The sequence below is a fragment of the Anastrepha ludens genome, chromosome 2 (assembly GCF_028408465.1).
Source record: "Anastrepha ludens isolate Willacy chromosome 2, idAnaLude1.1, whole genome shotgun sequence".
Taxonomy (NCBI): Eukaryota; Metazoa; Arthropoda; class Insecta; order Diptera; family Tephritidae; genus Anastrepha; species Anastrepha ludens.
Window position 1 is genome coordinate 21221768 of NC_071498.1, and position 144179 is coordinate 21365946.

At 37.5% G+C, this 144179-nt stretch overlaps 1 protein-coding gene across 1 annotated transcript; it reads right to left on the reverse strand.

Moving 5' to 3' along the window:
• Positions 1-19383: 19383 nt before the first annotated feature.
• Positions 19384-95167, reverse strand: LOC128864690 (furin-like protease 1). The gene is made up of 3 exons (XM_054104446.1): positions 94684-95167; positions 20042-21130; positions 19384-19806 (listed from the first exon to the last, which is right to left on the reverse strand). The coding sequence occupies exons 2-3, from the start codon at positions 20894-20896 to the stop codon at positions 19786-19788; spliced, it is 876 nt and encodes a 291-aa protein (XP_053960421.1). The 5' UTR covers positions 20897-21130; positions 94684-95167; the 3' UTR covers positions 19384-19785.
• Between the last annotated feature and the right edge of the window lie 49012 nt (positions 95168-144179).

Sequence of the window (144179 nt, forward strand, 5' to 3'; positions counted from 1 at the left end):
TAGCCTACAAAATCATTCAAAATAAAAGCGGTTTTGCAAGTTAGCTTACATTTTCTGCTTTGTCTTCCTTAATTAATTAGCTATACGAACGAGTACTAATTAAAATATAACTTTTTCAAATTTCTAAATTTTGAATTATATTTTCAGGTTTTTTAGTTAAAAATTTTTTGATTTGTTTTATATTTAAATTAACCAAAAAAATATTAAATTGCAACTTTTTACAATTTCTAAATTTTGAATTTCTTTCGAACTGTTATAAAATATTTTTTTTATATTTGAATTAACTAAAATATAAAAATATATTTTTTTTTATTTTGAATTTTTGAATTTTTTTTTTATTTTTGTAATTAAATTTTTTTTATATTTGGTTCAACTAAAATATATGTATATAATTTTTAAAAATTTTGAATTGTTTTTTTAAATATAACTTTTTAAAATTTACAAATTTTTAAAATTTCATTTTTCCAATTTTTTCCAATTTTTGTAATTAAAAAAATATTTTTTTTATATTTAGCTTAACTAAAATATAAAAATATAACTTTTTCAAATTTCTAAATTTTGAATTATCTTTTCATTTATTTAGTTCAATTTTTTGTTTTTTTATTTAAATAAAAATAAAATACTAAATTATAACTTCTTAAAATTTCTAAATTTTGAAATTCTTTCGAACTGTTATAAAACATTTTTTTATATATTATTTAAATTAATTAAAATATAAAAATTTAATGTTTTTTAATTTTGAAATGTTGAACTTTTTTTGAATAAATTTTTTTTATATTTGTTTTAACTAAAATATGTATATATAATTTTTAAAAGATTTGAATTTTTGAATTTTTTTAACTATAACTTTTTAAAATTTAAAAGTTTTGAAAATTTGATTTTTTCTATTTTTTCGAATTTTTGTAATTAAAAAAAATATTTTCTTTTTATATTTAGCTTAAATAAAAGATAAAAATATAACTTTTTAAAATTCCATACTTTGAATTTTTGAATTTTTTTTCTAATTTGTTTATTAAAAAAACGTTGTTTTTATATTTAAATTAACTAAAATATACATACATAACTTTTCGAAATTTCTAAATTTTGAATTATAAAAAAAATGAAAAGTTTTTTAGTTAAAAATTATTTTTGTTTTGTTTTTTTTTATATTTAAATTAACTGGAATATAAAAGTATAATTTTTTAAAATTTTTAATTTTTATTTTATTTTTGTAATTAAAATTTGTTTATTTTTGGTTTAACTAAAATATATATATATAATTTTTAAAAATTTTGAATTTTTTTTTTAAATATAACTTTTTAAAATTTAAAAATTTTGAAAATTTCATTAATTCAATTTTATCCAATTTTTGTAATTAAAAAAATATTTTTTTTATATTTAGCTTAACTAAAATATAAAAATATAAATAACTTTTTCAAATTTCTAAATTTTGAATTATCTTTTCATTTTTTTAGTTAAATTTTTGTTTGTTTTTTATTTAAATTAACTAAAATATTAAATTACAACTTTTTAAAATTTCTAAATTTTGAATTTCTTTCAAACTGTTATAAAATATTTTTTTTATATTTAAATAATATATAATAAAATATAAAAATATAATATTTTTTAATTTTGAATTTTTGATTTTTTTTAATATAACTTTTTAAAATTTCAAAATTTTGAATTTTTTTCGAATTTTTTTTAATCAAAAAAAATTTTTTATGTTTAAATTAACCCAAATATAAAAAAAAGGTTTTCAAAATTTTGAATTTTTGAAAATTTTTTCCACTTTCTTAGTTAAACAAACACTTTTTTATATTCAAATTAACCAAAATTTAAATATATAACTTTTTAAAGTTGCAAATTTTTAATTTTTGATTTTTTTTCAAACTATTTTTAATAAAAAAATTACTTTTTTTATATTTAAATTAACTAAAATATAAAAATATAAATTTAAAAAATTTTTAATTTTAGATTTTGTTTTTTGATTTTTTTTAGTTAAAAAAATATTTTTTATATTTCAATTGAATAAAATTTAAAAATAAAATTTTTTCAAATTTCTTAATTTTGTTTTTTTTCGATTTTTTTTTAATCAAACAAATTTATTTTCACTTTATTTATTATTACCAACTAAAACATAAAAATACTTTTTAAAATTTGTAAATTTGTTATTGTTTTTTTTTTTTGATTTTTTTTTAGTTAAAAATATATTTTTTTATATTTAAATAAACTAAATTTCTAAATTTTGAAGTTTTTAATTTTTTTTCGCTATAACTTCGGGTAGGAAAACAATAACATAACCACACGCATTAGCTTCACCCAAAATATACGACCTGGAGGTTGCCCTATGGGAGTTTCACTTCTTACACACACAGGCACACACACACAAATTTGGTGAACGACAACATTTTCACTTCTTCCTAATTTAAGTGAAATCCCTAAATCGTAAAATATGGCTTTTGCTAAGTGCTTTAGAAATTTTAAACTTTTCTGATTTCCCCGTTTTGCTCACCCTTCCTTCTTTAACGCCACCATTTTATGAGTCTTCATGAAATGCATTGGAAAAGTTTTCAAGTGGATTTTAACGGTATTACGCGCACACTTGCATTAAAATTAATTTTCCTCGCCACTAAACTCGGGCCACTTGCACTTTGGAGTTTTATCGAAATGCATTCGAGTGTTGAGCAAAAGTTGAATGCGCATTTGATTTGGTATTCGCAATTTGATTTCAATTTTGTTTAGCCATTTTCATCACTGAATGCAAACTTCAGTTCTTCTACATCAATTGATTGTATTCGAAACTCAATTTGTAGCGATGGACATGCAAGCGTGGACATTCAAATTCAAGCTTTAAAAAATAAAAACAAAGTGCGAAGTGATATGGAAACAATTTTGTATTTAAAAATAAATAAAAATAAGTTTGGAAGTTTAATTATGCCGTCGAAGAAATTCATTGAACTTTGTTGGCCTAGGTCGTGAGTCAACAAATACAAGATTGCAAGATTCCCATGTACATACATACTAGGTTTTTCAATCAGTTTTGCGGTTCGATAAGAGAGAGAGTTGCTACTAGTTGAAATTAAAATGAAAATTAAAGTGTGAAGTTTCATTTTAATATGTCAATTCATTCTTTGATTGCAAGCCATTTGGTATCGACGTGTCATAGTATTTTCTACAATCAAAAAAACTATATTAAGTATCGTGCAGTCATTGAATCTTTATTTTTGGAAGGTTTAAAAGCAAAAGGAAATTTATGAACTAATGATGAAAGTGTATAAGGGCTTTTCGCCATCAATTAGCACAGTAGAAAGATGAGTTGCTGAATCTAAACGTGGTCGTACAAGCCTTCAAGACGATCCACATCAAGGACGCCCACAGGCAGTAACATCACCAGAAATCGTAGAAAAGAAACAGGAAATCGTATTGGAAAATCGTCGAGTGACTGAAAGAGATTTAGTAGAAGCGCTAGGCATTTCACTGGGTAGGGTAAGCAATGTTTGGCCTGGAGTATTGGGTTTCAAAAAACTGTGTGCGCAATGGGTGCCGCATTCGCTAACAATGAAACAAAAACACATTCGAGGGCGACTATCTCAGCAACATTTAGAGCGTTTTTGAGAGGATAAAGTGGATTTTGTGGGTCCACTCATGACGGTGGATGAGACTTGGGTCTATCGTCTTGATCTGAAATCAAACACAGAGACTAAATAGTGGTGTGAACCTGGTTCTTCGGCTACGAAACGAGTTCGTGTCCAGAAATCGGCCAAGAAGTGGTTAGCATCTGTTTTCTGGGATGCGAAAGTAATTTCGTTCGTGGATTACTTGCAAACTGGTAAAACATTATACTCTGAATATTATTTCAACGTTTCAGACCAGTCGAAGGAAAGAATTCGTGAAAAAACTACCCAGTTGGCAAAAAAAAAGAATTATTTTTCATGAACAAAATGTGCCGTGTCAGAAAAGTATTTTGACAATGGCAAAAATCCACGAATTAAAGTTCGAATTGTTGTAAAGTTGTTGCTGTTGTTGTTAAGTTACACTTCCCTCTATTTCCAGACATAAAAAATGCATGCATGGAAAGCGTTTTTCAGCAAATGAAGAAGTCATAACAGCTGTGGAGGCATATTTTGCAGCCCTTCCAAATTCTTACTTCAGGGATGGAATTCATAAATTGGAATATCGTTGGAACCAGTATATGGATATTCAGGAAGACTATACTGAATATTTAATAATAAGTATTTCAAGCCCATAAAATTGTGTTTTTATAATCGAACCGCAACCTAGTAAATGCTTACGGCAGAAAGACTAAAAAGTGTTTCATGTCATGAGGATAGATAACTGGGGAATTATTTCTTATTTTAGCTTCTGTACACTTTTAAATTCTTTTCATGCGTATTTTGTGCGAGAAGACCCATAGTGGAATTTGGCGAGGAATAATTTTCTAGAACATTTGAACCCTCTAGCGACCTTAGAAATGCATTGTTTTTCAAACTTTTCCAAAAAAGAGCCGAAGTTACCGTATTTTGAGGAGGCTAATGGGTTAAAGACCGATAACAAAGTCACCCTTGAAATCTAACGCAGAATCTCTCTTACCAACAAGTGCTACTTTGGACTAAGTAGGTAACTGAGCAGTAAAGCCCTTTCTCGACAAACAAAACTAACACTCTACAAGGCTCTCATCATGCCCGTCTTAACGTATAGCGCAGAAGCTTGGACGATGAGAACATACGATGAAGACGAACGCTTGCAGTGTTTGAGAGAAAGATTCTGCGTAAGATTTTTGGACCTTTGCACGTTGGCAGCGGCGAATATCGCAGGCGATGGAACGATGAGCTGTATGAGCTTTACGACGACATAGACATTGCGCAGCGAATACAGATCCAGCGGCTACGCTGGCTGGGTAATGTTGTCCGAATGGATACAAACGCTCCGGCTCTGAAAGTATTCGATGCGGTACCAGCTGGTGGTAGCAGAGGAAGAGGAAGGCCTCCTCTGCGTTGGAAAGATCAGGTGGGGAAGGACTTGGTTTCACTTGGTGTGTCCCACTGGCACCGGTTAGCACGAGAAACGCGCTTTTTAAACTCGGCCAAAATCGCGTAAGTGGTTATAGCGCCAATTAAGAAGAAGAAGTAAGGGGTTAAAGTATTCTACGAAAATATGCCTCATAAAATTCTAGTATAAATGTCCAAAGTAGGTATATGGCATGCATAAGTACATATTTTAAACGTGTTTTTCCAGTTTTTAGAAAAGCACTCAGATACATACAGTGGCCGACAGAAGTCTACATACAACCCTCCCTTTCGTTGTTTACAAAGTGCAAACACTTTGCTTAAAAATGTGTTTATGCAATTTCATTTGAAATCTTTTTCTAATCGACTTAACTAAAACAAATCCATTCTTAAACATAAAACAACACAGTTATGCTAAAAAAACGCAAAAACAGCGTTGACAAAAGTGTGCATACAGAACCGGTCTCCTACCTTGTACTCTGATATCCTATGTTGTGATAACGGTAAATTGCTCTGAAATTGGTCGCTGATACGCAAGCTTATCCAACAAGTGTGTTCATGCAAGAACAATACAAAGAGCTCTGAACAAAAACGGCTTTCATAATAGAACACCACGAAAAAAGCCTCTTATTTCTGAAAAAAAGACCGCAAACTTCGCCTGGAGTTCGCCAAAGCACACAGGGAATAGGGGATGGATTTTGGCAAACAGTTTTGTTTACAGATGAGTTAAAGTTTAATATATTCGGTAGCGAGCAAAGTGTGGAGGAAAAAAAAAGTACTGCATTGAGTCCGAAGAATTTGGTATCAACAGTGAAGCATCGTGGCGGCAATGTAATGGTTTGGGAAGCTGTTGCTGCATCTGGAGTTGGAAGATTAGTATTTATTGAAGGTTATACGGAACGTTGTAAATGAAAATCACTATTGGAAGTCAATCTGAAATCTTCGGTGAATAATGTGGAGCTTGGTCCAGGTGGGGTCTTTTAACAGGATAACGATCCAAAGCACACAGCACACATTGTGAAGGATTGGCTGCTTTACCATGCTCCAAAACAATTAAGTACACCACCGCAAAGCCCAGATTTGAATATTATTGAACATGTCTGGGAAATTTTAGATCGAAAAATTAGAAAAAATCCGATTTCAAGCGCTTCAGTACTCAAAGAAAGACTAATAGAAGTTCTGCAGAGTTAACAAATTCTCATTAGTCACCTCGATGCCACGACGGCTTCAAGCTGTAATTGATGCTAATAGTGGACCAACTAAATATAATACTAAGACGCAATAGTACTTAGAGTTAAGTGAAGTTTTTCACACTGGAGTAAGATATTTGTATACTCTATGTAGAATTTTGTTCCTCCCCTTGGTTTTAGGTTTTTTTGCCATAGCTTAACTATTTTATGTTAATGTAGGGATTTTTTAAAATGTATAATGATTAGAAAAAGCTTTCAAATAAAACTGTGTAAGCACATTTTTCAGTAAAGTTTTTGAACTTTCAATGCAGTGGAAATGGGGGATGTATGTAGACTTTTGTCGGTCACTGTAATTTAAAAATAAATGAGCCTATAAAAAAATGTGAGAATTCAAAAAGCTTTGGGTGTTTAATATACATATGTTCGAGGTATTTTCATCCTCAGTTGGGGTCATTGCGCCCCCAAAATGCCTGTTGCACTGGCATATGGAGGAATTGCTTATAAAGCGCTTTTGATAGTTGCTTTAAAGGAGCCACTTTATATGAAACTTTGCATCAATCAGGTCGTATTGCTGCTAAGATGGAATCTAATGCTTTACGAGGGGTGCCTTTTATATGTCGGGATTTGGCAACCCTGGTGTTGCAATCTGCCAACTGACAGCTGTATCGCAAAGTTTGACATTTTACGTACTCAGAACGTTTTGAAATACCAGCGTTATTTGTGTTGTTTACAGTAACTTAAAAGATTCGTCTCGGTCCAAAAATGGAATAAAATTGTAAACATTTTCGTGCGATTATCTTTTACAACTTTCGACGTGGATTAACTCAGCAACATTGCATGGATGGACTTAATTCATTTTTTGGCGATGAAGCTCCATCCAGGACAAGTGTTTATCGATGGTATGGTGAATTCAATCGTGGTCGTAGTTCACTCCAAGACGAAGTTCGTGAAGATCGTCCAAAATCAGTCGTTGTTCCGAAAACCATTGATGCTGTGCGCGAACTGATATTGCAAGATCGTCATGTGACCTATCGTGAAATTGAGACAATCTTAGGCATTAGTGGGACCAGCATACATTCAATATTGCATAAACATTTGACTGACAAAAAAATTTGTGCGCTTTGGATCCCACACAATTTGTCAATCGCTCAAAAAAAGGCTCGTGTCGATTGGTCGAAGGAAATGCTCAAAAAATACGATCGAAACACGTCTATGACATCGTGACAGGTGATGAATCATGGATTTACGCGTATGAGCCCGAAAGTAAACAGCAGTCGACTGTATGGGTGTTTCAAGATGAGCCAAATCCAACGAAAGTTGTTCGCGCACGAAGCACTTCCAAGCAAATGGTCGCCTGTTTTTTCGGAAAAACTGGACATGTCGCAACTGTACCATTAGAACAACGCAGAACAGTAAATTCTGAGTGGTACACAACCATTTGTTTGCGAGTTGTCTTCCAAGAAATTAGGAAAACCAATCGCCAAAGACGGATCACTCTTCACCAGGACAATGCGAGCTCTCACACATCGGCTCAATCAACTGCATTTTTGAGCACCCAAACATCGAATTAATGGGTCATCCGCCGTATAGTCCTGACTTGGCACCGAATGACTTCTTTTTATTCCCGTACGTAAAAAACAAACTGAGAGGTCAACGTTTTTCGACACCTGAAGAAGCGGTTGCGGCATTCAGAATGCATGTTTTGGAGGTACCTCATTCAGAGTGGCAAAAGTGCTTCGACAATTGGTTCAAACGCATGCAAAAGTGTATAGATCTTCATGGAGAATATTTTGAAAAACAATAAAGTGATTTTCGATGATTAAAATTTGTTTTTGTTCTCTAATCCCGACATATAAAAGGCACCCCTCGTATAACAATCACTCTTAGCAAAATTTGTGGATGATTTCTTGCGATTTTAAAACAAAAAACCATAACAGCCATAAGAAAATCCCATCTTTACTTTCTTCAATAATTCACTCATTCGTAACTCCTCCAACTGCTGTTCCTCTACCAAAATTAATACAAATTATCATAAAATAAATAAGAATTTTGTGTCAATCTTAGCCATAAAGCAGCGCTAAAATTTCAATGCTTAAATTCAAAGCAGCTGCCAAACAGCTTAAGGGGGGAAGCTGGTCTAGAGCGCAAAAAATGGGCATATTTTATGAATTTATTTTGACTCAACAAAGGAATCAATCGAAAATCTGTGAAATAGGTTTAATAATATAGCTTTCATGGTACAAATACAAAATTTTTCGTCTGAATTAATTTCAAAATGGCCGCTGTCCAGCAGTTCTCCTAAGGCGCCTTTTTTCTAGTGGGTCCATTGCCGAAGACGTAAACTCCTTAATTTTTGTCCTGGATCAAAAAATAAAATTTTTTTAGTTTCTATATAACAACAGAAAGAGACGTACGTAGGATTTTTTCGATATTTTGTTTTTTCGCGAAATGGTGCACGTTTGAACAAAAAATTACAATTTTCACTATAAAGAACGACATAAAATTGTTGATTAAAAAAAAATCCTACGTACGTCTCCGGAGAAAGGTATTTCGAATGTATTGTCAAAATTTCGTAAGAATCGGTAAAGATTTGTTCGAGTTATGTCTTCGGCCAGTTTAAAAAAAGTGATTTCGAGAAAAACGCGTTTAAAGTTGTAAGTAGCGTTCGGGGCATACCTGCGAGGCACTGCCGTCGAATGAAAAATTTGGGCATTTAGACATTTTTGCTGGCATCCCTCATTTGGTATATTATTTCTAAGACCCTAAAGCACCTTTTAAGACAAAAAAAAATGTTTCGATTTTTTCAAAATTCTAGACCAGCTTCCCCCCTTAACCATCCATTGGGCACCCGAATCTAGAAAGAATCACTTTCTCGACTTTGGGCGTGAATTTAATATATTTCTGTTATAGCTAAATACTTGAGTTTCCAGGTAGCTTCTAAAATTTAACATTCTATCGATTTATGGATATCTAAGATATAAAAGAAAGTCATGTTAGTTACACTATTTATAACTCGAGAACGCCTGAACCGATTTGGCTGAAAATTGGTGGAGAGGTAGCTTAGAACCAGGAGATGGACATTTGAACGCGTTTCCGTGAAGTCACTATAAAATGTGGTATAACAAAAACGCATCTGATATGGAATAACAAAACGCAAATGACAGGTAAACGTAATTTTGTCTATGGTTAAGTAGAAAATTTGATAATATAAATTTTGTCAGAAATATAAAATCACAGTAATTTGTATTCTCCTTGAATCATCATTATCAATGCCGCGACCAAGACGATTGAATCTTTCCCGACAAAGCCGTAATGCAAGAAGGATACGAAACATTGCGAATGAAACGACTGAAGAAGCACAAAGAATTGCCGTGAAGAGCGCCGCGTTAGTATGGCTGGCTTCTCAATCACAAGAGCAAAGCAAGGCAGCCCGTGAAACGGCTCGGTTGGCAATGCGAAATCGTCGAGCGAATAACAGAGATAAACAAGTAGATCATTTTCGACGCACTAGAAGAGAATTATCAAGTGCTGATTTGAATTGCGCAGCGTTTCGATATGAGTGCAACACAGATTACTGCTTGCATCCTAGCGTTTGCATTGGGCCAATGAACGTTGTTTGCGAGTATTGTGGCGCATTGAAGTTTTCCGGAGAAACGCCCGGATTGTGCTGCCTTAGTGGAAGAGTGAAATTGACATTATTGACTTTTTTGGAGGCGCAATGACTTTACTGTCTGGCGACTTTCGCCAAATACTGCCAGTAATTTCAAGATCAACCGCTGCTGACGAAATAAACGATTGCCTCAGATCAACGAATCTATGGCGCTATGTGAAGAAACTTCAGCTAACAACAAATATGACAGTTGCATTACTTAATGATACATCTACTGAAGATTTCTCTGAGCAATTACTGACTATCGGTAATGGTCGAGTACCTGTCGACGAATCGAGCGGATTGACTTCATTTCCTCAGCATTTCTGTAACTTTGTCTCATCGAAAGACAAACTTATCAATAAAGTATTCCCAAACATCATTAATAACTACAAAAGTAGTGAATGGTTGAGTGAGCGAGCAATTTTAGCGGCTAAGAATAAAGATGTAGATGACCTAAACTACATAATTCAAAATGATACCATTGGAACAGTGCATTCATTGCATGAAGATGAAGCCACCAACAATCCAATTGAATTTTGAAACTACTTGGATGTGCCTGGCTTGCCACCGCACAATTTACGCCTAAAAAATGGCTCCGTATTAATCATGCTTCGAAACATAAGCCCACCAAAACTTTGCAACGGTACGCGTTTGATGGTAAATAAATTGAAGAACAATGTGATTTACGCGACGATACTCAAAGGAAAATTCGAAGGTGAAGAAGTTCTCATTCCGAAGATCCCGATGATCCCAACCGATCTTCCGTTTGAGTTTAAAAGACTTCAATTTCCGATCCGTCTTGCATTCGCCATGCCCATTAACAAATCACAAGGCCAATCCTTGAAAGTTTGTGATCTGAATCTAGAAAATCAATGTTTCTCACATGGACATTTACAGGGTGGGCCATATAGCGTTTGCTTTTTGAACCACCTATTTTTTTGAGAATGTTAACACAAATGACATATCAAATGTGTTCATAATTTACTTAAAGGTTTAACATTTACGAAATGGGACGCTATACGCTTGAACAAAATTGGGAAATATTAAAAATCTATTTCCAAAGTGCTGAGTCTTCCTCTTCTTTTCTGATTTTCACATCGGTGGCTACGTCAATAAGCAAAATTATCGGATTTGGGGTTCAGAAAATCCACACGTTACTGTAGAGAAGCAAATGCATCCACAACGAGTCACTGTTTGGAGCGGGTTTTGGTCTGGCGGCATCATCGGGCCATTTTTTTTCGAAAATGAGCGGGGAGCCGCGGTTACAGTAAATGGCGAGCGTTACCGTGACATGCTCAACGAGTTTTTGTTTCCAAAAACTGAAGAGGATGACATGGACGACATTTGGTTTCAACAGGACGGTGCAACTTGTCGCACTGCCAAAGTTACACTCGAACTTTTGGCTACCGTTTTTGAAACCCGAATAATCAGCCGAAATTCCGATATCAAGTGCCTGCCTAGGAGCTGTGATTTAAGCCCGTTGGACTATTTTTTGTGGGGAGCCGTTAAGGACAAATGCTATGCGAACCATCCAAAGACGATTGATGCTTTAAAACACGAAATCGAAGTTGCGATTCATGAAATTGGAGCCCAAACAATCGAAAATGTGCTTAAAAATTGGGTTGATCGAATGGCCTACTGTAAAGCCAGTCGTGTCAGTCATTTGAACGATATTATTCTTTACTCATAAATGGCAATGTTTAATCTTCAAAATAAAAAAAAAGTTTGAAAAAATATTGATTAGTTTTTTTTTATAGCCGATTCAAAAAGCAAATTTTACATGGCCCACCCTATATATGTGGCATGTTCACGGGTCGGAAAACCATCTGCGTTGTTTGTTCTTGCACCTGATAATAAAACAAAAAATGTCGTGTATCACAAGGTGCTTTACTGAAGAGTGCAATCTATTAAAGCTTCATTGAAATACTTGATTAATAAAAAAATTAAGGTTTTTGTGACTCGGCAAGTTCGGTTATGCCGTGAAAAAAAATTCTCATCAAACTCATGTTGCCGCCCACATACCACGCCTTTTGCTGCAAAACATTTGCGCAGCTTTTAGCACAGCCTAAATCCATCAATTTCGACTCGTTTTTCATTATTCGCATTAAACGAATAGACACCCAAAAAAAAATTGCTTCAAATTTGTCTCCTGATTCCACAAAAGTTTTCAATTTCAATTTACCTTTATCTCCACCAATTGCCCTTTTAAGAGTTGCAAATTTAGTTTGATGGTACGTTTGGCGCACAAACTTAACAGCCCTGCCGTCGTCACATCACCAGCTTTTAAGAGACTACTTTGGCAAGCGTCATGGCCTGCTCATTAGCCTCAGCCGTGCGCCCATCACATTGCTCACACTCAATTGGCCTGGGTTTAGTGTAATTTCACCTGCACATTTCACACACACACACACTTACATATATCATATACACAAATACACTTACGTACACTTAAATTTCACTTTATTGCACACAAAACCCGTTAATTTGAATTTGCAGGAAAGTCCAATTAAAAAGGTGGAATAATTTTATTTATCTAACAAAAAAAGGAGCAGTGATAAAAGTAGACAAATGAGGTAGCATAAGAAGAAGCTGAGACAGCGAGGACGAGGGACAGAGTGGAAAAAAGAGCAAAATGTAGGAAATAATATAAAACGGCTGCCAACTTTGTAAGCCGGCTGCATTTGTTTTTTGTTATTTTTTGCTTTTATTTTTAAGAGTCCAATAACTTTTTGAAGCCATTTCCCTGCAGAGTCTCTTTCCGGCTTTCCGCCGCTGCACTGTTGCCACCCTGCAAAACTTTCAATGAAGCGTAAATGAACTGTGCGCACCAGCATTTGGCCTCGATTTCATTGCAGTCACGCGTCTTTTATTGTCTGCCTTCTTGAGGCCATCACTGTGGTGGCGGCGGCGGCGGCGGTTTGGCGTTCTTCCCAAGACAGGTGGCAAAGATTTGCTAAAATTTATTTGCTCTGTCACTTTTGCCAGCCTACTGTGTCCGTCTATCGTAAGTCCTGTGAGTGATAGTAGTAGGCATTTAAAGTGAAGCAGAGCATGGCTAACTGGAGCTGCAACAACAACAATTGCAAAGCAGAATGTGACAATGTTGAGTTACCAAAAGTTTTTACGACAATATTCGTTAGTGTCTGGCAACAGAAGTGCAAAAAGTACGAGCTGCTAGCTCAATTGCGAATTCATTGCCGCTCACAAGTGTCCTAGGCGGGCATGTCCTGTGACAATGGGGGGATCCTGTTGTTAAGGTGTGTAAAAAGCTACTTTGATTTCACTTCAACTGCCACGTAGCCGTTTACCTGGCGCTGCGCTGCTACCTCCTTTTCTCGCTCATTCTATCTACCCCTCTTTCTTTATATCAACTTTTCCTTCAGATCGCTTTCACTGACGAAATTGTGCCAGCTTCTTTGCAGGCAATGGACGTGCCATTTAAACTTTGAATGCAACTCGATATTTATTCGACCGCCGCAAACCATAGGTGAGAAGTGGAATTTGGCGAAGATGTGTTGTTGGCCAAGTGTGGAATAGCCTATAAACTGAGTATTTGGCCATGTTAAAGATTCACTCCATTTAATGGGTAAGTTTTTTGTATTTGTTATGCGCATTGCAGTATTTCTTTGCCACTTTGCCCAACGGACCAAAAATGCACAACGCGCTTGGTTTCTTATCATCAAAGAAGCTTGTCTCGTGCTATTGTGACAATTTTCGAGATCCCAGCGAGATAAGAAACGGCTTAAGATGCGATGAGCTAACACTTCGAACAAAGCACAGAGGCTTTCGAGGCGAAACCTATCGCCAAGAGCATCCCAAATATTTGCTATAGTAAATCATTAGCACGGATTGCGACCAGTGGCAGTTTTTGGATACATTCCAGTTTTCAACTGGTTATACGGCTGTACAACGTGGAAGGCTAGCGTCTTCGGACGTTCATTAACCGATGCTTGCGCCGCATAATGGGAAAATTCTGGCCTCGAACTAACAACACCGACTACCACCGAATTACTGGCGGGGGCCAATTAATCCGATGTGGAGACTGAAATAACAAGAAAGAAATGACAGTGGATCGGCAACACCTGGAGGAAGAGCGACGACAACATCGCCACACAGGCGCTCTGATGGAACCCCTTCCAACAGACAGGACGAAATGTAGGCAGACCACGAACCAGTTGGCGCCGTTTAGCGTAGCCGAAAATGAGGTTTTTGAATAAGATTTGGAATGAGTTTAGAGCCCTTGCACAAATCCGTGTTCGATGGTGAAGAGGAGTTGCCGAGGCCGTATGCTCCAACTAGAAGTTAGAGGATCCTTATATCTTCAGGTGATAAACAGAAAAGGTCGTGAACGCTTATATTATATCATAACTTAGCTTGTGTGGGTCTGAAATAAAGCTACGTGTCTTTGCAAGTATCCGCTCTTCACCTGTAGGTCCAATGTAAATTAATGGTAGTCTCTCACCAACCCATTCGGCTACTTCCGGCATTACTTCGGGAGGGCCCAGAGCGACATCCACAGAGAACCAATTCTATTGACCCACATCTGAGTCCACCGTATTTGTAGCCAGCTTTCTTGCTATAGGCTCGTCTTCTTGTGTATCTGTGTGTGAGGCTTCGCTTTGTTGCACGGTGACGAAGTCTATCGCTTTTCTTCAGTAGTACGTCCTCGATGGGTCTCTTTACCGCGTTCCAGCTGCCCTGGCATTCGAGCATCTTTGCTGTTTATGTTGCTCGGCGTGATGTCGCCAATCTGCTTCCTCAGCGCATCTCTTTCGGCGAGCCATCTGTCGCAACTAAATTACGTCATCGCTCGGCACTTCGCAGTATATGCGCTAGGGATCGCTTACCTTGCCTATGCGGTATAAGTATCTGCGGAAGTGTGCGTGGCTCGAGAGGAACTGAGTTAAGAAGCGATTCACTCCCCCGAAGTTCTTTTGGACCCACTTGTCTATTGATGGAATGAGTTTCGCCGTCCATCTGTCACTCGATTGAGTGTCCCATCGGTTTTGTCCCCGCAGATTGGTTTGGCATCGCCATTCTGCGACGCTAGTGATGACGTGTTTCTTCTTGGAGTCCCACGCATCTATTCATTCGAAGGTCATAAGGTCGACAGGTATCTCTTCTGCAGCGCCAAAGACGAAGGTGTAAGTAACGAAGGTGGAAGTAACGAAACATAAAGACCATGAAAGGACGGTTGTAAGGGTAAAATTGTAAAGTAAGTTGCAGCCCCAACTCAGAAAGATATAAATAACTTTAAGCATTATTTCCCTTTTTATGTATGTAGATTGTAGTATTTTTTTTTTAATTTGTTTTTTTTTTTGTTACCCAAACATTTGCTATAATCCTTCCGCCTCAGTTCATCCAATTCACCTTTATGGGATTGTTTGGTACTCGGCTATTGCTCGCATGGCAAAAATCGCACCTGTCCTTTATGTGCTGATTGCGCAGTCAAGCAAATTGGGCATGTACACTCGCTTAAGTGTGTTAGTATGCGGTTTACAAGCAGATTTTCGATAGCTAAACCCATACAACGGCGTGCCAACTTACCGAAATTGAGTTCGAGATGAGCGTACGCATATTTGACTAACTTAGCAAATTTTGATACTCATACTTTTTGCACAAACTTCTGCAAGACTTTGCCAACAAGCAGTTATACTTTTTCGTACCGCAGTGTGTGTGAGTGTGTATGTATTTATAAGTGTAAAAATAAAACTTACAACTTAAATGCTCAGCTCAGCGTTCATGATACTCAGTACACCCGCTTGTCGTATTATTTTCTATCTAAGTTTGGATGTATAGTCATCGAGCCAACATAATCTTGTTAGACGGCAAAGTTTACTGCATGGAAATTTGTCCATTGGCAAAAACCAAGAAAAAAATAAAAAAAGGGCAAAAAAAGGGCAAAAAAGGGAGAAAAAAGCAAAAAAACTTTCATCAAGACAGACAGTAAGTGCAAAAGTACAGAAGTGCAGTAGTGATGAAGCGAAAGTAGTAAAAAATAGAGAGAAGAAATCGCCTTACACTTTGTTGCAGCCGGTCGGTTAGCAGGCGTCGCAGGCAGGCAGCTACAATGCTTGCGTAATTTATGCGAGCGACGAGCAGCGGCTTACATGGCTTATACTTGATATAATAGAAAATATAAATTTCTGATAGAATTTGCATAATTTCTACATGGCTGAGTGCGGGTGAAGGGCGCAGAAGGGCCAAATCATCGAGAGAGAAGTGCATTTAAAGCTCTGGAGCGGAAGGGATACGCTTGCATGCCGAAACAAAGAGAAGCATACATACATTGCATATACATTTGTAGTTAAAGTAGTTAAATTAGTGTGCATATGTGCGTGTGAATGTGTCCAAGTTTCCTGCAACCCTTCTTACACCCATTAAGTGCGTCTCCAGTTTATTTCAAACGGTTGCACGAACATAGGAATGGGATCTTAAAGCATACGGAGCGGCTGTGTAGTTTCAGAAACGTATTTGTGGTATCATTCAGTCGCTTGATTGGTTGTGTGCCCCAGATTTGTGTTGCTAATTGTCATGGCTTAAACTTTGAATTACTGCAGGCAGCTCTATTGTGGAATGGATGCAGTTTTTTAAGATATTTTTGACAGCTTATGGGGATTTTTGCTAAGCAACGACAGGTGGTGGGTATTTCCACTATTTAGGACTGGTAGCGGCAGGCGGTGATTACCCTATCAGAAATCACTCCCGAGAGGAGTGAACAAGAAAAAAAAGTGAAATTTTGTAGTTGAGAAACCAAATTGAGAGTAAAGCTTGGGAAATGAAAGCGTTCGATAGTACTGAAAGAGGCACAATTGAATGCGAGCTACGCCTGCAAGGAATACCGGAATAATTGGCTTCGCTCATAAGTCTAATCCCTGCTGAGGCCCATTCAAAAGGGTTCTTACAGGGCAAAGCGTCGGATTTATTCAGAGTTGAAAGAAAGAGAATTTTGTAAAGAAATTTTCATAATCCCTTGCTCAAGTTAACAACCATCATGCCAGATTATGTGGTTTGATTCGATGGAGTCCTCGGGTTACGCCTGAGGTGTTGAGGATTTTGTTGGCTTCCACATTCACGTGCCTTTGAAGATTGAGGGAGTAGGCTTCTGCTTCTTTTTTTAATCTCCTCCACGACTGTAGGGATCTTGAGGTCACGATGAATATCTTTATTGCGAACGAGCCCAGCTGAGTTGAGAATATCTCGAGGGATTTTATTCAGGAGTCATTGAAGTATATTTATATTACTTTGACTGGCGGAACCCCATAGTTGTGCGCCCTCGGATCACATTGGCTTTATAATTTGTTTATAAATGGTTAAATTTCAAGGGCCGATGTTGAATGTGAACCACACCTAAAAGTTAAGATTTTTTCTGCATTTCATTTGACATTTTTCAATTTCAAACTAACTCAATTTGAACCATGGAAAGATACACAATCGAGCAACGCGTTAAAGTTATTCAGGCTTATTATGAAAACGGGCGTTCAAATCAAAATGCATATCGCGCACTTCGTGAAGAAAATCATCTTCAGTGACGAGGCACATTTTCCCCTCAGTGGATTCGTCAATAAGCAGAAGTGCCGCATTTGGGCGAATGATAATCCAAGAACTTTTTATGGCCCGAATTGGAAGAAATGGATGTGGGCGATATGTGGTTTCAACAGGACGGTACCACTTGTCACACGGCTAACGAAAAAATGGCTCTTTTGCACGAAAAATTTGATGGCCGAATAATCTCACGTCGCGGCGATGTCAATTGGCCGCCAAGATCATGTGATTTGACACCGTTCGACTTCTTTCTTTGTGGTTATTTGAAAGAAAAGGTGTACGTCGATAAGCCAGCAACAATTCAAGAACTAAAGGATGAGATACTTCGGCACATTAACGGCATAGAACCTCAGTTATGCCTCAGCATCATCGAAAATTTGGACCATCGGATGGAGGTGTGCCGCCGAGGCCGCGACGGCCACTTGGCCGATATTTTGTTCCATACGTAATTGAGCCATACCAATATTATCATAAAAAAGAAAAATGATAATAATTTCCTAAAAAAAATTGTATTTTATTCAAAATCAATACCGGCTCTTGAAACTTAACCACCCTTTATATAGATATTATATTTTGTTATATATGGACAGCATTGATCTTCGTCCAATTAGCCACTTCATTTTTATTATCTTCAGATGGATTTCGTGCCGTTTAAGTTGTATATGCTCCTCCCATCGAAACTTATAATCGGGCGTTATGTCAAGATATTTTGCAGTGTTTGCATGAGGTATTGCGGTACCCAGCAGTATTATTGGATACTGATGCACTTTTTTGTTTTTGTTTGTTCAATTTTATGCGCCAAGTTTTCGTCCATTCTTCAGTAGCATTTATTGCAATTTGAAGTTTGGCTGCAGCTTCTTCAGCACTTTTTCGTTTCCTTGTTTAAGGCAAAAGTAGCGTTCGCACAGATACGACTTTAAGAGGGCGCAAAAATCATTTGGAAAGCAGGTATTTAGTTTTTTATTTAAACCGACTCACCAAACCTTGTCGAAGACTTGTGCGACGTCCAGGTATACTGCTGAGCACACGTTATTCTGTTCAAAAGAGTTTTCGATTTCAGCTGTGATTCTGTGCACCTGATCGATGGTTGAGTGCTTACTGCGAAAACCAAATTGATGCGAAGGTAACAAGTTTTTAAAGTCGATAATTGGCGTCAATCGAGTGAGGATGAGCTTTTCAAATAGCTTACTGATTTGAGGCAGCAACGAGATTGGTCGGTATGAGGAAACAAGATAAAAATCTTTTCCCGGTTTTGGAATCATTATCATTTCTGCAACTTTCCACAGGGTTGGAATATAGTGTAGATGAATTGAATGATTAAATACCTTTACTAATTTAACCAAACTTATATAGGGTAATGGTTTTAACATCTCAGCTCTTTGAGTTCTTTTATGGTAATGAAGGAGATAGGGGTGTTTTCGTTCATAATAAGAGTATACAAATTGCCACATTCTTTTTCGTTGGGTTGGAAGGTTTTTGTTAAGGGGGTATTCTAATGTAGAAATTCGAAAAAATCGTTTTTGTTTTGTTTTTTTTGATATTCTCGAAGCTTAACCTTTCAAGAATATGTCCTTACAAGATTTGTTAAAATTTCAATTATTTTCAGAGATATAGCTATTTTAGTGTCACGACTTTTAAACTGGCTCGGCTGGAACGCCCCAGGGCGTAATTGCACCCAAATATCAAATGTTTACCTTGATTTCTCAGGTTCTACTCAACCGATTTACTTGAAGTTTGGTGTGAGCCTTCGCAATATATATATCTATCGTACTTACTATTATTATAAACAAAATAAATTTTTTACTAATATATTTTTAAAAAACTCCGGAAAGTAACAAAAAGTAGTAAATAAATTTATCTTTTTTCGGGCAGCCGTAATTTGGGCAAAAAAAACAACTTTTTTCTACTTTTGTGTAGTAAGAACGATAGCAGCATTCATCAAGATTAATAATCTTTTTTATTTTTTTGTTTCATATTATTAGGACGCTTGCAATCGTGGTAGGTGTGGCGCGCCATTTTTTGTTAACCCCCAACTTAAACAACTTATAACTTTTTCAGGCTTTCGTTTTTTGAGATTTTTAATGTTTTTTTTTTTGTATTTCTAAAACAGTAATAAACATCTTATTAAAAAATGGATAGTTAAAATATTTTTAATTTTTTCTTATAGCACCTCAAATTCATGCCTCTACACTAGAATACCCCCTTAAGTGTTTTGCGAAAGCTATTGCCTTGCCTTTGTCACTTTTTGCCCATGTCTTATTACCCTTTTTGATTCTTGTGATGCTTTGTTTAGTTTGGTTTTGTGATGATGAAGATGTGGCAACCTTGTGCTTGATGAAGCATACGTAGATGCCACGATGGAGAGAATAATAAGGCGGCTATTTAATAAGTCACTACTTTTTCAAAAAGGTTGTTATGGTTTCTTCAGTAGTATCTGCAATTTTATTTTGAACATTTTACAAATTATAAACACCCTTACAACATTGATGCACTTGATTGACATTATTTTTTGTCTACATAACATATAATAAATATCACTAAATAACCCTACCAACTAACCAGCAATGCAAACATTTCCGCTAAAATACGCACCACACATACAAACAACCCATTCACACTATAGTGAATTACTAACATCCACACAAAAGTATGCCAATTTTCTTACTCACCTTGCCCAAATTGACGAACCCATGATCCCTGGCCACTTGATCGGCCACGCCACTCTCGCCATTCGGTATATGCACCGCCCAGGTGTGGGTGTAATGTCCAGCACCATCTCTGCCGCCGTATCTGTCGCTCCCGCTCTCACTCTCCTCGTAGTCCAATTGATAAGGCACCGACACCAGCGCCAAATCATCAATACCACCCCCATCAATCGCATTCACTGCGATTCGGTCAACGGATGTTTTGTTCGTATGGGCAGCGGCAATGGCGGCGCTGGCGCTCGGCACAATCACGAAACCGATATTCAACGTACACAACAAAAACACTAACACAACACTCAATTGCACACAATTCAACAGAATCCTATTTAAATGCAAAGCAACAAATGTCCGCGGTTTCACTTGCTGCTGATGACGGTGATGGTAATAGTGATTATGCTGTTGTTGTTGTTTTTGTGGTTGTATTAGTTGTTGTTGTTGTTGGAAATGTCTACTATGTGTACTAGTTGTAGATTTCGATTTACGTTTGATCGCATTGTGGCTTACGCTATGACGTGTGTTCACTAAAAAACTATTTGTTGTTGGTGTTGTTGCATTAAGAAAACTTGCATTAGTATCACAATGTTGTTGTTGCTTTTGGAGTTGGTGTTGTAATTGCAGTTGAAGTTGCTTATGATGATGCTGACCAAACAGCCAATCACTATTTGTCACTGCATTTGAAGACGAAGTGTTGCTATTTACAGCAACATTTCGTGTCGTACAGTTGCTATAGTTGCTTTTGCTTTTGCTTGTGCTAATCGCGCCGTCGTTTCCGATTTGTGCTTTCGCCGCTAAACTCCATCGAACGACGTCGTTTTTCATTGTGCGTGCGTTAGGCGCAGGATTTTGTTGTAATAATGAGGCGAAATGCTGAGCACCGGTTTTCTCGTGAAGCTGGAGTTGTAGTAGAGGTTACAGTTGTTGCTTTTCTCTCTTTTTCCACAGCGTTAGGGTCAAGTTAGATCTGTGCGTAGAGTTATATTGGTATTGGTTGAATTTTAACGTTCCGAAATGTTGCCGATCAGAGAAAGGGAAGTAAAATAGTTGCCTATCAAGCTGCAAATTGAAAAGAGAAAGGAGTTTGGTTACAAAATGCAAGAATTCAGGAATGCGCAGATACATAAATATAAATAGTAATAATATTACAATAATATAATGTAATTAGAATATACAAATACAACATACATATATTAAGTAAGAAGCGCATTATGTCGGCTTATGCCATATCTGTTGAGGAGTAGGTTTGCCGAAGAAGCAATACAGAGGTTTAAATGTAAAAAAGACTTTTATCTCGACTAATTCATTCATTTTGAAGTAATAAGTTTTATTCAATTACAAATACGCCATAAGCTTCGCAAAGACGCAAGTCAAATTTGTCGCCAAGTCCAGGACTGGAACCCACAACGAGCGCGCAAGATTGGTCGCCCAAAAATGTCATGGAGGAGAATGGTTCAGAAGGAAGTTGAAGAGAGTCTGGAGAGACGTGAAACGAAATTAAGCTACTGGCTAAGAACAAAACAAGATGGAGATGTTTCATAGAGGCCCCTTGCTCCAATGGGAGAAACAGGAACTGATGATGATGATGAATTACAATACAAATTTAAATTTCGATTTAATCATGAGAAATAGCAACGAAGCCAAAACTTCAAAACGAACTCAGTTTAGATTTTTGTCTTTTTTTTATAATTTACTTGAAGAACTTTGGAGTTTCAAGGACAGTTCAAGTCAGAAATTTTGTGAAATTGTGGGAATCTTTCAATTTATATTTGTGGGAATGTTATAATTTCTGGGAAATATGGAAAATCGTTGTAAAACCAAGTTTATCTCAAAACAAATGTTGTACATCTTGAAATTTATCACTCAATAGTAGTATGTCTTTGAGGAAAGTGGACTTACAATGCTTTCAGAGAAAATGACAAATAAGCAGTGTAATAAATGATCATCAGCCGTACTGAGCAAACCAAACGCCAGAAATATGAAATATTAGGAATATAAATAAAACGTTTTGATTTTAGAGTTGGTCACTCTAGAAGCATTTTATAACTTTCTTTTATCTCATAAAATGTGTAAATATATACAGTGCATAGCATAAATCTTGATACCCTACCATTCTTAGAAATTTTAAGAAATTTCACACATTATTTTAGATTCGGAAAAACTTGATTAACAGATAAATACTACACTTTGCACTCATTCATAATCAAAAAAAAAAAGAATCAACTTTGTCTGCTGCATCAACAACGGCAGGCAAAAGTGTAGCTGTAAGCAAAAGTACAGTAAGTTTCGATACGCTCGCACTTTGAAGTAGCCGAAGCACGAAATAATGGTAGTTTTGATTTGCGATGCTTCATAATATTTGTTGATAGACTATTTTTAGTATAACTGATGCAGTTCACTTATTCGCATCTGTGTTCACTTTTTCTGTGCTCAATAATGTCTCGAAAATAATTGACATTAGAGGAGAGAAAAGTTGTTGTACGCATACTTAAAAATAGAATACTCAGAAATTGGGAAAACAATCAGCAGGAGTAAAGCAACAGTGCAAGAGGTAATACAAAAATTCAAAAAGGAGGAAAGGATCGCAAATAAGCAGAGATCAGGTCGCTCTAGGAAATTAACTGAGAGAGATAAACGCCTTATGAAGTACTCAATCGCAAGTGCTCCGAATATAGCTACTGTATTCCAAACATCTCTAAACAACATTATTTCTTCGGATACAGTGGGAAGGAGGTCAATGAAGAGAAATGGATATAAGGCATGTATTGCTAGAAAAAAGTTCTTTGGCAGTGATACTAATAGAAATAAAAGGCTGGAATTTGCCAGAACTTATCGATTTATAGAATTTGACTTCTGTGACAAAGTAATTTTCTCCGATGAATCGAAAAATAATATTTTCCGATATGGTGGGCGGCCTAAAATGTAGAGGAAGCGAAATGAAGAATTAAATCCAAAAAATACAATTAAATTAGTCAAGTATGGAGGTGGAGGTGTCATGGTTTGGGGCTACATGTCCACATCAGGTGCTGGCAATCTTGTTTTTATTAATGAAATAATAACAAAAGAAGTATATTTAAAAATCCTTCAAGAAAACTTATTACACGGCGCTGAAAAAATGTGATTGTCTGGTGGATTTCATTTCCATCAGGTCAACGATCCCCAAGTGAAGATGTGGCTAATACATACAGTACCTCATTTGTTATCAAATCCTCCACAGAGCCCAGATATGAACCCTATAGAGCATTTAAGGGACAATTTGCAAAAACGATTAAGGAAACACCACATAACTTCCAAAAATCAACTTAAAAGTTTGCTCCAAGTCGAATGATAAAATATAAATTCGCATTATACAAAAAACTTGATTCACTCAATGTCTGACCGACTAAAAGCGATTACGAGGATATCCTACTAGATATTAAATGTAATTTTTCTCAAATTGCTATTAAACTTTTTCATACATACTGGGTATGAGAATAAATTTCCGTCCTTTCTTAGCCAAAGTTACGAATTATTTAAATAATTAAATAATACATGGAATTATGTGAAGTATTTGCCGTTGAAAGCTACAATTTTACTCTATTTTTCAGGCAGCATACTGATTCTTCTGACGAAAAATTCGAGATCTTTCGACTTCATCCATTCATTGAGCCAATTTGGGATGCTCTCGTAAGAAGTGAACCGCTCTCCAATAAGGGCTGACTGCATTGATCGGAACAGATGGTGCAATGCTTGGGCAATACGGCGAGTTGGGCTATATTTCCCAGTTCAGTCCCTCTAAATATTTCTGGACCGATTTAGCAACGTGTGGCCTGACGTTGTCATGCAACAAATTCAGTTTGTCATTTCTACCGTCCCATTCCGACCGCTTTTCTTTGAGAGCTCGCTTCAAACGCATTAATTGTAGTCGGTAACGATCGCTAGTGATGGTTTCAGATGGTTTAAGGAGTGCACAACAGATTGCACCCTCCTGATCCCACCTGATGCACAACATAACCTTTGAAGCATGACTATTTTCTTTTCGCTGTCGACGGACCTGGTTCACCTGGCAGCCTCCAACATTTTCGACGCTTGGGGTTATTAAAATAGATACATTTTTCATCGCCAGCGACGAGGCGATGCCGAAAACCTTTTCTTTTCTGCCGTTCAAGAAGCATTTCACAAACGTCTTTCTCCTTCAATTGAAGTGGCACCCAGTTACCTGCTTGCTGGACCATTCCCATCGCGTGCAAACGTTTACCGACGGTTCATCTGCCAACATCCAAATCTCCAGACATATCATCAAGGGTTCGACATGCGTCTTCATCCAATAATTGTTGTAGTTGAGTATCTTCGAACTTTTTCGGTGCCCCTTCGCGATCTATATCACTGACGTCGGAATAGCAACTTTGGAAGCGTTGAAACCACTCTTTAGAGGTTGTATTTGATGGAGCGTGACTAACCTAAACATTGATCAATATACACTTTTCTTCTCAGCTTTTTTTCGGGACGAACGCAGACATTTTTGACGTCAGATAAAAAAGTATCTATACGATCCAAACGAGTCTCAACTACTACGATCGAGACCTCACTTTCACACCTTCAAATCACTAGTAGATTACTAGAGCGAACACCAAAATAGTATCAGCAGCGACACCTCTTTTATGAGGGCGGAAACTCATTCCCATAGTCAATAAATTCCTTAATGCAAGAGTTTCAACCCTTTTGCTGAGCGAATTTTCAGATTTTCTATGGTTTTTTCTTTCTTATTTGAGAATGGAATAGTTTATATTTTATATTCTCTTATATTTCACATGGGAGCAATTGGATTTATATAATTTTTAATAAAATATTAAAATACTCAAAAACTTTAGTGATATTTTTTTTAAAAAACATCTTCAAAGTGGCAGGGTATCAAAACTTCTGCTGTACACTGTAAGTATGTATGTGCATTCTATGAAATGACTTCAAAGTTTTTCATAACTTATTTCTAACAGTAAATGAAACGTATCTTTAAAACAAATTTTATATTATATATTATATATTATTATTAATAGGCAAAGAGGCCGCAATATGCCAAATTTTCTTGACTTCAATTCAATGGCAAATATTTACTGTTTATCTAACTGTCAAAGCAGACATTTATTATATTTATCCAACTGAAATATGCCAGATGCTCGAGCGCAGTATGCTGAATATTGGAATGCATAATCAATACATACATACGCGTGCATGTGTGTGTGCCGATATTAAACTAATTTTGCAGAAATTTTGTGGGTATGCCCGTGGAGCCCTCACTAGAAATGTTTGAAATGTTTTGCATAGCCCGCAACCATAAGCGACTCGCCTGAGGTGAGGAATTTAATTACCAGTCGAATTCCCTACCAATAGCAATGAACGCAGGTTACAAATTACGAGATGAGCAGAAATAACAGAGAATAATTTATTGTAAGCATCCCTGCAGGAAAATCTGAACTAGCGAAATGAATTTCTAGTTCATACACTTTGCCATTCAGTATAAGGGAGTTAAAGATTGAAGTGCAATAATTTAAATAATTAAAAAACTTTTGATTAAATATATCTCTGCCCTTAATGGGTTATATACAGTTAGAATTTTTTTAAAAAAATCGACTTTTTTATTTATTTCATTTAAAGTGCATATTTTTTTAAAGAATGCATACAGAAAATTGTATATCGTTCCGGTGAATATTTTCAAAATTACACGCAAATTTGAAAAGGTGTTTCAGAGTGCTTGAAAGTAAAGGGTCATTTTTTAAGAGCTATAGGACAGTTTTTCAAAAAAACACATGTCAAATTTACAAAAATGCATGAAATTTATATTTAAATCGATAGTACAGCCCATATAATTTAATGTTTGAAGATTATTTCATGCAAATGTTGACCGCGACTGCGCTTCAAATGGTCCATCCACTTAGTCCAATTTTGGCATACTCTTTCCAATGTTGCGGCCGGTATCTCACATATAAATGCTTTAATGTTGTCTTCCAATGCGTTAATTGAAGCCAGCTCGTCTGAATAGAAATGAGCTTTAACATAGCCTCGCAAAAAATAATCTAAAGGCGTTATATCGCAGGTCCCGAAAGTGAAATAAAATGTTCACCGAACTCGCCTCTCAACAAGTCCATTATTCCTCGTGCTGTGTGGCATGTGGCACCGTCTTGCTGAAACCACATGTCATGCAAGTCAAGCTCTTGCATTTTGGGCATAAAAAAGTTGGATATCACTTCACGGTAGCACTCACCATTCACAGTTACGTTACGATTCGCAGCATCTTTGAAGATGTACGGTCCAATGATACCTCCAGCCCATAAACCGCACCAAACTGTGACCTTTTCTGGATAAATTGATAGCTCTTGCTATTCTTCTGGCTGATCTTCACTCCAAAATCGACAACTCTGCTTATTTACGTACCCATTCATCCAAAAATGAGCTTCGTCGCTGAACACAATTCTTCGATAAAAAAGTGGATCTTATACTCTCTTAACACTTTTATAATAAAATTCAATGATTTGCAAGCGTTGTTCGTTTGTAAGACGATTCATGGTTAAATGACAGACCAAACTGAAGATGTTTGACAGTGAAACAAAACACGAAACGTGCGTCAGCTGTTTAAACCAACTGGTTATGAGCTAAATCTAGCATTAAAAGTATCATAAAGAAGAATATTTAGTCGCATGTAGTTGGTGAACTTAGTTTTCTAGCTGCTCAAAAGTCTCTTCGAATTGGCTCTTTGATAATTTCTTCATATCAATTTTTATGTAATAACAAAAATAAATTGTGTTTAGTAGTGTATCTGAGGTCCCAACAGAGTACGTAAATTATCTCTAGTTATGTTATGTTAACACACATACATACAAACATACATAATAAAACTTCATACGAGCGTCCGTTGTACAGCACGTCAAAATGCAACAATCATAAATCAGTAGCTTACTTAAATTTGATGCCAACGGTTGCAGTAGATTCCCGTATGTTCGCACACTTCCATTCACACTAACATTCGCACACAAATAAAGCAAACAGAGTCATTTGTAGTACTTCAATGAAGTGGACACGCTTCCATTTGTTTGTTGTAAAGATTGATGGGTCAACATAGCCCAATCAAAGGATCATATAACGGATAAGCTGACATGGACAGACAGGACGAGCAGGCACATTTTAATACACATGCACATATACGAGTATGTGTTTGACCCTGCAGAGAGAAAATCTTAAGTAGAGAAATAAGTTACTGGTTCACAATTATTGCCATTTCACCAATTCCGAACCAATTTGCTGCTCGTTCGCAAGTGGCGAAAGCTTTCAGTATCAAAGCGCAAAACCGATTCTGAAGATCAATCAGAAAATTAATCAATGATTTTGAGTTTGGCGCTATAGAAGATGAAATATGAAATACCTACAAAAATATCAAATAAAACCAAAAAATAATAATAAATTACAAAGAATTAAATATAAAAAAACGAAATTATAACAAAAACAAAAAAAAAATGAAAAAAAAATGAAATATAAAAAAAAGACAAAAACGGCAAATAAATAATACAGTGAAAAAAATTAAAAGATCAAAAAAATTAAATAAAACAAAAAAACTAATATTTGCATATAATATATTGTATATTTGTATAAATATAATAAAGCATACACAAATAATATTAATAGAAATAAATGATAAAAAATAAAATATAAACAACGATAAAATAAAAAAGCAAAAAAAAACAACAAAAATAATACTAAAACAAGAAAAAAATTAAAATAAATAGGAAACAAAAAACGAATACAATTTTTTTTAATTATAAAAATGCACAAGAAAAGAAGTATAATAATAAAAAAGTAAAAAAAACAATAAAATATAAAAAACGATAAAATACAGAAAACAAAAAAAAAAAACTAATAATACTCCAACCAAAATAAAGAAAAGTAAATAAATAAAAAACAAAAAAACAAGAAAAATAATACTCAAACAAAACAAACATTAAAATAAATAAAAAAAAAACAGAATCCAATTTTTTTAATTATAAAAATTCACACGAAAAAAATTATAATAATAAAAAAGTAAAAAAAATAAATTATAAAAAACGATAGAATACAAAAAACAAAAAAAAATAATAATACGAAAACAAAAATAAAAAAATTAAAATAAATAAAAAACAAAAAAAAAAGAGTACAATTTCTTTAAATTATAAACATTTAAAGAAAAATAAAATAAAATGGACCTCGTAGTGAACGCGAGGTAAAAAAAAGGTAAAGAAAAATTATAAAAAAATTGTTTGATTAAAAAAAAAGAAAGAAAATAAAAACAAATTGAAAAAATATAGAAGTTGTAAAAAGTAAAACAAAAAAATTATAAAAACTAATATAAGAAACAAAAAAAAAAGCAAAAAACCATAACTAAAACAATTTTCAAATTATAGAAATTACAAGAAAATAACAATAATAAAAAATAAAAATTACCCTCGTAGTGCACGCGAGGCACGCACGGACTTGTGAAATTCAGATTAAAGATTTCCAGCACTAAATCACTTTTTTTTTGTCATAAAGTTAGGAAAAAGTTATTCAAAAATCAAATTGAATGATTAACTTTTCGCCACCTTGTGTCACAGCTAGTAACAGAAAAATTGGAATGTGATTTTCAACGAACCTCAAAGTTAGTGTCTCTACCAGCAATGAAGTATTGGGTAGTCGAAAAAGTCTTTTCGTATTTTGTCAATAGATGTCGTTCGAGTCATCTATCTCCAGTGCTACCAATCACATTGTGTCATATCATATGGTGTTAGAAAGGTAACATTTTAAGTTTCATTTAACAAAAAAAAAAAATTAAATTCGGAAAAGTTGAAAAAAAGTTAAAGCTGTTCAAAAATGAGTAAAAATAATGAAGAAATTCGCTATATTTTGAAATGTTTGTATAAAAAAGGGAAGAATGCCACGCAAGCCACCAATGAAATTTGTGAAGTTTACGTAGCACAACAACTGTATCAGTTCGTGTAGCACAACAATGATTCGCTCGCTTCCGTTCTGGAAATTTCGATGTGAAAGATGCACCTCCGGTTGACCTATCGTTGAAAAAGTCGATGAAATTATGGAAAAGATTGACCAGGACCATCACATAAGCTGCCATGACATCGCCAAGGCACTAAACATTCATAATCAAACGGTTTTGAACAATTTAAAAAAGGCTGGTTACAAAAAGAAGCTCGATGTTTGGGTACCACATGAATTGTCTGTGAAAAATTTAATGGACCGAATTAACATCTGCGATTCTTTGCTGAAACGAAATGAAATCGAACCATTTCTGAAGCGAATGGTAACAGGAGACGAAAAGTGGATCAAATACGACAATAATGTGCGAAAAAGATCATGGTGCAAGGGTGGTGAAGCTCAACAAATGGTCGCACAGCCAGGATTGACGCCTCGAAAGGTTATGCTGTGTGTTTGGTGGGATTGGAAAGGAATCATCCACTATGAGCTGCTCCAGCCTGCTCGAATGATTTATTCTACACTTTACTATCAACAACTGATGAGATTGAAGCAAGCAATCGAAAAAAAACGGCCCGAACTGATCAGCAGAAAGGGCGTCGTCTTCAATCAGGACAACGCTAGGCCACACACATCTTTGATGACTCGGCAAAAACTGGGAGAGCTCGGCTGGGAACTTTTGATGCATCCACCATATAGCCCTGACCTTGCACCATCGGACTACCATTTGTTTTGGTCGATGCAGAACTCCCTTAATGGAGTAAAGTTGGCTTCAAGAGAAGCCTATGAAAATTACTTGTCGCAGTTTTTCGCCGAGAAACCACAATAGTTTTACACTGATGGAATAATGTCTCTAGAAGAAAAATGGCAAAAGGTGGTCGACCGAAATGGTACATATTTGGTTTAATAAAATTCATTATAAATATAAAAAAAATGAGTTGAAGTTTGATAAGAAATACGAAAAGACTTTTTCGACTACCCACTATTTTACCAATTTACTTAACTCTTGGGCCTAATGAACCTTCAAGGATCGTTTGACGAGTCCCTGCAAAGTCGGGTAGATGGCGCCACTGGTGCATATCGAGATTATGTTTAGTTGGTAGCATCTCTTGGAAGAACACACACCAAGCTTCATTCCGATCGGTATATTTCTTTGTGTTTGGCATTCGTTTGAATCGAGGAAATCGAGTGATTTTATTTTTCCTTTATGACAAAGCACCAGCTCACGCCTCAGCAGTTGTGGTCGCGAAATTAGTGGAAATAGGGTTCCAACACGTTTCTCGGATCTCTTATTGGCCAATTTGAAGAAATGACTGGCGTGAAAGAGATTTTATTCAAACGTGGAGGTGCTTGCAGAAACGAATGGCTGTTTTTTAGACTTGGACAAATCATATTACGCGGAAGGGATCAACAAACTAGAACAATGTTGGACGGAGTGTAGAAGCCGAAAAGAAGACTATGTCGAAAAATAAAACAGGTTCACCTCAAACAATTGAGTGGTCTTTATTTTTGCATGGGCTTTTCAAACGACGCTCGTGTGTTTAAATATAAAAAGATAGTCTAGTCCATTCAGCCAATTTCAAAACTTAATTTCAATCAATTTTTCGGTCAGTTTTTGGCCACATTTAGAGTTGGACTTCGGACCCATAATTTGACACTTGAAAATAGGTACGTATAAATATAATTTTTCGAGTTTAACACACATTTGGAGCCATCAAAACTGTACCTATACTCTATATATCATCTCTGGAAATTGCAACTAGTTCTGAGCTACCAAAAGTGGTGCCGCAGGAGAAAGCGAACGCGCACTAGTTGTGGTTCTAATCGTATGTAGATTCTAACACCTCTAAAGTGCATCGGGTCGATATTAGCGAATTTTTCTGTAGGGTATACACGTACATATACAGTTACATACAAACTAATACGAATAATGTTTTATATGTCAACTAGTTAGGAGGTGAGTCCAAAGATTAGGCAGAGGAGTGGATATATAGACAGACAATGCGACGGTGGTGGTGACTTAAACTACCGTTAGCCCACATTGATTGCTTTGCACATACACATTTGCACATGCACACACAAACATGCACATTTAACGGTATTTAAAGTAAATTGTGGACCTAAGCAAATGCATGCCATATGTCAACATAAGGACGACGGCTATCGATAAGGTTGACGAGTTCAAAGAGCCTCAGATGGAATTACATGACGGCGCTGACTTGTCCTCCCTCGCACATATGCAGATTGGTTGTCATAGTAGTCACGGTTGTTACAGCTGGCACCACTGCCGCTGCTGCTCGTGCTGCTAAGCTGACAAGTGTCAAAATATGTAAACCAACAACTGTCACAACATGACAAATGACAAACGGAGTTGGAGAACACCTACTATATGCACACGCACACGTACACATCCTTTACACTTCCACACGCAGATATGTACCTACAGAAACATACCTGCAGGGAACCGCATTAGCGATTCTAGTAAATTTTGAGCCATGGCTAGTTCGACGCGGTACTTCTCTTTTTTGTATGAGCAACTGATTGATCTTAATTAGCAACTAGACCGGCGGCCAATAAAGCACATGGCACCGACGGCATACCGAATATGGCATTTAGAGCTGTGGTGTACTCAAATCCGTGCATTTTTTTCAAATCTGTATAGGTTGAGCCTAACCGAAGGTGCATTCCCAAAGAGCTGGAAAAAGCAGTGTCTTGTACTATTGCAAAAACCGGGAAAGCAGCCTGATCAGTCGTCGTTAAACAGACTCGATACTGTTGGGAAGGTATTCGAAAGAATTTTGAGTGAAAGATTACAGGCGTATCTGGAGGCAGGCGTAACGTTAGATGTAAAATCTCATTTCATACGGCCAATTGGGCACATATTTTAAGTGCACTCAGCCAGCAGCTTCTCGTTACTGACTGATTGATAGGATAGTTCGAAATTGACAGCATTTGAGTAAGAGCTGTTTCGTGATTTTCGCTAAGGTAGAAAAAAGGCACCAACGTTCGGCAATTCGCTTTTTGTTTTTGAATGGCAAAAATGCGAGGGGATAAAAGAAAAGTTGGATGCTGTCTATGGGGAGGCTTCGCCATCTATGACCATAGTAAGATATTGGTTCAACGAATTGAAACGTGGGCGAACATCCGTTTTTGATGAGGAGCGACAAAGACGCCCGGCAGACTTGGTTACCGAGGAAATCATTCAAAAAGTCCGCGGCATGACTCTCGCTGTTCGCTGATCGACGAACGAAAGTGCGTGAAGTAACAGAGTCCATTGGTGTGTCGGCCGGAACGGCAATTAATATTTTACATGAAAAGCTGGCGATGAAAAAATTGTGGGCCCGATGGGTGCTGCGCATACTCACAAGCAACAACAAGCGGTTGTGGCTGTTAACTTTGAAGCAGTGTTTGGAGCAATTTAAGCGAGATTCGAAGGAATTTTCGCGTCGAGTTGTCATCGTTGATGAAACTTGGATTCATCATTACACACCAGAAACTAAGCAACAATCAAAACAATGGATTTCTTCCAGTGAATCTGCTCCAAAGAAGGCGAAGACAGTCCCATCGGCCGGAAAGATCATGGGGACGATGTTTTGGGATGCGAAAGGCGTCATCTTCGTGAATTACAAAACAAAAATGATGAATGATCACTGGGCAATACTGTAGTGAGTTATTGAACCGCTTTCACAAAAAAAAATTGCATGAATTGCTGCCGCACCCCCCGTAATCTAAGGACGAAGTCATCGCGGAGACAGAGGCGTAGTTTGGAGAGTTCGACATATCCTATTCTTTTGGAGAGGTTAAAAAATGGCTGGAGCGTTGGGAAGTGTAAAAAATCATATTTGAAAAAATGTTGTCTTCATTTCCAACACGGGTACTTATTGAAACCGCCCCGTAGAACGCGCCGTACGATGGCATTCTTAAAATCGAAACACAACTATAATGGAATACGCCGACAATATCGCCCTCGTAGTGATTGATAATCGTATCTATAAACTGCAACATGTTTGTAGAGATGCCATAACAAAGCCACAAAGGTGGTTAAATAGTGCGAGCCTGGAACTGATCAGTAGGGTGCCGATCAGTAGGAGCAAGCAAAAAGAAAAGCTGTCAGTATCAGTTGGTGGCCCCGATATAGAGTCCCAGGAGCCTATAAAATGTCTTGGGGTCTATTTTGATGACAGACTAACATTCAGGGAACATGTTACAGTAGTTTGTGTGAAGACGACAAGGTTTAACAACCCGCTTATGGGCATGCCACCGAACATAGGCGGACCACAGGGCACCAGGAGAAAAATTATTTCCAAAGTGACGGACTCTGTGATGCTGTACGCCTTTCCAAACTGGGCTGGAACAAGTGAAAAAAGTGAAATTTTAAAGAAGTACAGCAAGTCACTAGAACAAGGGTCGCATGCACCTATAGGACAGTGTCAGACGATGAAATCTGTGTCATAACTAGCGAAGTGCCCATAAACATCCGGGCTAATGAACAGTAGAGTTTGTACTTTTATAGTGGTTCTACCTTGATAGCTGAATGGAATGAAATGAAATAGGAACAGTCACCAACAGGCCGGCAGTCGCATAGCTTGATTCCACGGTCTAACGCGAGAATCTGTCAAAAACACGGAGACATTGCTTGTTTTCCAGACACAGCTTTTACGCGGACACGGATATTTCCAAAACTATCTGCATGGCCTAGACTTTGCTGGTAGACCCTATTACCCATACTGCTTGGACGAAGAGGAGACTGGCGAAAATATGGCCTTTTCTTGCAGCAGGTTCGCTAAGAACGTGATGAACTAGCAAACAAAACTGGGATGCTTCTAGTCCCACAAATGCTTGAGTCGAATGGAAAGTGGAGGGCGGTGCAAGCTTTCGCAACACAAATTAACGTGCAACTTTGTCACATTGATTGGAGGCGAAGGAGTGATGCTAGACGAACGCAGCAGCAAGAACAACTGCCGTATTGATAAAATACAGCAAGACGAATAGCAGACGAGTATAACTGACAACTGAGCTTATTGTTCACCACGGCCTCCAGACCACTAATTACCAAATCGGTATCCCTGTAGAATGAACCGTCGAACTTGAGGTGTTTTTAGTGGCGTATGGGACCTTACCGCCTGGCTGACTAAGGTTCTCGATTGATTTTACACTTCGGAAAAAAAAATAGTCGATGGTTTAGTTTTTGTTAAGGGGCTATATACAGTTAGAAGGCGGAAAAAAGGCGAATTTTCCAGAATTTTTGCTGAGACTTTTAAATTTAAATGATCTAAAAATTTATTATGTATTTTAAGGCTTGAAATTGAAATTTGAAAAGGTCGAGCCAAGGAGCACCAGGAGATTTGGGGGCTCCTAAAACACTCAAGCTAAAAAGACCATTGTAGTTAAAGCTCTGGAAAGGGGGTAGTTAGTCAAGGAGGGAAGGAGAAAAGTATCAGAGAAAGAGATAGGAAAGACTTAGTATTAGTACAAATATTTATTTGGAAATGAGCTACAGCTGATATCCGGGAGCTCCTCTCAAAAAAAAAAAACGATTTGCGATGACCAATATATCTCTGAACTGGATTCTGTGAAATTAAAAAACCAAACAGATTTCGTTAAAGTAATGTTAAATCTAGTAATTAAACGAAGAAATAAGCAAAATTAATATTTTTGACAAAATGGCGGTTTCTAAAAAAAAAACATTGAGTTTTGACCAAAATTTCGGCCTTAAATTGTTTATAGAAATAAAATATATTTATCGGTGAGAAAAATCTTAGATCAATTACTAAAAAAAATATTTAAGAAGCTCGTGTTGTTAAAATTTGAGACTAATCGGTTTAGCCGTTTTCGAGTAATGTTCACCGACTTTGAAAACACCATTTTGAGAAAAACGCGTTGCCGCTCCGGCCTTGTAACGGGTGATTTTACCTCCTTCTCTATATCCATACAAAATATCTATCAAACAAATAAAATCAAAATTTTCTTTTGAAAAATGCAACCATTCCATCAGTATTTTCTTATGACGTTGTCACGTTAAACTATCGTCAGTAAACCGACTTTACAGACAACCTTTTTTTTTATTCAAAGAATTTTTTGTTATTTCAAAATTTGTTTTTATATTTTATACATTTTTATTATTTTTTTTATTATTATATACAATATATTTAAATTTCTTTTTTACTTTAATTACATAAACACAAAAACCCAAATTGTTAAAATAAAAAAAAATTATTACTTCTTTAGTTAAAAATTTTGTTTTAACATTTGATATTTTTGTATTACTTCTTCAATTTAGCTAAAAATATATAGAAATAGAATTTTTTATATTGCAATTTTTTTTATTACTTTAAAATATTTTTTTTAATACTTTCTTATACAATTTTTTTATTTTTTTTATTTTGCATTTTTTTATTACTGTTTTATTTTAATCACAGATGTTTCACTTCTCAATCATTTTAATCACATTTCGATTTAGAAGCTTCCCAATATTTCCCAATATTGTTGCGCTCGCTTGAGAGTTGTTGTCAGTAAGTAATTGCATCAATATTTCGAATAAAAAAAAACGTAATAAAACGAACTATGAATTTTAATCTAAAGCGCCAAAATATAGTTTGTTCTTCTTCGGCTAAAAATATGCGAACCAATGCAATCTAAAGACCCTTAATCAAATTTACCCTCCAACCAGGGCTTCTGCATTTCTCATTCCATTTCCAACTAAAATCGTTTATTATTGATCATCATTTGCTTCAACCTGCTAATTCATTATTCATCGCTTGTAGGTTTTGGTGCTGAAACACTTGTGTTTTTGTAACACTTACACTAATAAATACGCAGGTGGCATTACTTGAGAATAAAATTAATTTGCAAACAGCAAAGTTAAGCGAAAATATGTTCGGAAAAGAGAAGAAAAGCACATAAATTACAATTAATGATAACTAAGAATTTGTGAAAATATACGAGAGGTAATTTATTTTTATGGATTATCATGGCGTTTTTATTGGTATTGGCTTCAGTCATCAATTTGATTGACGTGGCTACTTATTTATATAGCTCAGAGCTCCGCACTTGTGCTTAAAATCAAATACAGGGGCTTCAGTGAGAAAGCATCGATTTCGTCTGAAATTTTGGCACAAGAGCGTCACGCTGAAAATAAATATATTACTCATACTTTCAAACAGTACCCCAAAATTGTGATGAAACGACTATTTTGCTAGAAACTTGAATTTGAAAGTGTGCAGTTTTTTTCTTGTACATTTCTTAGCTCCCATGAAATCCACTATTGTGTTTAAATGTATTATAAAAGAGTTGCTTGACGTACCCTGTATTTGATGATACGGAATAAATTATTGCTATACGTATAGTACATATGTCAATCGACGTTATTAATATTTATCGCTTTTGTCCATATCATCCCAAGTGTTTTACTATTCTCGTTACTAATTTTGCTGATGCTTTTATGACGGAAATAAATTGCAAATACTTTGTTCGATTGATTAGCAGATAGTGCAGAGTACACGCGCCTAATTCATGATATCTATGTATGCACATATATACATATACAGTGGCTCACAGAAGTATTTTGCATAATAGCGCGTATGTACAAATTTAAGATTTTGTATGTACTAAGTATCCGAAAATAAAAATGTTAATACTTACACGCATTATTGAGCACTGTCTTAGCAATTGGGCTACACATCATGCACAAAAATTGTACCGTTAGGTGCATATAACAAAAAACGTGCGTAGCAATGAAAATGTGTGCTCACAAAAGTATTTTGCTTATTGTTTATAGATACCGTTACTGGACGCAGTTCAGTTACTTTTTCTGTTTTCGCTGAAGTTGTGGCTACAAGTGCGTATTATAATCAATTTTATTTGTAATTGAGTTCATTTCGTTTGTAATTGTGGTACTGTGCATATCGGAAATGCCAAAGGGTAAAGAACTAACTACAGCTGAAAAAAAAATTATTTTACATCTCCATAATGAAGGAAAATCTACGAAATATATTTGCAATATGTTTAGTCGATGCCGCCAAACGATAGAAAATGTAATAAAACGGTGTAAAGAACGCGGTAATTTAGAAAATTTAACCCGTTTTGGTCGACCAAAGTTGCTAACTGAGAGAGAAGAACGCCAAATATTGAAAGAAAATCGCAAAAACCCACATTTATCAGCCCCAAAAATCAATGACAAAATAAAAGCAACCTTTCAGATTGAAGTATCCGATGAGACAGTGCGCAGAGCCCTCAGAAGCAACAATATTCACGGTCGTGCAGCAAGGAAAAACCACTGATTTCACAAGTCAATAAAGCAAAGCGGCTTTTATTCGCCAACACCTATAAAACCAAAAGTTTTGAGTTTTGGAAAACCGTCATATTTAGTGATGAAAGCAAATACAACATTTTTGGTCCGGACGGACGTCGTATGGTATGGCGGAAGCCAAATGAAGAGCTGCGATTAAAAAATGTTAAATCCACTGTTAAGCACGGTGGAGGTTCCGTCATGGTGTGGGGTTGTATGTCGGCCCAAGGAGTCGGAAAGCTGGTGTTTATAGATGGAACGATGGATAAACATCTTTATTTGTCTATTCTCAAAGACAACTTACATTCCAGTGCAGAAAAAATGGGAATGTCGTCTAACCACTTTTTGTTTGAACACGACAACGACCCCAAGCATACAGCTCATGATGTCAAAATGTGGATACTTTTTAATACAAAACATTTGCCAACACCTCCCCAAAGTCCCGATATCAACCCCATAGAAAATCTGTGGGCCTATCTCGAAGAAAGAGTGCGAGAACACAAAATTTCGTCAAAAAGTGACCTTAAAGATGTTTTACTTCAAGAATGGGAAAAAATACCTCTTGACTTTTGTCGCAAGTTAATAGAATCTATGCCAAGGCGCTTGGAAGCAGTTTCCAAAAATAATGGCTATCATACGAAATATTGAATTAATAGAAATTAGTATATTTGTACACCACCTAGTCAAAAGCAAAATACTTTTGTGAGCAATGAATTCTATTTTATTTTACTTTTTTTACGTTTACATTGGAACATATTTTTCTTTTAAAGTTTTAATACATTGTTTATGTAGATATAAGGTTTATGTTTAAGAATTTTTGAAATAATTAACAAATGAATTTAAAAAATATACAGGAATTGAAGCGTGAACTTATTTGTCTTCTCATGCAAAATACTTTTGTGAGTCACTGTAAGTAGATACATACATTTGGAAACCATCTACTTATTGACTCTTCCATTTATTAATGAAATTTTGTTTGAAAAACGAAAAGTACCTTGGATATATTGGGTTGACCGTAAAAAATTGCCGATTTTTTAAAAGAAACTAAATATTATGCATTTTTATTAAAACTTAGAATGAACTTTAATCAATTATATATTTTCCATTTTGTTCGATAACCTTCTGCCATCTTTCCGGTAAATTCATTATTCTACGCTCATAGAACTTCTGGACTTTATTTGCAAAAAACTGAACCAAATGCGATTTTATAGTCTTGACATTGCCGAAAGTTTTACCATTTAAGGGGGTAGTATTGTTAATTCGGTGTAAAATTTTTCGAAATTTTTTTTGTCGACACAGTTGATTTATTCAAAATTTTAAAATTACTTCATTATAAAGTCATATTTAAAGAATATTGTGTGAAATTTTCATTGATTTTTATGAAGAAATGAGTTGGTGGCAGCGAATCTTCGCGGACGTCTCATAAAAAAGTTTTATTGCGGTGCCCCTCAGAACTCATTACTGGATCAACTAAAATCAAAAAACCAAATTGATTTCATCAGCTAATAAAGTTTCGCAGGTAACAACGTCGATTTTTTTTTTTAATTTTTTTTTTTTTAATTTTTTAAAGCGCTTTGAAGTCAAAACACCGATTTTTCATAAAAAAAACTTGAAAACTTTGTTGTTTTAAAATATGACAAAATTTAAAAAAAAAAAAAACTCGACGTCAGTACCTTGTGAATAAAGTAAAGAAACAAAAAAACCAAATTTGAAAAGAATCGGTGCAGTAGATATGAATCTACAGTGGACACCGACCGTAAAAAAGGCAAGTGTGAGAAAAACGCGTTTAAAGATTTGTGAAGATTTTTACAGCTTGAAATCCGGTTGGAGAGGTAGATACTTAATCCTTTGTGTCTTTGTCAATTTTACTCTAATGCACTTCAAACTTTCACACAATAATCTTAAGATGTTATAGAATAATTTAAAAAAAAAAAACAAAAAAAATGAAAAAAAAAAAATACCATACTACCCCCTTAAGGAGTTCTGCAAAGCCCGTAGCAAGTGGTAGTCTGACGGTGCAAGGTCAGGACTATATGGTGGATACATCAAAAGTTCCCAGCCAAGCTCTCTCAGTTTTTGGCGAGTGACCAAAAATATATGCGGTCTAGCGTTGTCCTGATGAAATAAAACACCTTTACGATTGATCAATTCTGGTCGCTTCTCGCTAATGGCTGTATTCAATTTGTCCAATTGTTGGCAGTAGACATCCTGAAGCAGCTCAACATTTACCACACCCTCAGTCCCACCAAACATACAGTATAATCTTCTTTTGGTGAATATCAGCCTTTGAAGTGATTTGTGGTGCTTCATCCTGCTTGGACCATGATCGTTTTCAATTGACGTTATTGTAAGCAATCCATTTTTCATTCTACCAGTGATACTCCGCTTCAAAAAGGGATCGTCTTCATTGCATTTAAGATGCATATCACAAGCGTTGATTCGGTTTGTTAAATTAATTCCTTTCAATTCATGTGGTACCCAAATACCAAGCTTTTTTACCAGTCCAAGACTCTTTATATGCTCCTGAACGGTTGATTTTGGTATACTTAACTTTTTTCCAAAATCACGAAAAGTTTCATGACGATGCAATTCGATAACAGCCTTGATAACGCCTTCATCGACATCACTTGGCCGACCTGAACGTGGCTCATTTTTAAGTGAAAAATCACCAGAACGAAATTTGGCAAACCAATTTCGACACTGTCTTTCTTTTAAGGCTTTATCACCATACAAGTCACGTAACTTTTTAGCAACCGTCTCTGCGCTTTTTCCTTTATGGAAATAATGAAGTAAAATATGACGAAAACGCTCTTTTGTGGGCTCCATATAAAAATTGACGCCAAACAAACAAATATAAATCAAATTACTCGCACTTTTTTCTAAAGCAAGCTAAAAGTGACAGCTAATAAATGTTAAAAGAGAAATTAAAATAAATAGTCACAAGCTGTTCAAAACAATTATCAACGCCGTCTATTTGTAAAATCGGCAATACCTGCCATAAATTCTGTAACATTGCATTGCAATGGTTGCATTACGAAGGTGTGGTAAAAGTGCAAATGAGATTTACGCATTGCTGAAAATACTTAGTATTTCGAGAGTGCTTCTTTACCGCACAATCAATCGTTTTCCCCAAACGTCTGAAGTGACAGGCAGAAAAAGAAGTGGTCGTCTTCGCGCAATTCGAGAAAAAATTCGCAGAAATCACCTTAGAAAACAGAAAATCATGTCCAGGGAAATGAATGTATCAACCAGATCCATGTCAAGCCTAATCAGAGACAAATCTTCACTTGAAAGGCTTCCATCGCTCAACTGGTCGTCTTTTGAAAACGCGCTTGAATAAAATTAGATTTGACAGATGCAAGCAGCTGCTTCGGTGGCACGCGGTCAACGGCCATGAAAATATGCTTTTGACAGATGAGAAAATGTTCAGTCTTGAAGAAGTTTCTAATAAACCGAACACAAAATCTCTACTAAAACTTCTAAAGATACAAAAACTGTTATTCCAAGGGTTCAGCGAGGCCACCATCCAGCATTCGTAATAGTTTGGTGGGGAGTGTTTTGTAAAGGCATTCCAATTCTTCATTTCTACAAAAAGGGGTTTAAGATCGGGGCAAAATTGTACCAGGAGGATGTCTTAGAAGGAGTGGTGAAGCAGGGTTTTCCAGCAAGATTCCGCTCCAGGCCATGAGACAAAAATCATCCAGCAGTGGCTAAAAAACAGAATTCCAGGGTTCCTAGCCGCAGAAGATTGACCGTCTAGAAGTCCAGATCTGAATGCATTGGGCTACAGTTTGTGGTCAGAATTAGAAAAAAAAGCATAACGAAGACCTCACAGAAATTTGGAGCGCCTTAAACAAGCTGTGGTTCGAGCAGCGACGTCAACATCCATGGAAACCGTGCGTGCTGCAATAACTGAAAGGCCTAATCGTTTGAAGGCTTGTGTAAAAGTAAATGGTGAACATTTCGAATGTAAATTAAAAATTTGTTTTTTTTTTTGTAATATTTACATGACTAAACAAGACTAGGTAGGTTAGATTAGCTGGCAAGAGTACTCTAGGTACACTTCAAGTAGCTCTTACGTGCCGTTTTGATACCATAATGTGGACCATTAACTGTGCAAAGAAAAATTTTTGGGAAGAGAAAACCTTTTACAGCCATCCAGTGCTGTTGATGTAGTGGAGGAGAGAAAAAGGATCTAAGCTGGAGAATTTCTTTAAGCCATCTTCAAAGGGCACGCTAAGGAGTCTCAAGCGCCTAGTCGACAGAGCTGGACATTTGCAGAGAAAATGCTCCACAGTCTCTTTCTCTGCAGGATCCTCACAGCTTCTGCAAAAGGGGTTGTACGGAATTGCAAGCTTCTTCGCATGAGTACCGATCACCTGGTGACCAGTGAACACCGCAAAGATTTTGAAGCTTGCTGTTTCTATCTACACGATGAGACAGACCTCCCTCTGTCTTGCGCTTTTTTAAGAAAGAAATTGTGTAGTTTCCCTTTAACAACGGTCAAGGGGACACCGATGTCTGAGAAAGGGACAACTGATACCGGTTCTGTCGACGCTTTCCTGGCAAGCTCATCGGCAATTTCATTTCCCTCTTTATTCCTGTGCCCAGGAACCGAGATAAGGGAAATGTTTCCTGCACGTTCGAGACGTTTGAGTTCCTCCTTACAGGAGTTTACGAGAAGAGAGCTACAATACGGCGACGACAGGGCCTTGATCGCAGCGTGACTATCGGAAAAAATATTAATGTCTCACTCCCAACAGCGATCCCTAAGCATTTTGCATGCTAGCAAGAATGCGAAGACCTCTGCTTGAAAAACGCTGCTCGTTACCGGCAGTTTAAAAGAGACCGAAATGCTGGCAGATTTAGAGGAAACCCGCGCTCCCACTCCATATTCCATCTTGGATTCGTCAGTGAAAACAGATGTAGCTGTATCCGTGGCAACTCTCGCCTCTTTCCAATTTTGCCAGCTCGGAAAGATAGCTCTGGCACAACCCTCAACACCCAGTTTGCGGATGGAGAGATCAGTGCGAAGTACAGAGAAGGAAGGGGAAATCTGCTCCAAGATGCTACTATGTCCTACAGGAAGTTTCCTCTAGAGGCCAATCCGCTTCAATCTAACAGCGCTCTGAGCAGCAATGGATTTAACTTGCAGACCCTTACTTACTTCCCATGACGTTGAGGGCAGCAGTGGGACATGTTCTACAAGCCCCATTGATGCCCACACATGCAGTTCTCTGCACTCCCTCTTTAGTTTAGTGGTGTTGTAGCCCTACTGAAGAATTACCCAGCAAACTAAGCAGTCATATGTCAAAATTGGCAGAACCACTAAGTTGTACATACTCGTACAAAGTACGACACGCGGTTTGAGACCCCATATTTTGCCAAACATAGATTTACAGACTCGATTTTCTATGTGCAGCTTCCAGTGGTGCTTCGGGTCAAGTATTAAACGAAGATACTTCACTTGACGATGAGAGTCTAAGACACTGGTTGTTTAGTCTTGGAAGCTTAAAAAGTAGAGGCTCGTATTTCCTGGTGAATAGCATCAACTCCGTTTTGTCAGAGTTAACTCTGAGACCGCAAGTGGCAGCCCAACTACTGTGTGTAGCCAGTGCACCTTCCAAATTTTTGTTTTGTTACTTTAAAATATATTTTTTTTATTGCTTTCTTATGATTTTTTTTTTAATTTAGCATTTTTTTTACTACTTTTTTATAACTTTTTTTATTATATTTATTTATATTTCTTTTTTACTTTAATTACAGAAATACAAATTTTTAAATTAAACAAAATTTATTATTTCTGTAGTTAAAAATTTTGCTTCAATATTTGATATATTTTTTTTACTTTCGTGTAAAATTTTTTTTCTAATTTTGTATTTTTTATTTATTTTTATTACTTTTTTATGTAATATATTTAAAATAAAATATATATTTTTTTTCAATTTAGCATTTTTTTACTACCTACTTTTTTATTTTAAATATGAAAAAACAGAAGAACAAATTTTGAAAACGAACAAAAAAATGTGTATTGTTTTTACAGGCACTGTTTTAAATTTCAGGCACTACTAATGGAAAGGGTCCTGAGACCATTAACACCAAGTCATCGGCATATGCTACCACAACACTAACTGCATTAAAAAAAAAATATTATACGAGTATTGTAATTTCGTAGCTATAACGAACTTAATTTGTAACAGAACTTATGGCACGATTCAGTGCAGCAACGGAAACTCGTGAAAAATCGAAGTTTTTAAAATGAATTACGTAAATAATCACGCCGGACAGCAGTGAAAGGCTGTCAACATCGTCAAACAAAGGCGTTGTCAGCTCCTCATACTTACTGTCATCGTTACTGTCACTGCCTACAGAAATGCAGCTGTAATGGCGATATTAACGTTGCCAATGAAAGACCAGCAAAGGTTAAAGGAGTGAAAGAACTGGGCAAGTAAAGTTGAGAAATCATGACATTTTGCCGCAATATGTAAAAGCTATGGGCAGCCTTTGGCAAATGAATACACACATACAAGTGCAATACATGTGAAAGCATGAATGTATGTGTGCATATCCACATGGCTACGAATCTGTATCTGTATTTGAGAGCTCGCATTTGGCAGCAACCGATGATGGTAGCCACACTTATGAACGAATGTGTGTATGCATGTGTGTATGTATGTATGCATGTATGTATGCATGTCGTTTGCATGTAAGTATGCATGTATTGCAATGTCAAAAGCAGTCAAAAGGACCACCACTCAAGGCAGACTTCATGTCAAAGTTCAAAACTGCTTAAGTTTGACAATTATTCGCACTTATACTTATATGCCTATGTGTATGTGTGTCTCACATATGTATAGAAATAACATATGTTTATTGTTGTTGTTAAGGCTAAAGTGTGCACAGCAAGTGGAGTATGGCAAATTATGAACGAACAGCAAAAAGCAGCAGCAAAGTAGGCATAAAGTAGAAAACGAACGAGACCGAGAGGCCTAACACAAGCGACATACACATCAGAAACAGGCGCACACCAACACCAACACAATTTAGGCATACCCCTGTAAGCAGTGTTGTGCATGCAGCGAACAGGCAGGCTGGCGCTACGTATTCATGGTGACATGAAAGTGCACTTATTTAAGTTGAAAAGGCAAAATGTCAAACAAACCACAAAACTTCAGCGACACGAATAAAGAAAATGCTTAGACTTGCAGAAAAAATGCAAGACGAAACTAAAATAACATGCGACAGTTTATGGGCAACCTAAGATATCCACATAAAGCCTAGGCGACCTTGACCAGACACGATGGCAAGCAGAGTAGAAGCAATGCACACATAAGCATTAGGGTGGGTACATCCTTTTTTTCGATAGTCTTCCTAGCAGAGGCGTATTATAAATATAATTTCAAGAAAATAAGTCCATTAGAGCATAGCTTTAAAGTTAATTTCGAGTACTTTAAATTTCAAAAGAAGCTGGTTTTAGTTAATACGAGACGAATATGAAGATTAATATTGAGCAAAGTGTAACTAGGCATATTTTTTTATACAAAATTGTACTCGAGAGCTTTTTTGGTTACGAAAACTTTTTTTTTGAAATCTATTTCTTTTAATTCGAATTTTATTCAAAGAACCCCATGATGGCGCGACAGGGCAAATTACAGTAATTATTTGTTGTTGTAAGCGGCCGCCTTAGCCGCATAAGTTGGTGCGTGACAGCCATACGGAAGTGGCAGGCTCGAAACTCCAGCAGGAATCACCAGATGAGAGAAAACGTATTTTCTCATAGCGGCTGCCGTCGGCAGATAATGACGCACCCCCGACTGTATTTCTGCCATGTAAATGGAACTATCTGCCGTTCGGAGACGGCATACAATTTATGGGAATAACGTCACGGTGCACACCACACATTGGAGGAGAAGTTGTTTGGCGAAATACTTAAAAGAAGTGAAAAAAATTTAAGTGTATATCGTAAGCGTCAAAGTAAAGTGTACATCGCGTTGACGTTTGACAATTTTTTCTGCTGACGGTGCTGAATACTTTCTTTCAAATAAAAAAAAAAAAAAACATTTTATGAAAAGAAAATGCTCAAGACATCGACCGAAAAAAATTCTAAAAAATCAGTGTGATTTTTGAATTACTTGAAACTTCCACTTTACTACTAAAATTCTGAAAAATTTAAATTTTGATAAAAATTGGGCGAATTTTAAAAAAATTTGTACAGACTACGAAGCTTTGCTTTATATGCTTCTTGTTGTAGTATGAACTATATTTTTATAAAAAAAAATGATTGAAATTACAAAATAAATAAATAATTAGTAAACACTTATCAATATGTCGCGTTCACTTTATTTTGACGCTGACCTATAATAGAAAAAGTAAGTTTTTTTTTTGATATGTAATCAAAATAAAAATTGCAAAAAAAACTACAAGCAATTAAATTTTATAATATTTAAAAAAATTATTTTTAACAGTTTTTTCTAATCATTTTTGCTTTTTTTTTATTTCATTTTCAAAATGACGTTTATTTTTTCTACTTTAGGTTAGGTTGACCTGGCTGGCTGAAAGCCATCACATAGACCTATTGGTCCTTAGTGTTACCAGATGGAGCTAGACCTGTACGTTTCTTTGTAGTAGACATCTTGTAATATGTCTGCGCCTTTTGCGAATCTAAGTAAACTCTGAAGCTCTAACCCCGAGAAGTATTCTAACTTCTCATACTGTAAAGCTCCTAAGCACTTTAATCTGGTTCTAGCTAACGCAGGGCAAGAACATAGAAGGTGTTCCAGCGTTTCCCTCTCCTCCAGTTCATTGCAAAATCTGCAGCTATCGTTGTTTGTAATTCCTATCGTGTATTGCCCAGATATAGATATTCAACCGCCTGTCTGCGGCTAGTATCTCTATGGCTTCCCTTCTTTTTAGAACATTTTTAGATGAAATTTATATAAGTTTATTGGCTTTATCGCTGCTTGGCTGCCAACGCATATATTTATTTTGGCGTTGCTTGATGTATTTGCGAATGCTATTTCCGCAGCCTCACCTGCAGCAAAGACTTCTGCTTAAAAGATACTGCAGTGGTCAGGGCTGCCTTATGCCTAGCTCTGCGCAATAGATCCCTGCCCCTATTCCGTTTAACATTTTCCAGCCGTAAGTAAATATATTAAGAGTATTTTCCATTCCTCTTTTCCACCCCTCTTCTTCTATTGTTGTTCGGAATTTCTTCACCCAATCGCATTTCGGAGTCATATAGTCCATTTGGACCCTGTTACTCATGCCTTTTGAGATATCGCACCCTAAATACAAAAGGGTCACAACTCAAAATGTACCTTGTGCACAAATATGAGCGAGACGTTATCAATAAAACGGTCCGCGGATGACATATGGCAAAAATAAATTTTTTGTTTTTTGGTAGGACTGTTATAAGCGTACATGGCAAATTTCAGCGTGATATGTCACATAGTTTGTTTTCTGTGCTACTGTAAACAAGTCAAGCTCGAGTGTGGAAAATTTTGAGTTGTGCCCCTTTTGTATTTAGGGTGCGATATGTCCGAATGTTTTACAGGTAAATTCGCCTGTCACGCTGAGTCTTCCGGCAGATCTAGCTGCTAGACATTCCACCACAATATCAATCGATGACAAGTTGAGTATTCTTTCAAGCGCTGCCGTTGGACTAGTTCTCAATGCACCTGTTGTGCAGAGTGCTCCAAGACGTTGAATACTTTCCATGGGCTTTTTATAGTATGTCGGTTTTCTTAGCGCAGTCCACCGCACCAGAGCCCCGTATAGTAATATTGGCTTTACTATAGCTGAGTAGCACCAATACATTATAGCAGGAGATAGACCCCATGTAGCTCCCAGCATCTTTTTACATGCGTATAATACGTTACTGGCTTTTTCTTCCTATCTAATATATTGCACTTCCATGATAGTTTACTATCCAAAATTACTCCAAGGTACTCTGTGTGGTTTTTAAGAGTTAGTTTCGCGTCAGTTAGCTTCGGAGAGTGCCAAAAGGGCATATTGTGCCTTCTAACAAAAAGTATCATATCCGCTTTATCAGCATTTATCCCTAGGCCTGTCTGTATTGCCCATTCGTGCACTGCAGCGAGTGTGCGAAATTTACTTTGCTCTGTACAATTTGACTCACCATAATTGTGAATATATTCACACACAAATACTCACTCAAAAATATTCACTTTGAAGGAAGATAAAAGGAAATAAGACAGAAATATTGAGAAACTGTTTGTATTTGTAAATTGATATCCTGTGCAACAAAAAAAAAAAACATAAACAATACTGCACCTTAATTTCTGGTATTAGTTGGTCGGTTGGTTAAGACGGTGATTCTCCAAGAATCCACATAGCGATTCATAGAAGACGCAGCAACTATCCATGCACCCCGAAAAATGTATTATTTGATGTGCTTGGCTTGCTAGAGGTAGCACTGGCCCATAGTTCCTTAAACCTGAATATGTTGATGACGATTCAAAGGTAAAAAATCAATCGTCTGAATGCTAAATGGTTCTCGTAAGGTGAGGTAACAACAATTTTTAATGGTGTGAGTTTATCAACGGCGAGTTTATTGGCCTGGCGAAACACGGAAAATGACGGCGAGGGAAGCTTTCAATAAAAGCTTGAACATATTTCGCATTTCTTTCTCCAAGCAAGGTCCTATGGATCTACCCGGCTATGATAAGACCTATTATCTATGGATCAGTGGTCTGAATGAGTAGACTCCATCTCGTGGGAGTCAGGAGGACCTTACCGAGACTACAATTCACTGTGGCCATCTGTTACGTCGGAGCTTTTCCAACTACTTGAAGGCCATCTGCAGGCTGAAACACAATGGGAATTGGTACGGCCCCTGCCCGGCATTGGACAAAAGAGTAGGCATGGAGTTCGAACCAACGATCCTTGCCATGCGTCTTGACTCCATGCCATCTAGAGTCGTACTTGACAAGAGATATAGTGTGTGGTCAAACTCTTAAAATGAGCCCGGCAAACACTGTTTTCGCATTTTCACGGATGGCTCGAAGACCGAGCACGGCTCCTGCTCAGGGGTCTACGAGGAATCCAGCGGGACAAAACTGCACTTTGTTCGTGAAATGCACACATATGTGTTTCAAGCGGAGGTGTATGCTGTTCCAGAAGTGATGAAATTTGTTGTGAAAAACAGATGGAGAGGCAGATCTATAAGTGTCTGCAGTGACAGCCAAGCTGCGCTCATGACCTTAGACAGCCCCCAACCACTTCAAGGGTAGTCGAGTCCTGTAAATCCAGGCTGAACTATGTCGGTAGACATAATAGCCTGATGCTAACATAGCTCCCGGGACACGTGAGAATCACGGGTAATGAGATGTCTGACTCTTAGCCAAGGAAGTTGGCCTCAGAGGCCGTTCTGTCACTCCCTTCTGCAGCCATCAAAGCCATGGTTAGCAAACGGGTTACTCTAACCCACAAGCGAGCTTAGCAGGCTGAGAGAGGCTGCCGATGGACAAAACTGATGTTACCTGTCATGTCCGACCGACTGTCGCAGTTCCTCCTGCCACTAAACAGAGGGGACAGTAGGAGGCTGGTTGGACTGATGACGGGCCACTTTCTATGGGCAAAGCATGTGGAAGAGGTAGACATCTCAGACAGTACACTCTGCCCAGCATGTGGGAGGAAGATGAGACGACGGACCATTTTCGGTGCGTCTGCTCAGCCTTCGCTTGAATCAAGCTTTGAGGTCTTTGGCGCTGATGTGTTTAGAAGCGACCACCTTGGCTCCTTGACACCACAAGATCTACTCAGATTTCTTCGGAGGAACTGGAAGCAAGCAAATGACTTGGCTATGTAACATAAGAGAGTGGAGAGGACTAACGACTATTGGGCAGTTAGTTGAAGCAGCACAAAGCAGCGACAATTACTGTAATATTTTATAGATTTATTGAATTTAGAAAGGAAGAAATAATTATTTATCATATTTGCACTAAAAGGTAATGAAGAATTTATTACTGTGGTCGCTTAAATTCTGTACTAAGAATTTATAAGAGTTTATTATAAACACCTGCTGCCCCTTTACAAGTGTGTCAAGTCTGAGGCATTTAGACTGATTTCTCCTACCCTATCTCTCCATCTGAACTCGTGCGTGGTTTGTTAAAGCCAAGCCATCATTAAGAGTAGTTCTGTTGTTTTTTAGGCCATACTGTGTGGTTATAATCAGAAAATATTCAACGAAATTGGGTTAAAATACCAAACAGCCATGGGCGATTTTAAATTCATCAGTCCAATCAACCAACCAAAACGAACGAAATACTCGCTAAGCCAAGGGCACCAAACCATCCCTACTTGAAATCCCACGAACTTTGTTTTTGTATGAAAATAACTGAATCAAATTTCGACACCTAAATAAGCACAGACAGACTTTGTGATGGGGCCGCAAAATCGGTCAAGCGCCTGTAGTTTGTTTATTTTTACTTTTCTCTGTTTTTTTCTTTTTTTCCTAACTGTAGGCTTTGTACGCAGGCTAATTTCAAGTGCTTTTAAATGGACAAAAGTGAAAACAGAAAAAATGTATACAGCACAAAAACAACAAAGAGCAAAAAAAAAAAACAAAATTGACAAAACGGCAAAAAATGCAAATGCTGCAGAGATAGCAAAAAGGCAAATTGAAATTACTCATTTTTTGTAGCATACATATGGGCGTGCTGCTCGCGATATGAGTGTGTGTAGTTACATAGTTGAATGCCACCATACCTCGAAGCACACACACCCAAACGCTATTTGTTAGTACTTTTCAAAGTTTTGCACAGTTAACGCCCGCATTTAGGGGGCGACACAGAAGAAGTCAAAAGCGCAAAGTGTAAAAAAATGTGCCACATACCTTTGTGGGTGCGTGCTTTTGTTTCCAATATTTTACAACGCTCACCCACACACTCGCATACTTAGCGTGCCCTAAGTGAAATGAAAAAAGTGGGAAAATCTAAAACGCTCTGGGAATAAAACGTTTGACGTTTTTGTGTGTGCGCGCGCTTACAAAGAAACTGGAAGGCATTGACATGTGATGGAGGGTTCGTCGTGCGCCTAAAAGCATGTTAGCACAATGCATTGTGCATATTATACGCCCACACACACGCGCACCCTTACTTCAGTTGCCATGCTTTAAGGGATATTTCACACTACTCATTTGGCTTCACTAATGCGCACTTTGTAACATTCGGCCTTTGTAGATAAATAACGTTCACCGCTCTGTTGCCTATTTGTAGGCGTCAGTCAATTGTGCAATGAAACAATACGCTTTACAAGCATGCCGGCTTATAGATATTTGGTCAACTGGAATTCTGTACAAGCTAATGCGCCTAGAATGCACTTTGTGTTAGACATTTCAGTGACGCAAATTGTTGCTCGATTGTTGCACAACTGAAGAGTAAATGTGTTGCATTATTTTAGGCGCATTAGCATGGAAAATAACTCAAGTGCAACGAGCGTTGATAATGGCGCACGTCAGCTAACTAATACCAGAGGTAAACTACTAAAAATGGAATGGAAATATTTCCAAAATGCTCACAAGCCGTTGAAGCATAGAAATAGAGTAGTTATTTTTGATGCATAGAATGTATGTATGTATGCATGTATGCGATGAAAATGCTAAATATCTTAGGTGCACATTTGCTGGTGCAAATTCTTCATTGCCTTTCCCTTTTTGATAGCAAAAATGCTTTATTGCTAAATCCATAGTTTTTAATAAAGTTATAGCAGAAATTTTTAAATTTCCGGCAACATTTATTTAGGAGCAGCAGAGCGTGACCACAGATTGTAGTGTGAAGCAACTGCACGTATGTTAAGTTTCTATTAAAAACTCGAATTTTTGGGTACAATTTTTGGAAACTTTGGCTTTATTTTATATGCCAGGATATTCATTGTCATTGACTAATTTTTTTTTTTAAATTAATGGCTTTCCTATTTTCATAAAAATATAGTGCTTTCTACAGCAAACATCATATAATCCAAAGCTCCAGACTTTGTACGAAACTCACAAAAATTTCAAAAACCTTCAGAAAAAGTATATTAAAATGCTCAACTTTTTATTCAGAATTTTTCAAAAAATTATATTAAAATGTCCAACTTTTCATTCAGAATTTTTCAAAAAATTATAATATAATTTCCAATTTTTTATTCAGAATTTTTCAAAAAATTATATCAAAATGTCCAGCTTTTTATTCAAAATTTTTCAAAAAATTATATTAAAATGTCCAACTTTTTATTCAGAATTTTTCAAAAAATTATAATATAATTTCCAATCTTTTATTCAGAATTTTTCAAAATTTTATATTAAAATTTTCAGCTTTTTATTCAGAATTTTTCAAAGAATTATAATAAAATTTCCAATCTTTTATTCACAATTTTTCAAAAAATTATATTAAAATGTCCAGCTTTTTATTCAAAATATTTCAAAAAATTATATTAAAATGTCCAACTTTTTATTCAGAATTTTTCAAAAAATTATAATATAATTTCCAATCTTTTATTCAGAATTTTTCAAAATTTTATATTAAAATTTTCAGCTTTTTATTCAGAATTTTTCAAAGAATTATAATAAAATTTCCAATCTTTTATTCAGAATTTAAAAAAAAAAATGTATTAAACTTACCAACTTTTTATTCAGAATTTAAAAAATATCCGAGTTTACAGTTTTGTAGCCCATTCATTTTTAGTACAACAAAGTGAAAGTTTCAAGTAGCTAAAAATGCTCGTTGATTTCTAAAAATTTCCTTTATATACATAGAAGAAAATTTTCTACGTCGTATACAAAAACAAAAAAAAAATAACACAAAATTGTTAAAATCAATGCGATTTTTCAGCGATTTCATATTTGCATTTTTTTATATTAAATTTGAATGCGCTTCAAAACTGCATATAGAGAAATTTTCTTACAAATAATTGTATAAAACTTTGGGAATTTTGATGTTTTTCGTCTACTTTGTTAAATTTTTGTGAACTTTGAGTTATATGGTGTTTTTTGCAGGTTACACTATACTTTAATAAAAGCAACAACAAAAATTATGTGAAAAAAATATTGTAAAAAAAAATGCTAAAATATAAACAAAGTATTAAACACAAAAACCAAAAAAGCTAATATATAATACAAAAACACAAAAAAAAATGTAATACAAAAATAAATTAAATACAAAAGCAACCAAAAAAATTATATAAAATTAAAAAAAAAAACCAAAATAAAAAAATGCTAAAACAAAACAAGAATTATAAAAAAATAACAAAAATAAAAAAAAACTGTAATACAAAAACACAAAAAAATGTAATACAAATACAAATTATATATAAAAACAACAAAAAAAATATTTAAAACGCCTGTTACGCTCCTATTATTTTCAACACAGGTGTAGATGCAAGAAAATGGTCATTGCGATTATACAAACAAACAAATAATACAAAAACCAAAAAAAGATTTAATACAAACCCAAAAACAAAAACTAAATACAAAAACAAACAAAAATTAAATACAAAAACAAACAAAAATATATGAAATGGGGAAACTGCAATTACACTATATTTTAATAACAACAACAAAAACTTGAAAACAATTTTTAAAACAAAATACAAAAACCAAAAAGAGATTTAATACAAACCCAAAAAAAAACCTTAAATACAAAAGCAAACAAAAAATAAACAAAACGTGGAAATTCGTTGCGCTCTTATTATTTTGAACACAGGTGTACTACACTATATTTTAAGAAAGTATCAAAAAACAAAAAGGAAATACAAACACAAACGAAATTTAATATAATTAAAACAAATACTTTTTTTTATTTAAAAATTTAGAAGAAAATTTTCTTTTCTAATTGTTTTTAAATATTTTTTAATTATTTTTTTAATTTTTTTAAATGAAAAAAAAAAGTATTTAATCTTTTTTAATTTTTTATAGTTTTTTACAATTTTTTTACATTTTTTTTAATTTTGAAATCTAAACAAAAAAAATTTTATTTTTTTTATAAAATTTTTTTTTAAACAAAATTAAAATTTTTTTTTAATTTTTAAATAAAAAATTAATTTTTTTTTTTAATAAAAATATTAAATCCTATTATTTTGAACACAGGTGTATGTATATACAAGTAATTTTTTAAATATTAAAAAAAAGGTTTTAATTTTTTTTTACTTTTTTAAGTTTTTTTATAATATAACTTTTTTTTTAAATCTTTTTTTATTTTTAAATATAAAAAAAAATGAATTTTTTTTAATAAATTTCTTTCTCAAACAATTTTTTTTTTAATACACAAAAATTAAAAAACAATATTTTTTTTTAATAAATTTTTTTTAATACAAAATCTTCTTTTTAAAACGAGATTAAATCCTGTTATTTTGAGCACAGGTGTATGTATATACAATTAATTATTGCGAGTACACTTTATTTTAGGAAAGCAACAAAAAACAAAAATTCAATACAAACACAAAAAAAATTTAATATAATTAAAAACCATTAAAACAAAACAAAAAAATTTAAAAATTAAAAAAAAACTTTTTTCTAAATGTTTTTAAATATTTTTTTAATTTTTTTAAATATTAAAAAAAAAGTTTTTTATTTTTTTTAACTTTTTTAAATTTTTTTATAATTTTGATTTAACATTTTTTTTAATTAACAAAAAAATTGATATAATTAAAAAAACAATTAATAAAAAATAAAAAAAAATTAAAAGGAAATTTGATAAATTTTTTTTTATTTGTTAATTTAGAAAAACATTTTTGATTTTTTTTTTTTTAATTTTTGTTTATCTCTAAACCAAAAAAATTAAATCCGAAAACACTAACAATATTAAATTAAAGCCAAAAGGAAAAAAATCTGAAACAGGGTGGGGAATTCGTCGCGCTCCTATTATTTTGAAGACAGATATACACACCAAATTATAATAATACTATATAATATGAAATAATATAATATTAAACCATCAAATCCAAAGAAAACTGCTTTGTTCACATAAAAAGTAATGAAAATAATAATTTGGAGGTTTGAATGAATGAAACAAATTTGTTGAGTTTTGCACTTCGAGTTCATGGACCTTTGTGCCCTCTACTCATCGCAGTAACTCACAGAAACCCAGTTCCTTTATTAAACTCAAGATAGAGCGTACGAGTATATGCCTTTCTTCTGCACGCATCTGCCCGAGATGTCTCAGCATTCTCCGCGCTATAGCGTCACACTCAAGGAGTAGGTGTGTTGGAGTATCCGGGCACTGGTTGCAGAAACGACAGGTGTCACCGTATCCCAATCCAGTCTGCAATGGGCTGCGAGAATACCCGTATGCATGAATTGTTTTTCCACAATTTCGGGCGTTTTTTCGCATTACTTCTTGTCATCGGCGCACCATTTCAATGTTATATTCCTTACCGTTCGACCTTAATGGTAAGAGCTTAACTACCATTTTTACCTTAAATGGTAAGAACTTCTGATGCCCTACGGCGCAGTAATCAAAAGAAAACACTGGGCAAAACCTTGGCATTTGATCGAGCTTGGCCTAATTTTTTGGCACTTTCTACCTCACAAACACTGCAGCTTGCGAGGCCAACTTAAAATAGGTGGATTGGAATACCAAATATTTCTATAAAATCACAGAATTTTTTGATTCAAACCCAAAAGCAGCTAAGGTAAAAAAAATTGATTTTTTCTAAGTGCGCAGAGGTGCACATATGGAAGCCAAGATTGAATAACAAAATAACTCTGCTTTCTATTAAAATATGTGCGAATTTCTTAAAAGCGCAAATCACTCTTTAATGTTGAATTATTCTTTACTTTAACACTAAAATTTACTATCCGATTGGGCAGTAATTCTTGATAAATATCTCGCCTGCAATATCCGCTTTTGCTATGGAATCCGCTCGCAGTATACTGCAGGATGCATAGATAACTGTAATTTGCTAAAATTATGCATCTTTCAATATACATACACACACACATTCGCACAATCATAAATCACAAATCTCATAACCCTTGTGGCGGAATTTTGAGCAATTTATGCGTTTGGCGGGCGAAACGGACAAAGCAAAGGCAGCATCTCGAGGATGAATAATTTATGATAGCAAGGATAACACACAGTAATTCCAGTATCAGGGGGCAAATAAACAATAAATGCCTAGACATGTATGTGTGTGTGTGCGTGAAAATATTTTATTTGACTTAAGGTGGTTTTTGTCATGAACTTTTCGAGGTCCTCCGTTTGGCTTGAATTTCTAGTGAACACAAAAGTGAAAATGACTGAAAATGACAACTTAAGTTCCTGTACTTTGTTGCTACTCGACTTGGAGCTTTTAAATTTGTTTCAAAGATAAAATATCATTTGTTGTCTTAACGCAATTTGCCACCACCCAAAAGGCAAATATGAGCTCGTTAAAAACTTTCATGAAGCAGCCAATGAATTTGAAAACTACGAATGCTTTTGCAATAACGGAAGGGGACTGAAGGGTGTGAGTAAAGAGAACTCGAAAATAAATGCTGCTTGCCGCAGGAGACAAACGAACTATGCACAAACAGACTTCAACTGCTACTGACGACTAGTGGCGTAGGATTCATATCGAAAAAGGATAATACCAAAATACTAAATAAATTCACATCAATATTAAACATACACGAAGAAAGGTGCAGGCAACTAAAGCAAACTAAAGCGAATATGGTTGTGTGTGTGTGCGTGTGTGTGTTAGCATTAGCCTGCAGCTGATGGAAACTTTTCGGCTGTGTTTCAGAGAGATTTGCGCGCAAGAAAAAGAAAAAGAGTAGAGCTGACGAACGCCGCAGAGGATATAGAAGGGGATAGCGGGTAACTGTGGTAGAGTGCGTGAGGTGTGAGGAAAGGACAGGAATCTAATTGAAAGTATTCAGTGTTGGCTACTAGAATGACACTGCCGGCGTTAAGCCACATGCGTGAAGTGAATGGAAAACATTTTGAGTGGAGCAGGAAAAGTGCGAAAATAGTTTAGCAGATGAAAGAGTACGAATGGCTGGCAATTCCTTAGATAGCCACAAATGCACACAACATACAGTTTTAGGCAGTTCTTGAGTTTTGAAATGGAAAGTTTAATAAAGTACAAAAAATAAGAAAAAAACATAATTGACGCGTACACCCGTTTTGGGCGTGTTTTAAAGTGTGTACCGTTTTTAAATTACGCCGCCGCAGCGCTGCGGTCGCCGTTTAGTGCATGCGCGTCGTGCAGCTACATCTGTTGGGAAGCCACAGACGCCATTACGGAACCATCCGATCGAGTCTACATCTATTTGCGTGATTTTAAAATGCCTCCCCCTACTGAGATGCGTGCTGTAATACGGTTTCTCTGTGCTCAAGGCTTCAAATCAGTTGACATTCATCACCAAATCAATGAAATGTATGTTGAAAACATTATGAGTGATGGAATGGTGCGGAAATGGGTTCCGGCCTTTAAAGATGGCCGCACAAATATTCAGGAGGATGAGGAACGAAGTGGGAGACCTTCAGTCATTACCGATGAACTGATTCAAAAAGTGGACTGTAAAGTGAAAGAGAACAGACGATTCAGGATCTCGTCCTTAGCTGAAAAATTTCCTGCTGTCTCAAGAAGTGTTCTTTACGAAATTGTGTCCGAACGTTTAAATTATCGGAAATTGTGTTCACACTGGGTGCCAAATGTGTTGACTAATGAGCACAAAACCAAAAGATTGAAAGAAGTGAAGCAGTGGTTGTCTAATTAGGCGACAATCTCCTTTGACGATGGCATAAAAAAGCTGGTCCCAAGATACGATAAATGTCTCAATAGTAATGGGAATTATGTAGAAAAGTAGAGTTAGAGTAAGAAAAGGCCATACTTTTTAAGTGGATAGTGTTTTTGGAAAAATTTTACTTGTTGTTTTTTATGTCAAAACGGTACTTTCTTTAAAAACACGCCTCATATATGCAACTGCGTTGTTGTTATAACTGGGATTATTTACGCATAGGAGCATTCCAGGAGAATGTAGGTGTATACAGGGTTGCCCATATTCGACGGACCCATCTGGCAACCCTATATCTTTTGACAGAGACGTCAGATCGCTTAATGAGATACCGCGTTGGAAGCGTCAGTTCAAGCAGATTTTTACCATGGAACAGTACACGCACGCGAGCACTCCCAAATTGTTGAAATTTACATTCAACAAAAGAAGTCAAATCAAGAAGAAGAATCAGGAGCGTTATCGCGATATGATAACCACTTTTGTGATGCCAATTATTCGTCGAAAGCGTATGAGGCAGTTCTGGTTTCAACAAGACGGCGCTCCATCACACACAGCTCGCACCACAACGATTTTTTGAAGAAATTGTTTCCTCGTCGTTTGATGTCGAAAAATGGCGATTTTGACTGGTCGCCGCATTCGCCCGATTTAACGCCACCTGACTTCTTCTTGTGGCGATATTTAAAACCAAAGGTTTTCGATTAAAAAGCCAAAGACCATAGAAGAGCTCAAGAACACCATCCGTGAGGAAATAGCCGCTATTCCAGCCAAAATGTTAGCTAAAACCATGGAAAATGCTGCCAAACGGGCACAATACGCCGTACAGGCTCAAGGCGGCCATTTGAGAGATATCAAATTCAAAAAGTGAAGTCAACAAATCTACTTGAACCAAATAATTATTATCGTCAACATCAAGAAAATTGGGTTTTTCTTTGATTTAAAAAAAAAACACATGGGTCCGTCGAATATGGGCAATCCAGTATGCGAATATGCAAAGGGATAACATTTCAAAGCGTTGAAGCTGTGAAAGGGAGAGCGACATGCGTTTCGACAGAGCTAGCAGAACAAAGCTTTGGAATAGTAGAATATACGCTTGTAACGGGGAGTAAATTGTGGCGAATATGGGCCTTTGAATGTGAAGAGATTTCCTCTCAAATGATTTTTCTGCACTATAGCCCATCCTTTTCTTTTTTGTGTCGCTCCCAATATTTATTATGAGCTTCGCATTTATGTTTTTTTCTTTTTCCCTCGCTCTCTCTTCCTCTCACTCTCTCTTTTGCTCTCACTCTCTCTCCCTCTCTCTCCCATTTCACTCTTCACACGAAATTAAATACTTTTCGATTTCATTGCATCTTACACTACCGCTTAATATCAATTACTACCGCAGCCTTTCGCGAAAAATGCGATAGTTAAAATTTATTATCTCAATTCCCTTTTAAATGTAATCGCGTCCTTGTAGCGGCCATTTTCACGTAAAATGATTAATTTGTTCAAATTGCATTTGCCACTGTTTGAGTAAATATCGAATGATGATGAGTGAACGCGAAAATATAATAAGTTATGGAAGCATTTTGTCAGGAGGAAGGTGCGTGTATGAACGCCATACAGAGATTGGCTTGAATTGTCCATTTAATTTTCATTTGCCATACACATAAAATATAAACCCTCGAAATCGGCGCAAAATTACAGCGAATATTATAAATTAATGTAACACAGAAGCATACACCTAGGCGCACTTTGTACGCGCAAGGTCATTAATATTTATAGTGATTCACTGTTTTGCTTGCACAATGTGTGCGCATAAATCTGTGTTTGGCAGTTGTATCTCCCAGTTGACATCTGCAAAAAGGCTTCTCCAAGAAAGTACATCTGATTTACATCCCTTTAGAAGGCCTGTAAACATGGCTGCCTTTTTGGCCTTCCATACAGCCTAGTGTATTGAGAAGTACAGTTCTTTGCTCAAATGTATGGCTGTTCGAACTGTAAAAACTGCCACAGTTTGCATTTTTTTCGATTATTTTTTTTTGCAAAAGTTAATTTTCATATTCAACTAAAAACACTCCGAACTTTTTGAGGATCTTTCGTAATTCACTTAACAACTTTTTTTCAAATTCGAACTCTTTTTATGTAAAAGTAAAAAAAGTAAAACTATAACTAAAAAATAAAATACTTTTGTAACTTCAAGCAAAAGCCATTATAATACAACCATTCAAGAGGTTCAGCTTCCTAAAACGGCCGACTTAAAGCATCACTGGAGGTAACCCTGCTGAACGTAATCTACAAATTTCTAGCCGTAATAATTCAAACAAGGTTGCAGCGTGTTGAAAGCTCTATGAGAGGCGAGCTTCCGGGTTTCCGCTCCCACCAGAGCTGTGTCGATCAAGCAAACACTCTTCGCATCAAAGTTAAGCAATCGACTGAGTGGGGCTCCCCGCTTTACAAGCTTTTCGTCCACTTCAAGGAAGACTTTGACACCATAAAATGCAACGCAATTTGGCCAGCACTGAGTAGAATTGGGGTACCCAGAAAAGTATACGCCGCAGCAGAGCGAGGCATGAAAACTCCGAGCTAGCAGTAACACACAACGATGCTATAAGCGAACCTTTTACCACCAATACCAGTGTAAAGCAAGGAGCTGAACGATCACTGCTTTTCTTTGCGGTTGATTTAGACGACATCATGTGGGGACACTTACAACACAAAAAAGAGGTATCGTTTGGGTATCTCGTTAGTGGTAGCACGGAGCCCGTTCTGTCACTCCCTTCTGCAATCATCAAAGCCATGGTTAGCAAACGGGTTACTGCAATCCACCAGCGAGCTCAGCAGGCTGAGAGAGGCTGCAGATGGACAAAACTGATGTTACCTGTCATGTCGCAGATTCTCCTGTCATTCAACAGAAGCAACTATAGGCAGCTGGTTGGACTGGTGACGGACCACTTGGACGAAGCACACGGAAAATGTAGGCATCTCAGACAGTGAACTCTGCCCAGCTTGTGAAGAGGAGGATGAGATGGCGGACCACTTCCTGTGCGTCTGCCCCGCTTTCGCTCGAATCAGGTTTCAGGTCTTTGGCACTGATGTGTTCAGAAGCGATCACCTGGGCTTCTTGGCACCACAAGGTCTACTCAGATTTCTTCGGAGGTCGGGTAGATTTAAACAAAATTAAAAAGAGAACCCGAATGAGGTACAATGGACTTCCAGTTGCTGTACTTGCTAGTTGCCCCGACAAAACGACGAAAACCACCTCGAGCAATTGAACTTCGCTAATGGCATCTGCCTTGTGTCATATACGGTTTCCGTCATACAGACGAAAGCGGACGACTTAGTTGCATTGGTACGCACTGTTCGACTGGCGATCAATATGGTCAAGACCAAGGCCATGAGAGTCAACCAAACCAGTTCACGCCACATAATGATTGACAATTACGTTGTGGCAGGCGGCCGCCGTAGCCGATCGGGTTGGCGCGTCGCTACCATTCAGAAGTGCGCAGATTCGAGTCTCCGGGTATGAAATATCAAATGATACATTTTTTTCTTCTAATAGCGGTCGCTCCTCGGCTGGCAATGGCAAGCCGCCGAGTGTATTTCTGCCATGAAAGGACACCTCATACAAAATTATATGCGATTCGGTGTCGGCTTAAAACAGTAGGTCCCTCTATTTGTGGACTCGACCATCCAGACGCACAACACTAATAGGAGGAAGAGCTGGGTCAAACAACCAATAAATGGTGTAAGTGCCAGTTATATATATCGACGTTAGCGTCTGTTAACTTGGCTGTAAAACAACAACAGATGGCGCTGCTGAAGATTACGTCAATTGCAGACTGAGTAAAGCAGGGACGACATACGGTAGAGTTTACTCAGTTTGCACGAGCTCGCTCATCGGCAGGCGACTCTTTTGTAATGCCGACATTGCTGTTCGGAAATGAAGCATGGCTGGTTTCAAACAACATCACACAGAGGCTACAGACCTCGTGGACGTAATAAATAGCAGACTACGAGCTAACCAGCCCTGTAAGGTAACACCTTTTGGGCAGTTCCGCGTGGAGAGTGGTACATTGGGAAGAGGTGTTTAGTACGTAGGTGTAGCTCTGAGGTTACAAATTTTGCATATTGTTATGCCAGAATGGCAATACTCATGAGAGTTTCTTCTTCACGGGCGACATTCCGAAAAACAAGAGGCTTTAGGCCTTTTTTTACAAATATTTACGCATATTTTGCTGAATATTCTAGCCAAAAAAAATCTGTAATGCTGTACTGTGGAATCATGTTGATGAAGAGCCCATCCCGCGGCAGATATTCCTCAGAAGACAACCAGATCAGCTAACTCGAATGACGCTCCACTGCAATCGCCAAGGAAGTAGAGCGCGCGGTCTACCGAAAACCACCTTCTGCAGGTGCCGACTTTGCGTGTGCCGCTGTCAGCTCCTGGATGGAATGACGCAAAGCCAACAGCAACAAATCGTATCAGATGGCGAAGCCTTGTTAAGACCCTATGCTCCCAAAAGGAATGACTGAGGAATAATACATTCAAGGAGGATTTCTAGAATATGTATTTTGGAAGACTGAGATATAAACCTGAGATATGTAAGCTCTTCTCAGAGAAAATGGTAAGTGCTTGTGGGTCATCTCATATAAAAAGGTGGTAGATCATAAGATCTGTGGTCTGGCTAAGGTAAGACAGGAAGTACTCCTAGAAGGATTTTCCGTTCCTACCACTGCCAACTGGGTTGTTATTTGTTATTATATGGTATGTATATGTATTCAGGTGTGTATGTGTGTCTCTTAATTGGTTTCACACAATCAACTCGCATGTCATGGCATTGGGGCACCGGCTATGTGTGCATGCATATAATAAAATTATGTAAAAAGCTTGAAATAAATCTCACCACTTATATAAATACATTTACATAAATACGGATAAATATTCAAATAAAAGCACACACACACACAGTCACATGCGTACTAATGAACCCAGGAACAAAATGAGTAATTCATTGCTTGTTCATACGACCAAAGAGTGGCTTCGAGTTGCTCTACGGAGTATGACACGGCGTATGCGATGCTATGCCAGCGACCACAAGAAGCTCTGACGGGCATGAGTATGCGAGTATATGCGTTTGATGTAGACGAGAAAATGAGAAAAATGAGGGGAAAAAAAATGGAAAGAGGATTAAGCGAGCGCAGTGATACAAATATTGATGAACAGTTATAATGCGCATTATGCGAACAACACCGAGCTACAGAGCTGCATCATTCCATTCAAAATTTATTGGTTTTATTTTTTCTCTCTTTTCCTTTTTTGCTATTTATTTATTTGTTGTATTTTTACCTTGCTCTCGCTTATATAATGTTCACTTGCTCCTCTGTGCGCTCTGCGCTCAACTCAACGCGTAGGATGTCGTTTACCGTAATCCGTAAATCGTTTTATGTGCACCTCTTCTATTGGGTTTTAATATGAATTCATAGATTTCCATAAATTGCAATTTAATTGGTTTTTATTTATTCACTTTCTTTACAAGCATTTTCAATTTTATTTATTCAATAGTATCTGGCCCCTAAATCCGATTTACAACATTTCTTATGTTAACTAATAACTTAATAATTTAATTGCATTTAAACTGTGATGGGAGCCCATGATGGGGGCTGATCAACTGGAGGTTTAGCTACAGTTGGCCAAGAAAATGTTTTGATATGCAAAAATATTTTTTAATATCAAAACAAATATCAGTTGCGCTTCTTTAATTGAAAAGAAAAAAATAACAATAAAAGTACATAAATGGCCGTGCACTTTTGTCAGGTGTTTAGCTGAGCTCCTCCTCCTATTTATGGTGCGCGTCTTGATGTAATTGCACAAATGGAGGAAGTTACAGTTTTAAGCAGACTTCGAACGGCAGATGGTTTTTATGAGGAGCTTTTTCATGGCAATGAAACCATGGCTTCTTATTGAATTTGGAGAGCTTTCCAAAATGATTTCATTGAATTCATTGACTTACCAGTAAATGCGGTAAACTCATTAAATCCACCAAAGTAAGAAAAACAATAATACAATACAAAAACAAAACAAACGCTTCTCTCAGTCGACAGGAGAGTGTTTTTACAAATCGATTTTCGACATCGTTTGCTAAGATGATTTAGTGTACTCACTGGGTTGTTACGCACGCGTTAGAATTAGATTTATTAGAGGATTGTACTTCGCCCTATTGATCCTTTGTGCCCTCTACTCATTACAACACTTCATCCAGACCCAGTGCCCTTATTAAGCTCACGATCTGGGTTGAACTGAGCGTATATCCTTTGCTTCTGGCTGCAATTAGCCGATATATCCCAATCTTCTCCACGATATAGCTTTCAAGGAAAAGATGCATTGAAGTCTTCTGGGATTGGTCGCAGAAACGACAAGAATCAATGGCCCATATCCGCATAATGTTCAAATGACTGCGCAGTCCGCAGTAGCCTTCGAGAGTGCCCGTGAGCATTCTTAGTTTATTCTTGGGGAGACTTATGAGTTTTTTAATCCTCTTTGGCTATACCTCCCAGTAAGGATTTCGCCTGGCGTTGCCCCATAGTTTGGTGCCAACTAATCCCGCTTGGCGTTAGATCTCCACTCCTAAGCATCTGCGTGTTGTCCCATAGCAAGAAAGAACTCGGAGCATATTAAAGGCGAGGCCGCAGCCTCTCTTGCCAATGCGTCCACTACTTCGTTCTCAATTATACACCTGTGTCCTGGGACCCCAATTAGCCGCGTGCGATTGTGAGACGATTCCAGTTTCTCTGCACACTCAAGAACAAGTCAAGACCTAATCTCACAGAATCACAAAACCTTGAGTGCCGCCTGACTGTTACTCAGAACGGCAATTCGCTCATTCCGGAGGTTTCTGTCGAAGTTGATCTCTGCACATAGATGGATGGCATACACCTCCGCCAGAAGGAAGATGCTTGGAAAACTACCCATCGGTACAAAATATATTTCTAGAGCTTCCTTTCACTCGCAGGTGTACTCCAGTGCGCCTTGTCATCCAGTTCAAGTCTGAACTTCTTCTCGAATATCATGGCTTAGTAATATTATCTCTGGATAGCTGGCATAGCCATGTTCTTAGATGACATCTCTTTTCTTTTGCTGAAACCTTTCCTAGTAATATTTAACAGCATACGCTTCACTCACATCACCTCCATGCTTGGTAAGCATCACCTCCATCACTGCTGTAAGGCAAGTCCGTATCCCTGCCGTAATGCACACGCATGTTAAGCGCTGGAGCTTAGTTAGCGCTGCCCGCACTATGGAGATGCCCAAATGACCGCTCATATGCTATTATTGACCTTATTATCATGATGAGCATCCATCTTGGGATTCTTGAGCTACAACTCCAAGATTTTCCTGCTACGCGTTTGCAGATGATGAGGGCGTTTAATGATTTGGACATGGTTGCGTTAGTCAGCAAACAGTGAGAATTAGTTGGTTTCCGTTCAGAAACACTTTTTATGATGTCAGTCCACAAGTTTTCTATGAGATTGAGATCGGGAGACTGAGCAGGCCAACGCATAACCTCAACCTTGTTGACCCTAAACCATTCTGGGGACTTGGGGACTTGTTGGTATGTTTGGAATATGGTAGCTTTAGTGGGATATGGTAACTTTACCTCCTCCAAAATTTTTATATATATGCCCTTTGACTTTATTTCGACATCAGATGGCCATATCGAAGGGTCAAGCAACTTATTATATAATGATGGCGAGAGGACAATCTTTAAGTTACATCCAGATAATTCATTTAAAATAATGTATTACTGTTGGAGAAACATTTGCATTTTTCGAGATATAGTCCACAATATCACCAGTCTCAACAGTACGCTCAAACGATAACAGATGCAGCCATTTCAATCGGACAGCTACATCGAGATGGAATATGGTAGCTTTAGTGGGATATGGTAACTTTACCTCCTCCAAAATTTTTATATATATGCCCTTTGACTTTATTTCGACATCAGATGGCCATATCGAAGGGTCAAGCAACTTATTATATAATGATGGCGAGAGGACAATCTTTAAGTTACATCCAGATAATTCATTTAAAATAATGTATTACTGTTGGAGAAACATTTGCATTTTTCGAGATATAGTCCACAATATCACCAGTCTCAACAGTACGCTCAAACGATAACAGATGCAGCCATTTCAATCGGACAGCTACATCGAGATTTGCGTTTAACACGTTCCCTGTCCCAATACAAAAATGCAAAATTGACCGGCAAGTCCAACAGGGTTTTTTGAATAATTTGTTTTTTTGTAGCTTTAGTAATAATAATAATTAAAAAACAAAAAACGGATGTAGGGTATTTCTACCTGAAACACATATGGTCCATGAGCGTAGAGGGACATTTTTGCTTCTGCACGTTCATGAAACACATGTGGTTCATATACCCCCTGACGCACATATGGCTCAGGAACGTATCAGTGCTTATCAGGCGCACGTTTTCTGAACCATATGTGGCTCAGCGGACAGGGAACGTGTTAAGTTGGCGTTTATAGACCTTTTACGAGTGTTGTTTAGATTAACCTCATTGTTATTTGAGGCAGAGTTCAAACCAGCAGAAGCAGCGACGTCAGCATACGAAGTAGCCAAAGAATCACCTACAGCAGAAACTCCACTATTCTTTGTACATCCAAAATATCTAACAGGTGCAATAGCAGCAGCAGACTCCGACGCTAACGCTGCCGTTGACGTCGTCTTCGCTCTTACTACGTTATTGGAGCCATTAGCATTAGAGTTCAATACAGAGTGAGTACAGCGGAATTTTTATTGGGATATACGATGATGGGCGAAGCTGGATACAAATTAACACAAACTAGCCAAGAGAGACTGCTCATATTTTGCATTGTTGCCTTTGTTGGTGTCTTTGTTTTTAGAGATTCGATGTTTATTTTTTGCAGTGAAATATTTGCTATTATCTTTCTTAGCCGCACTGGCATTGGTTGTATTTGCATAGCTAGCAACAACATTGCGTAAACTAGTAATTTCCGAAGTTAACGAAGAGATGATCGCATTGTTGTCATTGTTTATTGCGTGAAGAGAACGAACTGCAGCAAAAAAGCAGCAACACTTTTGTGATAACTGAGAATTTACACTACTCAGAGCATTTTCCACAGTAAGTATTTGCGCAACTTCGGAGCGCAGAGCATCCAAAGTTTTAGCAATATTGAGCGGCGTTATATGTTGACTACTGGATTTATCACTAGAAGTGTCACTATGCTCCAAGTTTTTATTAGCAATAGAGACGGCAATAGGGGGCGGAGATCGAATAGATGTCCGACGCCCAAGTGAAGACGAATTACAATTATGTATTTGATGTGAGCAGAAAATCAAGATCAGCCGATGACATGTTCATTCATGTTGTCATATAAATCAAATGAAATACTTATGTAGGTTGGTTGATTACGATCAACTTTTTGACCGCCAGCACACGACATTCCGAATATGATTTTAAATACTCAGTTTTTATTCATTAGATAAGTTTGCTAGGATTATTTTCCAAAATATAGTTACTGTCTCAAAGTCGGAAATAAGTACGATTTTAATTAACCCTGGCGAATTCACTAGGGAATAGAACCAGACTGAAAGCGGACCAAAATACATCCGTATACTGCAACATGCAATCGCAGTCCTGTTATTTCGTGTAAAGCAATAATACATTTCTCAGAAAAAAAATTATCCTGCTCTAAGATAACTACCGCAGTAATACAACTTTGATTTATTATATATTTTATTATTCGCATCCCATTAGGTGTACCGCTATGATGCCGAATCACTCGCATGTGTTACAAAAAAGGTATGCATTCATGCAAATTTTTCGTGCCGGAACTCCTGTTATTTTGTGGTCAACTGTAGTTATTGCAAACATTTTATAATAATAGACCGACATTGAAATTCATTAGACCGGATTTGAGCGACCGAAAATAATGCAATAATTGCGGAGTAGTCAATTTTGCCGAAGCTCTTCACATATTTGCAAATGTATATGCACACTTTTACGACTGTTTACTCTCACTTTAGTGCTTAGTGCAATCAAGAGCCGCTAGTTAGTGGAGCACGGATGCACTTGACGTGTACGACTACAGCTAAGCAAAAATGATACAAAGGGATATGAGGGTAAGAGAGAGAGAGCAAGCAAAGGCTTATCATTTGCATATCTGAAGCGAGCGCTAGTAGACGAGCGGGTTAATCGTGTACATATTTGTGCAGGCCCAAACGTGCACCAGCCGCCTATATTTAGCACGTGCACACATACACATATACATGTGCATGACTGAAGCGACAAATGCGTGCTTGTGTGCTTAGTCGTGCTGGCTCTATGCAAACAATGTTGGGGATTTTCGACAGTGCCAATTGATTTGGCAGCAACAAAACAGTAAACAACAATAAGTGTTAAATCAACAGCAAAAACAACGGCACTCAAACAAAAAGCCTCATTCTACGTGTAAGAGGCTACAATAAAAACAAAGCATTGGGTAGTGCTGAGGTACGATAAAAGCTTACTAACGAACTCACGCACTCACTCACGCATGCACGTACGCAATTACACAAATCATACGCTGCTCGACATGCATACAAAGGCACACTAGCACCAATATGGGAAGGTGTATGTGCACGCGTGTGAATTTTATGAATGTGGAGCATCACAAATAGGCAAAGAATTCACGAATTCATAGCTTGGCGAGGTTTTTAAGGGGTAAAAGGGGTAGTCATAACTAAAAAAAAGGTTTTTTTTTTGCATTTTCTTAAAGTATAATATCTTAAAAGTATTGTGCGAAAATTCGAAGTGAATCTGATAAATACTTTTCGAGTTATCCAACAATTAACGAAGGGCGCTTGGGCGCTCCGGAGCCGATAGCAAAGCTTTAAATGCGTTTTTCTCAAAACTATGTTTTTTGAACTGGTAATCACTGTAACTTAAAAACCGCTTGGTAGATTTTAATAAAATGTATACTGTTTTTGAAAAACATAACAAAACTCGTGCCCAGTGGAAGGATTTTTTTTTTAATTTCGCTTTTTTTTAAACAATTAATTCTCGGTTTTTTCCTCGAAAATCTGAGGCCGCCATATTTTTAATTTTGGGAAAAAAGCTTCAACCAGGCATAAGATTATCTATTAATAAAACTAATTCCTCTTTTCCGATTGATTTTAGATGGATCTCCAAGGACTTGTGATGATTACCGCAAGGGACTTCTGAAGAAACGGGCTCCACACACACAGGGATAACTTTTACAGTTATTAATTTTTTTTTTAATTTGGTTAAATGTTTTTATTTTTCTAAAATAAAGCAATTGACTAGCAAAAAAAAAATTATTCAATCTCATAATTTTTTCGGGCCTCTGCCCCTAACCCCGTAAAGAGTCTTACATTGTTTTAGTGAAATCTGTGTAATACAAAATAATTTTTAAAGAACTTCTTGCATAACCAGAAATCTTAAAAATTTAAATTTCAGCTATCTCTGAAAAATCATAACGACGAGTTTCAGACAGATAACAAAAAAAAAACAACAAGAAGCTACAAAAACTAAGCCACTTTGTCGGTCGGCATCGCAATTAACAGCAGCAAAACTCAGCCCAAACAAACCCAATGGCGCAGAAACGAGTACGCGGCGCCTAAATATATGCAAAACTTCTAATTACTTGCGCGCACCCGTACTTCACAAATACCTCTATTTTATTTTCGTAAGTCAGCACAACAAAAAGTGGCGTAGCCATTAGGAAAAATGGTGCCACACTCAACTTAAAGCGAAGTTTTATCACTTAGGCATAAACGAAACCAATTGCCCACAGCCCAAAAAGTTGTAATTGCACGCACACTGTTGCAGTGTTCAATCACCGCACGCGCTAAACGGTGTCCCATTCACATGGAGCAACAGTGAGCGCTGCCCATCCACGCGCTGAATTGGCCACTTCGCCTGAAAATATGCAAATGCCCGAATATTCATATAAATTTTTTGTGGCGTCACCACCGCACCACCGCATAATCGCCTCAATGTCTCACCCGTATAATTAATTTAACAAGAGTTATTTTAACTTGCAAATTATGAAATGAAAAATAAATGAAAATTTAGAACAACATAAACATTGCAACAAAATTACTGAGTTATAATATTCAGTGGCAGCAATTCAATTGGCTATTTGCATAAATTCAACGTAAATGCCGTGGTAGAGGCATGCGCTTGCATGAATTTGTTATAGGTATGCGCAAAAAAATTACATGCATACATTCAGGCGCATTCCCAACTCCCGTTTATTTGGCGCATCCATTGGCATACAAATTTCCGCTACCTACGCTTGGAATTTATGCGCCAGCTCGATTGTAGGAATCTTTGCTTTCGTTTTTTTTTCTCTCTCTCTGCCATCTACTTGCGGCTGCTGCTGCATGCTTTTAGGCGCTACCGTTTGCAATTATCATCTTTCGCTTTTTATGGTGTATTATTTTATTTTCCCAGCACTTTGGAGTGAGGCAATTTTCGCGCATAAACAACAAGAGCCCCTTTTATGCCTTCCACTTTTCCCTGCATGCCACGGTTTGTGGTGCGAGTGGAATGCCGTCTGCCATTCGATACGCACTCGTGCATTCATATTTACATTATGGATTCCCGTTGTCAGCCAGCTGAGTGCATTTTTGCATTCTTTAGCTTATTCGAGTGGCTGGAGCTCTGTGGGCTGGTGTGTTTCATTTTAACTTTGACTCCTCTGTATGCAAAATACATTTACAAGCCTGCGCCCTCGTTGTAGGCAATAGTCGAATGCATATAAAAGTGGCTATTGTTCGCTGTTGCCTACTTTTAGGCTCCTCCACTGCAATTGTAAGGGTTTCACATGCCCACACAACGAATTGATGCGTAGCACATCTTTCGCTTTTATGAAAGGGCGTAGACTCGTGAAGCTTTTGTCGAAGCAAATTGAAAAAATTCACCAATCGGTTGGAGAATTTAAATTTAAGAAATATTTGCAGGCGAAAGATTTACTGAAAAAAAAGACGTGCTACTAAAACGCAGCGTTAATCGTAAATGTTCCCGGACATAGACTCCTATGTATAGAGGGAAATGAAATTGCTACTGAGCTCGCCACGAGGGGTCGACTGCATTGGTCTCAGAGCAGACATCGGCGCTCCCTTGACTGTTTTAAAAAAGAAATTGCACAACTTATTTCTTAGAAAACTGCCAAAAAGATGGAGCTCCGTTTATGCTTGTGCTGTTTTGAAAACCATTTGGGCCCAGAACAATAGATTCAGGACGCCAGCAGGACTGCTCGTCATTCATTATCCAAACTCGTTGCTGTGGATGCGTTTCCGGCCAGTGGATGATCGGCACACACGCAGAAAAGCTGGTTTACCATTTAACCCCCATTGCAGAAGCTGTGGATGCTTCAGAGAAGGAGACTGTTGAGCACTGTCTGGGTTTGAAAGACAGACGATTAAGGTCTTCGACAGCCTGAGGCAGTGCGTTAACCGATATCCCATAAACCTTCCTTGCTACATCAACAACTCTGGCTGGCTGTAGATACCTGCCCGTTTAACGTCTTTAAAAGGCATCAAAACGGCGCTTTAGTGCTACTTGGCGAGTGCCATACTGGCATTTCAACCATTTCACCTATCTATTTAAAGTCTATTCTAAATACCATATTATTAAAGGTACACTTTTCACGCACTTTGCAGCACTCTTTGCCACCAGAACTTAAATAAAAGAGAGATGCCTTTTGTGAAAGCTTTCATGGTAAGTAAAAACCGGTGTAGCGTCTTCCAAGCTGAGCTCGACGCTATAGACAAAGCAGCAAAAACGAGGAGTCTACTCGACTTGCCTCCGGCAAACCTTATCAATTTTGTTGATAGTCAAGCAGCGCTCAAAACCCTGGCCTCGGAGCGCAAGCAAATTCAAGATGCATTAAAGACTGCAGGAGGTTGCTCTCGCTCATCCAACAACACAACACCACACTTTGTTGGGTTCCCGGCTAATAAGGTGGGAGACACATGAAATAGCGGATAAAAGTGCAAAGAAAGGCTCTGAGCTTGACTTTCAGCGAGTGAAGGTGGAGGACATAAGCATTCCTCTAAACGAACTGTGCACTGCAGTGAACTTGAGCGCAATCGCAGAAACCAATTGAAGGTGGTCTCTGACTACTAACTGCAGCGTCTCCCAGGTGCGCCGGCCAAAACTGAATCTTAAAAGAACACAATTTTTGCTTGGATTCAAGAGATCAACTACCAGCGGCCGCACAGGTTTTGGAACAGGTCACTGCACTATTTGCACCCGCGCTAGTAGAATGGGTGCACCTCACAAGGACTGCTGCAGGAGTTGTGGCGATGAAGGAGCAATTGAGTCGGTACAACACCTCTTCTGTGAATGTCCTGCACTTCGAAGAAGCAGTGCCAAATGTCTTTGAAGAAATACTTTGAAGACCTGAGAAATTTAAAAAAAACTATCTCACTGGAGTGACTTGTTACCTTCTTAAATGAAGCTCTAAGTGGTTTAAGCAACTAAGTTAGGGTAGTGAAATGAAATGCATGAATCACAATGAACCTTGGGCCACTGAGAGTCTTGTCTTGGACAAGCAACCTTCCTAAGCTAACCCAAATAAGTTTTTGGTAATTTTCCTTCGTAGCCGAATTATTTCTCATTCAAAGTCATTTATGTTTATAGTTGGAACCACAGTAAGGAAATTACACTAAAAAGGTTCGAAAATGCTTTTTACTGCCTTGGCAAATCATAACTTAATTGGAGAGCTCAAAACCGCTTTTCTGGTTTGGAATGTTGCGACACTTGGGGCCAAAATTGGGCGTTGAAGCTTAGTTTAGCTGGAATCCAGAATTCAACATACACTGAAAAACTGGCCTTTGAACACTTACTGAATTGTCGAAAAGCTTTTTGTGCATGTCTTTGATCTATGGTTAGCTTAGGTTATATAGTGATGGTTGCCTAGAGAGCGGGCCCACTTGGACGAAAGAAGTTTGGTTCATCCCTTGTGATGCCATTGCAAGAGGGGGAAAAGAGGTGAAGGAAAAGGACGATAGGACGAAAGGAAAAGGGTTGAGTGTTTATAGACTATGAGCTCTCTAGCTTTTTAACTGATGTCGTCCGCTCCAGTGAGTTCCACCAGACAACGACTCCATATAACAAGATTGGCTTTATTCTAGTATTATAGAGCCAAAATACAACTCTAGGCGAAAAGCCCCATCTTTCGCCAATTGCGCCTTTGCATCCATAAAAGGCGATTGTTGCCTTCCTTACTCTCTCCTCAATGTTGGGCTTCCACGTTAGCTTACTGTCAAGGATTAGACCTAGGTACTTCACCTTGTCAGAAAGCACCAACGGAGCGCCCCCATCGAGGGGAGTTGAGCTTTGGGTATTTTATATTTCCTCTTGAAAAGGACGAGCTCCGTCTTAAGAGCATTCACCGATAAGCCGCAGTCCGCTGCCCATTTAACCGCTACGTTCAGATACCCCTGCATTAAATCGTACAGGGTGTCTATAAACTTTCCTCTAACAATGAATGCCACATCGTCCGCGTCGGCAATCACCCTACAGCCCCTCCTCACCAGCTCCTCCAGCAAGTCATTGATAACAATGATCCAGAGAAATGGTGAGAGAACACCGCCTTGCGGCGTGCCCCTGCTCACCTGCCGGCGCAGAGAGACGCCGCTCCACTCTGCCACGACCGTTCTGTCACTAAGCATTCCGTAAATAAACCTGGAAAGGTCGGCTCTAACCCCCAGCCAACCCAGAGATTTAGCGATTGCCTCCGGGAGAACGTTGTTAAAAGCCCCCTCGATGTCGAGGAAGGCGCCAACTCCGAGTTCTTTCTGAAATAGAGATTCCTCAATATCTTAAACAATTGTGTGCAGGGCAGATTCCACTGATCTGCCCTTGCAGTAAGGATGTTGGGTATGCGACAAACGCCCGCGAGGAATTCCGCTTCTTATGTATAGGTCAATCAGCCTCTCAAGGGTTTTCAGCAAGAAAGATGAGAGACTGACTGGCCTAAAATCCTTGGGCGAGACAGGTGAGCTCTTGCCAGCCTTGGGTATGAACACAACCCTCACCGCCCTCCAAGATCCCGGTATATAGCCCCTGGCTACGCAGCTCGCAGAGATAGGTACCAGCCAGCGGCATGACAGCTCCGCAGATTTCTGCAGTTGGGCAGGTATGATGCCATCAGCACCAGGCAACTTGAAGGGCCCGAAGGAGCCAATGGTCTATGGGCTTTCTCGAAACATTTGTATGGAAATTTTAAGCTTTGGCAAAAAAAATTTAGCTATTTGAAGTTCGTTTGTAAAATTAAAGTTAGTCTCTGCAAATTTAATGAAATGCAAACGAAAATCTATAAACTGGGTTTTTATTTTTTATACATCGGAAAGTTTTAGAATTAGAAAAGCAAAATTCAAGCGTGTACAGCAAATTCACAAAAACACCAAATTAATGGAAAACGAAAAAACAAACAAGAAGTACAATTTGGTAGTAGGGAGAATTAAAAGCCACTCACAAATCTCACCGAGAAATAGAAGAGAAAAACAAGCGAAAGTAATAACCCCGAAAATGACAATCCCAATGAAGGAAAGTACTCGCACATACAAACGAACTGGGCAATTGCAAAGGGCAAAAATGGAAAAATATAAGCAAAGTAAGCCTTTAGCCTTTAATGACAACAGCACAAAATGGCAGACTAATCATCTGCAGGAAGTCTCTCTTTCCTAGTTTACATCGAGCCGAAAGGATGCGCCACAAAGCGCGGACTTAAATTTCTAAAATATGCGGAAACGTTTGCAATCCTCAACTGCGCCACTCATCAGGATCTACACAAATTGCGCCTGGGCATATGCTACGATTTTACGCGAATGCTTTCAGTCTCAATATTTTCGTTGCGTTTTTCTGGATCTTTTGCAAAAAGGCCCAAACGACGTATGTTCCAGTAAAGTAACAGTACAGAATGGCAAAGTAAAGCAGTGAAAACTCGTTGAAAAGAAAACAAAAAAAACGGAACACAAAACAACCGGAAGCGTGTTGAAGATTATGCCGCCCATTGTTGACTTTTGTCGAAGTGGGAGAGTTGTTGCTACTGTCTTTTTATTGTTTTGTAATACTGAGTGCTTCCATGTTTATTTTTCTTTAGTGTTTTCCGCGCTGCCTCGCTTTTCTTCTCATTCGTTCAGGCGAAAAAAAAACCAAAAACAAAACAGCACCCAACACATGGAAATCGCTGCTTACAACTCAAGCAACCCGACGACAAATAGAACAACACTAAAGCAACAGCAACCAGCAGGAATGCCAGTATTAACAAAAACAATGCCAATAAGAACAACTGCCAATTGGCAGCTGCCGCTTGTCACAACAACACAACATTGTTAATCGGCACGGCATTATGCCACATAAGCTTGGAATAAGCCAAAAAAAAAGGACCGAATGTAAAGCAGCTGACGGAAAGAAGGATACAAGAAAAGGGATTCAGTGCAGGGATGTACGTACCAGCGTATAAGAAAAAGCAGGAAGTGTGGCCATTGATAGGCAGCGATAGTTGGGTGTGCTTCCTTCGCCTTTTAAGAGGCGGCTTATAGACAAGAAAAAACCAAATAACACAATAATACAAAAACAACTAAGCAGGATTACACGCAGCCGAACAGCGCACTGATGAGCGAGTGCCGCATTTAAAGCCAAAGTCATAACATTGGCAATGACAGCGAGTGGAATGTGGCGGTGGGTGTACGGAGGTCTACTTGAACGCCCTCCGTATGGCGACCCAAAGGCTAGAAAAAGCGCAGAAAAGGAAGAAGAAAAGGTGCATTATTATTTTGCTACAGCTTAATATGTACCGCAATTAGGCAGGCATTTGTTGGCGCGTTGGTTGGGTGGATTATTCAAAGGAAATGCAGGGTTTACGGTGTGAATTAATGAAGAAAAAAGTAAGGAAAGGAGTAGAAAAATGCTTAAATTGAAATGGGTTTATTTTCATTTTCCTTCCGCGCAGCATAACTATGATACATTGGTGGTGTCTCAGTTAGGTTAGGTGAGGATAAATGGTTGCCCAAACTAGGGCCCACTTGGACAAATAACGAAATTCGCTCATGATGATTGTTGCCGATTTAAGCAACCCTTAAAAATTTACGAAATAGAGCAACTCTGCGCGAAATCATTATAACTTAGCTTTACCTTTTTATTTCGCCCATTTCATTTTTATCGGTGCACGCGGACACATATAAGGCCCAATTGAAAGAAATAAAGAATAAGAGAAGAAAACTAAGGTAAATAAAAAAGCGGTGTGTGTGTCAGCTCCGACACGCGACTGGAGTTTACTCCTTAAGAACGATTACCGTGATATTTAAAAATATTTTTAATATGCAAAAGGAGTAAATGAAGACCTTTTCTATATTACTGGAAAAATATAAATTTATTTATTCTATTCGCTATAGTAAGCCAGGTAGTGTGAATATAATTGGTTTATAATTGACGAAAGAAAGCTTCTCACAATCCTTCAATTTTTTCTCTATTTCACCATTCTCTATTTCAGACGTAGAGCCATCAATGTATTCAAACAAATGTCTAAGCGGTGGTTCATTGGCGTGTAATTGGCAGATGAACCATTGTAAGGGGTTTTGAAGACAATCTCCTCCAAAGGTTCAGACGATATCACTGGTATATGTAGGTTCTCAACGAACGCACAAGTATTAGATAGGAAACGGAAATAAGCACCAAAATGTGGGCAGTGTTATTTCTGACTAGAAATTAGCAACCACAAGGAAATATATATTTCCTACAAGTATGCACCAACAACCAAGCGCTACAAGGTAGGCAGTGCTATTTCTCACTAGAATATAGAAAAAGGGCAATGCGTCACTTCCGTCAGCGATTCACACGATTTTACTACCCATATTTTTTTCATACCGTGGGCCTTATATATCGTTTCTTAAGGAGTAAACTCCAAAAACTGAAATATAATTAAATTATGAATTGTAAAAATATGTAAAAACTAAAAGTAATAGGACTATGAATAAGTTCGTGCGGTTTTTTTTTCGAAATTTCAAACTTTATTGACGTAAAATGGTTACAAATTTAATATTCAAAATATTGTCCATCGCTTACTACTACTTTTTCCCATCTTTCTGGCAATTCACGGATTCCCTTTGTGAAAAATTCGGTCGGTTTTGCCGCAATCCACGAATCGATCCATTTTTTGACTTCATCGTAATTACGGAAGTGCTGGTCAGCCAGGCCATGTTGCATCGATCGGAAGAGATAGTAATCGGATGGCGCAAGGTCTGGACTATACGGCGGGTGGGGTAGGACATCCCATTTGAGCGTTTCTAAGTATGTTTTGACCACTTGTGCAACATGTGGCCGAGCATTGTCATGTTGCAAAATAACTTTGTCGTGTCTATCGGCGTATTGCGGCCGTTTTTCTCGCAGTGCTCGGCTCAAACGCATCAATTGTCGTCGGTAGACATCCCCCGTAATCGTTTCATTCGGTTTCAGTAGCTCATAATACACAACACCCAGCTGGTCCCACCAGATACACAGCATAACCTTCAGGCCATGAATATTCTGCGCCGACGTCGATGTTGAAGCATGGCCAGGGTATCCATACGTTGCCCGACGTTTTGGATTGTCGTAATGGACCCACTTTTCATCGCCAGTCACAATTCGATGCAAAAAACCCTTTCTTTTGTGCCGTTGAAGCAGTTGTTCGCATGCCATAAAACGGCGTTCAACGTCTCTTGGCTTCAATTCATACGGCACCCAATGGCCTACCTTTCGGATCATTCCCATGGCTTTTAAACGTTTGGAAATGGTTGATTGATCAACTCCCAAAGTTTTTGCAACCTCTTCTTGCGTTTGAGCCGGATCTTGATCGAGCAATTCCTCCAATTCGGTATCCATGAACTTTGGCGGCGCACCCTCGCGTTCTTCGTCTTCCAAGCCAAAATCACCACTTTTAAAGCGTGCAAACCACTTCTGGCACGTTCGCTCAGATAGAGCATGCTCACCATAAACTTCCACCAAGATACGATGACTTTCGGCTGCTTTTTTCTTCATATTAAAATAATGAAGAAGAATTCCCCGCAAAAACACATTATTTGGCACGAAATTCGACATTTTCAAGTGTGGTAAAAATATTGTTGTTTACGCTTCAAATAAAAAACTTATACTGACGTTTGTGCCTTACGATAGTAGCTCTCCAATGAATGTTTGGAAATGTGGATCGATGGAATAATAATCAAGTTACGCCATCTGTTGTAAAACCGCACGAACTTATAAATAGACCTATTATAAAATATATAAATACCTTTATAGGTTTTTTAAAGCATCCATCAAAGAAGCTGTTAAAAATTAAAATCCTCTTTTCTTTACAACAATGATGCCATACAGAGGCAAAACAGAGAGAGAATCCTCACATTTTGCGGGGAAATCGCCTCGAGGGTACCCTGTCTAGCTAGCTCATCAGATGGTTGGATGCAGTCAAGAGGTAAATGCCGCCTGACGGTCAGAGTAAATATTTATCTCCCTTACAGTAATTGCAGAGCTAAGCAACCAACCCACTAATACTTCTTTAATTACGACTACCTCCACTTGGAAAATACTACAATGGTTCAGTAGCCACCAACACTTCCGTCCAACTTCGAGCCCATTCAAACCCCTGTTGTCCCCTGATGCCACATTCAGTTTAGCGTGAACCGCTCGCGTAGCTGTGGTCCAAAGTGTCCCACTGACTCCAATACGAGCGGAACATTGGACCCTCTCCAGCTTCTTAACTGATTCGAACTTTCGAGTGAGTTCCATCAGACAAGAACTCCATGGTTGCCAAGTAGAAATATCGAAAATTTAAAACACTGACACCTCCTCCTTCTCCTTCTGATCCGCTGCTCTCCACAATTCGAGACTAAATCGCGCAGAATTTAAACTCGTAAATTCAGGCAGAAGCTTACTTTAAAGCCATTCAAGCGCTCTGGCCGAATTTTGTATCTCTTTGTTTGTATTGCCTCCACAAATTTTCGATGAGCGTTCTAAAACCATTCCAGTTACGAATTCTGCTTAGCCTTTTCCTATTTCCATGCTTATGTGCATAAAGTAAAAGATTAAAGAAAGTACGGGCTTACTCCAATCCGCTCAATAAAAAACTTTGCTGTTTGCTGTTTCAGATGTTGCGTGCATGAACTTCAATATTTGAAAATATTTTAAAAAGCCTGCTATGTCTTATGGCTTTTGGTGCAACCGCAATATGGTGACTATTTTACAGTTGCGATTCGGATACTCCACGCGTAAATAGTAAGCGCCTTGGAAAGCTTAAGAAGTTGAGAAACAAGTTTTTGAAAAAATTTAAATTATCTGATGCCAAAGTTCATAGAGTTAAATATTTGCGCTTTGCTAAAAAATTTAAATACTTAAGTAAAGTTCTACAGTGTAATTATGTTCGAGGATTTGACGATGAAATTAAAACGAGTCCTAAAGCATTCTGGCGATATGTAAAACCCAGGATTGCTCCTCTAGTATTCAATGTGTTCTTCAATGGAAACTATTACTGGTATTTTCAGGGGAGTCCCAAAATTCGAAGCTCTTCCTAATACACGAAGAAACTCTGCAAATTTGAATTGTCGAGAGTTTCACCATAAGAGTTCGAATTACCGCGTCGTAGCAATGACTTTTTCGTTCGAACTACCGAGTGCATAAAAATGTATGGACGTAATTGGAAATATAAAGAGATTTTGTAGGGGACTTGTGATAACTTTGAATTAATGTGAGGTTCGAAAAATCGCGTGGGAAATAAATTACCATTCGTGGGCCAAAACGGGAAACACCTGCTTGAAGGCGTAAGTAGTTGCAACCTATACATAATTAAGCTAGAATAGACGGGCTAACAAGCTGCCTATTTGAATATAAAAAAAATGAGAAAGCAGCTCCACAATACAAAACGTATCATAATTATAGCAGCGGGAATTATTTATAGGTTTTTTATTTAATTCTTTACATTTTCTTATTTACGTTAAAGTTAAAGAAACTGATGAACTTTTTTTTTTAGAATTTCTAGAACAATTTCGCGTTTGAAGGAGCTGAAAAATTGTGTCGATGTTTGAAAAAATTTTAAAACTGGACTTTTTGCAAAATTATATCTTCACGAGGAGGCTCAAACATTTTTCTTTGTTTATCTAAACCTGCGGAATATTAAAGCTAAGACGAGAAGCAAAACCTTTTTAATAAGCTAAAATCATTTTAAGCCTAACTTAAAACCAAAACTTAACACTACTACCTAGAAAGAGGTATTCAAAACCGTACATTTTTTGTCAACGATTTTCCGGAACTATTTTTGCTTTTGCTTTTCCACATCCTTGAACTAACTAGAAACGCATGAACTTTTCTTTCTTTCTTTATTCTTTGCGATAAGCACTTCAGGATTTTACATTTGTCAGTTGCGTTTTATTAGTGTCTGTAAGTATTACAATAGTATTTTTATATGTACAGTTAGCGGAAAAAGGTTTTCTATTTAATTTTTAATTCTTTTTGACAATTTTTTCGGAACTAAAACAAAATTGATTTTTTCTTAAAAAAAAACAAAAAGGTGGAAAAAACCTCCAAAATATTAATTATAGCAAAGGTAGTTGTTGATACGTTTAGAAATATTATTATTATTTTTTTTAATATTATTTATTCTACTACAAGCTTTCAACTTTGTACGAAATTAAAAAACATAATTCAAAAAATTCTCATAATTAAATTTTTTTGTTTTCAGAAATGCCAGAAAAATGTCAAGCGCAAGTCAGATTAAATTTTAGTATTGTATAATAAAGTGCAAGTTTCAAGTATCTCAAAAATTGTGTTCCGTTCACTAAATGGAGAAAAGATGTGATAATAGTTTTAATTCAATCAGTAGTTAAAGTGCAATGAGCAGAAGTGTGATGACTTTTTTATTATTTTTTATTGTTTTTGACGTGATAACGTCTTATAATTCGATTTAGCCGGCTGCACGCACGAAAAAATGTGTCGTTACCTCGCTCATTAGTGTTACCTTGCTCATTTGTCGTTACCTTGCTCATTGCCGTTACCTTGAATGAACTGCAAGCGAAAGCGCGGAACGAACAAAGCAAACGAACGGCAACGTTCGACATCTTGCTCTCTCCTACTTAAGTGAGCGTATATATGTATGTATATGCGCATATGTACATATATAAATTCACGTCTTTGTATTTGGATATGCCTTCTTATTGATTATTATTAATTTGATTTACCTGAAGAATTTAAAATAAAACCAAGTTTGTTAATAATACCTGTTGTTTTAATGTTATTATTATTAATTTTTTTATTATATATGAAGGAAAAAATGTATGGTAATATTTACCACATACCTTATAAGATATGTTGTATACTAATATATGTATATAAACATGCATATACATATACAATTTCGCGCAATTTTCAAAAAACAATAAATCTATATGTAAAGATGCATACAAATCATATGGACATATCAAATATATGAATCTATTCCGTACGCAAGCAAATGTAAGCTAATGTGCTTGAACTGCAAGCGAGAGCGCGGAACGAACGACATAGAGCACAATCGGCCCCCGCGTTCGGCAGCGTTCGACATCTGGCTCTGTCCTACTTGACTGAGCATATATATGTATGTATATGTATGTATATGCGCATTTGTATATAAATTCACATACTTGTATTTGCATATGCCTTCTTCCTGTGTGCATGGTAATGAACCATTTCTCTGTTGAGAATAGGACGATGATAGAAAAAGTAGGAAATGAAAGGGAGTGTTTTGAGTGTAAAGTGTCTTGAAAAAGGCAAATCGATGATGGTGACTCTTAGTGTTGTTGACTTATTAACGTCTGATGCACAATCGAAATTGAAGATATCTTTCATGAATTTGATAAATGTTTCGTCATTTTTCACGTTTGTGTAAAGGTAACTTGACCTATTCCATTGCAATTCCATTTACCTCCTCCTCTATATCCATACAAAATATCTATCAAACAAATAAAATTAAAATTTTGTTTTGAAAATTGCAACCATTCCATCAATATTTTCTTATGACGTTGTCACGTTAAACTATCGTCAGTAAACCGACTTTATAGACAACCTCTTATTTTTTAAATAAAATCTTTTTCTTTTGTTACAAAATTCTACATAGAAAATCGAAGGCAGTGAAAAATGCACATCCAATTTTTTTAAAGCCAAGCTCACTATATATTTGATAGCAAATAATAAATAAATCATGTAATTCTAAATTTTAAAAGGAAATTAAATTTTTTGGAAAAAGGAAAGGGGAAAAACGATTTGCAAAAATATTTTATTGACAATCAGTTTTTCGATGTTTACCAACCGCACCATTACATTTTAGAAGCCCTCAGTTCCTAGTAACATATCGTTGCACACATGGAGATTACTTCTGTATGGACTTAGTGGGCACCAACCCGGTGGTACTTTATACAATATGAAGCATGTGCTCACCCCGCGGTTTCCTCTGCTTAAATACATGACTGAAAAGCTTAAGTTTATTACTGGATATCAGAGACCACTCACTATTATAAATTCGGGCCAATTAGTGAGTCTTGAGGCAATTAACCGAGCGCGTTAAATCATCGTAACTATCAAGAAAACGGCATTCAATGAATTTTTCGCAGATTTACTATTATGGTTTAGATATAACTGGAACATCCTGAATCCAAATTTTCACATATTCTATTTTAAAACAACATCTAGACGCAACTTTATAAAATCTGATTCAAGTGAGGAGCTGGGAGTGGGGTTGAACAACGAAGACCAAGATGATTCTGGACAATCAGAGCAGTCGTGAAGAAGGTGGTGAAATGATTACTTCGACTTACGCTGCAGTTGCAGCAAAAGGGACCTAAGCTGGTGACTTAAGCTGGAAATAAGATGTTGCGGTTCGTTAATGCTGCCAATGAGTAGCATATCATGCACATTGTTGTTGTTGTTGTTGTAGTTTTTTTTTTTCTTTTTTTTACTTTTAAGACAGGTCTATTTTGTGTCTAGGTCTAGTGTCTAGGTATAACAGCAAACTTTTCATCTCTATGCCTAAGATTTCATTAATTTTCTGTAAGAAGGGCTTGCCGAAGGAGTGAAGTCTTGCTCTAGGTAGACCTGGAAAAGACTTTCTGTCACCCCTTCCGCTTCACAGCTTCTGCAGATGGGATTGAAAGGGCGGTTAAGTCTGGCTGTGAGATCCCCTACTTTCCAGTGACTTGGTGGGGTTGCAGTTATTCGTGAATTGTTTGCCCGAAAGCATCCTAACAGATGACTCGTCCTCTGAATGTTGTACGACGGTCATGTTTTTCTTGTAGTACTACACGTATTTATTTGCTTCTACCTACTTTCGGGTAAAGCAGAATACTGCTAACTCTTTTTAAGGCAGAGGCGATATATTTACCACCAACAAAAACTTTGTTTATCTTTTTATGTAAGTTATCAAAGGAGTCCTAATTTGTTGCACTGGCAACTACTAAGAAGGTCTGGTTTATTATTATTAAAAAAAAATGACGTTTGTGTGACATATTTTTTCTTGGCGCCACTAGCTGTCAAAAATTGCGGTAATTTTGAAAGAAAATTTGTTACTCCGTGAATCTTCATATTTTTTATTTGAAAGGAGGTAAGAAACTGTTTTTTTATTATGTATTTATGTTTATTCTACAAGTTGTTTGCTATACCTTACAAGTTACTATCGTATTTAGATGTGAGAAGACTTTTTACTCGGTGGGAAAAATATTCCCGCTGCCCGTGGCGTGTTATGTACATTTGTTGAACTAGTTCCTTCCTTTCTCAGATTTTCATGAAAAATGCCGCGCTATTTGAATGAAAATGATATTGAGCAGATGTTGGACATGCCCGATGATGGCTCAGAAGACGGATTTGAGTCTGATGAGGCAGAAGAGTTCAACGTGAATACAATACAACGGTTACTTCAAGCACCTGATGATTCAAGTGACCTTTTACAAAATTCTCCCAGTCATTTGAATTCTACACCTAACAGTTGTTCCGAGTGAGGTACATTTACAATAGCACTATGTTCACAATTAGATAATTCGCAGCCAGAAGAGCCTTTGATAGTACAGTCATCATCACCCTTAGAACAAGAATTGACTGATGAATCTGAATGTGAGTCATGAGGGAAGGTTTTCTGGACATCCAGGCCAGATCCCGATGAATTTGATAAGGTGACAATAAAACCTCGGTATTTATTGAATAGGAGAGCACGTCCAGTAGCGTATTTCGATTTGATTGTTACTCAGACAAACTTGTATGCGGAGCGGCAAAATATAAAAAATTGGCAGCCTGTTGACACACAGGAAATTAGTGCTTTTTTAGGCATTCTCATTATAATGGGTTATCATATTCTTCCACATATCGATTTATATTGGTCATCGGATCCTGGATTTCATGTGAATGAAATAGCTGAAGTTATGCCAGTAAAACGCTTCAAGAAAATTTTAGAGACTTTGCATTTGAACGATAATAGTCAACAACCAAGTAGAGGAGATGTAAATTTTGATAAATTGTATAAAATTCGTTCTCTTATATCTTTACTTAGTCAATCATTTCAAAACAATGCCTTCAATTCCTCTTCCCAAAGTATCGATGAGAGCATGATACTATTCAAAGGAAGGTCCAGTTTGAAGCAGTACATGCCGCTAAAGCCCATAAAAAGGGGCTATTATAAAGTGTGGTGCTGTTGTGATAGTAGCACAGGGTACTTGTATAACTATGAAATTTATACAGGTAAAACAGGACAAGGAACAGAAGACGGTCTAGGGGCTAATGTCGTAAAGAAATTGTCAAGTAAATTAGCACAAGGAGATTTCAAGTCTCATGTTACATTCGATAACTTTTTTTGCGATTTTTCTCTCATGCAGTACTTGTATGAAAAAAATATTTATGCCACTGGAACAGTAAGAAGAAATAGAGCAATTTTACCTAACATAATAAAAAATAACACAAAAAGAAACGGCAGAAACCAAAGCCTAAAGTTGAAAAAAGGTGAATTCAAGTGGAGAACTAAACAAGATGTAGCATTTACTGTGTGGCAAGATACTAAAGAGGTTTTATTGTTGACAACTGCATTTCATCCTAAAGTGGAAGTAACAACGGTACAAAGAACGCAAAAAAGTGGCACCAGGGAAGCTGTAAGTTATCCTATGGTTGTGAAAGAATACACCAAAAGAATGGGCGGTGTCGACCGTTTTGACCAAGTGAAGGGGACGTAAGCTGTCGGAAGGAGAAGTAAACGCTGGTGATTGCGGATATTCTACTTCTTGGTGGACGCAAGTTTGACAAACTCTTTCATTTTATATTCCCTAACGTCAAGAGCAGAACAGCTTACCAACTTAGAATTTCGGGTGGCTGTTGCCAGAGGATTGATTAGTGGCTATAGCAGCAGAAATAGAAGATCAAGCTTGCCTACCTATATCTGCAAGAAATCACGCATAGCATGCCCAGAGGTATATCAAAAAACTGTAAATGCTGTACCTGAAGGACTGCGGTTTGTAAACGTAGGTGACCATATGCCAGCAGAGTTGGAGACTTACCGACGCTGTAAATTGTGCAGCACAAAGGTCAAAGATAAGCGTAGCAAATTAAAATGCAGCAAGTGTAATGCCCCTCTTTGCATCACGCCTTGTATTGCACAATTTCATAGAAAATAATGTCTCAAATTCAGCTTGCATGTGGCTCTGTTGACGGGCAGTGGGAATATTTTTACCACCTATTTTTCCAAAACTTCCGAAATAATTAGTGTTTTTCTTTTAAGTTTATTTTTGTTATATAAATGAAAACATGCCAAAAATGTAAGCGCAAGTTATTTTATTACTCTGAATCCTTCTGCCTTATAAAGGGCTAAGCAATGGATGTTTTTGTTGTGTTAAGAGGGGTAGCGACCGCCACCGCCTCTGTTATGTCTAGTGCCGAACCTTTTCTTGCTAGCTCATCTGCCATCTCATTACCTTCTATTTTCTACGACCGGGAACCCATATCAGAGTAATTCCAAGCCAATGACTAAGCGATTTTAGTTCCTTTCTACACAGTAAAACTAACTGAGAGGCAATGGAATTGGAATCTGAGGCCTTAAAAGCTGCTTGACTGTCTGAAAAGATAGCTACTCTTGCACCAATTTCTTTGTAGTATTTTAATGATTTGTATGCTTCTCTGATTGCTCGTAGTTCTGCCTGGAACACGCTGGCATAGTCAGGATGGCGGATTGATTGGGATATGCTGAGCGGCTCCGGACAAAGGTCAGCCTCAACACCACAGTTGATCTTAGAACCATCCGTGTAGATTTCAATATCGAATGTACCAATAACTTTTCCTCCATTCGGCTCTCGGTGGAAAATGTACTGTAAAGTCTTTCTTGAAGTTAAGGTAGGCGACTGTGTATTCTGACTTGTTTTTGAGCAGTGGGGGTCCCTGTAGGATGATCTTGTTGTCCAGCTTCCAATGTCTCTGAGTCTCACCGCGTTGCAAGTAGCGATTGTTTTTATACGTAAGTCTAATGTTAATAGATGAGTTAGTATATTAAGCACTTCAGTAGGATTGGTGCTAAGTGCTCGCTATTCTTTGCATCATGTTCAGCTTGGTTTGGTGGCATTTCTTTTCTATTGCGGACCATCGGACTAGTGCCGCATACGTTAGCATTGGCCTTACAATGGCTGTGTAGGACCAATTGGATAGTTTTTGTTGGATACCCACTTTTTTACCCAATATTCTCTTACACGTGTAAAGTGCTATATTCGCTTTCTTTACCCTGTAATCTACGTTAGACCTCCAGCTGAGTTTGGGATCTAAGATGACACCTAAGTATTTTGCGTGTTGGGTTAGCATAAGACTAACGCCGTTTAATTTTGGGAGATTAAAGTTTCTCAAGCTCAAGCTTATAAAAGAAGTGACCCAAAGGTTTTGGACATATTATATAAATCAAAGTGACTATCCCAACAGCACTGGCTATTGTCTGGGTATATGCACCCTTGTAGTGCTCATAAAGCGCCGAAATACTTCATTCTAAACTAAAAAGACTGGGCGTTAATAACTCAATTCCGTTTAGAAAGATAATTATTTTGAGGGTAGGTTCTTGCTTAGAGATTTATTTTTCGCAAGACACCAACTCTGTCTGCACTGCTGAGAATAGAACGCGCAGTGAAATGACTTTTCGAACATTTATGCTATCATTATTTGTAAACTCTTTTCTTTCGCCTGCCCTCTTCAACTGAGATATTATCGCACACATACCAATAAACATATGAAATTAAGTTTCTATAAATTCACGAGAGCATTCGCGACCATTTCCTGTGCATCGTAAAAGGCTTCTACATAAAAACAAAAACAAACGACCCAAACTTAATACAACAAAACTTAGTCGCCGCCCGCTCATTAAATCATTCATTCGAATTTCTTTTACACATTTCGCCAGCGAAAATGAGCTCAAATAATGAGGATGATTATGAGAATGACGAAACGGTGCTTATGGGCGCTGAAATGAAATTAAACGAAATTAGAGCACATGCGCCACCATTGAAGGGTTAAACGCGAGTCGTTAAGAAAACAAATTGCAAGCAAACCACTCACACAGCCACACAGCGCCAAACAAACAGTCGGTGCAAATTGTAAACGCCCATACCTCATGTGGTAACAAATGTAGCAGAATTGCACTAACTAAGCCAATTTGTTATGAGGCTGTGTGAAATAGCAATGCAAAAAATTTAGTTTTGCCATCGAAGGAAAAATGCAGGGGCAGCATACGAAATATGAAAAGCGTAGCTATTCAAAAGGCTTTCCACCAACTCGAGCTTCTAATGAGAAATTATGACATGGCCATTAGGTTTTCGCGCAATTTGCGAAATTGCGAAATGTTTAAAGCATTACAGCTGTCAATAGGCAGGAAAAAATATTCAAGATTCATTACGCTGCTGATTTGTATGCGCTGCTGAAAGCCAACAAAGCACTTAGAGGATTCTTGAAAAGGCATTGAAAACGCCACTTTTGAGATGCGCCGCTTTTTCTATAATGAAAACAGGCCATAAGAAATGAAGAAGTGGCAAAAGTAACTGGAAAATATGGGAAGTTATGGAAGTAACAAATTCGTGGTGTTCTTATGAAGGAAGCAGAAAAATGGCTCCAAAAAGAAAATGCCGAGTAGGGGCGGCTTAATGAAAGTGGGAATAAACAAAGGCAATTTAGTGCTGGAATTTCAAAGATGAAGAATGAAATGAATACATACTTACACATGCAAGTAAGTAAGTAATTGCACAAGGATGTATAGAAGGTAAGCCTGGTGGGTAAGTAGCATTGATAAAAATGGCGGTATGCTTTCAGTAAGTTCGATTGGAAAGGGGCACGAACGGCATTGATGTGTTTTGTAAGAAAAGTTTGAAGTAAGTAAGTGAAATGGTTGTGCACGCGTATACACACTTGTGTGCATAACAACAGTAGCGCGATATATCGCAAAATTTAAACTATTGTAGTTTTTTTTTTATTTTTTTCACATTTATAAAAATATGGTTTATACTACAACAAAAGGAATATAACTTAAAATTTAAAATTTTTTTATTTCTATTGAAATTTTAAGCTTTGCACAAAATTTAAAAGAATCAACAAATTTCAAACTTTTTTATAAGAATTTTTAGGAAAATTTAGATTTTAAGAATGAAACTGTGTGACTATTTATTCAGGCTAAAATACCAAAAAACTAAATTTCCCATTGGCTTATTTCCAATTTCCCTTCTAAGTAATTCTTTGATTGAGCAAAATGAAGTGCAAAACATGAAAATTAAGAAAGATAATTTTTTATTTGTTTTTCCTTGTTCACTCCTCTCGGGAGCATAGGCCCTCGACAAGACTCAGTCTTGCGTTGGTTTCGTTAATCTGTTTTTGATTTCTGACAGCCTGCCGCTACCAGTCCTAAGTAGTGGGAATGCCCACCTGTCGTTGCTTAGGAACAACGCCTTCTTACTGCTTGGAACGCCATCTGTGTCTCACATTTTTCTGGCAGAAGGATCGCACAGATGGTTGAGGACTTCGCTAAATTTGGTATGTCTGCGCTATTATCCCAATTGCCCGCTTCCTCTTGCTGGCGCCACTGATGAAATGTGTAATTGTGCTTTTTTGTTTTTTTTTTTTTGTTTTGCCTGTTTTAGCAGCCACAATGCAAATAATGCGCAGACTATTGTGCCGGATTAAGGATGGCAAGGAAAGAAAAAACAGAAGGATATAATCCAAAAAAATTTACTAATATTTTTACGACTCTGCTGATCTTTTTTGCTAAGTTTTTGTGGGTTCTTTAGGGGATTTCTCGACACTGTTGCTTCTTCCAGAAGGTGCTCAAGTTAGCAACCGTTTCTATAAATTGAGAGATCGAGCCGGACACTCTTATTACTTTGTCCCAATTCCCCAAAAATCACTCTGCTCTCCTGCTTTTGAACTTGGTATCTTTGTGCTTCGCCTTTTCTTGATAACCGCCTAAGCGATTTTGGTCAAGTTTAATAACGCGAGAAACTCGTTTCTCCCTAGTGCTTACCGACGCTAATTGGATGCCAGAAAGAGGCCTTTTCTTCGCTACTTCCACCAGCTGGTATCATATCGAAAACTTTCACAGCCAGCCCGTTTGAATCTAACCAATCGGTACAACTTTTGTCCGACTTTTTAAGAGGGATGAATTTAAGATAGAGGGATGATCTCTCTTAAAAGTTCGGCCGAAAACTTGTATCGGTTGGCTAGATTAAAACGGTCTGGTTTGTTATTTTTAACAGATGCAGCAACTTACATTGGTGAAAACTGAAAGAGCCATAAGGGGTTTTTACCGCAAATTGCTTCACGTGACATGTCTTTCCCATGCTCTTCATGGGTTTTGTGAAAAACTACGGAAATCTAATCTTAAAGTTTAATTGCTAACATAAAAAAAAGTGTTCCTTCAGTCTCCATAACGCACTACAATTTTTGGACATGGCAAATCAGAACCCATAACAACACAGTGGGGAAAAAGCAATTGGATATTGTGCTAAATATTTTGAAAAAATATAAATAAGGAAGATTTAAAAAGACTCTCAACTTATCAAAAATACGAAAGTGTTATTGGAAGATGCTGGTGTGCGGCAAGAAATAATTTTTATAAACGCTAATTTCTGTTTTCTGGTGGATTCTATAAAAAGCGGAAAAGCGCCTTACAGCTTATGGCAGATATTGACAGATTGACAGAGTTGAATGTGTGAAAGTAGAAGAAACCCAAAGGCTGCGTTAAAATAAAAAGTCTTTATACCCAATTTGCTGGAAAAACCACTGCTTGCCAAAATTCCACATTCCTCGCAAAAAGTAAGGAGAATTTGGTTGTAAAATGAAAAATCTTTATTTATTCTTGTAAATCAATTTCATCCCCTTCAAAATAACCCCCTCTCGATGAAATACACTTATGCCAACGATTTTCCCAATCCCCGAAACATGCCAAATAGTCCATTTCCGGTATAGCCATCAGCACCTTCTTCGATTGAGCTTTTATCTCCTCAATCGACTCGAAACGCGTTCCCCGGAGTGGTCTCTTGAGTTTTGGGAATAGCCAGGAGTCACACGGAGCCAAATCAGGCGAATACGGTGGTTGCGGAACGATATGCGTGGAATTTTTGGCGAAATGGGCACGAAGAACGAGTGCAGTGTGAGACGGTGCATTATCGTGATGCAAAAACGAAGAGTTGTTGGCCCATAATTCTGGTCTTTTTAGACGAATTGCTTCACGTAAACGACGCATAACGCTCAAATAATATTCCTTATTAATAGTTTGGCCAGGTGGAAGGAATTCATAGTGCACCACACCACGAAAATCGAAAAAAACATTGTCATCATGACCTTTATTTTTGAACGACTTTGACGTGCTCTTTGCGGTCTGGCCTCGCCTTTATACAATTGGTCGGTTGTTTCAGGGCCGTAAGCATAAATCCAAGTCTCATCTCCCGTAATGATGCATTTGAGCTTGTCCTGATAGTCTGAAAGCATTGTTTCACACTCATCAACCCGACGACTTTTTTCCAAGAAATTGAGAGTTTTCGGTACCTAATGAGATTTGACTTTTCGTAGGCCCAAATGGTCTTTCAAAATGGTTTTCACAGATCCTTCTGATATTCCGATCATATCGATTTTTGAGCTCTAACTCCTTCACTTTATTGACGTGTTGGTCATCTGTTGACGTCGATGGTCGTCCGGAGCGCTCCAAGTCATCAACACGTTCTCGACCCTCTTTGAAGTCTTTGTACCACTTATAAACATTTTTCTGCGACATGGTCGAATCACCAAATGCCTTCTGCAACATGCTAAACGTTTCCGCAGCTGAAATTTCATTCCGCAAACAAAATTTGATGGCACCTCTGCTCAATCAAATCAGACATTGTAAAAATCGAAAAATGCACTCTTGGCCGTTTGGTAAACACAAGCGTAAATATATTCCTGATAATGACATTCACATGGAAGTTGGCCCAGATGTTATTAACAGTGCTGCCAACTCATGAAAAAAATAACTAGAGCGAAATTTTAATACCGCGAAGTTTCACAAATAAATTCACCTTACTTTTTGCCCACAGTACAATTTTCGATGTGTTGGCCTACAAATATGCGCCTGTTACGGCCGTTGTTATGGACGTTAAAAGTATATTTTCGATGTTCAAGAGTATTTACCATACGTATTTACCGTAGGCATGGATTTTTGTTCGAAAATTTAGCAAAATATTAACAAAATTACTACATTTCTTTACTGAATAACCGAATTATTATTTTTTCTTAACTTTTAACAAACAATTTATGCACCTTTCGTTTTTATGTTGTAAGAATATGAACTGAAGTAAAATATATAAACAATTTTTTTACAAAAAAATTTTTTAAAGCTAATTTATAGTGGAATTTGTGCAGTTTAAGAGCAATTTTTTGGCGCCAAAAATGCGTTATTTATACTAAATTTTCGGTTGCTCTATTTATTATTAACGAAGTGCAGTCAAAAACATTGAAAATTCTATAGGAAAACTCATAACCATGAAACTCTCAACAAAAGGAAATATTGAGTAAATTCTCGATCTCAACATTTTGTTGTTGTAATTAAAATATCAATACAGCAGAAAGTTGGAACAACATTTATAAACGGACCGAACATTCAAGTGAATTAGGCTAATAGCTGGGTAGCACAGTTTCATTTTGTTTGAAAAAAAGAAAAAAACAAAAACAACAACATGAACATACATATCTCATCTTACTCAAGACTGATTTGATTCAAGAGATTTTCCAGCGAAATGCACAATTTTCTGCTTAATGGCATATTTATGCAAGGTGGCGCAAAATTAATCATCCATTTTCGTTGCTAAAAAAAATTTTACTAAATACAAAAATTTATTTGGAGTGAAAGCAATCGTTATTTTGACCTTTTCGCGATCTATTGCTTGCTCATTTATATGCGGCAAAGGTCTGGTTCACAAGTATCAAATATGACTGACGCACGTCGGCATTTGCAAAAATTAGAAATTTCCCGATAGGGTGATTAATTTTGTGCCACCTTGTATAAGTACGTACGTACGTGCTTTAACGATAGATTCAATTTTAAAGGGGTTTCCAATAATAGGTGTTACAAGTGAATGGATTGCGCTATCGAGAGAAGATTAACGATTTTTTATGGACGGAATTGGATGGTATTAATCTGGACAACGTTTATTTTCAACAAGACGGCGCTACGTGCCACACAAGCAACGAAACCATTGATCTTTTAAGGGAAAAGTTTCCCGCCCGTGTTATCTCTCGAAGAGGTGATCGCAATTGGCGACCGCGATCTTGTGATTTAACACCTTGAGACTTTTTTCGTTGGGGCCACGTGAAATAGAAGGTCTACGCCAACAGTCCAGGGTCGATTCAAGACCTCAAAGATGTAATTGGTGAGGCTATCGAGGACAAAGGACAGCCACTTTGCAATTCGGTTATGGAAAATTTCATGAAAAGGATATTGTCCTGTAAGCGTGGTCGTGCTGGTCATTTGCCTGATGTTATTTTCCACTATTAACGGCATACCTTCCTCTTTATAATAGAATAAAGTGTGTGGATTATAAACGATGACTGTACTGCGTTTGCGTCAACCGCTTTGTGCTGCTGATGAAATTCATCAGAGTTTTTAGTCAACGCGAGCTATATCAGCAGGCGTAGTAAGGAAGTATGAGGCAAGATGCCTGGTTCTTAACCCCGCCAGAGCAGGGCAGCTAAGGAGAAGGTGCTGAGAGGATTCCACCTCATCCTCCATTACATCCAACGCAATAAGGACTCGAGGTAACTCCAAATCTCACAGCTTGCATTTCCCGCGCATAGTGTCCTGCAAGAAAACCACGAGATTCTAGAGCTGATATTTTGTCAACCTCAGAAGCTCGCCCGAGCGCCCCCGATCCACACGTGGCCAAAAGGATTTCGCGACCTTACAAATTTGTGTACTTGCCCAAGGCTTGCTGAGTTGGCGCGAAGCCCATCTTGCCAGGAGCAGACCGCAGGTAGTCAGGGGTATTCCAATTATCTCCCTTCGCGGAGAACTCACCTCACATGTCCCTTGTCTGGCCAGCTCATCCGCTTCGCAGTTTCCCGCAATGTCGCTGTGGCCAGGAACCCAGTTGAGGCTAATGTCAAAGAATTCGGACGCTGTCGAAAATGAGGCCAGGCATTCCCTGACCACTTTCGAATGCACCGCCACTGACCTGAGCGCCCTTATTGCTGTCGGAGTAAATATTTACTTTCTTGACTGTTGGTACGCATGTGAGCAGCGGTAACCTGAACTTGAGTCTGATGGGGAGCTCCTCGCAAAAAACTCCTCCGTCAACCTTCCAACTTCGAACCATCCCTGAACAATTTCACCAGGAGCTGTCCCCAAGTGTAGGCCCCCGTGCACTCTTCCCTTCATGGACTATGAATCGAGAAAGTTCCGGTTGGACTAAGCGAGGGTATACATTGTTCCGTTGACAGGGGAATGAACTAGAAGTTTCTAAGGTGCCCATAAGTGAGGTTGAGCATATAGCCCGAACCCCTCAGTCTGATTGCGGTACGTGCAGCGGCAATTCTGCCTGCGATGTCTACGGGTACCACATTTAGCATTGCGTTGAGCGCTAGAGTAGGAGTCGTTCGAAGCGCCCCACTGATTGCAATAAGTGCCGACCTCTGAGCTCTCTCCAGCTTCTTTATATATTCCGGCATATGTCCGCTGCGACTACAAGTTGATGATCCATTCGCTCAGTACAATTTTTGACAACTTTCTCCAATAAATCAGCTGTAAAGTTATAAAGGGTGGTTAAATTTAAAGGGCCGATGTTGAATGTGAACCATCGTGGTCTTTTTCTTTGGTGTTATTTGAAAGAAAAGGTATACGTCGATAAGCCAGCAACAATTCAAGAGCTAAAGGATGAGATAATTCGGCACATTAACGGCATAGAACCTCAATTATGCCTCAGAGTAATCGAAAACTTGAACCATCGGATGGAGGTGTGCTGCCGAGTCCGCGGCAGCCATTTGACCGATATTTTGTTCCATACGTAATTGAGCCATACCAATATTATCATAATAAAGAGAAATGACAATAATTTCCTAAAAAAATTGTATTTTATTCAAAACCAACATCGGCCTTTGAAACTTAACTACCCTTTAGTTATTTTATTTTTTTAGGTATGCATCCCTTGCCTCTAAATTTATGCATTATTTCCGAAACTAACAGTAATTTTTTAAAATGAAATAAATTTCGTCCATTTTTATTTGCATTTTTATTTTTATTTTTTATTAAAGCCTGTCCCCCCATAGTCCAATTACTCAGCAAAGAAAATCTACATACAAAATACCTGTCTTTATTTGCTACCTGCCTTTATTTGCCACTACTACTACCACAGTTGCTACGTGTACGATTGCAACAACTACAAAACGGCGCACTATTATTACTTTACAACTTCATTTCAGGTTTGTGGCTTACAAAAGAATACCCAAATGAGCGAGAAAATGTTGCAGGAATTAATCTTTTTGGCAACACTTAGTCAAGTGGTTTGCCTCGAAAAACCAACAATTGAAAAATAGTTGCAAACTACATGTAAACTCTCCCGGCGAAAGGTTGCTTCCCCCACTTAACCCGACGCAACTAACTTGAGTGCCACAAATTGGCTTGAAAGGTAAGATTTTCCGGACCGCTTAAGTAATTCTCCTATTACTTGCTACAGCTTTCAATGTATTGTAGAAGGATTTTTGGTGGGCTTAATATTCGTACGAGTACGAGTATATATTTGTGTGTATTTCCGAATTGTTTGTAGTTCAACGTAAGCATAAGCAAGTTGCCGGTGCAGTAGGGAATAAGATTTGCTTTAAAGCCAGCTATTTTACCAGCAGTACGTAAAGCGCCAAAGTAGAAGTACAGGTGGAGGAGAATGCATTTAGACCGGAGTACCCAACTTGGCTTTCAATCTGTTTACATTTTTCGTGCATGTGTATGTGCATGTTCGTGGGTGTGTTTGTGTATTTTTGCATTGTGCTGGCAATACATCATTCATCATAATGCCTCTACAAAAATATTTACTTCTATAGATGCGCCCCTGCGCCTCCTACTCTATGCACTAAGGAATATTTTTGTTTTTCTACTCACCTTTGCGCTTAGAAATTACGCAGGAAGAAAAGTGGAAAGGAATTTCGCTGTTTGCGTTGCTATGCTTTTCGTACGAAAAAGAAAACGCGTATTTAGATTACTTTCAGCTCAATGGGATATGTTGCTGCTCCTCCGCTAGCCTTCTGTTCTACTCCAGTGCTTTGTGTGTGTCTGCTCTGAAAGCGCACTTTTTGTTTTTTTTTTTTTTGTACGCTCTTCACCTTTGTTGCTGATCTTTCATATGCTTTTTGCGTTGTTCATATATTTCGGTGTAAGTTTAGTTTACTTTTTGTGCGTAGCCTCTCGTCGTAATGGATGTATTTGTTTGTTGTTTCCTGAGCTCTCGCCGCTTTAAGGATATGCGGGACTAAAGGTGTGCGAAAATGGAGGTATTGCAATTAGTTTTCTGTTTTTTGGAAGCTGCTATTGCCTCTGTGTTTGTGCCCAATGAAATCTGCAAAGAAAACAAAAGAATTGAGGAATTAGTGCAAAAAATTTATATGATAGGTAAAAGCAGTACGGAAACGTTCGTTACTTAAAAAAGTAAAATACATTTATTTAATAGTTCCTAGCACTGTTTTCCTTTTAAGCACCCGATAAAGAATGCAAATCATGTGGCAGATGAATCACAGGCAGTGCAGGGTGTCAGAAGTCTCCAAAAACGCTTATATGCCACCTTCAGTAGTTTTTTTTAAATTAAAGGCACGGTTTCGATATGAAATCCATTAATCTTCTTTACTACCAAAAACCAATCTAAAATCGAATTAATACATATATAAAATATTTATACACCTTGGATTGCCTAAAACGAATTTTTTTTGATATCTCAGTATGATCACCTTGGGGTGAAAAGTTGTTTTCGCCTTGGATCTAATACAATTTAAAACAAAAACGCTTTAGAAACGCGCTTGGACAGAATGCTTCGAAAATTGGTTCAAACGAATTCAAAAGCGTATTGAGAATCAAAGAGAATATTTTTAAAAATCTATAGTACAAGATATATACGAAGCTACCCTAGTACAACTATAACCTAATTTCTAAATTAAGTTCCAATGCTGATAAGAGGCGTTCATACGCTATTTTTAATGCGTGCAGAAAAAGTTTGTTTATTATGAAGGCAGGGATATTTTTTTTTACTTAATCTATGTAATTTTATTTTAAAATTCTTTTTTACTTTATTTTGTGCTATTGTATTTAATTTAATTTTATTTTATTTTAATTGAATTTATTTTGGAATTTTTTTTTAAATTTGTTTTTATTCAATTTTTTAAATTTATTTTTAATAACTATATTAGTCCTTTTTTCTTCATTTATTTTAAGTACTTATTTCTTATTTTTGTTTGATTTTTATGTACTATATATTTTTTAACTGAGTTAATTCTTTCATAATATTTCCATTTTTTTTTTAATATATTTGGTATTTTTTTTTTATTTATTTCATAGTTTATTTATTTCTTTATTAACTTATGCCATTTTATTTTATATTACTTTTTTAGTTTCAAATTTATTTCTATGCTTTATTTAATTTCAATTAATTTATTTTATTTTATTCGACTAATTATATTACTATTAATTTTTTTCTATGTAATTAAATTTTATTTAATTTTTTCTTTATTTGATTTGATTTGATTTTAATTTTGGTTTAAATTAATTTGGTTGGTTGATTGGTTTAAGGGTGAGCCCGCATCGGAGTGCCACATAGACCGCAAGTTGGGTCCGTTGTGTTGCCCTAGAGCTCATTATATTATATGATTTCCCCACCTAACCGAGATTTTTATTGTAGATTTTGGTCAAAGATATTAATTCGTTTCGAGAATTTAATGAGAGATTCGATTTTCAGGTCCGAGAGTACTGAAAGATTGTCAATTGTTGGAGAGCCTAGAGGAGCGAGTCGACTTCTGGCTAGACCGCGACAACTGCACAGCAAATGTCTGCTCGATACTTCCTCATCTTCGTCCTCGCAGTATCTGCACAGGTCGTTTTGAGGAACCCCGAGCCGACGTGCATGAGTGCCCAAAAGGCAGTGGCCGGTGATAAGAGATATTGTATGCCTTAGTTCGTGTTTCGAAAGACTTTTAAGGGTTTTTGTCTGTTTCAAATTGTAGGATGGCCAGATTTGTCTGGTCGTAACGCAAGTAGTTTCCACTCGCCACCTCCGATCAGCAATGCTGGGAAATTCTCGATCAATGATCATTTTACATGTTGAGAGCGGAATGTGGATTGTGGGCAAGTTATTAACATTTGATTGCGCAGCTCCAGCTCTTGCGAGCTCATCAGATTTGCAGTTACCTTCGAATCCACTGTGACCCGGTATCCAGATAACTTGGACAGAATTCTGAACACTTATTTCGTTAAGAGATAAGAGACAGGATCGAACCACATCTGAGTGGGTATAAGAGAGCTGAGTGCTCAAACGGCCGGTTGGCTGTCAGTGAAAAAGCGGATATCCTCTAGTGATATTCTCTTTTCTAAGAGAGTTTTCGCAGCATACCAAAAAGCGCATACTTCCGCTTGGAATACACTACAGTAGTCGGGTATTCTAAATGATAGATTGATGTGAGGGGAATTGAAAAAGATTCCAAATCCCACTTTACCGTCTTGTTTTGAACCATCTGTATATATAATCAGAGAACCATCGATTTCGGTAAGATTTGTCTTCCATTCTTCCCTAGTTGCGAGTGAACAGGAGAATAGCAAGGGTGGTGATGGAAGACTTACATGATAGTCTATGTCAGAAGAGATAAAAGTGTTCCTGTTCAGTATGGCCGAAAGGCCAAGATACTTTTTCCATTTCGATATGGCATTCATGCGTGTCGCTGCTTTCGCTGCAATCGCTTTGCCAGCCAGATCGATAGGGAACAAGTGAAGCAACGTATTTAGAGCCTTAGTAGGTGTTGTACTTAAGCATCATGTTATCAGGAGGCAGGCTGTTCTTTGGACTAGACCAATTATGGCTACTCTACACCGTTTTTCGAGTGCTGTCCACCATACGACCACACCGTAGAAGAGTATCGGTTTGATGATCGAGGTATGTATCCAATAAATGATCCGAGGTGAAAACCCCCAGGTTTTGCCTATAGCTTTCTTACATTTTTTTATTTTTATTTTTTCATTTTTAGTTTATTCAATTTATTTTATTTCAGTTTGGTTCATTTTATTGCATTTTATACTTTCTTAGTTTTGATTAATTTTCTTTAATTTAATTAAATTTTATTAATTTATTATATAATTTCTGAATTTCCAACATTAATTGAGGTGGGCATCTCAATAGTAAATTAGTCCGCCCGAAGAGTTCATTACAGGCGTCAATACGATCGAATTCTGCACTGCAGGACTCAACAGATTTTTATTAAAAAATTTTTCGCATTGCGTAAATGCATATTTCGCTTCAATTCACGTTGCTTGCAGCAGTTGGCTGCAAAAAAGTTTCCAACATTCTCCCATCCAATGCCGTAAAGTTCACTATTACCCCAGTAACTGCATTAATTTTCATTCTTTGATGTGTGCATTTTTACACTTGATTGCATTTTTGCGTAGCAGCTGAAAAAATTTTGTGCTTAAATATGGAAAATGCATCAGAAATTGCACATTTATTTCTTTATTAATGGATGTGTGCATGCATATGCATGTAAATGTGTAACTGTGTGTTTTCGGTTTCAAATAAAATGTTTTTGACTCAAATTTATTTTTGTTGTAAATACTTGCAGCGTTGATTGCAGATTTTATTTAGTTTGTTTCGGCGACTTGTTCAACTGTTCAACTGATAGTTATTGCTTTTTGTTGCAACCAAATATGAGTGCTTTTTCCACCAAAGTTTTTGCAACCCTGTACGGGTATGAAAGGAGAATTGTATAGTTACGGCAAACTTGATTTTCAATTCGACATAAATATGTACGCATGCATGTAAACATTAAACTTTTGTTCGACAAAGGCTTTGTAAAGTCTTTTCATTTAAAGCAACTCAAAATTGGCAGAAAGCTGTTTTAATAAAATTATAACCTTAACTGCAGAGTGGATGATTATTTTGCAGGAACAAATATTCCTTGAAAGGCTTTTCTCAGAATGAAATGACCAAAGCTGAGATGGTAAAAATAATATACTCGTATACTTATACGTGCCACACATAACTTTACCACTTTCACTGCGTTAAATAACTATGGCACTAGGACCTATTGACAAGTCGCATTTTTGGGCACTTAACACCGCATTCCTCTGAACTTCAGAGAGATCTTTCTATATGCGTACTAAAGCAATCTTTCCAAGTAGGCAGGATTGGAGCACCGAATTTGCACGGAAGCTTACAAGTCTGTCTTGACTGACGGCTCCACGATGGAATCGGGGGTTGGAGCAGGGAAGTCTAATTCAACCAACTTATCTATTTCCTTCAAATTGCCTAATACTGCTAGTGTTTTTCAAGCAGAAGCCCTTGCCATCCTGCAGGCATACAAAATGCTGAGGCCACATGGGAGCGAGGGAGATTTTAACATTTCTTCCGATAGCCAAGCCACGATCAAGTATCTAACGATGCTAGAGTGCAGATCCAAAATGGTTAACCCTTGCAAGGAGAATATCAAATTTCCTGGATGTGTGCTTAACATTTCTCTGATCTAGGCTCCAGCACATAGGCATTTAACTTGTATCTCGGTACAGATAATATTATCTGACTTCTTCCGGTATTTATAATAAATAGTTTTTATTATCATGAGAAATTTTCTGTGATTACCAAACGCTTTCCAATGGAGTTTAGAGTCTTTGTCACATAGATTGTTCAAGTTTGTATTCCATACTTTTCTTCTGGTATCCACTTTAGAGGCCTATTTCTCAGCGGCTTTGTCTCAGCATAGAGTCCTCTTTGTCTGTGGGCCTTTATGTGCTCTTATAAAGCTCAGCTTCAAACGATATACTTAAGACCTTGAAACTAGTTGCTTTGCCATCATTTCTCCATATCCTCTATTGAAGAATATGTAGTAAATGCGGTGTGATCCTCGTGGTTCTTTAAGTTTACGTTAGAGACAAACGCAGGCTGTAATTGCATTTCACACTTTCTTAACAGAAAGACTATGGCAATAATTCTCCGACTTTATCAGATCCAAAAATCATGTGAATCAGCCTTACACGATCTTGTTAGCAAGATTGAAGCCGGACTGGAAGCTGACGAATACACCATGGGCGTGTTCGTGGGCTTTTGATAATGCCACTTTCGGCTCAATGTGTTCTTCTGCCGAACGTCACAGAGTTAATCAAACCATTGTAAAATGGATATATTCTCTATATATGCTCTCTGAGAGGCTGTTAACCGCTGGCGAAAGCAGTGACGAACTAATCACCTTCAGGGCCAAGCACGGATGTCCCCAAGGGAGTGTTCTTTCTCCGCTGCTGTGGTGCTTGATAGTAGAGAGTCTACGCTACTAGCGCAGATATAGGAACTCGGTTTTCATGTCCAAGCATATGCGGGCGATGTCTGGACGCTAACATCGGATAAATCCCTAAGGAGGCTTTGCACGAAAGTGCAGACGATTCTGGAAAAAATCGATGACTGGTGCATAAGACAAGATCTTTCCGTTAATCCGAACAAAACAACCATAGCCTAGTTTACGAGAAAATGGGTATTGGATGGGCTCAGTCTTCCAACACTGAAAGGTGTGACACTTGGTCTTTCCGATGAAGTTAAATATCTAGGAAAAATCTTGGATAAGAAGCTGACTTCGGAGACACACGTTTCACTGAAGGTGAATCGCGCATTAAGCCGCAGGGCCTTTGGTAAAACTGGGGTCTGAAACCTGCTGTGGTCCTATGGATATATCAATCTCTTTCTCTGATACTTTTCTTCTTCCCTCCTTGACGATCTTCCCTCTTTCCAGAGCTTTAAATACAATGGGCTTTTCAGCCACCAAATAGCCTGGTGCTCCTTGGATCGACCTTTTCAAATTTCAATTTTCAATTTCAGATCCAAACCATTTGAGAGGCGAGATCTGCAGCACCTAAGAGCTTACAGCCTCATCCTCTTGGTAAAGTATTTGTGCCATATACCTTTTGAGGTGCCTGCGCTTGCTGATTAAAGTAAAGAAATACTCAATTCCCATTCTTACTTCTGCAGTCAGTTCACACATACCGTCAAGGGGTTTTAATGAAAATTTCGTTATTATTTATTTTTTTATTTTTTCTTATTTTTTTCCAAATTTACACCTTTTCGCAAGTCTCCTGTTTTGGTAACTGCATAGTTTTTTATACCTTTTCAGTACAGAATTTTAATTGGCATTCAACCACAAAGACACCAATCACGAACACACGTATAATGAAAGAGAACGTGCATATGTATATACAGGAAAAACACTAAAATGTCTAGAGGACAAATTTTGCATACGTAAAAAGTTTCATATTTTTGTTTAACTTTAGTGCTCGACTTTACTTTCACCCCTGGCATTACTTTCGACGTCACTTTGTAGCTGAGAGTATGTGCATATAGCAATATAAATTTGTATTGTATGTATGTATGTAAGGAATGTTGCGGCTATAAGGTGTCAGCAACACAAAGACTACAAAGTCAAGTGTCGAAGCAAAAGCGTACATGCGGAAAGCGAAAGGACGCAAAACACGACCATCAAACATTTTAAGTGAAAACTGAGCCAATCAGAGCAGAGAAAATGGCGTTGGTAGCGAAGGGCCAGAGGAAAATAACGCATTTAGAATGTAAGTGAAACATCAAAAATGCAGCTGCAGCATTTCAAAGCATGTTAAATAATATTGAATGAAGGGTAGAGTTAGATGAAACTATGCTGGCTGATTGCTAAGCGACATTTGACATGTCTATGAATAAACTACCAAGAAATAACTTCCAAAACTCGTTCTCGTATTAATAAACAAATATACAAATGCGTATGCATTACAAGAACTTTTAAAGCTTCGGTCAAAATTCATAGATATTGCATGAAATATGAAAAACGCAGGCGCAAAATAATAAAAGTAGAAACTTTGGTGAAAAATCGAAAATATGAAATCAAAATCCATAGAGGAGCAATTGATTTTTGCAACTAGGAAGGGAATAACGCGTATTGGCATAAATCATATGCAGAGTGGTCAAAACACAGGTGTATTTTTGAATTATATTGGGGAAAAAGAAATACATTATTTTCTCGGTAGATGTCTGTCGTAAAATATCGATCCAACAATTTAAAGTTTATGCTCGTTGTCAGAAATAATCGAAGTTGACCGACTAAACTAAAAAGTCATTACGATACTAGCAGTTTTTTTTCATCTAATTGACAACTAGACTTAATTCTCATATTGTAAGTGGATTACGGGAATTTTAGATGGCAACATTGCTGAAAAATGACAGTTAATATCTTTTATAAGAAAAAGAAAGACTGGATGCTATGCTAGTTTGCACTAACACATTCGAAATTTCAAATGCACTTCACGCAGGAATTGAGAATATGAAGTTGAACAATTTTTTTTTTTTTTTTTTGTGTTTTGATTTTACATTGTAATTATTGCATGATTTTGTTATGAATTTTAGGAAGGAGATTCTATTTTGGAATACTATTAGTGTGCGGCATTAAGGATCTGCAGAGGATACCGTGTCAACTTGCGTGAATTTACTGACTGGAAAGAAATCATATTAGCTTAATTTAGCAATTCTGGCAAAGCAACAAATAAAAATCGTTTTGTGGTGGATGCCAATGATGCCTAAGCGATTGACTGATGAACACTCACATCTGTGAACATTGCTTGTTTATGTTAGTCCTGACGAATTTATGACGCTTGATGTGTAAGAGTGGATTTGAGTTAGAAAGGATAAAAAAGGATAATCAACTTTTCTTCTCAATAATGGAAAAAGCGATTTGTTCAACATCCAAAATATATAGTCCCAACTCAAATGCAATCGATAACATAGCATCAAACGTGAACCCCGATGGTGCAACAGGAGCTCATCACTTATTTGACTGCATCACAAATGACTACTTTTTGAATTCGTTGAATTTGAAAGTTATCAAGCCATATGATTGAATTAAGTCCCGATTCCGAGAGAATCAATTTACATGCTTCGCCAGTTTGAATTTTTCGCCTATAATCTCTGTGTTGATCGTTTCGAGTTTTAATGTGTCTTCTGTATGTTTCACTTCCATATGAACTTTTCTGATTGTTGGCCTCTCCGTTTCGAGAAGAAACCATACTGGTAGTGTTCGTTGAAGATTGCACTAGTTCCGGAAAAAACGGTTTATCCAAAGACTCCTAGGTTGTATGCAAGCGTTTAAATTTCCATATCTGATTGAGTCTTTTTTTTTTGCTGAATAGTCCTTGCAGAAAAGGGATCGACTACAACTATTAGCTCAACTATGGAACCCCTCTGTACTCTCTCGATTACATTCCACTACTGTGTGCGTAGACCTTGATTTTGCAATCCGATCACTGCCAACAGATCTTCAGTGTGTAAGTTTCATCTTTCAGGTATGTAGCCAACAAAGACTTGTGGACGAGGTACTTGATCCTAATTGACGACTGTTAGAAAAGCCTCACATGGTCACCAATTAGGTACTCTCTCCCTAAAACAATAAGTTACTCTGCTATCATAAATGCTGTATGCAATCCACCCGGGACGAAAAGTACAAGTAGCATTTCGAGATGCCAAGTCAATTCCATGATTTTGAGCTGCTTTGGTAATGAAGTACTGCATTTCTTTCAGCGTTTCCGTTGGCTAAATAGATACAGGGAAGTCCGGTGAAATGACTCCTAATTTTATGTCCACTGAATCCTCTTCTATTCAATGTATTGGCATACATTCCAAAAATGGTTGTTCCCGTTCTACGTCATTATACCGAATTATAGGAGGATTCATTTGTGGTTGGTCGCAGCGTGCATCTCGTTCTTGTATTTCGTTGGCATTTATCCTTTGCTGTGTATGAGTTGCGCCTTCGCCACACGACCTTCCTGAGTACACCGATGAAGTATTTAAATTTGTTCCAGTTTCACTTCTTGATATTTGGTGATTTGTTGGTATTGGATGTTGGAGGTTTTTGGTTAGTAGCTTTGGGATTTATGTGTATACCCCTCAAAGCAAGCAAAGTTCTTTTTAGAATGATGAACGCCCCTAGAAATCAATCTCCTGAAACGTTTCAGCAGGATGACGACGACCATCAAACAACTGACATTTTACTCTCAGTACTTGGGTATCATATGACTTGCTCTAGTTGCTTCGCAACGACGATTTGACCCCATCAGACTTGTTTTGGTGTGAGTCGTTATACATATGGCGATGTTACGCGGATAACACAGAAACAAAATCATTCAAGTGATAGAGCCAGAAACTGCAATTAGGGCCTAGAAATTTCAAAAAATTGATTTTCCGTTTCTTCGATATTTCGAAAGTATAGTATCCTAAGATTATTCTGTGAAATTTATCATTTCAATTTCTTCGTATATTTTTTTATTAAAAAACTGAAAGAACCGGATTTTTAGAGAGTCTAATTCAAACCGCGCCATTTTGTCAAATTTTTTTTTTATTCTAATACGTGACAGTCATGCTGTTTAATATTTTTTTTTTGTTTTCTGTCTTTTAGATAAGTAGCTGAGCTAAAATGCACAACACCATCCAGGTCCATTTTTTCGTAAGGGCCAACTTTAGCGTCATTGTTAAAATTATTAAACAAAAAATTTTTCATTTTTGTATGTAAATGGAGTTAAATAAAAAGCGCTTTTCATTTTTTTATTGTAACAAAAAACTCCTAAAAATAACCAAAATTTTCGGGCTCTAGACCACCGGGACCCCTTAAATGGTTGGAAAATTGAGTGGACCGGATGCGCTATTGCGAAGGCAGTTGAATGAGTAACGCGAATGAAATTTTTGCTGCTCTGAAGACCAAAGCAGGCTATGATTTAGTCATTTGATTTCATTTTTAAAATCAAATTTTTTTAAGCCTCCATTCAGCCCACCCGGTATATTTACCGAAGCAAATCAAATGCAGTATGAATAAATTTATTTTTCACTTTTTGTTCAAGATAACTAACGAGAACTAAGCGAGATTTTGAAAGCATTTTGGGTGAATATATAAAATGTATAAAATATACATATGTGCGTACTAGGTTGTTCGATAGGTGTTGCGGTTCGATAAGAAAAACGCCATTTCATGATTTGAACTATACTTTATCATTCCGTATAGTCGCCTGACGTCAATACACTTCTTCCAACTAAATTCAAATTTATGACTTCAGTCCCTGAAATGAGAACCAGGAAGGGCTACAAAATACTATATGTTCTGTTCCGTCACAGTACTTCACATATCTAGGACTTCAAGACTCAAACGAGAATAATTTTTCACATCATAGTCGGTACTCTACTTTAATGGCTGAAAACCCATTCAATGATCAAAGTAAGTGGGAGTGGCAGTTGGCCTCTAAACAAACTCACTTTGACCGCTGCCGATCCATTGTGATGATCGTCAATGTAAGAAGCTAACTGTTGATTTGCAAGAAAGCCAGGCAAGAGCTGCGAAGAATCAACTTTGTTTTGAAGAAATCTATCAGTCTATCAGTAAAAGGTCGATGCCTTGAATAAATACAGTAAGCCTGAAATATTTTTTTGTAGATAAAGTCTTGTGAAGTTCTACAATTTTGTGGTCCAATGTGATTTTTAGAACCCTTAGTTCAACTTCAAATAAATCTGCAGAGCACTAGGATATGTATAATATATCCTTTGCTTGGGCGCGTCTCCACAAATAGAGGAACCTACAGTGCATATTATGCCGCCTCTAAACGGCAGATGGTTTTTTATCAGCAGATTTTTCATAGCAGAAGTATTCTCGGGGGTATGCCTTTGTTTGCCAAGTGACGACGACTATTAGAAAAAACCTTTTCTATCATTTGATATTTCATGCGCGAGGTCCCAATCCTGGGCATTACCAAATGGTAGACGCGCATCAACCCATTCGTTTGCGGCGCCCGCTAGAATTTTGGAATACAGATCGGAAAAGTCTCTTTAAAACATCGTCTGCGGTTTCTCGTATTCGGTGTAGAAAATCAAATATTTCCTAAGCAGAAAAAATGAAGAGATTTTTTAGCAGAAATACCAAGAGAATCATATTTCCTTAACAGAGAAATATGAAAAGATTTCTCTAGTAGAAACACCGACAATGAAAGAGTCGAGCTGAACAGTTTTTCACAAACATGTTTTTGTTAGAAAAAGCTGGCCAGTGCTTTTGTGCTATGGAAGTGACGTTGTCTAACTCTGCATCATCCCTAATTCCAATTTTACCATTTTGATCGTAAACTTCTGAAATATCAAAATATCTCAAATTTTTATAATAAAAAACTTTCTTCAAAAAAGACATTCAAAAGTTTTATTGCTGCTTTAATTTTTCCACCAAACTTTTCCCACTGCATAATTCTTTCATTTCTCCAAAAACCTTTGAAGCTCCGTAAACGCCACAACTTAACTCGTGGCAATTATTTACAAAGTCAGCGCAAAGGCAAATTATATATATGTGTGTGTGTGTATGTACGAGCTTAAGTAATTTAAAAAAACACCCGCTGCTGCGCATGCGTGCAACACACAAACTGAACTGCTGACCGTTGGTGATGCGTGTTTGTTGCACATTAATTAAAAACTACCCCGAAACAGTTGCGCGTTCGGATTGCGTGGCATGCAGCGCTTTTCTGTGGTGGGACGCATGAAAATGCGCGATAAGGAAGCAGCGTTTATCAGCAGCATAGCAGGCCATTGCTGCTGAACGTAGCTACGAGTGAAATCTGTAGTAGTCCCAAATGGCTCACGCAAGTGTTGGCGGCAGCCCGCCCATCCTACTTTCAATGGAGCCAGCGACAATTAGCACCACTTAAGGCAACACAACAAACACTTCAGAGTAGGCGCTGATCAACGCTTCATTTCATTTCATGTCGTTTCAATTCATTTTATGACAGCTCGAAAATTAATTTTCTACTTATTAGTTTTTGTTGTAGCTGCATTTCTACCAACACTACTCATACGCTTCTTCATGGCAACAATAAAATAAAAAATGCCAATAAAATATCCACCCGTTAATGTGTCTATCGCACCGCTACTGGTTTTTGTGCACTTTTTTCAGCGCAATTTTTTCTGCTTTACGGTTGTTTTTATTATTATTATTGTATTATTTTTATTACTTTTTTTTCGACTTCGACTGCTCGCAACAAATTAATTTTATGGACATGTGCAGCGGCAGCCTTTTGTGGCAATTTGCTGTTGACGAGATGCGTATAGATGCATATACATATGTATGTTTGTGTGTATGCATGTGTGTGTGAGTGCATGAATGAATTACATGACACGCCAACAGGGTTTCGTGAGGCAGGCAAATAAATTTGTTATGGCACCGTTGAAATGTCAACGTTTTGTTGTTGTTTTAGTTGTCGTTGGCGTTAATGGTATTGTTGTTAAGCGCGCACTTATTGTTGTTGTTCTACATCTGTCATCATTGTGGTTATTGGCTTTTGATGGTCAATTGCCGCAGTCGAATAATTTCCTTTTGCTTTCGTAGTTTCTGTTTTTTTTTTGCTTTTTGTGTTTTTGTTATTCCTGCTGCTGTTCCACGCTTGGTTTTCAAATTATTTGCATCGCACGCATCACTAAATGCCTTGACATAAATTGCAGGCATCTTGCAACTCATCTTGCAAAATTACGTCCGTCCAGAAGTAAAAATGCGCCCAGTAGTATTTCGAAAAGCACATAAAATTTCCAAACAAAGTCAAAAAAAAATAAAGGGAAAATTATTTTACTAAAAATTAGTGCACTATAAAATTTCGTACCTAGCAAAATTCTGGTTAAAGCGTTGAAGGTTATGATAACTTTTTTTTTTTTTGGTTTTTTTTTTAAGTTCGTACCCAGTGTGAAACTTCGCGCTACGAGGAGTGCCTTTTATATGTCGGGATTAGAGAACAAAAACAAATTTTAATAATCGAAAATCACTTTATTATTTTTCAAAATATTCTCCATGAAGATCGTCGAAGATTGTCGAAGCACTTTTGCCACTCTGAATGAGGTACCTCCAAAACATGCATTCTGAATGCCGCAACCGCTTTTTCAGGTGTCGAAAAACGTTGACCTCTCAGTTTGTTTTTTACGTACGGGAATAAAAAGAAGTCTTTCGGTGCCAAGTCAGGACTATACGGCGGATGACCCATTAATTCGATGTTTTGGGTGCTCACAAATGCAGTTGTTTGAGCCGATGTGTGAGAGCTCGCATTGTCCTGGTGAAGAGTGATCCGTCTTTGGCGATTGGTTTTCCTAATTTCTTGTAAGACAAATGGCAAACAAATGGTTGTGTACCACTCAGAATTCACTGTTCTGCGTTGTTCTAGTGGTACAGTTGCGACATGTCCAGTTTTTCCGAAAAAGCAGGCGACCATTTGCTTGGAAGTGCTTCGTGCGCGAACAACTTTTGTTGGATTTGGCTCATCTTGAAACACCCATACAGTCGACTGCTGTTTACTTTCGGGCTCATACGCGTAAATCCATGATTCATCACCTGTCACGATGTCATAGACATGTTTCGAAGCCCCGCAATCGTTTTTTTTTTGAGCATTTCCTTCGACCAATCGACACGAGCCTTTTTTTGAGCGATTGACAAATTGTGTGGGATCCAAAGCGCACAAATTTTTTTGACAGTCAAATGTTTATGCAATATTGAATGTATGCTGGTCCCACTAATGCCTAAGATTGTCTCAATTTCACGATAGGTCACATGACGATCTTGCAATATCAGTTCGCGCACAGCATCAATGGTTTTCGGAACAACAACTGATTTTGGACGACCTTCGCGAACTTCGTCTTGGAGTGAACTACGACCACGATTGAATTCACCATACCATCGATAAACACTTGTCCTTGATGGAGCTTCATCGCCAAAAAATGAATTAAGTCCATCCATGTAATGTTGCTGAGTTAATCCACGTCGAAAGTTGTAAAAAATAATCGCACGAAAATGTTCACGATTTGATTCCATTTTTGGACCGAGATGAATCTTTTAAGTTACTGTAAACAACACAAATAGCGCTGGTATTTCAAAACGTTCTGAGTACGTAAAAGCCAAAAACTGTCAAACTTTGCGATACAGCTGTCAGTTGCCAGATTGCAACACCAGGGTTGCCAAATTCCGAAATATAAAAGGCACCCCTCGTATCTTCTCATATACATTTCGTTGCAATATTAAAAGTACACCACTATTTTTGTATTTTTTTTTTTATAAAATTATAGCGCGTTCTACACCAAAAACCATGTAGCTGAAAGTTGCGAAAACACAAAAATTTAACGAATTTCAAGAAACAAATATAAAAAAATTTCCAACTTTTCATTCAGAGTTCTGGGTATGTCGTTATACAGCCTGTTCAATATATATAATATATATTATTAGTATAGCAAAAAGCAAGTTTCCAGTGATCAAAATTCTCGTTAATTTTTGACAGTTTTTAATTTTTTTTTTGTGTTAAGGTATTGAGCATTTTTTCCACTCAAGTGACTTCCGAACAAGTGCTTTATATAAAGGAAAATTCTCATCATCATCATCAAGTAGCGATTACAGCTCAGGGTGGGCTTTAATCCTCTTCCAATCTGCACGGTTCATAGCAACAGATCTCCAGCTCCTAACTCGTAGCTTTTTCAGGTCGGCTATGGCTTGGTCAAGTCAGGTTAACCTTGGACGTCCTCGGGCTCGGGTCATTAGACAATTCGTTGATAAAAAATATTTTTGGGGGCGCCTGTCTTCCATGCGCACAGTGTGCCCTAACCATCGAAGCCTTTGGGATTTAATGTATTTCACGACATCTTCTCCCTGGCATAAGTTTAGCAACTCGTCATTGTAGCGCATTCGGTACGTTCCATCGTTGCAGTGTATGGTGCCAAACACCCTTCGAAGTACTTTTCGTTCGAAAACTCTTAAGCTACTTTCATCTTTGCTTGTCAATGAGGACGCCGAATTGCAAGCATTGTTGGATGGAGATGATGGTCAAACGCAAGAAATGTTGGAAGAGCAGCTGGGAGTGACCACAAAAACCATTTCCAAACGTTTGAAAGACATGGACATGATTTTAAAGGTCGGAAGATTGGTGCCGCATGAACCGACTGAAAGGCAGCAAGAGAACTGAAAAACCACTGGAGAAAAACTGTTTTCCCGTTTCAAAAGGAAGTCTTTTTTGCATCGAATCGTTGCGGCTGATTAAAAATGGGTGTATTTCTCCAATCCCATGCGTAAACGATCGTATGGTCCGCCCGGGCACAAGCTAAAAACAACGGCCAAACCAAATCGCTTCGGCCGCAAGGCAATGCTGTGTGTGTTTCTGAGATCAGCGTGGTATGATTTGGTACGAGCTATTAAAACCAGGTGAAACAGTTAACGGTGCACGCTATCAACGACAATAGGCCGATCTGAACAGCGCTATACACCGAAAACGCCCAGAATATGCCGATCAGCGTCACAAAGTAATTTTTCTTGATGACAATGCACTGCCACATCGAACAAGAGCGACCCGGGAATTGGTGGAGACGTACGATTGGGAACCGCTGGTGCATGCGGCTTACTCACCAGACTTGGCGCCTTCCGATTATCATTTGTTTGCATCGATGGGCTACGAGCAGCGCTTCAATTCTCACGAAGAAGCCAAAAAATGGCTGGATGATTGGTTTGCGGCCAAAGACGGCCAATTTTTTTTGGCGCAGCATCCACAAATTGCCTGAGAGATGGGAAAAATGTGTCGCTAGCGATGGCTATTATTTTGATAATTAAATTTGTAACCATTTTTTGTTAATAAACGTTTGAAATTGAAAAAATGTCTCCTTTCATAGGTATCTACCGATTTTTTAATCTCAAATTAAAATTTGTGTAAATTTTGTGCAAAGCATGGAGCTTTGAGTTATATAGTTTTTGTTGTAAAATGCATTACACTTTTTAAGAAACAAAAAATAATATTAATTAAAAAACAAAGTTAAAACTTGGTAATTCGACGCGCCCCTATTAATTTGAGCACAGGTGTGTGGGCAGGTGCATCTTTTGATGTGACGACGAATTAGGGACCTACACTTGCATGCCCACTCTGAGTGGCAAATGTTGGTAATGATGATTTTTGCTTTTTTTTTGTTTTGAGTAGCTTTTCCTTGGCAGAAATGCTCTTGGAAGTTAACGCGCGACTTGTTGGTGCACCAGCAAAATTTGCTGTGCGCCCATTTTTTGGTCGCCAAAGCCAAGTGTTTTGATTGCCTTCTTTGTACGAAAAGTCTGATAAATAAATTACAGCCAACGATTTGAAAGCAAACATTCGGATAATACAGGCTAAGGTAGGCTGTGGTTTCAATAAATAGCTGTACAATATTTTGAACTAGCAGATGAGCTTCCTGAGATGTATTGGGTTGTTCGGAAAGTAATTTCGTATTTTCCCGACAAAGGATTTAATTGTGTTTAGTCACAGCTAACTTCACACTTAAGTCGCAATTTCATTATATGGTTTGATAGCTGATATAGCAAGGCTTGTGTGCGAATAAGTTCAACTGACATTACGCAGTAGTTTTTGGTCGATGCCCTCTTAAATATATAGAGCAATAAGCAGCATTTTCGTCATATTTTACTTTTTTGCTATAGAAAAGGTAAAAATGCTGTTCAAGCCAGAACTAAATTAACCGATGTGTAATTTTGATGTCGAAGATCACCACGTTCTGGAAGGCGGGTTGAAGCTGCTAAAAACGCGATAAAGAAAGGCATCAGTTGATGCAAACCGGCGAATAACAACACCTGAGAGCGGTGAGAGGTTAAATTTACCAAATTCAACTGTTTATGACCACCAGAAAGGGCGGGGTTTAACCTCGAAGCTCGATATATGGGTTCCCCATGTTCTCACGGATAAAAATTTGTGTCGTCGCGTTGACGTCTGTGCTTCACTCATCTAACGTCACGAAAATGATCCACTTTTGAAGCGCATCATTACTGGGGACGAAAAATGGGTTGTATATAATAAAATCAAATGCAAGAGATCATGGAGCAGGAAAGATGAACCGGCTCAAAGCATTTCAAAAGCCGATATCCATCAAAAAGAGGTGATACTGTCTGTTTGGTGGGATTTTAAAGGAGTCACTTTGTTTGAGCTTTTACCGGGTAACACAACAATTTATTCGGAAGTCTAGTGTCATCAGCTGGACAAACTGAATGATGCACTTCAACAGAAAAGGACAGAATTAATCAATAGAAAAGGTGTAGAGTTCCACCAAGATAATGCGAAACCTCATACTAGTAGGGTCACTCGCCAAAAGTCAATATAGCTTGGATGGGATGTACTGCCACACCTATCATATTCTCCAGACCTGGCCCCTTCGACTTATTATTTGTGCCAGTCACTGCAAAATATTTTGGACAGTATTTTTTGGACAAATTCTTTGAACAGTCAAATCAACACCTCAAACATCACCTGGATCAGTTTTTTGCCAGCAAAGACCAAAAATCTTATGAATGAATGAATGAAAAAATTTTATTTTATGGAATCATGCGACTACCAGAAAGCTGGCAAAAGGTGTGGGATCAAATTGGCTAATGTACAGGGTGGTTGAATTTCAAGGGCCGATGTTGATGTTGAATGTAAACCACACCTAAACGTGAAGTTTTTACTGCATTTCATTTGACATTTTTCAATTTCAGACTAACTCAATTTGAACCATGGAAAGATACACAATGGAGCAACGCGTTAAAGTTATTCAGGCTTATTATGAAAACGGGCGTTCAAATCATCTTCAGTGATGAGGCACATTTTCATCTCAGTGGATTCGTCAATAAGCAGAAGTGCCGCATTTGGGCGAATAATAATCCAACAGTGATTGCCGAAAAACCAATGCACCCACAAAGAGTGACTGTTTGATGCGGTTTATGGGCCGATGGCATCATTGGGCCGTATTTTTTCCAAAATGAAGCCGGTCAGGCAGTTACTGTGAATAGTGTTCGCTATCGTGAGATGATAAAGAACTTTTTATGGCCCGAATTGGAAGATATGGATGTTGGCGATATGTGGTTTCAACAGGACGGTGCCACTTGTCACACAGCTAACGAAACATTAACATGATAATAATTTCCTACAAAAATTCAATTTTATTCAAAATCAACACCGGCCCTTGAAACTTAGCCACCTTTTATAAGACCCATTTGGGGGACTACAGCCAACTCAAATATCGAAATACTACAGAAATTTCAGTATAAAAATATCATAATCTGGTCTCACTGATTTGGGTACCAGGACATGAGGGGCACGTAGGAAACGAGAAGGCAGAATTTTATGCCAAAAAAGGGTCAGAAGGGCTATTTATTGGGCCAACCTCTTTTTTCGGCTTTAACAAAAATAATATAAAACAGGAACACAAAAAAATGGATCCGAACTAAAAGCAGAGAAGCCTGGAGTGGCACAAGCGGCCTTAATCACTCCAAAAAGTTTTTGAACTTGAATGCCAACAGAGCAAAATCTGTTCTAACCTTAAACAAAAAGGGTCTCAGTTTACTCTGTGGGCCACTTAAAGGTCACTTTGCCTGTAATAAACACTTTAACACAATACGGTTATCGAGTAAAAGATTATGCAGGTTCTGCTGTGATGAAGAGGAGTCTGTGCAACACTTAATCACCAACTGTGAGGCATTAGGCCACAGGAGACACAGAATCCTGGGCTCGTACCTACTAGAGGAGGGTTACCTAGAATTGCTCTCTCCTAAGGAGCTGGTTCGAGTCCTCGGTACACTCAATAATTATGATTAAGTAATTAGGGGCGCACAATAGATCAATCTGGTCGCAGTGCATAAAGCCTTAGCCTAACGCGTATTTGTAGTGACAGTCAGCCTGCACTGAAGCCCTTGCTAACCCACGCTGCTCTTCGAAGTTAGTCGGTGAATGTAAGACAAAACTGGACAGTGTTGCAAAACACAACAAAGTTAGTCTTATTTGACTGCCTGGACATTGTGGTATTGCAGGGATCGAGTTAGCTGATAAATTGGCTAATGACGGCTCTGCAAGTATGCCACTAGGCCCTGAACCCCTTTCTAGGTGTCAATTCAACTCTGGATTGAGGACTTCATGAGGTCAACCCACAGAGGTCGTTGGTCTGAGTTGAACTCGTGCAGAGTAGCCAAGTGTTTTGTGAAAGAACCAAACAGGAAAACAGCGACCTTTCTCCTAAAACTCAGCAGGAAGGACCTGAAAGTACTGGTGGGTGTAATCACAGGGCACAACGTCTGTGGGCAGCATATGGTTACTATGGGGGTCGTAGACAGCCCGATATGCCTATCCTGTCTAGAAAATGACGACACTGTAGAGCATTTTCTCTGTAGCTGTCCTGCATTTTCCAGATTCAGACTTAAGATACTGGGTTGCGATATACTAAGTATGGACAAAGTTCATACTCTTCCTCTTCCGGATCTCTTAAAATTCATCAATGAGTCCAAGAGATTTGTGGAAGAGTGACCTCAAAATAATTTATCCGTTTTTACCATCCACTTTTTATGTTTTCCTATCTCTATTCCTTCTACTGATATCTATCCGGGTGTAGTGCATAGGTCTACTGACTGAGTGCTTGGCATTGTCCAGCCCCCCACAAATCTAATCTTATCTAATCTAGTTCAACCCGTACAACCATTACCATTACGAGTCAATAAAAAAAGTTATACGAGTATCTGCCAATCTTTTCTAAAACGAAAAGGCTGCACTTAACAAATTTTCAAACAACCAAAGGCTAGAAAGTTATGATGATTAGTATTTAAACTGGCATTTGAAAGGAGTTTATTGAAACGGCTCCTCATTTCAGGATCGCTGGGTTATAATTTATTTGCTGCAAGCATTTCGACTTATACTCGTACAATTTTCATGCGCCAATTTTTGTAGGTAATTGCAAACTCGTGTGGCGTGAGATATCCTTTCAAGCTATTTAATAGGAAATGTACAGGACAACTACACCAGAGCAACCATTTATTACAAGCACTTGACCTTTGACATGTGTCCGATATACCGACCCGCCCACGCCAAAAACACACACTTCATCCATGGCTCGTTGACGTTAAATAGTCGATTTAATGAAACGTTACAGTCAAAATGTAATGATTAATTAATATATCATCGCAACCAAGCGTGTAGCTACAACAGCAGCAACAACAGAAACAGGAACAGAAAAGACATGTTGCAAATTGCTTCGTGCCACACTAATAAGCTCGGGCTTCTCATTAAAACTGCCAACTGCTTGCCTTGCTAGCCAATTCGCCGACACAAAGCAAAAGAATTATACACTTATACACACATACAAGCATGCATACAAACATACATACATCCACATACGATCATACATATAGATAGATATATGAAGTTGGCCAATGTGGTATTGCCATGGCGATGTTGACGTCTGTGCTCCGCTTAATTAATTTACAAGTAGCCGCCTAGGCTCGCATGCGGTCATGCCTGTTGTTGGTGTTGTTAACGTGGTTTTGACCCAAATGATTACCTTTGAATTACCCACTATATTATGATGGCTTAACACATTCGCCAAATGCGATAGGCAGTCTGATGGGATTGGATTTGCCCATAAATTGATGACGAATCGAGGTAAACTCGACATGAATGACTGCGAGGAACCAGCAACGCCCCTCAGAGCGCAACGACCTGGGTGGTGAGGATGAATTGTAAGGCAGGTGAGAATGGAATGGAGATGGCGACAAGTCTTAAGGGCAGTGCAAAGCGAATGTTTATGATGACTGTTGAGTTGATTTTATTTTTTATTGGAAAGCAAAGGAATTCAAATTTATTTATTTAGTCTAAGAATTTACAACCTTGCAGACTACGAATAGCACAAAGTAACTCAAAATTCAAGAAATTAAAGAAGTTGCCCTTGAAAATCATAAAAATTAAGGAAGACAGGGTGAATTCTTCTTCTTCTTGATTGGCGTTATAACCGCTTTTGGAAGGAAGTATTCCTCTTCCTCTGCTACCACTAGCTGGTACCGCATCGCATACTTTCAGAGCCGGCGCGTTTGCATCCATTAGGATGACATGACCCGGTCAACGAAGCCACTGAATCTTCATTCGCTTTCGTCGTAAAACTCATACAGTTTATTGTTCCATCGATTATGAAACTCACCGTGGCTAACGGATGCCAAGAAGTTGGAAGGAACAGTTGGTGCGTGCGTATTCTGCAAGGGCCTCCCCATCAAGCTGAAATTTAGGCATCCGGGCCCATTTTAGTGTTTTCCAAGCGGAGGTAGGCGCAATTTAGGAAGCAGTGGATTGACTGCTTACTTCTGTACTTACTGTAAAGGACGTAGACATCTAATCCGACAGCCAAGCGGCAATTATGATCTTGGGCACGTTGTTTGTGCGCTCGAGTCGGGGAATGCCTGACTTTCCTCTCGAATACCGAATACTTCGATATTAGGCTCATTTGGATTACCGGTCATAGCAGCATAGATGGAAACTGCTGGGCAGATAAGATAGCTGAACAGGGGACCCTCACCAAATGAGAGGATTAAGGTTCCCTTGAGAACCTGTGGTCTGATCGTGGAAAGATGGGCCTCGGATCAACTAAGCGAGCGCTCGGTTAGTGAGTAAACGTGCAAAGTTGCGAGATCCTTCTGGACAGCGGTAGATCTGGGGCGCTTGAGGGAGCTTCTAAGGCTAACAAAGCCGCAACTCACGAATTTGGTATCCTTATCCTTATCGAGCATTGTCCGTTGGGTGTCCATGCGGCGAGACTTGGGATTACTTCAAGTTCTTGCTGCAGCAGCTGTCTGGGGGATGAGATGTAATCATCTCAGCACCTTCTTCTCAGCTGCTCTGCTCTCGTCGAGCAAAGATTTAGACATCTAGGCGCTCACTTTTTCGCTACACCGGCGGATATTGCGGAGTTAAGGGTGGAAACCGGTTGAGATCGATCAAAAAATCGATTTTTTTTATTGCATGCGTTAGTACAATTACTCAAGAATATGTGGTAAAAATTTTAAAACGAAATTCGCTTTATTCTCGATTCTATGAGCACTTAAGTGACTGCCCGTCGGTTCCGCAGCGTGGCGCGCGTTAGTTAGAACGACGTTTTTCGCGAAACTACTTTTTTTCAACTGGTGGGCATTCTAGCTTAAAAAGTTATCGACCAATCGTTCTAAAATTTTTTGGGATTTTTTTCTTTATTCAATTCTAACCTACATGAACCTAATTCTGGGATTATATTATTATTTAAAATATGGTTTTTTTAGCAAATCAGATGAAAAAATATGATATAAAAAACTACTTTGCGTTCAAGCGCCTCAAAAGCATGCAATTTTCAATATTTGTTTACCACAATTAGGTTCATATTCTTAGGAAATATGTTGTTAATAAAAAAACTAGGGTCTGTCAGACTCACGCACGGTAGAAGTGAAACTTCTAAGTTGGTTGTTCCATGCATGGGAGCCCCGGTTTAGATCTCTCCCCCCTCTCTCGTGTTAAATTCAGGTTTTCATTTTTTTTTTTTTCTATATCACTCCACATAAATTTGTACTATTTATTTTTGTCCTTATTAGCTTCAAATTTGACACTTGGGTGCAGTGTTGCACTTGACGCTGACATTTCTTTGCACTTCCAATGGTATTTTTTGCCTACTTTTGGCGCGTCAATCAATTTGCTTTGATCGCCGAAACGGTTGAAATGTCATTTTACAACCTTCTACTTCAACTATCGTCACTCGTTTGCCAAACGCACTCATTGTATCGCTTCGTCTCCTCCATACCTACCATCTATTTACTTCACAGCAGTTTCTTATTGCTTTCCCGCTTACACACATTCAATCGGCGCTTTATCTGATACTCACACACAGCACTCATTTGCACGGGCTATGGCTATCTATAATACCCGTTGTCGGTTGTCGATTGTCGGTTGCCTGCATGTCGCCAGTCTACTTCAATGCTTACTTGTGTGCTATATACATTTCGTTCAGCGCTTGCGATGCGAGAGAGCGACAGAGAGAGCGAATAGGCGAGAGTGGGAAGGAGCAGCTGCTCCTTGGCCCCGCCCATTTGACTGATTTCGGTAACGCTCCGAACTTACCGTTTCACTCGCCTATTTTCAATCTGCCTTGGGGCCCCCCACGCGCCTAAAGAAGTTTCACTTCAAAAAAAATTGCTGTTGATTTCAGAGCAAAGTTGCAACTTCAGGAATTCCCACCAGCAAGGCACTCGGATGGCGATCGTCCATGGACAGCATGCTCTAACGCCACTAGCTCCCGCGGAAATAGCTTCAAAAAAATGTAAAAGTTTACGTAAACACATAAATAAAATATCCTCTAAACTTAAACAATTTCTGATTATTCCTTCTTTGTTCAAAAAATTCTCGAAAAACACCAAAATGTTGGTCTCCTGAACCGATTTCCCCCCTTAAATATTACACATCTGCTGAAATTCATCAGTAGCGTGAAACGGTTAATAGGAACCTATGTAACTAGCCACTGTTGGTCGTCGTCCTCGAATCCAAAGCCTCTTCTTGCTTTTTTCACCTGTTTGGTTCTTTTCCTTCCGCGCGCAATTTGTTTAATGTTGTGATGTAACTCCTATTACTTTGAACACAACTGTTCAGCACAAGCCAACCAAACTAAGAAACCAAAGAAGGATTTATTCACTGCACAAACCCATTTAATTTATTATAACATTCAGCATTATTTAATAATCAGGCACTCAAACAATGGCGTAGGCCAAAAGGGCCAAATGAAAATTCACTTGAGTTTTAATTATAGCCATAAAGGAAATGCTTAAGCACATTTACAAATTATTTCCGTGAAACCACCGTAAGATTATGCTTAATAATGGAAACACTTAATAAATATGTTAAAAATCCACTGGAAGGCGTACGAATTCACACCAAAACACGCCCAACTACTCGAGTTGTATGAACCAACAGAAGCACATTAACACGCAACACGCCCAGCAAAAACAAAAACAAAAACAATGAACGGAAAGAATACATAAAAATGTAAGTATATGTAACTAATAAACAAACAAATAAATTGTGGTAAGTGCTCGGTAATAGTGTGGCAGGGCTGCTTATAAAACTTACGCATTCACGCCATACAAAAACCTGTTGAAAGGATAGGGAAATGGCGCAAAAAGCAGGAGAGTAGTAGCAAAGGCCAAAGTAAACCTCACTGGAGGCTGGAAGGCAATGGTGGTGAAGCGTAATGATGTGGAAACAACCAAATGAAATGAACAAAAATATATTTAGTTACATGTTTACACACATACACACATACATGCGTACACAAATATGTATGCCAGTGTGTATGCGAAAAGATAAATGTCCACGAAGGATAGAAGTGTTAGTTAAGGGATAAAAAGCAAAGCCAAAACTGCTTTTGGTCCGAAATCAGAACAAATAAACCAATCCACATACACACATACAAACATACATATGAATGAATGCAGTGGCAAATACAATATTTTGCTGAAAGAACTAATCAAAATGGTTATTGCAGACATACAAGGCTGACAGCAGGATAACATCCTAATGGACAGACCAAAAGAGTAGAACCAAATGCAAAAAGTAAGGAAAGAAAGAATCACTGCACTTTAGGAAATTGAAGAGACAACAAATAATGCGCCATAGAAAAGTGAGCGGCTAAGATACCAGTCGCAACAAAATGAAAGAAATATTGGCGGCACGAAGCGGCGGAAATGGCAGAATGAAAGGAAAGGATGGCGGATGGCGGATGGCGAATGGCAAGGGTTGAAGGTGCAGATAAACGGACAATGCGCATAGTGCGACTAAGGAGCCACCAGAAATGTGGTTCGTAACAATATAGCCAACAACAATACAACAAATGCTATGACATAGCAACATGTGAACACATTTAACATTTCAACTTGTATACACTGGAAATAAATTGCGAGCAGAACAATGGAATGTGCCGAAGGATCGTAGGACCAGCAGACGCTCAAGAATGCGGGCATTAGACACACAAGTAGTGATGATTATTAAGTGGGAGTGGCGCAGTAGGTGAGAAGAGCGGGGGAGTGAATATATGGAAGTAGTTGAAGTGAGCTTAGAAGCCATTGAAAGATGAGAAAAATGGGCAGGAACCAGTAGATAAAAAAAAAAAAAAAAAAAAAAAAAAAAAAAAAAAAAAATCATAAAGAGTATAACAAATAAGAAAAAAATCAAGAGTATAAAAAATAAGAAAAAAATAAAAACTAAAAAGTATGAAAAAAAAATACAAAAACTATATACAAAAAAATTGTAAGAAAGCGACATGAAGAGCACTAAGGAACATTGACAAGCACGAGTAGATAAAAAGGAGAGTAGGAAAAAAGATAAAATAAAATTCGAGTGCGTAGCATAACAAGTAAAGGGCGGAGAAGTAGTTTTTTGTTGTAAAGAGAAACAGCAAAAAACTAGAGAATTTCTCCATCAATGAAGAACTACATATTGCGGAAAAGCAAACAAATAAAAACGTGCAAAACAAATATTTATAGAACAAGCATGCGGGAAATCAAAACTTAGTAAAGTGAAAAGTGAAAAATGAGAAATGAAAATTGCCGACAGATATACTTTTACCCGTATTTTTTCAACGGGATATTCATGTGATGAAATAGGAAGCAAGGCGGTTGTAATAAAATGAGGGAAAGTCGTGCAAGAATGACAAAAAAAGGCACAAAATTGTTAAGAAACACAAAAATGAATAAAAAGAAATTAAAAAAATGCCAATGATTATACAGAGTAGTGAAACTATGCCTTATATATATATTAGGGCGGGTCGATTTAAAAATCGCTCATTGCTCTGTGAAAATCGTAATCTAGGGATCAAAATAAGAAACTTTGCCGAAGAAACCATACCTCTAAAACGAATTCTGATGTCCCCCAATTTGGGTCGAACGAAAAATCCCACTTTGACCCATTTAGAGTGCTCCAATCGAGTCCAAATGTATGACCGACCCCCACAAGTAACTGGGACGGCCGATCCACCCATACCAGTGGTACACCCCCTGGAACTCCCCTGGGGGGTTCCCCATACAAAAATCAGCTCAATGGCTATGTTTTTTCTTTATTTTTTTTAATTTATAATAATATTTATTATTTATTTATAATAATATCTATTTCTTCTCTTCAGAAATTTATTTAGTCAGAACATATGTAAATGAAAAAAATAATTTAAGTGAGTTATAGAAAAGAAACTAAAAAGTTCGACCCAAATTGGGGGACATCAGAATTCGTTTTAGAGGTATGGTTCTTTCGGCAAAGTTTCTTATTTTGATCTCTATAATATGATTTTCACAGAGCAATGGGCGATTTTTTTGCCTCCCCACAAATCGACCCGGCCTAATATATATATATAGGTATGTATTGTATATATACGAGGTGTGTTCAAAAAGTATGCGAATTTTGTGTTTTTTTTTTTAATTATTTATTTATTCATTAATATCGATTTTGTCCCCTTCAAAGTAATCCCCATGAGATATCACGCACTTGTGCCAACGTTTTTTTCAATCTTCGAAGCCCTTCAAAAGACTATTTTTTTTCTTTTTCAACTCTTCCTTCGATGCCGTCTTTATCTCGTCAATCGTAGCTAGCGACATCCTTTCGTGGGCCTCTTCAGTTTCAGGAACAAGAAAAAGCCACAGTGGGCCATATCTGGGGAATACGGTGTCTTTAGCAACATTAGTGTGTTGTTTTTGGCCAAGAAATCGCGCAGAAGTAACGCTGTGTGAGCAGGGGCGTTATCGTGATGCAAGAGCCCATTTTTGTTCTTCCAAAAATCCGGGCGTTTCTGCCGGATTGCTTCGCGCACATTGCGCATAACTTGCAGGTAATATTCCTTATTGAGCGTTTTACTCTGTGGCAAGAACTCATGATGCACAACGCCCCTGCAATCGAAGAAAACGGTAAGCAAAACTTTTCCATTCGATCGAACTTGGCTTTTTTCGGGATGATTGAGCTTTGGTTTTTACGTCATAGCCATAAACCCACGATTCGTCACCAGTTATGACCTGATTATGACTCTGGAGCAAATTTGGGTCGTCGCAGACAGAGTCCAACATCTCTTTAGCCATGTTCATGCGATCCTGCTTTTGGTCGAAATTGAGCATTGAAAAAAATTGAATGGCAAGAGCCAATCGATATAACTAGGTCCCCAGCAACTTCTTTAACGGATTCATCAATTTTTTCGTCTGTTGTTGAAGTGCTCGGGCGTCCGGCAAGCTTTTCGTCGTTAACATCTTCTCGGCCTTCTGAGAACATTTTGTACCACCGATAAACGTTGCTTTAGTCCAAAGTAGCTTCTCCGTATGACACAGGCAAACATTCGGAATGCATCCGCGCACTTAATTTCGTTTTTCACACAAAATTTGATACATGTTCTTTGATCCACCTTTTTGAATAGGTAAAAATCGAAGACGAGCCGAAACACGTGCAAGCAAAGCAGCTGTCAACAATTAACTGAACATTCAAAATGGCCGAACTCGTCGGATTGAGTGAGAGACATGAGTACCAACATATCGCCACAAAAAAATCGAAATCGAATATACAGGGTTTGATTGAAAAGTAATGAGCCTTATTTTTTTTAAGAAGTTTTATTAAACCTTTTGGCTTATACAAGTAATATTCTTCAAAATAGGACCCTTGAGCGTCAATACACCGCTGGTAGCGGTCCTTCCACTGCAGGAAACATTTTTTTAAACTCATCCCCCGGAATCGCGTTCAATTCGGCTGTCACAGTTTTTTGGATCGCCTCGATGGAGTCGAAACGCCTCCCCTTCAGCTTTCTTTTCAGGCGCGGGAACAAGAAGAAGTCCGGAGGGGACAGGTCTGGGCTGTAGGGAAGGTGGGTAGGCACCGGAACCCCCATCTTGGCCAATGCAGAGGTGCAGAGGAAGGCGGTGTGCGCCGGGCCGAACCCGGGCGACGCGGTTTTTCAGCCGTAGGAGCACTTCTTTGTAAAATGTCCCGTTTACATTGCTTCCTGGAGGTACAAACTCCTTGTGGACGATGCCTCGAGAGTCGAAAAAGATGATCAGCATGGTTTTGACCTTGGATTTCGACATGCGCTCCTTCTTGCGTTGTGGCTACTGGCTCGTGTGCCACTCCGCACTCTCTCTCTTGCCCTCAGGATCGTACTCAAAGCACCAGCCTTCATCTCCTGTGATACAATTGTCTAAAGTATTATCCTGTTCGTCACTTTCCAATACTTCCACGACTCTTTTCCACACGCAATTGCTTTTGTTCATCAGTCAAAACCTTTGGAACCAATTTGGCACACATTTTGCGCATTTCAAGTTTTCCGGTCACGATTTCCCGCACATTGTAATAAGTTAAATTTAACTCTTCACTGATCTAACGTAGACTAGAACGACGGTCAATGCTCAAAAATTCACGAACCCAGTTCACATCTTCGTCTGTTTGCGTCGTCGAAGGCCTTCTAGAGCGCTGTTCGTCTTCAACGTCCTCCCGGCCTTCCTTGAACGACTTGTGCCACCGTTTTACCTGGGCACTGGACAGAGATTGTTCCCCGTAAGCCTCCCTGAGTAGCCCAATGGTTTTGGGACTCGATTTGTTTAGCTTTACGCAAAATTTGATCGAGTAACGTTGCTTCAACGATCGCTGCATTTTCGCCACTGCAAAATTCTAACACACTTTTAAAACAGCTTACACGCGCGGAGCCATGTTGACTCACCGCTGTTGCCAGCGAACTGGGACCGGTTTCTAGTGGAAGGGGAAGGTCCAAGGATAATTTCCCCCCCCCCCAGCCGATTCGGTTGATCGCTTGGCAGACGCTCAGCGCGGAAAGGGTCATTACTTTTCAATCAACCCTGTACGTGACCTGCGAAAATTCAAAATTCGTGATACTTTTTGAACACACCTCGTATATATACATATTAAGCTTGCCATAATGGTTGTTTGACGGAACTCCGCCGCCTATTTTTGCTGTGTTTTTTTATATTTTGCTACAAATGGAGGGCCCTAAAGTTTTATACCGCCCCCAAACGGCAAATAGCTTTTATGATAAGCCTTTTGATGGAGCAAATATTCTCGAAGGTTTGCTATTGTTTGCCGAGGAGCTATTTTAAAAAACGTTTTCTACCATTTGGTGCTCAGTGCCCGGAGTTTCGAACCTGTGCACTTCCGAATGGTAGTTAAACACCAACCCATTCGGCTTCGGTGGCCGCTGCAACTACAGGTAGGTAGGTGAAATGGCTGAAGTACCAGTCTGGCACTCCCCAAGTAGCTCTAAAGCGTCGTTTTGATGCTATTAAAAGACCTCCGACAGCCAGTTACCTACCGCCAGCCGCAGCTGTTGATATAATAGAGAAGTTTGATGGGATTTAGGTTGCCGCACTGCCACAGGCTGTCGAAGAAAGGTGCACCCAGTGACGTTAATCGTCTGACTGCCAAACCCCATTTACAGAGAAAGTGCCCAACAGCCTCCTGCTCTGAAAGATGCCTACAGTTTCTGCAATGGGAGTTAAATGGTAAACCTAACTTTTCCGCGTGTCTGCAGATCGTCAAATGACCGGTTAACACTGTTACGAGTTTGGAAATTGAATGGCGAGGAGTCCGCAGAACTATTTGCGCCCTTCGCCTATTGTACTGTGTCCAAAATGTTTTCAAAATAGCGCGTGGATAGTAATGAAGCTCCATCTGTCCTGCGTTTGCCTGACGAATAATTTGTGTAGTTCTCCTGTAACTCCAGTCAGACGGATGCTAATCAGTGGGTAGGAGTTTTCTGAGACCAATTTACTCCCCTTCATGGCGAGCTTATTCTCAACTGCATTTCTCTCTATGTTCCTATATCCTGGAACCCACATCAGAGAAATGTTACCTGCACACCCAAACGTTTGGATTTGCTCCTTACAGGAGTTGCCTAGCTTGGATCTGCATCATGGCGTCGTCAGAGCCTTGATCGCGGAGTGACTATCGGAAACTAATCTTGCAACAAATTTATCAAACAGATGTGGCTGCGAAAGATCCTCAAGTTCTTTTCTACCAGACTTTCGAGCAGCAATAAATGTTGCCTCTGATGACGTAGATCTTTCACTTACTTATCAAACAATCTAAAGTGTGGTGAGACCTTTTGAATAACTCTATGGTAATCGAATTGGACCCGAATCTGATTATAGAAGCTTTGACAGAATGAGTTTGTAATCGGCGAAGGTAACAACCGACTAGTAATTTTAGGCAGGCGTGTCTCTTTTGGCACCCCTGTGGAGTCTGTAAAAACTGCCTGATCTATAAAGCTTTTAAAGAGCTTCAGTTTTGGTCCAACACTCACACAAAATATTTTGAGACATTTCACTGACCTTCAGAGATAGTCTTCATTTTGATTTCAGTATACAAGTTCATAGCAGCGACTGAAGCAATTGCCAATATTGTCCAGTGAGGTAACCTAAACTCAATCTTGAGTCAGAGCTATGCAATCGGCTGGCGCTGAAGAGGTCTCCAAAAACTTTTGCCTTACCCAACTCTCAGTATACCCAATCCTCTAAGGCGTACTCCATGTATGGCCAGATTGTGGCCTGCTTCACAAGGTCATTAACTCTAGTGAGCCCAAATGCCTTGCCGAACGAATTCAATTCACTATATGGTCTCGATCAATTAACGTGTTTCGTGAGAAATATACTTGTCTTGTATCTAAAAGTCATTTCTTCGTTTTTGCTGTTCGTCTTCGGGAAGCTCTACCGCAAAAGATCAAAACTAAAATGAACTTACACATCATTTTGCCCACTAAATTGCTAGTATGCATGTACATTTATGGGTTCTTCTAATGCTTCCTTCTAATGCTTCCTTGTTCTCCTCCTCCTATATCTACTTTTTGCATCCCACTATTTCTTCTTCTCCAATCCTTTTCCCTAAAATACCTCTATCTTAAATATATTTTTGCTTTTAGATTCCGCTCAAACACTGTAAAATAATTAATGGTTATAAATAACTCGCCATAGAAATCACCCTTACCAGAAGGTTTTCTATTTCTCATCTTCTTGGGGGTCCATCTGGCGGTCTCTCTAGCATTGCTGCTTTCACAGGTTGCCTGTAAGCCATTCTTTTGACTTGTCAGTTTAAACTTTTTCGGCGTTGTTGGCTCTATTTAGCTACATCTTCATATTCGCATATGCGACTTCTCTCTTCATTTCGCTGGTGATCGAGTCTGGTGTATCCTTACATAGAGTTTGTATCTCTGTAGAGTAGACAACCAGAAGCTGCCAGCTTATAATACAGTGGGCAATATACTCACAGCAGACAGATTTTACTACCTATTATAATTTATTCTTTTACCTTAGTAATAGCCTATAATGATTTGCATACATTTCTTAGACTAACTGAAAAAATAATAATAAATAAAAACTATATGTCCACCCTCATACACAGTTGGGTGGTATCGATACATTTTTCTAGGTCACTTCTCTAACCTCGTCTGACTGGGAAACAGACGATGAATTTCCTGTCAGAGCAAGTGGCAACCATACTATATATTATATGAAGGAAAATGCCACAAACTAGGGCAAAAAGGCAAAGACATCATAGAACAAAACTTCAATATGTATTACTGGCTGGCAGACAGAGATAATAGGAAAACACGTTGTTGGCAATTTCCGCCGCAGAACAAACGAATTCACATAAATTACGTATGATACGATTTGATATACCTATTGTACATGTGTATACACTTATATGTATAAACCCTCTTTCTACTTGCCAATTTCATCAATGCACAACCGGTAGGGAAATGCGAACAATATTTAAGCAGAATGACAAAATTTGACTCACTTATAGAATCAGCAGAGAAATCGTTGGTAATCGTGTGGATCGAGCAAAATACAGAAGTGAATCTACTGCAGAATGGGACAATTGCTTGGACTAGTCCTGTTTCAAAATGATCCAGTTAAGCACCAAGCCTCAAGCATGAATGTATATATATATATATGTATATACATACAGCTAAGCATCTAAATGTATATACTCGTCTAAGGTAATATATGTCTCAGAAGAAATGTTGCAGCTTATATTTAAATACGATGAACAACCATAAGACTGAGCACTCACAAAAGCAGAAATCAAACCAGAGTGGCACAGGGCGTATGAGCAACTTGATTACATACATACACTGGCACTCGGTATTGCTCCGACGCATGGTGTAAAAAATATCAACAGCTGGTGTCTTCTCCATATGCTAAAGAAGTGAACTGTTTATAAGCCATATTGATTATGTGTGCGGGTTAAGTATTTGTGAATTGTGAAAGATAACTGAGTTCGGGTTGTGTTAACCGCTTCATGCTGCTGATGAAGTTCCTCAGCTGGCTAATACCAAAGACTACTGTATCAGCATGCGTAACAAAGAAACGAGAGCCTAAAGCTCAGCCCCGTGAGAGCAGGGGAGCTAAAGAGAAGGTGCTGAGATAATTCCACCTCTCCTTCCATACAGCGCATCCAAATATGCTGAGTCTTACAGTAAGCATATCTCGCGGATAGTGCCTTGTGAGAACACCCACAAAATTCAAGAAACACCTCCATGAAAATAGTCGTCAAACGATTCTCGCAAGATCTTGGATATTTAGGAATAAAATGCGACGGTTAGCATTCGATAGCCCTGCTGGCTTTTCTTCTTTACCAGATAATAAGCTGCATGTCAGCGTCCTAGCGGCTGACCAGTATTTGGCGATAACATTTTTCTTTATCTGCCATGAACCCAACGCGATGTAGACGCCATTGTATAACTATTTGACTTAAATCGTTTAGAGAGATGATTTCTATGGATTTCCGGGATGAGTTGAAAACTGTACACAATTTCGTGGTAGTGCTTGATTCATTGTGCACACCATGATGCGGAGTATACGAAACAGATTTTCGCTCCTCGTTTTCAACTACTTTCTCCTTGTACCTAACGCGAGGTACTCTGTCTTGAAAACCCTAGATAAGGGATTAGTTTCAGGGTAATTTCATAGCCTAGCTGAGAATGATGATGATTATTTGCTATATTAATAATTTTGTAAGATCGAAGCCATTTCTGAATGGATAACAAATTTGATACCGTCCTGAACTAGTTCGTTGTATAGTGATTTTAGAAACCTCTTCGCAAAGTAATGCGTCCTGTGTCATTTTAGATGCGGGCAGTGTATCATCAAACGTTGCTGTAGGACTGACAGTACCGTTGCTGGTCATCAAGTGGGCAAGATCTTTCTATTCTGCTGATCTTTCTTGACCTGACCTCAGATCATGTGCCAACTCACCACGCGCCCCGCGCATTACATAAGTAGTTTCTCACCAGGCAAGTGGAGAATTTGGACTTCGCTGACGTTATTTGTCTGGTATCGCAAAAGTTGACCGATATGCAAACGACGGCGGACAAACTAGTAACGCTGGCACGCAAAGTTGCACTGGAAGTAAACGTCGCAAAAGCCAAGGCACCGACAAACAAGCACACCAACAATAGCCACGTAATGATAGATGGCAAAGAAGTCGAGTTCGTTGCTAGCTTCTGTTATCCGGGCTGTACTAAAGCTGCGGATGGCGGCATAGGGCCTCAAAAAGATTCTTTCATCGTACACGGTTCTGTGCTGTTGTTTTTACAACATCCCATGAGATGTCGGCACCTGCTAGTTTGCGCAGCATCGACCTTCCCCATGTATTTTTGGTCGATCGCGACTTCTGCTCCCTTGCGGGTTCTAGTCCAGTGACATTCTTGTGATGCTATCCGGTAGTTTTCTCAATGTGTGACCTATCCATCGCCACTTTCTGCATTTAATTTGCCTAAGGGGGGGGTTCCTCGTTCGTTAATATCCACAGTGCGTCATTACTGATGGTGTTTGGCCAGAATATTTTGCAGATAATGCGGATTCATTTGTTGATGAAGGATTGTAGCCTCTATGTGATGGTGTCAGAGACTAGCCATGTTTCGCTTTCGTAAAATAATACGGACTTCACCCATGAGCCGAATATTCGTAGTTTAGTGCACCTGGAGATTTGTGTGCATTCGCCCGAATGCCACCCTAGCTTTGTTTAGCCTGCAGTTGACATCTTCATCTGCCATGATGATGTAGCCGAGGTAGCAGAAGCTTTCCACGAATCCACCGGGCATCCGTCAACCAATATCTGTCTTGCGTTATTGTGGTTAAATCTCATTGCCTTGATCTTGGCGATGTTGAACTCCAGTCCTACAGTGCGTGCCAGCGCGACTTGTTTGTCCTCCTTTGCTTGCATGCCAGATAGTTTGTGAGAGAGGAGGCAGATGTCATCGACGAAGTCCAGGTCCTCAAGATGTCTGGTGAAACTCCATACGATGCCTTTAAGTGCAGGGCCAGTTGGCTCATAGCGTCATCAAGGACGATGGCGAAGAGAAGGGGCGACAGGGGACAACCTTGCCCTACGCCTGCGCTGGTAGTGAATGGATCGCTGATATCGCCTTCGTGAAGCACTGCCAGTTCGGAGTTCTCGTAGAGGGCTTTGATGAGGCGGATTATCTTGGCGGGGAACTCCCTTTTTACTTAGTGCCAGCCATATTGCGTCTCGTTTGGTAGGGTCACAAAATCGAAATTTTTTTTCTTCACTCATCTTATAGTAAATCATTTCAAGAATGTTGTGCCAAAATTTTAAGTGGATCGGAGCAGAACTCTCAAAGTTATAGCCTTTGTAGGCACTCTACCTCGAATGCGGAGCATCGATAATTTCTCAGAGTCATTTTTTCAAACGCGTTTTTCCCGAAACGACTTCTTAAAAGTCGGTGCCAATCACAACTCCGAAACTATTCAACCGATTCTTTTCAAATTTGGCACACGTTTTCTAAATCAAAAATACCTCCCCCCTACACTGTTTTTTTTATTTTTTTTTTTTTAAGATTGCTTTTCACTTACAAATATGGCGAAATTTTTCGCCAAAAATGCTCGTTTTACGTTTTTTTGCCACCAAAACTACAAAAATGGAAAAAAAAAAATTTTTATTAATGTAGGGGGGAGCATTACGTCATACTTTAACTGAAAAATTCGACTTTTTTAGTTTCAGATGATTCTCCGACGAATGCCGATTGGCACCGCAGAGCACCTCTCGAAAAACATATCTCCAAAAAAACTCTGTCATGGGCTTATTTGTCAATATTTTATTATTAATATTTTTTAAAAACTTATTGAAAAGATGTACAATAACATGCAACTGATTTTATTAAAGTATCTTAAGCCATATTTCTGTAAAAAATTCAAAAAAAAAGTGTTTTTTTTTTAGCGCTAAACCCTACCCCCCCCTTAAAGTCTACGAACAGCATGTAGAGCGTGGAGCGCCACTCAAATGATTTTTCTACTATAATCTGAAGTATGTTGGCTTGGTCAACACAGCTTCGTTGAGGATGAAAACCAGCTTACTCGTCTCTTGAGGATCGTTCGATATTTTTGAGCCTGCTTTCTGTTAAGTAGGGTTATTCATCGCCAGTTGCCGCAATCACACAGGTCGACTTTCTTGGGCAGTTTCCATACGATGCCTTCTGTCCAGGACGGAGGCAGAAGAATCCTTAAAATGTTCATTAAAAATTTAAAGACTTCATAGAATTTTAAAAGTTGTTCTACGAACTTCGCGTTGCATGGTTTTTGTTATGGTATGAGTTTATAAATTTGCAATGGGGTGTAATTGAGAAACAATTGTCGGGGTTCAAATTAATGGTAGTTATGGCATGTGGAACTTGAATTTTGACTTCTTAACCAAACATGTTTCTTGTTGATCTCAAATTAATGGAAATTACGAAATTTCTTTTTCGTTTTGTTTTTGTGAGATGAACTTCAAATCGATTTAAGTGACACAAAATAGAGAAACTATATAAAATCATTAGGACTTGGAAGAGAAAAGCTTTATTTAAGCGAGAAGTATGAGGCCCTGCTACAATATTGCACGTCAGTGTACACACATATATGGGCACTTTTGCGTATATGTATTATAAGCGCATATACATATAATAATACGCTAGACAAAGTAAGAGTTCTTAAAGCAGAAATCGCGAGGTAGTAATCAATTCAACGACAGTCTGCCGTATCGTTTAGTGGCCACTACTACACGGGCGAAGATTCCAATGCAAAGAGACCACTTTGCCTGTGATTTAACAGAAATGTCCTATTTGTGTTTTGTGCTTTACGACAGCTGTGCTATCTTTATTGTTGATATGTTGCCTTTTCTTGCCTGATAATTTTTGCTATTTTATGCAGACTTTTGCAGTTGTTGCTGCTACGGCTGCTTCTGTTGTTTATGCCGCCATCGTTGGCATTATTCAAATTTATCGACGCGCATTTGCAGTTTATTGAATTGTATTGTATGTAAGTGCTTTGCTGATGTGAAACACTAACTGTCTATGTGTGTGTATGTGTGTGTGTGTATATATACAGACGTATGCGCTTATGCACGTTTGGCTTTATTCTTATCCTCTTTGCTCAAGCAATAGGCACGACGGGAATCTTGTTTTAAGTATTTATGCTAATGTTAAATCTTATTTAATTTGGATTCTCCTTTCGGGCGCCCGCTTGTTTCACAGGGTGAGCCGACCTTATTTCCCCGAAACAGAATCTGCCGCTCAATATTTTAGTCATGTAAGGATTTTATTGAATACTTTAAGATGGTTTAAAATACTTTATGCAACTGAAGGGACAATTTCAATCTGTACTGAGTCTCAGGATACAGTGGCATTTTGAAAATCGGTGAGGCAGACACATGCAAGAGTCTCAGACAGTGCATAGAACATCAAATTCAATCATAAGTTTTCGTTGGGTTTCTTTTTTTAAGAGTTAAGAGCAGCTACTAATAGTACAACAGGCACCAAATGCGCCTCTACTTCGGTCAGTAGTCGATATCTTATGGAAATACTAAGCGGAATCAGGTGTATTGACCATTTGCTCGCCAGGTTGGCAGTCGTTTTTTTCTGATTACTACTTTGATAGGCATATCGCCTCTACAAGGCTTCTCCAACGTACGCGATTAGATGCTATCGTCTTCGTATTGTCTCAGCTTGTGCTCATGGAAGATAAGCCATGCAGAATGAATCTTTTCTACAGGTATTCTTTGGCCGGCCGCTGCTTCTACTTCTCTGAAGATTTCAATTTGGGGCCATTATTGTGATGCTATGAGGTGGTTTTCTAAGAGCGTGGCTTACCCTATCCCTTAAGAGTTGAGCCACGCAATTTCTGTAGGATATGCAGAGATGAGGAGAGTCCATTTAGTCCGGCGTGAATATTTAACATCGTGGCGGGCCTAATGGCATAATCTCGCTGCTGTAGCTGTTTGATTGGGATTTTTTTGTAGACATGTTGGCAAATGTTTAAGAAAAGTCTCTGTGGGCACCATACGAATTATTTTCGAGAGCTCATCTTATGTAAACTAGCCTATTAAAATAGTGAGGTAAGGTTAGGTAGGTATGGTTGCCCAAGGAATGAGCACACTTGGACGAAGCAAAATGGGTTCGTCCTTTGTGGTACCATTATAAAGGAGGTGAGGTGAAAGAAGAATACCGATGGGATGCTGGGAGAGGTGGTGCTGGGATGGTTTAGAGGGTGGGTTAAAACGCAACTAGTCTGTTAAACATTTTTAAAATTTGTCCTCTACCAAATATATGCGCCAACATTTCAAATTTTACTCCAATTATCTGTTACACAGACACCCGGACAGTCAAGCAATCATGGCTAATTCGATTATTTTTACTCTCTCGCTCCTCTACCGCAAACAAAGTAGTTACAAAATACTCGTTTTTTAAAGAAATTTTCTCCTTGATTGCCATTCACACACAAAATTGCTTCTTTCTAGAACTCACAACCTTTATTTCACTTCATTCCAATTGCCAAAGTCAAACGAATTTAGCAAGAAATCACGCAAGCGAAGTTAAGTGCCCAAATAATAAAAAATACGTCTAGTTTTATGACCCCAATGACGCCTACCAATAATACAAAAAAAGAAAAAAAAAACAATAAAATAACCGCAACCACCATTGCATACTTTGCGGCTTTTATGCCTATTTTTATTGACGGCAGTGCCTTATTGGTGGTGTATTGTTGCCGCACAAATAATATTTAACACATTTTCCGAAAGTTATATTTCCATTTATCAGCGCAAACGGAAATGAGTCAATTAGAAGTAAAGGAAATAAAAAAGCGTCGTGAAATAAATTTGAATTGCACTTCAGGAAAATTTATGTGCAAAGAAAGAATGGTGATGCAAAAATAGAAGTGAAATATTAAAGCAGTAGGAAATGAGGAAATAGAAAGAAACAAAGAAAATTAGATATAGGCAGTTTTTGGAAAGCGTACAATTTGGTATCATTGCCATTTGCTAAATATTTTGAAGTATTTGTAAAGAAATTTTTCAAGTAGGCACAGCTAGAAACATATTGAGTGCCATATTTTTGCCTTTCTGTTAAGGTATTTCCAAAATAGGTCTTGTAAATTACGTTGATTGCAGGATACGCCTGATGGATTTAGAGAAAACTGAATGTATCAGCAAATATGAAATTATGTTAAATAAATAAATAAAGATAATTAATAGTAAAAATAAAAATGTAAGCTACTTTTCCATATATCCCGTCTGATGAAGTTCTACAAAGCAAAGATGATTCAGTTAATACGATTATTCATTATTTCAGTTTTTGTATATCGCAAATGATTCTGTGTGTTTAGTTCGCAGCGTAGGGCTTCTTTTTTTCGGAATTTGAACCTCATTTACGCAAAAAATTATTCTTTGTCTATTTTTGGAAATATTCTTCAATACAAGATACAGTTTTTTCCATCAATCTTCGGAAATCCTCAAAAAATTCTTCGGAACAAATTTTAGATTTTTGGAGGGGACCCAGAAAGCTACAAAAGTGTTTTTTTTTTTTTGGTTTATGGCAACATTACCAAAATATTAACCTACGCTCTGCGAAAATGTTGTATGCTTCATATGAGAAAATCAAAAGAAAAATTGTTCCCTTGCACAAAGTATTTGCAGTGAGCGCTATTAGTTCATGCCCTTGCGATTTATTGTCATACTTCTCCCGTTGCAAATTTATAGACACACCACTTTTTTTTTAAATAAATATGTATATAGTTCATTCTACAGCAAAAAACATATAATCCAAGGTTACAAACAAACAATTTTTCAAAATGTCATCACAACTTTCAACTTTTTATCGAGAATTCGATTTTCTGGGCTATGCAGTTTTATACCCCATGAAGTTTCAGTATAACAAAGTTTCAAGTGACTACAAAATCTCGTTAAATGCTCAGAATGCTCACACCGCTGCGAAAGCAACAGAGCTTCGCTTTTTCAAGCGAGTTTTTAAACTAATTCTTTGAGTTTTTGAAACTTGGTTCGAGCTTTGAAAACGAATTTTTACTAAAACCACAGGGGTTTCTTTACTACGAACCTGGCTCGAGGCAAAAGTCTATACAGGAACACGAAATAGGAGCAACACCGCCTAAACAGCTGAAGACGCCTCAATCGGTAAGAAATTTTTTTTCGTTTTTGGGGACTCTGAAGCCATCTTACTGATAGATTAAAAATAAAGTGGTATCAATCAGTTTTACGGCAAGACTTTCGAAAGCTAAAAGAAGGTATAAAGGAACGCTGAAGAAGAAAATACCTATAACCGAGATGTGCCTATATTGCACCTAATGCGATAATTGGCCTACACGAAACACTTAGTGCATCCGTACTATATCCAGCTTCAGGACTGAACAGATCATTATTTTTTTTAGAAAAAAAAATTAAAACAAATAAAAAACAAAACATTTGAGAAATATTATATTACACACTTCAAGACTTAGTACAATCTACTTGTGTCCAGCTTCAGTCTCTTCAGATTATTATTCGGAAAAAAACAAAAGTAAAAATAAAAAAAAAAATTTAAAACAAGTTGAAACAAATTAAAAAAAGAGTTGAAAAATTAAAAAAAAAAAAACAAAAGAAATCAAATAGATGAACGAAGCCAACGCAGGACAAGTTTTGTCGAACCCCTATGCTCCCGAAAGGAGTGAACAAGGAAAGAAAAATTATGTTATTAAATAGCTAATACAATCTACATCTGTCCAGATTCAGTCCCAGGAGATTATTATTGTTTTAGAAAAAAAACTTAAATTAAATCAAATAAATATCTTTAACCATAATTTACTATTTTCTTGAGATATACAATAAAGACAATAAATCATCTGAAATAAGTGGATTCTTCTTAAATGTAGTGCAAACGGGATTAAATGAACTGAATTCCTCGAACGAGTGGACACCAACTTTCTTTCATTGAGTACTCAGGAGAGTGAATATTTAATTTCTTTGTACTGAGCAGTGGAAACAAGCATTAATAATTTCATGCAAAACAAATAATAATGCTATGAGAAGTTATTATAGTGCATTCTTTGACGAGGCCATCGAGTGAGCCGAAAAAAACACAAGCTTCTGATAATTTGGAAAATGAAGCTGTAAGGACGTGCCTTCAAGGAAAATAAAAAACCAAAGTAAAATTAACAGCTCTGTTTTGGAAACAAAATTGTAAATAAAAGCTATAAAAAAATGTAAAAACATATAGGAAACATTTTATAAAACTATTTGTTAAAAAAAAAATATTGGAAAAATTGCATAAAAATATTGTAATTAAATATCGCATTATATTTTAAACTAGCTTTAACACGCGGCCCCGCTCGCGTAGGAGTACTTTTGAGGGATTTAGGATATGTAGGAATATAAAAGAATGACAAACAATAATTTCATAGAAAATAATTTTTTATTAATAACCATAATATTACAATACCCGGCATCCGTTGCTATGCCTCGTTGAATAAAATCAAAACAACCAATCAGAAAAATATCAAGCAAAATTATTTTAATTAATTTTGAACTTTGCATTTGGGTCATAGTTGAACAGCTTATGCGGATTATGAAGTCTAGAGTGTGCTATAAATAGTGGGAAAAAGGAAAAACTAAGATTTTTTAGTTTAAATTTAAGCAAATATTCGATTATTAGTGACGAATGAGAGTGGTGGCACGGCCTGGGGGTTGTGGGAAGGGAGTTCCATCATATAAACATGCCTATAACCTTCATTGAGTGAAAATATGAATGTATAAAAATTTTTACGTCATTTGGTTTTGTCGTTTCGTAGTGATGCGCGGACAATGTACAGATATTCATAGTATAGATAAAATCTATAAAAAAATGTTGAAATAAATATTGGTAAAATTGCATAAAAATATTTGTATTAAATATCCTATTATATTTTAAGGGGGAACGCCACTGTGGGGGGTCAAAAATTAGTTTTTGGGAATTTTGTTCGTAAGTAGGAAGGACTATTCGAGGATCGGACAAAAGGCAATTTATTATATACCTATGTATTAAACTATGTTGATGCAAATTTTTATTTAAAAATATTGAAAATTGACAAATTTATGTAAATAAACATAACGAGTTAAAAAAAAAAATGACGTCATCTGGTGGCAGCGATACAGCAATGAATAATCATCTGAAATCAAAAAACCAAACATTTTATTAATCGACCCAATAGTGGCTATCGTTGTACGTATCCATGTTTTTTTGTTTTTTTTTTTAACAAAATGGTGGTGATTTGAATTTCGATGTGCGTTTTTCACCATTTTTTTTTTGAAAGGCCCTAAAAAATAGTTATTTTCAAAATTTTGAAAATCGGCTACGTACAACGATAGCCAGTGCGATAACAAAAAGTCGTTTCGAGAAAAACGCGTTTGAAATAAAACATCGTATCGTAAGCGCTACTGGGCCGAACCGACGGGCGCTCACTTAAGTGCACATAGAATCGGGAATAAAGCAAATTTCGCTTTAAAATTTTTACCAAATTTTCTCGAGTAGTTCTAATAACAATTTATGCAAAAAAAAGTCGATTTTTTTGAATTTTCACAGTGGCGTTACCCCTTAAATAAAATCTATAAAAATAAAAAAAATAAAAAAAATTGTATACAAATATTTTAATTAAATATCATATTATGTTTTAAATAAAATCTATAAAAAATTTTGGAAAAATTGTATAAAAATGTTTGTATACAATAAATATCATATTTTATTTAAAATAAAATAAAATCTATGAAAAATTTTGAAAAAAATTTTCGAAAAATTTGATAAAAATATTCGTATTAAATATTATTATTTGAAATAAAATCTATAAAACATTTTGAAAAAAATGTTCGAAAAATTTTATAAAAATACTTTTATTCAATATCATATTATATTTTAAATAAAATCTATAAACATTTTAGAAATAAATTATAAAAATATTTGAAATAAAATCCATAAAAATATTTGAAAAAAAAATTACAATATAAAAATATTTTAAAATGTATTAATGTGATGAATAAATTATCTTATTTCCCTTTAAATTCCTGATTGTATCAGATCAGTCCATAAGTTCGTGCGTATTTTACACATAATTTCACTTTTGTACGATTTTTGCATACAAAAAATTATTCGCGGAATATAACGGAACTATTTATATTTTCTTTGATATATTGTGCATTCAACAAGTGATTTTAATCGTGGATAGAAGCACGTGTTGTTAAAAAAATAAAATGGAATCTCCGAACGCGTATAAGAGGCATATTTTGTATTCTTTTATAAAAGTGGGAAAAATGCAAACAACTTTAAAAAACGCACGAACTTATGGACTGACCTGATAGTTCTACATCACATAAAAGTCAACACAAATTTTGAGAATCTCATTAAACTGTAGTGAAGAGTAAACTGCAGTGAAAAGTAAGTAATCTAAAGCAAATATTATCGAGGTACAAAAACAAACCAAAATCAAGGAGAACAAAAAAAAACAAATCAAAAATATCTCCCAGAAATAAATTAAGATCTAAATCAAATAAGAAATGGCTCGAATTAGAAGGAGATTCCAGCTTAATCATATCGAGTGTGGTTTTAAGAGCTTGCGCTAAGAATGCAAAATACAATACAACAATTATTGTTGGAATGCATTTTTTGACGTGATAACGTCTTATAATTCGATGTAGCCGGGTGCACGCACCAAAAAATGCGTCGTTATTTTGCTCATGCGGCGTTATCTTGCTCATCCGCGTTACCTTGCTTTAACTGCATGTTATGTTATGTTATGTTATGTTATGTTATATTATGTTATGTTATGTTATGTTATGTTATGTTATGTTATGTTATGTTATGTTATGTTATGTTATGTTATGTTATGTTATGTTATGTTATGTTATGTTATGTTATGTTATGTTATGTTATGTTATGTTATGTTATGTTATGTTATGTTATGTTATGTTATGTTATGTTATGTTATGTTATGTTATGTTATGTTATGTTATGTTATGTTATGTTATGTTATGTTGTGTTATGTTATGTTATGTTATGTTATGTTATGTTATGTTATGTTATGTTATGTTATGTTATGTTATGTTATGTTATGTTATGTTATGTTATGTTATGTTATGTTATGTTGTGTTATGTTATGTAATGTTATGTTATGTTATGTTGCGCCGTCTTATTGGGACCAAATGTCGTGGATGTTTAGCTGAATCACTTTTGGAAACAAAACTTAAGTCCGTATGGCTCGATTTACTGCCTCATTTCGAAAGAAATAAGGGCCGAATATGCCGCCAGTGCTCTATGAACTTCACAACCGGTTTCCGTTTTTTTTTTTTAAGTAAATTTCCACAATTTGGAAGCATTGTTCTGGTGGTAAACGTTTTATTACTTATCGTTTACTTACCAAACTTTACTGAACAGAAATTTCAACACAGTTTGCCAGTCTCAGCTGGCAAGCCATAGTAATCAATATCGATAGTTTTCAACTAAAAAGAGCACCCGATATATTTGCCGCTTTAACACAAAGAGAAACAAGTGTTAGAAGTTTAGCGAGCTGAAGTGATGGAGATTGACGGCTGGCAAAGCAATGGTAGATGGCTAAGGTTTAAAATTCAAAACATCTTAATATTTCAATCGAACTAAAGAATCCACAGATCACAACGTCTTATGTGTCTAAATTGAGATTACTTTTCTCAATATAGCAAAGTTGAACATCAATCACTCTGCTTAGAATCAGCACATATGTGATAGAGTGTGTGGATGTGCGTGTGCATGTATGTGAGAGGCTGCGAAGCAAATTCTAACAACCGTTTTCAAAATGCCAACTTTAAGCTCTTCAAAAACAAAAACAAAACAAAAAAACAATGCCAAATATTTGATATGAAAAAGAACACAAAGCCATACAAAGGCATACAAAAGCAAATGTGCTTGAATATACTATATGTGTATGTTTGCTTGCTTGTGTGAGCTTTATGTCCAACCAATACCAATGCGTTGTGAGCATTCAACCGCAATTGGAGAACCGCAAGCAAAACGTAACCTCTTTTGTAGCCATGCTTTCTGTCAATATCTGTTTGACTGGTTGCCAATCTAGAATTTTTTGTTTCAAAGACAGCGAATTATATTTGCATGTTCCCAGCTGTGTATGCAAACCATGTGGGCGTGCATGTGTGCGTGGCTGTACTTTTGGTTAATGCTCTGTCCGGGAATGTAGAAGCATTCAAGCACATACAAAACCAAAAAGGCCACAAAACAGCTGTCACACACACAAACGGACGCACACACAAACGGACGCACGCATGCATTTGCATGAGATTACACATACACACATACACACACCCACAAAATTCCGGACATTAGCCAAGCAGTAGTCCACTCAAGCACTCACGCCGCCCATCAGTTATGCAGTTAGACAGCTGAGCGCGCTTTAGGTAGCAGCACAGACAAAGTGGCAGACGCCCTCAGACGACGGTACGAGCGTAGCCACAATCAAAGCACGCACACATGCACACACACGTAAGCTTATTTGAGCGCTTTCACGTGTATTTTCCCATTTACGTTGTATATACATAAAGACATAGAAACATATGTTTCCTTCCTTTTTGGCTCGTTTCGTCTCGTCCCGGCTGGCTTCCTTCCTTCTCTTTGCCTTCAATCGGTTATCTTTGTAGCAACATTCAATTTCCACTTCGGCCACTCAATGCTGCCGTCACTTCACATCAATAATTGATGAACAATTTTGTAAATATTTGAACTCTTCACCTTTTTGCCAGTTTTTATTTATTTTATTTTTTATTTTCTGTTTTTGTTTGCCATTCTCTGTAACATACGCATCACTTCCTTCGTATTTTATGTGATGTTTTCATTTCTTGTATGGCTTGGGCTTAGGGATGGACGTGTGTGGTCATATGTAGGAATATATTTTATATATTAGCATTTACAGTTGGTACTGTAAAGGCACACTTCACTCAATCAATCAATAATACTTTGGCTAAAAGCTTATAAAAATATTTCTTTATAGATTCCTCTTCGCATGCAAATATTTACATAAAAGCCTGCCAAATACTTGAAACATTTCTATTTGTGCCATTGGAGAAATCCATAAATTAAGTAAAACACAATTAAAACTGGAAATTGGGAAATAAATATTTTGCAAAATTAAAAGTATCGAAATACCTAAGCTTAGTAAAGAGAAGAATTTAAGCTTCGAAAATCTTTAAACACATGAAAAAAAAAAATGCATTAAAATGGATTAAAGAAAAATATTCATAGGGTGGGCCATGTAAAATTTGCTTTTTGAATCGGATATAAAAAAAACCTAATCAAATTTTTTAAACTTTTTTTTCATTTTGAAGATTGTTATTGTCATTTATGAATGGAAAATAATATCGTTCAAATGACTGCCACGACTGGCTTTACAGTAGGCCATTCGATCAACCCAATTTTTAAGCATATTTTCGTTTGTTTGGGCTCCAATTTCATGAATGGCAACTTCGATTTCGTGTTTTAAAGCATCAATCGTCTCTGGATGGTTCGCATAGCATTTGTCCTTAACTGCTCCCCACAAAAAATAGTCCCAACGGGCTTAAATCACAGCTCCGAGGTGTCCAATTGATATCGGAATTTCGGCTGATTATTCCGTTTTCAAAAACGGTAGCCAAAAGTTCGAGTGTAACTTTGGCAGTGTGACAAGTTGCACCGTCCTATTGAAACCAAATGTCGTCCATGTCATCCTTTTCAATTTTTGGAAACAACTCGTTGAGCATGTCACGGTAACGCTCGCCATTTACTGTAACCGCGGAAGAAGAAGAAGACTCACCACTTTGGAAATAGGTTTTCAATATTTCCCAATTTTGTTCAAGCGTATAGCGTCCCATTTCGTAAATGTCAAACCTTTAAGTAAATTATGAACACATTTGACATGTCATTTGTGTTACCATTCATACACCATTTAATGCTCTACTCGAAGAAACCCATTTTCCGGTTAGTAGAACTCTCTCTGAAGTAGAGAGTAGCATGAACAATAACGGTAGCAACGGTGGAACCTCTAGGTACAGCTGGTATATTGCAAGTTGGATAGTGACAAAAGAATCGATAAGGTTTTCCTTGTCTTCCTTTGAGAGTTTTAAGTCCTCTGGACGTGACGGAATTTAACCAGCAATGCTTAAAAAAGGAGGAGACAGGCTGATTGAGGCCCTGAAAAGGATCTTCACAGCCTGTCTTGCACCTGGCTATATACCATCCCAATGGCGACGCGTAAGAGTAGTATTTAGTCTGAAACCACTTTAAAGCTAAATTTCCGAGTAATGCAGCCATTCCACGCACACTTCGAAACTATAATTCACTATACAATTTCAGACTGCTTTACTTCGCTTTATCTAAATCAAGTTTTGCAAAAAATTGTAGACTTACTTGATTAATTGAAGTATAGATGAAGCATAGGGCCTCCTTGCTTAATATTGTATTTATATTGATTGCTAATAGTTTAGTTGCCAAATTTGGTTTATTTTCCTTTGCATTATGTCGAGTCTATGAGGTCATTTTATTTAAAAAAACGTAAGAAAAATATTTAAAAAAAAAATATTAAAAAAAATATAAAAAAATATTAACAATATATTAAAAAAATAAAAAAAACACAATCACGTCCACGGTTTAACATAACCCTTAATTCTATTCAAGAAACTTTTTGAAAAATATTTAAACAAATTGATTTAAGCTGAATCTTGAAAACAGAATATTATCGACTTGAGCTGTTTAGATTTGTAGGCATAAAATAATATTTTTTTAGCTGTAATAACACAATTTTTAGTGTAGGTGCATTTGAATGCAAAGAGTACAAAAGTATCAGGTCAGTCCATAAGTTCGTGCGTTTTTTAAAGGTGGTTTTAAAATTAATAAAAAAGATGTTTAAAGTATTTATTAATCAATAATATATTATCCTTCATTATTTACAATGTCTTCCCAACGTTAGGCAAATTTTTAATTTCCTGCTCAAAATATTATTTGTCCCTGGAGTCAAAATACGCTTCGATATCCCTTTTTATATCTTCTTCTGAGGGGTAGTTCCTGTTACTCATATGGGATAGAAGTCCACGGAAAAGGTGATAATCACATGGTGCAATATGCGGAGAGTATGGTGGATACGCCATTAGCTGCCATCCGAGCTCGTTCAGCTTGCCTAGTGTTTGCCTTGCGGTATGAGGTCTTGCGTTGTCGTGGCGAAACAAAACATTGCGTCTATTCACTAAAGACGGTCGATTTTTTTTTAATTGGTTTGATAGCTGATGGGAATAATAATCAGCAGTTATCGTCTGGTTTGGTTCCAGCAATTCATAATAAACAATACCGGCCCTATCCCACTAAATAGACAGGAGAGTCTTCTTGGAGTAAAGGCCATTTCTAGGGGTCGGTTCTGGTGTTTCATCTTTATTTAACCATTGACGTGCGTCTATCCGCGATTAGAATCACTTGTTGAATGCACAATATATCAAAGAAAAAATAAATAGTTCCGTTATATTTCGCGAATAATTTTTTGTATGCAAAAATCGTACAAAAATGAAATTTTGGGTAAAATACGCACGAACTTATGGACTGACCTGAATGTTAAACTAAGTCGACTCAGCTGTTTTTCCTTATGGACGCAGATATTGCGATCTTCCAATGCTTTTAAGAGGTTCCGCTACACATTAGTTGGCCTATCGCAAACAAGCTTGGCAAACCTTTCTCGACAAACTGGATGTATCTCACCAGATTCGACTATTTAAATTATTGTCTAATTTTTTTAAATAAAATTATTTTTTTTTTTATAAAATTTCTTTTATAGAATATTTAATGTTAGGATAATAAAGTGTAAGTTTGAAGTATTTCCGTTTATCTACAAAAATTCTCGTGCATTCCTTTGAAAAGGTATAAAAAACTAACATATTTACCAGTAATTTAAAATTTGCATTTTATTGTGCTAAAATTTAATGGGCTAAACAATTAAATTAAAAAAAAAATGCTGGTAAAAAATTTTTAAATATTCATGAAGATTTATCGAATTTTTATAGATCTTGTGCAAGGTTTGAATATTGGATTAATAAGGTCTGAATCTGAATATATTTCATTCGTGTGAAAACACACATTCACAACAACACTAATACACCTACACTGCCTATTCCAATTGTGGTTCGCCCTACAGGCCATTCGCAAATTCGCAAGCCTGTGGCCGTCGAATTCTTCAACACACGCCGAAAACAACTTAATCGAAAATATCCATGTCCAGCAAATATGCGAGTGCCGCCCTATCGCGATAGGAACAACAAAAAGAACATCTGTGTGTCGCAAGAAATAACAACTGTTGCTATAACAAACGTTGCCATATAAACGCGTGAAAAGGCCAAGAGCAACGAAATTGCCAGCAACAGGAAACATTGTGAGTAGCAAAATGTCATTCAGATGAGTTTTCAATTAAATGCGGAACGCCAGTGGGAGGAGTGCAGCGCCAAATGACTGGAGTGGCAGGTGGACATAAATGGTTCAAAAGCTGACGGGAAGTTAGTCAAGAGTATCGCTCACCAATAAAGCACCTTACCTTCAACCTGACTGCTCGCCATTGTTGTGCTGCACATTGCCAACACTGCTAACACCGCCAACACCACCACCACCACCGCTAAATGCCATGGATTGCGTCCGTTCAGATGTACTTTCATTCAAACAATCCGACTAAATGATGTGGCTTCGCATTGAGTGAAAGGGGAAATATCAAATGAAAATGGTCAGGAAAGCGCTGCTGCCAAATGGTATTTGTTGAAACTCCAAATTAAATGGACTGCAGGTAAGTAAAGTATACATGAGTATACAAGTATACACACATCCACATGATGGCGCTTGTGCCATGAGCAAGTCAGTTGGCTGGTCAACGCAAAATTGAGCTCAGCATGTGGGTGAGTATGTGTGAGTGAGTGGCATAATCAAATTGCATTCAGTGCAAACAAAATCCAGAGGAAATTAAATTCTTATCGAATTTCACATGTGAATGTGATGAATTTTGAAAAGCCATGACAGTTAAGTTGACCACCAAGCGATGGCTACGCGGAAAGGGCGTAACTGTTGGTAATTCAATTCGACTCCTCAATGCGGTCTGCACTCGAACAGCTCAATGGATCACACAAAGTTGATTTTAATTTGAAATGTAATCAAATATTGACCTTCGAGACATTTTGTGCAAATGTCATGGCATAAATTTTATGCAAATGTGTGTGCATAG

Bases quoted from the DNA above. Each gene is read 5' to 3' on its own strand.
- LOC128864690 (XM_054104446.1), bottom strand. From the start codon at position 20,896: ATGAAAAACGACGTCGTTCGATGGAGTTTAGCGGCGAAAGCACAAATC. The intron at 19,807-20,041 runs GTGAGTAAGAAA...ATAAAATTGCAG, and splicing joins GGTTCGTCAATTTGGGCAAG to ATACTACTGAAGAAACCATA.